This window comes from Callospermophilus lateralis, chromosome X (assembly GCF_048772815.1).
Source record: "Callospermophilus lateralis isolate mCalLat2 chromosome X, mCalLat2.hap1, whole genome shotgun sequence".
NCBI classification, from domain to species: domain Eukaryota; kingdom Metazoa; phylum Chordata; class Mammalia; order Rodentia; family Sciuridae; genus Callospermophilus; species Callospermophilus lateralis.
The window spans coordinates 33,536,396-33,680,574 of NC_135325.1; the positions used below are offsets into that span (position 1 = coordinate 33,536,396).

At 39.8% G+C, this 144,179-nt stretch overlaps 2 protein-coding genes and 4 pseudogenes across 2 annotated transcripts; 4 read left to right on the forward strand and 2 right to left on the reverse strand.

The window, feature by feature from the left end:
- The first annotated feature begins 7,120 nt into the window (after positions 1-7,120).
- Znf81 (zinc finger protein 81) lies at positions 7,121-61,547 on the forward strand. Its single transcript, XM_077107579.1, has 4 exons — positions 7,121-7,290; positions 31,745-31,871; positions 41,155-41,250; positions 59,412-61,547. Exons 1-4 carry the CDS (start codon positions 7,237-7,239, stop codon positions 61,112-61,114), a joined length of 1,980 nt encoding a protein of 659 aa, XP_076963694.1. The 5' UTR covers positions 7,121-7,236; the 3' UTR covers positions 61,115-61,547.
- Positions 37,316-40,111, reverse strand: LOC143639297 (syntaxin-binding protein 3 pseudogene; annotated as a pseudogene).
- Positions 61,548-84,746: 23,199 nt separating the features above from the next.
- LOC143639397 (ubiquitin-conjugating enzyme E2 G2 pseudogene) lies at positions 84,747-85,508 on the forward strand (annotated as a pseudogene).
- Positions 85,509-89,037: 3,529 nt separating this feature from the next.
- On the forward strand, positions 89,038-90,359 carry LOC143638495 (uncharacterized; annotated as a pseudogene).
- A 6,312-nt stretch (positions 90,360-96,671) lies between these two features.
- Positions 96,672-102,924, reverse strand: LOC143638496 (bone morphogenetic protein 15-like; annotated as a pseudogene).
- Positions 102,925-118,102: 15,178 nt separating this feature from the next.
- Positions 118,103-121,448, forward strand: LOC143639434 (uncharacterized). The gene is made up of 2 exons (XM_077107590.1): positions 118,103-118,803; positions 120,655-121,448. Exons 1-2 carry the CDS (start codon positions 118,736-118,738, stop codon positions 121,004-121,006), a joined length of 420 nt encoding a protein of 139 aa, XP_076963705.1. The 5' UTR covers positions 118,103-118,735; the 3' UTR covers positions 121,007-121,448.
- The last annotated feature ends 22,731 nt before the right edge of the window (positions 121,449-144,179 follow it).

Consider the following 144,179-nt stretch of genomic DNA (forward strand, 5'->3'; position numbering starts at 1 on the left):
TCTGGCAGTAAGCTCGTCCAGCAAAATGTCCCTACTCCTGCTTCCTGCCGCCAGGGGCACAACTCCACATCACTGCTCAGTGAGTTGAGTTAGAGGCGTCCTCGTTCTCAGTATGGAATGGACACTCTTCTAACATGGCGTAGCCCATAGGGATGCTCCTCGGGAGCAGCCATGTTCCCTGCCTGATAACGCTGCATATTAGGTGCCCCTACCGAATGCCGCAGAGCATAGACTCCGCAACGACTCCATGTTGACTCTTGGCTGAGCCTTCCAAGGTGGTTTTGCGCATGCGCATATCCTCACTTCCGATGTCAAACTCCAAATCCCGAGAGGGGGAGGTGTTAGGGCCGGTGACCGGAAGCGGCTGCGGTTCTCCACCTCGGTTAGATAGTTGTCAAGCGGATTCAACTCAGTGCCAGAGGCATGTAGAGGTGATGCGCGCCCGGGGAGGGTGAGTACCGGAGGATTCTGTGATGGATTCATTGGTCTAACATGAATTGAATGATTTGCCCATTATTTTGCAGGGTTTTCTCTTTTCAGATAGCAATATTAAGGTCTTAAAGTTCCCCTGTTTTGTGCATTGTTTTATGTGTTCTTAAATAATTAACAATTTGTGTTTTATTCAGGAATTATTTAGAAGTGCCTTTTCAATTCCCCAAAGTTTATCTTCTTAATGGATTTCTAACCTTTGTTTTTTGTGTCTCAAATCTACATAAAACTCATTCTTGAAATATAAGGAGACTTATGGCCTAGTCTGTGGTGAATTTTTAGCAATGTTTTGTGTTTAACTTGAAGATAATATTTAGATGTCAGTTGTGTCATGCAAAATATGTATGGGAGGGTTCTGCTTCTTCCATTATGAGAGTGGAGAGAGAAATTCTCCACTTTGATGGTGATTTGTTAATTCTCCTTGCTTTTGTCAATGATCCATTGTGGGCTAATATTCCTATAAAGTCTGAGACTTAGGGCTGAGACTGTAGAACAGTAGTAGAGCACTTGCAAGGCCTGGGTTCCATCCCAAGCATGCAAACATTTTTTTTTTAAAGATAAAGTGTGAGACTTAGGTCATAGTGCATTTATCCACTAAGTGATGTCCCATTACTCAAACACAATTTGTTGAAAAAATTATTCTTCCATCTTTACCAAAAATAAATGGGCCATACTTTTGTGGGGGCACTTTCTGGGTTCTTTATTCTGTCCCATTGATCTGTGTCTATGCCCCTGCCAGTAGTTTCCACACTATCTTGATTACTGTAGCTGTGTCTTGCTATCAGGTAGAGCAATTCCTTCCACTTTATTTTTTAAATTATTTTAGGTCTTCTAGTTCCTCTGCTTTTCCATATGCATGTCCTAGTTTTGCTCTACCTACAACACATCTTGCTGTGTCAACTTGGGAACAATGTACATCTTAACTATGTGAAGTCCTTCAATCCATGTACATAGTATATCTATTTATCTTCTTTGATTCTTTTAACAGTGTATTGTAATTTTCAGCATACAAGTACTGTATATGTTTTAAGTTTATGCCAAAGTACTTAATTTTTTTTGGAGGAGTTGTAAATGGCATTATCTTTTAAATGTGGTTTCTACACATTTGCCGCATACATATATAAGTGTATATATACACACATACATATATACACACATATATTCATAAATGCACACCCATATATAAGAGTAAAGTTGAGTTTTATGTATTGATCTTGTGTCCTACAGTTTTTCTGAATTTTATTATTACTACTACTAATAATTATTTTTTGTGGTGCTGAGTATTGAACCCAGGCCATCATGCATACTAGGCAAGTACTCTATCACTGAACCAAATTCCCAGCCCTGAAGTTAATTATTTATTTACATATTTTTGGTAATTTCCTTGACTTTTCTGTACAGACAATCATGTCATATACAGAGACAGTTTTATTTCTTCCTCTCTAATCTCAACACTTTCTCTTTTCTTGTTTTATCATGCTGGTTAGAACTTCCAGTACAGGTTGAATATCCATTTTTTATAGTGGTTGGGATCATAAGTGTCTCAGGTTCATATTTTTTGGATTTTTGAATAATTGCATATATAGATATTGAGGTGTATTCAGGATGGTATCCAAATCTAAACATAAAATCATTTGTGTTTCATATATACCTTATACACATAGCCTGAAGGTAATTTCAAAGAATATTTTTAGTGTGCCTGTATTTTGCTGTGATTCATGAAGAAGTCAGGTATGGAATTTTCCACTTGTGGCATCATGTCATCAATGAAAAAGTTTGTGATTTTCGAGTATTTTGGAATTCAGGTTTTTGGATTAGTGAAGCTCAAACTGTACTACGTTGAATAAGAGTGATGAGCATGAATATCTGCATCATTCCAATCTTAGGGAGAAAACATTCAGACTTTCACCATCAAAGTATGAGTTAACTGTTGGGTTTTACCTTTTTGTGTTTTTAAATGGATGCTCTTCATCAAGCTGAAGAAATTCTCTATATCTAATTTGCTGCGAGTCTTATCATGAATGGCCGTTGCATTTTGTCAATACTATGAATTTATATAATCTTGTGATTTTTCTTCTTTAGCCTGTTAATATGTGTGTGTGTGTGTGTGTGTGTGTGTGTGTGTGTTATGCTGATTGATTTTTGAATAGTGATGCAGACTATTCCTAGGAAAAACCCCACTTAGTTGTGGCATATATATATTTGGATATATGCAGGAATTGATTAATAATTTTTAAAAGGATTTTAAATTCATGAGCAATATTGGCCTATAGTTTTATTTTTTGGTACTGTTTTAGGTTTTATTATTAGGGTAATAGTGGTCTCAGAATAAGTTGGTGACTATTTTCTTTTTTCTGTTTTCTAGAAGAGATTGTGTAGAATTTATGCTAATTTTTCTTTAAACGTTTAGTACAATTCTCCAGTGAAACCATCTGGGTTTGTAAATTTCCATTTGAAAGCTTTTTTTTTTTTTTTCAAAAAACTATTGTTTCAATTTCTGTAGTAGTTTTATAACTATTCAAATTATTTATTTAATATCATTTCAGATTACCCAACAGTGGATGAGTTATGGTAGTTTGTTTTATGAGGAATTGGACTATTTCATTCAAATTGGAGAATTTATGTGCATTGTTATTTATGGTATTCCTCTACTGTCCTTTTTTTCAAGTATTTTTTTTTAGTTGTAGTCATCAATACCTTTATTTTATTTATTTGTATGTGGTGCTGAGAATCAAACCCAGGGCCTTGCACGTGCTAGGCTAGTGTTCTACTGCTGAGCCACTGCTGAGCCACATCCTTAGCCCCTTTTTATTCATTTTGAGACAGGGTTTCACTAAGTTGCTTAAGGCTTCTTTAAGTTTCTGAGGATGCTTTTGAACTTGTGATCCTCCTGCCTCAGCCACCTGAGTTGCTGGGATTACAGGAGTGGGTCACCATGCCCAACTGTCTTATCTCTTTTTGTTTTTATCAGTCTTGCTAGTTGATTACCAACTTTATCTATCTTTTCAAAGGTCCAGCTTTTGGATTCATTGATTTTTCTCTATTGTTTTTCTGTTTTCAATTTCATTGATTTCTGCTCTATATTTATTACTTCCTTTTGCTTGATTTGGGGTTTACTTTGCCCTTCTTTTTCTAGTTTTTTGAGATAGGAGCTTGGATGGTTAATTTCAGACCTTTCTTTTCTAATGTAAACACATAGTGCTATAAATTTCTCAATGCTGCTTTAACTATATTTCATAAATTTTGATTTTTATTTATTTAACTTCCCTTAGGGCTGTTTCAATCTATGGATTATATAGAAATTAACTAATTTTCAAGTGTTTAGAGATTTTCTTATCTTTCTGTTATTGATTTTTAGTTTGGTATTCTTATATTCAGAGAAAATGCATTGTTTAAGTTTGTGAAGGTGTTGACCACAGGCATAGCCTATCTTTGAGAATATTGATGGGTGCTTGAAAAGAATGTGTATTCCATTAGTGTTTCTCTGGAGTAAGCTGGGTATTTTTCAAAAGAGGTTTTCTGATTAGTGAGATCCCCTTTCTTCTGGTACTTTGATTAAGGAGAGTTTCTTTTTTTTTGAAGCTTTTTTTTTTTTTTTTTTTTTTTAATCTGGGCCTGTTAGTTGTTCTGAGTTGTTAATTCCACCAGTAATGTGGTGATGTGTGGTGATGTATGGTGATGTATGGAAGGGAAAAAGTAAACCCAGGTAACTCACAACTGGTTTTGTTACTGAAGTTCTGTGATATGTAGGCTATTCACCTTTCTTTTCTGTCTTTCAGATTCTTCCTGTTTCTCTTTGCTGTTAGGTCAGGTTTTTTATTTTTTCCAGTCTCTTTTATACTCACTGGTTTCTTCTTTTCTTTTCTAGTATTGATTTTGTTTGAGAGGGAGGGAAGAGGAAAATGCATGGGGGATGTCCTGCAAAATTATTGTTTTATTTACAATTTTATGTGTATTAATTAATTTTATTTGTATTAATTTGTATTAATTACTATTTTGCTTAATTTTGGTTTTCCTACTACTAATGCTTTAGGTTGAATACTTAATTCATTTTGGTTGTATTTACTTTTTATTTTAAAAAGTCATTTAAGGGGCTAGGATTGTGGCTCAGTGGTGGAGCGCTCGCCTAGCACGGGCAGTGCCTGGGTTCGATCCTCAGCACCACATAAAAATAGAAGTATTGTGTTGTGTCCATCTACACCTAAAAAATAAATATTTAAAAAAGGCATTTAAAGCCAAAATTTCAGTGTAAACACAACTTTGTGTTCCATAATTTCTGATAAAAATAGTAGAGTGTTTCTCTTGATTTTCCACTTTGATACTGGGGTTATTTAGGGAGTATTTTTCCTTTTGTTGTGGCACTGGGATTAAACCCAGGGCCTGCACATGCTAGGCAAGCACTCTATCATTGTGCTACATTCCAAACCCATTTTTAATTTTTATTTTGAGTCAAAATCTCTCTAAGTTTCTGAGGCTGGCCTCAAATTTGTGGTTCTCTTGCTTCAGCTTCTTGAGTAGCTCGGATTACTGGTACATTCCACCATACCTGACTTTCTGTTCATTTTAAGTGGATATTTTCCCTTTCTTAACAAGAATGTCTAAATCTATAGTGCCTCTGGCAGTTGACCAGAATAAAATTGTACTTCAATTTGGACCCCAAATTACTCTTTCCTCCTGGGTTCCCTCAACAGGAGTAGTTTTCTCTCTGGATGTTTTTTGAGATAATTGAAAAGTTTTAGCCCCAGGCTATTAATATTTTTCTTATCATGTCTCTTCTGTTTTAAGAAAGTCAACTTTTTAATTCCACATTCCCAGTCATATTTTCAACAAACATAAAGCAGAACCACATTTATTTTGGGTCTACCATGTAAAAGTACTGTATGATATATTGTTGAACATGAATTTTGGAGCCAGGTAGACTTGTTTGACCACTAAACCTCTGTTTCTGTATGATTATAATGAAATAATTATAGCAACACATAGATACCAAGATTGGAATGCAAATGATATGAAGGATCTGCCTATGCATATTACTCAGTTCCTTAGGCAGATTGAGTTTCCCTTATCAGAAATGTTGGAATTGGAGACTATCATGCTAAGAGAAATAAGCCAATCCCCCAAAACAAAGGCCCAATGTTCTCTCTAATATGTGAATGCTGACTTACAATAGGCAGGGGGAGGGAGGAATGGGGGATTGGATGGGGAAATGGGGGAAGGGAGGGGGATGGGAATGGGAAAGATAGTAGAATGAATCAGACATAATTTTCCTGTGTTCATGTATGAATACATGACCTATGGAACTCCATATCATGTACAATCAAAAAAATGGGAAGCTATATTCCACGTATGTAGATATGTCAAAATATACTCTACTGTCATATATAACTAAAAAGAATAAATAAAAAACTGGAGGAAAAAAATAAATGTTGGAATAAGAAAGAAAAAAACAGAAATGCTTAAGGACCAGAAGTTTTCTGGATTTGATAGTTTTTCAGATTTTGGAGCATTTTCATATATGTAATGAGATATCTTAGAGATGGGACCCAAGTCTATACACAAAATTTATATATGTTTCATATACATGTTATATGAGTACCTGAAGATTATTTTATATATATATATATATATATATATTTTTTTATATTTTTAATGCATCTGTGGTTTTGTGTGTGTGTGTGTGTGTGTGTGTGTGTGTGTTTTACCGGGGATTGAACTCAGGGACACTGCTACTGAGCTACATCTCCAGCCCTGTTTATTTTTATTTTGAGACAGGGTCTCACCAAATTGCTCAGGTTGGTCTTGAGCTTCTGTTCCTCCTGCCTCAGCCACCTGAGTAGTGGGGATTATAGGTGTGCACCATGCACCTGGATTGCAGTTCATCTTGACTATATTCCATTACATAAATTCAGTGTGGAATTTTCCACTTGTGGAATCATGTTGGTGCTCCAAATGTTTTAGATTTAAACAGAGCATTTTGGATTTCAGATTTTTGGATTTGGAATGCTCAGCCTATATAACAGTACTTGCTAATATATGTTAATTGTTTATATTTTGCTAGTTCCATACCAAGTGCCTTATAAACATTATCTCACTTAATTTTCACAACTACTTGAGATTATTTTGATTCTTTTTGAAAAATAAGACTGAAGAAGCTTTTTTATAGTCTCACAGCTAATAGCTGGTAGAGCTAGAATTTAAATGTTTATTAATTTTGGTCCAAATCTCATAGTCTCACTCATATTCAATTGTTTTGGGGGGATACCAAGGCTGAAATCCAGGGGTGCTTAACCATTGAGCAATATTACCAGTCCTTTTTTATTATTTGGGACAAGGTCTCACTAAGTTGCTTAGGACCTCCCTAAGTTGCTGAGGCTGGCCTTGAACTTGCAATCTTCCTGCCTCAGTCTTCCAAGTTGCTGGGATTACAGTTATGTGCCACCATGCCCAACTTCATATTCCATTTTAATTAATAAATACAATAGGTGTTTCTGGGACTTTGACTACTTGGGTTCCAACAGAAAGTGTTTGTGTGGTGAGTACTGTATGATTCTGACTGTGGACCATGTCTTTCCAGGTTTCTTGGAGTCTCTGCCATGTTCATGGGCCAGACCCTTTAATGAAGGCTGTAGAATCATCTTCCTGATCACAGTAGCTCTAGTTGAGTCTACAGACCCTACCAAACTTGGAGTTCCTGGGAAGAGTGGAGTTGTCAGCAAGAGAGCCCTAGAGCTGAAATCCAGTGTGAACATGGCAGCCAGCCAGAATTTGCCCCAGCAAGGAAGACATGGCAATGCCTGTGAGGTAAGGAGAAGAGGAGGTACCCAGGGGCAGAAATTAATTCAGAACCTCAGAACCTGAGGGAGAGACTTTATATTATTGTTTAATTTGTAATACTTTTTACTAGGCAGGATCATTTTCACTCCACTTTTATATATTTATTTATTTTTTGATGATGTTGATATTGAACCCAGGGCCTAATGCCTGCTAGGCAAGTGCTCTACCACTGAGTTACACTCCAGCCCCTCCATATTTTTTTTAATTTAAAAAATTTTTTTAGATGTCGATGGACCTTTATTTTATTCATTTATTTATATGTGGTGCTGAGAATCGAACCCAGTGCCTCACACATGCTAGGCAAGTGCTCTACCACTGAACCACAGCCTCAGCCCCCCATATTTTTTATTGTTTACTTATTTCCCTTTTATGAATTTTCTTTTCCTATCCATGCTTATTTATTTATCTTATCCTATGGTTTTTTAAAGTTTTTTTTTAATATTAAGGTTAATAACATTTGCCATTCTTGCATGTTTTGTGAATATTTTTGCCACTTTGTAATTTGCAGTTAGCTTGCAGTTTTGTTTACAAGTGATGAAGCAAATAATTTGTATAAAATCTGGGGTATCAATTAGTTCTTTAAAGTCTTGTTTGAAAAGTAATCCTTTCCTCTTTTACTTTCCCCTAGATTCCAGATCCTTAGAGGCAAGCACTCTTAATATTTTAATGTGTTTTTAAAGTTTTCAATATCTTCTGTTAACTTCCCACTATGAAAGATAGATATTGAGCTTTTCTATACACCCCCACCCCACACACATATTCATTTCCTATTACCCAATTCTCCTTGGATAGATACAATGTATATCATTATTTGGGTAAAGTGTTGTCAGTGTTTATTATTGTAACAATATGTAGCTAAGTCACATATTATTCATGCTTTGATTATTACTTATGTACTACTTTTTTCTTTTACCTGCAGTTAACAATTTTCTAATGAAGTCATTTGTTTGCTTTACTATGTACATATTAGTAATTCAACTCTAAATTCTTCCCAAATGTTTAAATCTTATTAACAATCACATTAGGTAATAATTGTAGTGATAGTACTTTTTCTGTTTACTTATGTACTTATTTTTGATTGTCAAATGATAATTATATGAATTTATGGGTATAATGTAATTTTTTTTTTTTGCTTAACCACTGAGCCACATCCCCAGCCCCTTTCTGTGTTTTATTTAGAGACAAGGGTTTCGCTGAGTTGCTTAGGGCCTCGCTAAGTTGCTGAATCTGGCTTTGAACTTGCAATCTTCCTGCCTCAGCCTCCCAAAATACTCAGATTACAGGCGAGTGTCAAAATGCCTGGCTATGTTTTTTATTTTCAATAGCTCTTTTTGCTTTAAGAATATTTTCTTTCAACAATGTGCTGTTTTTATTTTACAGATGTAGCACTTATTACTCAAAGGATAGTATTAATAATTTTTAAATTTAATTTTTAAAATATTTATATGGACATATGGCTCGAAAAGTTTAAAAAATTTGAAAGCTGTATGGTCTAAATTTTCTTATCCATATTTCTTTTATCTGTTCATCATTCCCTAATACACATAAGCAGGTTAGTTTTCTCTATTTGATTATAGTTGCTTTAAGTAAATAAAAGGGGCTGAGGATACATTCTTATTTTCTCCTTTTCTTTCACAAAATGTGGCCACCCATTTCATAATTTTTTGTTAATTGAAAATATTTTTGTGAAATATAGCACAATTATAAATCATGCTGCTGTGAGCACTTTTTTGGTACTGGGGATTGAATTCAGGGTTACTTGCAAGTGAGCCACACTCAGCCCTTGCTGTTTTTTATTTTTTCAAAAAAATTAAAAATACTTTTATTTGTAGATGGACACAATACCTTTATTTTATTTGTTTTTATGTGGTGCTGAGGATCAAACCCAGTGCCTCACTCATGCTAGGCAAGTGCTCTACCACTCAACTACAACCCCTGCCCTTTGTTTATTATTTTGAGGCAGGGTCTCACTAAGTTGCTGTGGTTTCACTGAGTTGCCCAAGCTGGCCTTAAACTTGTGATTTTCCTTCCTTGGCCTCCCAAGATGCTGGGATTACAAGTGTTTCCTACTGTGCCCAGTCTGAACACTCTTATTTGTGTCTCCTCGTGCACATGTGTACACCCCCTTTTAAGTATATGCATATAGGTAGAGTTAATGATTCTGAAGTTCAATCTATATTTTTAAAATATTTTTAATATGAAATACATACAGAGAATTATACTAAACAGATGTACAAAGCTGAGTGATTTATCATTATATAGATCTAGAAAGAGACTGTTGGCAGCTTTCCAGAATCCCCCTACTCTCAAAGATAACTACTGTCCTGACCTTTATGATAATTACTTCCATTAAAAATAAAATCACTCCACAGAGTGGGAGATGATATAAAAAACAGAAGATGGGGCTGGGATGTGGCTCAGTGGTAGAGCACTTGCCTAGCATGGGTGGGACCCTGGTTTGATTCTCAGCACCACATAAAAATAAAGGCATTGTGTTGTGTCCATCTACACCTAAAAAATAAATATTAAAAAAAAAAAAAACAGAAGATGTTGGGGTTGGAGTTGTGGCTTGGTGGTAGAACACTTGCCTAGCATATGTGAGGCACTAGGTTTGATCCTCAGCACCACATAAAAATAAATAAATAAAATAAAGGTGTATAAAAAAAGAAAAACAGAAGATGTTGATCCAAAATGAAAGAACAACAAAACAATAAGAAAAGCAGACTGCCCAGTAGTCAGAAGCCTTACTAAACAGATATATAACAAATGATTATACCTAAATGGCTAGTCAACACCTGAGACAGTGCTCAGTCTCATTATCACCAGGGAAATGCAAACTTAAACTACCATGTAATATCACTACACCCCCACCAGAATGGCTAAAATTAAGAAGATTGACAGTGACAGTAACAAACATTAGCAAAGATGAAAAGCATTGTGAGTTCCCATAAGCTGCTACTGGGAGTGTAAATTGAAATAATCTGGAAACATTTTAGCCTTATTCATCAAAGCATATGTTGATCATATGAGGAAACAGTTCTCTTCCTAGGAAACACCCAATAGAACTCCAGGTACCTTAGTACCAGGACACATTTATCAGTGCTCATTGTTGTATTACTTGTGATAGCCAATAATTGGAAATGACAGAGGTGTTAATCAATAATAAAATGGTCCAGTAAATTAAACATATTATTGAATGAAAGAAGCCAGGCATGCAAGAATGCATTTTGTTTCAATTTAAGTTTTTGTCTTGTATTGTGTTTTGTAGCGCTGGGGCCTTGTGCATGCTATGCAAGCACTCTACCACTGAGACACATCCCCAGCCCTTATGTGAAGTTTTAACATAGCAAAAACAAACAAAAAAACAAAAAACAAAACCATATTAGTAAAGGGGTATATGCATCATTGGTAAAACTAGAAAGCAAAAGAAGGAAGTGCTTGTCATTTTAGGCAGGACAACAATTTTATTGATTAGTAGAAAGGGGGAGGAAACATAGGGAAGACTTCTGGGCAAGTAGCTGGCAATGTTCGCTTTCCAGGAGGGGTGGGAATTGGGTAAGTATTTGCCTTGAATAATTAGTTAAGCCAGGCTGTATTTATGTTCCATGTGTTTTTCTGCATAAATATTCTGTTTCATGGTAAAGGGAGGAAAAAAGTACCCTCCAATTTTTAAAATATTTTTTTGTAGATGGACACAATATCTTTATTTATTTTTATGTGTTGCTGAGGATTGAACCCTGTGTCTCACATGTGTGAGATGAGTGCTCTACTACCGAGCTACAACCTCAGCCCAGTACCCTCCAACTTTAACTTTAGTAGCCCATATATCCTTTCTAAAGGCAGCTACAGATTATTCAAACACTTGCTTACATGCATACTTGTGCACTCACATACTCACCTGTATTCTTTTTGTGTGTGTGATATTAGGGATTTAACCCAGGGGTGCTCTACTTCTGAGCTGCATTCCCAGCCCTGTTTTTTTGCGGGGGTGGGTGGGTGAGGTAACCAGGGATTGAACTCAGGGGCACTTGACCACTGAGCCACATCCTCAGCCCTATTTTGTATTTTATTTAGAGACAGGGTCTCACTGAGTTGCTCAACACCTCACTTTTTCTGAGGCTGGCTTTAAATTTGAGATATTCTCGCCTAAGCCTCGTAAGCCACTGGGATTACAGGCCTGTGCCACTGTGCCTGACCCCAGTCCTGTTTTTTTAATTTTATTTTGATATAGTTGCTGAGGTTGACTTTGAACTTGCTACTCTCCTGCCTTAGCCTTCCATATCACTGGGATTACAGGCATGAGCCACCATGCCCATCTCCTATACCCAATTATTTTTTTAGTTGAGACTTTTGAATTGTGCATATTCATGGGATGCCATTTTGATGTCCCAATAATTTGTATACATTATATATTGCTTAAGTCAAGGTAGTTGGAGTATCCATTACCTCATGCATGTATCATTTCATTATGGGAATAACATTCAAAAACTCATCTTCTAATTATTTTGAAATATACAACACCTCATTGTGAAATACCCTATATCCATTTTTAAATCCAAATGTTAGCATATAGTAAGAACTTCCAGGCCAGGGTGTAGGTTTAGTGGTAGAGCATACACTTGGCATTTGCAATGCCCTGGGTTCAATCCTTAGCACCAAGAAAAAACAAAAATACATCAACAACTTCCAACACTTGATTTTTTTCACTTAACAATAAATCTTGGTGATCATTCCAAGTTAGTACTTGTAATGAATTACTTCATTCCTTTTAAAGGCTGAATCTTATTCTATTATATGGATGTATCAAAATATGTTAACCAATCCTGTATTAATAGACACATAAGGTTATTTCAGTCTTTTTGCAATTATACACAGTGCTGCAATGAATATCCTTATGCATATCTCAGTTAAATCAAGGGAAAGTATGTTTAAAAAGAAATTTCTATAAGTAGAATTCACAGGATAAATGATACATACACTTTCATTTTTGATAGATAGGGCAGCATTAACTGCCTTGTAGATTATGTCAGTTATATGAGTGCCTGTTTTCACCATAACCAAGACAATACAGTGCCTTGTTATATTTGATTTTTCTTTTTGACCCATTGGATAGATTAAAATATGCTATAACAGTACAGATTTAGTTTGTGTTTGTCTTGTGACTGAGGTTGAATGTATGTGATTAAGTTTAAAGAGGCTACTTATTTTTTTTTCTGAGATTGATTCTTTGATTGGTACCAGAGATTGAACCCAGAGGTGCTTAACCACTGAGCTCCACTGAGCACATCCCCAACCTTTTAATTTTTTTTTATTTTGAGACAGAGTCTTGCTAAGTTACTTAGGGCCTCCCTAGGTTGGTGAGGCTGGCCTTGAATTTGTGATCCTCCAGCCTCAGCACCTCCCCCAAGTCACTGGGATTATATACATGTACCACTATACTCAATTGAGCAGTTTTAAAATTTCCTTTGCTGATTTTTCTCTCAGGTCGTTTCTATTGATATGAAGGGCATTGTTTCTTTTTTGTTTGTTTGTGGTGCTGGGATTTGAGCCAGGGCCTGGTGCATGCAAGGCAAGCACTGTACCAACTGAGCTATATTCCCAGCCCTATTTCTTGTTTTTAATGTGCCACAAACTATTTTTGCAGCTTCTCATTTGTCTTTTTTGGGGAGGGGGATGTTGAGGATTGAACCAAGGGCCTCATGCATGCTAGGCAATTGCTGTATCACTGAGCAAATGAGCCCCTCATTTGTCCTTTTTTTGTGGTGCTGGGGATTGGATCCAGGGCTTTGTGCATGGCAGGCAAGCACTCTACCAACTGAGCTATGTCACCAGCCTTCATTTATCTTTTGAATGAAAATTATATTGTTTTCTTCATGCATTTCATCTAATTGAATTTTTCAATGTTTTTTTTTTTTTGATTCTGGGCTCATGCTTAGCAAGCACTCTGCAACTGAGCTATAGCACAACCCCAAGTTTATCAATCTTCTGTGTCCTCCAAGTTTTTTCATAACTAGAAAGGTCTTCATTGTTAAGCTCTATTTGAAAAAAATAAAAAAGCTTTTATACTTTTGTTTTAGTATTTTTATGTTTTTAATTTTATTTCTGTGAAAGGGAATATAGCGTTAGAATACTTCCAATGTGAACTCTTAGCCAACTGATATTCTTTAACTGTTACAGACATAAAGCAAACAAGTATTGAAATTGAATTTATTCAGGGAGAGTAGGGAGAATACCCCCAGATCTGGAGATCAAGCATGTCTCTATGAGGTGGTTTTGCTTTTTACTTTCATAGCAGGGAGACTTACCAGGGAGACTTACCAGGGGTGTTATGTGTGTGTGTGTGTGTGTGTGTGTGTGTGTGTGTGTGTGTTTTAATCAGGGGAAGTCCCTGTCAGCCAAACGGGAAATGTTTATCTCTGTGGCTAGTTAATTTCAGGAGGGTAAACTTTTTTTTTTTTTTTTTTTAATTTGAACCTCCTTTTATTTGAATTTTTCAGCCCTTTCTCAAGGCATGGTACTCTTTTTTTTTTTTTTTAAGAGAGAGTGAGAGAGAGAGAGAGAGAATTTTTTTAATATTTATTTTTTAGTTTTCGGCGGACACAACATCTTTGTTTGTATGTGATGCTGAGGATCGAACCCGGGCCGCACACTACCACTTGAGCCACATCCCCAGCCCCAGGAGGGTAAACTTTTAACCTCAGTTAATCATTCATGAGACAAGAACAGGAAGTTGGAGGGACTTTTGCAGGCCTTTCAGCAGGTTCAGGCAAAAGGAGAAAGCTGTTTGGCCTTATCACAAGTAAACCTGGAAGCCATGAGTGGGCAGCAAGCCTTATCTAATTCACATGGGGGAATGTGGTCCTTTGCAGTTAGCCCTGGGATTTCTTAGTTGTCATTATTTTCAGGACTAAGATGGAATTCAGCATTGCCAGGCTCCCTCTTCTTCCAGATAGCCTTAAGGTTGACTTTGAAAAGTATTTGTAGAAATGAGGCTATGGAGGATGCCTAGGTCTATACCATTGTCAGTACAAATTTCATCTCTACATATAAAGTTGGCTTTATGTGCAAATTTAGGTGGAAGTGTGGTTTTTCTCAGGTCAGCTGGGTTGCAATATGTTGTTGAATCATTTGTCAAGCTTGGCTGCAGAGTAGCATTTATGACTCTGGGAAGGCTGCATCCCCAACTGCAAGGTATACAATTATAAACAGGAAAAGAATTAGTAGTCTTGGAATATATCTCATAGTTAGGATCCTATATAGATGCTCCTCCATTTATGATGGGATTACATCCCAATAAACTCATTGAATAAAGGGAAAGATTAGTGTGGGAAAGGAGGTGTAGAATGACTGGCTATATAAAAAGTGTTATCATGGGGGTCACAGACCCTCATGGGAATAATCCATGATGTTTGTAGTTAACCATGGGTGAACCCCTCAAGGGAGCAAAGTCTTTGCGTATAATTAAGCGAAGTCTACATGACTTGCTGAAAGTGACAGAGGATGAAATGGTGCTTATGAGGATAAAATTGCTGCTGTTTTTGCCTATGACTAATCTTGAGGTAGTGGAGTTATGGAGTTTGGAAATTTCAAGAATAGCTTTGCATATGTCAGCAGATAAGATCTAGTTAGTATGTGCCAGGAGTTGGGATGATGATGTCAGTTTGCTTAAATATTCAGCTGGGTCAGTAAGGGGAAATGTGATATGCTTAGGGGAATGGCACTTAGATGTCCGTTCTGGGAGTCAGTTGGTAGATGACAAATCAAACAACCAATGAGGTAGAGAATGGTAGTAACAGGGCTGGGGGTGTGTAACTCAGTGATAGCCTAGCATGCAAGAAGCCCTGGGTTTGATTCTCAAACACTGAAAATATAAATAAATAAAAAGTAAATGGATGGATAAATGAAGGAAAGAAGGAAGGGAGGGAAGAAACAGAAGAAGGGAAGGAAGGGAGAAAGATAAATCAAGGGAGGGAGAGAGGGAGGGAGAGAGGGAAACAGAAAGGAAAGCAGACAGCCAGACCACAAGAGTTGAAAACCAAACCAGGGAATGTTGTCACCACCTTTTTATGGTGGGGATCTAAATGAGGAAGAAGACAGAGAACATTATGGAGGGCAAAGCCAAAGCAGCATGTTGGTTCCTTTTTAAAATATTTTTAGTTGTAAATGAACACAATACCTTTATTTTATTTATTTATTTTTATGTGGTACTGAGGATGAAACCCAGTGCCTGACATGTGCTAGGCAAATTCTTCACCACTGAGCTACAATCCCGGTCCAAGCATGTTGGTTCTTAAGGAGATAGTTTGATTAGAGGTTAATGGAAAATAAGCAGAAATATGACAAAGAGCAAACAATGAAGCAAGATTACAAGGGCTACACAATTTTAAGAGAGAGAAAACCAAATTCTAGTTTTGTATCATTATAATATTTGATGGTAAAGCTCTTTTTAAAAAAAAAAAAAAAATATATATATATATATATATATATATATATATATATTAGTTGTAGGTGGACACACAATATCTTTTTTTATTTTATTTTATTTTTTTATTGGTTATTCAAAACAATACAAAGATTTCAGAATCACATCGGTTACACATCCACATTTTTACATAATACCATAATAGTAACTGTTGTATTCTGCTACCTTTCCTATCCTCTACTATCCCCCCTCCCCTCCCCTCACATCTTCTCTCTCTACCCCATCTACTGTAATTCATTTCTCTCCTTATTTTTTTCCATTCCCCTCACAAACTCTTATATGTAATTTTGTATAACAATGAGGGTCTCCTTCCATTTCCAAGCAATTTCCCTTTTCTCTCCCTTTCCCTCCCACTTCATGACTCTGCTTAATGTTAATCTTTTCCTCCTGCTCTTCCTCCCTGCTCTGTTCTTGGTTGCTCTCATTATATCAAAGAAGACATTTGGCATTTGTTTTTTAGGGATTGGCTAGCTTCACTTAGCATAATCTGCTCTAGTGCCATCCATTTCCCTGCAAATTCCATGATTTTGTCATTTCTTAGTGCTGCGTAGTACTCCATGGTGTATAAATGCCACATTTTTTTTATCCATTCATCTATTGAGGGGCATCGGGGTTGGTTCCACGGTCTAGCTATTGTGAATTGTGCTGCTATGAACATCGATGTGGCAGTATCCCTGTAGTACGCTCTTTTGAGGTCTTCAGGGAATAGTCCGAGAAAGGCAATAGCTGGGTCAAATGGTGGTTCCATTCCCAGCTTTCCCAGGAATCTCTATACTGCTTTCCATATTGGCCTCACCATTTTGCAGTCCCACCAGCAATGTATAAGAGTACCCTTTTCCCCACATCCTCGCCAGCACTTGTTATTGTTCGACTTCATAATGGCTGCCAATCTTACTGGAGTGAGATGGTATCTTAGGGTGGTTTTGATTTGCATTTCTCTGACTGCTAGAGATGGTGAGCATTTTTTCATGTACTTGTTGATTGATTGTATGTCCTCCTCTGAGAAGTGTCTGACACACAATATCTTTATTTCATTTTTTAACGTGGTGTTGAGAATCAAACCCAGTGTCTCACGCATGCTAGGCGAGCACTCTACCACTGGGCCACAAGCCCAGTTCAGTAAAGATCTTTTTAAAAATGTGTAAATAAACCTATTAAACCTTAGTAAAACTTGACCACAGCAAATAAAATTCCCTTTTTGTAGACTTTCTAGAACTTTCTATATCCACTTAAGTTTTCTCCTGCACTTCTTTCTCATTCTAAAACATTAGTCATTTTATTTTAGCACAAAGTTACTCACTTTTTCCTTAATAAAAACATATCCTGCATACCTATATACAAAGTTATGCCTATCTGCCACCAAGGAGAGCCTTACACATATTGATTATGGCTTTTTAAAAAAATATTTATTTTTTAGGTGTAGATGGACACAACACAATGCCTTTATTTTTATGTGGTGCTGAGGATTGAACCCGTGCTAGGCGAGCACTCTACTGGTGAGCCACAATCCCAGCCCTGATTATGGCTTTTAAACACAGTAACTTCTATTTCACGGAAAAAAAACTAGAAACTATTAAGAATTGTAAATTATCTGTCATATACCAGCATTTTGTAACAGATTATTGGAGTTTATGAACATTCATCTTACAAGTTTTGAAATAGCCATACATACCCTTTTTAATTTTTTTGTGATTCTGGGCATTGAGCCTGGGGTATTCTACCACTGAGCTGCATCTTCAGACATTTAATTTTTTTTTTGAGACAGAGTCTCACTAAATTGCCTAGATTCTCCTGCCTCAGCCTCCTGAGTAGCTGGGATCCATATACCACCTTTATATATAATTTATATTAATATTCCTAATCCAAAAATCCCAAATCCAAAGGTGTTGAAATCTGAAACTTTTTTTTAAAAATTTTAATATTTATTTATTTATTTATTTTTTTTAGTTTTCGGCAGACACAACATCTTTGTTTATATGTGGTGCTGAGGATCGAACCCGGGCCGCACGCATGCCAGGCGAGCGCGCTACCGCTTGAGCCACATCCCCAGTCCATGAAACTTTTTTTTAAAGTTACACTTTTTTATACCTTTATTTTATTTATTTATTGTTTCATGTGCTGCTGAGGATCAAACCCAGGGCCTCAAATGTGCTATGTGAATGCTCTACCGCTGAGCCATTACCCCAGCCTGAAATCTGAAACTTTTTGATGACTGATGTGATGTTTAAAAAGCTTTGGATTTTGGAGGATTTTAGATTTTTAGATTAAGGATGCCCAACTTGTAAAAGTCTGTGCAAGTATTTCAAAATCAGAAAAACTTTGAAGTATTTTGAATAAGGGATACTCAACCTGTACTACAACTTCTCAAAATGGTAAATCCGAAACCAACCCAAACATATATATAGTTCTCTGTTACTCATCTTTTTGTCATTGTGACTAAAATACCTGTCAGAAACAACTTATAGGATAGAAAAGCTTATTTTGGCTCACAGTTTCAGAGGATTCAGTCCATGGTCTACTGGCTCCATTGATCGGAGCCTGATTTGAGACAGAACATCATGGCAGAGGGACATGGCAGGGGAAATATGCTCAGGTCATGGCATCTAGGAAGCCGAGAGAGGGAGAGAAGGGGCTAGAGAGAAGATAAACCCTTCCATTGCATGCCCCACCGTGATCTACTTCTTCCAACAAGGCCCTACTTCCCAGTAGAATCTTCAGTTATCAATGGATTAATCCAGTGATGAGGTCAGAACCCTCATGATCCAATCACTCCCCCAAAGCCCCACCTCTGAGCATGTGAGACTTTGGGAGAATTCCAGATCCAAACCATAATACTTTATATACCATATAAAATTAAGATGCAAAAGATACAGAAACTTAAAGTTATGCCTAATTATTTCTAGCTTAGAAATTATATAGGTATCTAATGAATAAAATAACCAACCATTAACTAACACAAGTTCAAGGTTTTAACTTACCTAAATATACTGTAAACTATCTTCAAACTGATATGCCACTAAAAATAATTATTTTTAAATTTTATCAAAATAATGATTCAATTTGGTTAGATAGAAATTTATATTTTTTTATAATCTTGAATGTCTAGTAGATGAAGTGCTGCCTTATTCAATCAGCAAACCTGCATAAGTTTAGAAAGGATATATCCATCTTGAAAACATAATGTATGTTTCTGTTCACTGTCAATTTTTTATCTAGAAAATCACCTGAAAGTTGTTAGATCACTTTTGGATTTCAGGGTTTTTTTCACCATAGCCATGACTGCTCTTGCCAGAAATAATCACAATTGGTAAGCCTGCATGGGGAATGTGGGGGAAAACAGTGAACTAGGGATTGATGGTAATTTGGAATGAAAGGTGTGGTGGTCATTGTTCATGGAGCACTGACGTGGTTGCAAAGCTCCCCTAGATACTCCTTTGTGGACAGAGGAAAAGGGTCACTTCCTAGGCTTTAACCAGATATTCTGGATTTTTCAAGCAAATAAATTATCTGATAGAAAATGATATTGCACCTATTGCCTTGCTTGTCCTCCAAGGGAAGCTAACAAATAGAACAGAATCTTTTAAACATTTTTAAAAAAGGTTCATTGAATATTTTAAAATGATTTTTGACGTTGATGCACAGTGAATTGCATTTTACATTATTGGAACATGTATGTATGTATGTTTGTGTGTACATGCCAGTATATATATATCCCCCTGTGCATTCACAGACATACATGTACACACACACACAATAGAATTAAAGTTTTACATATAATCCTCTTTAGAAATAATGTCCTGGGATATTTTCCTCTTCTACTTTATTTCATTAAAAACAAAACTGGTTGCAATAAAAATGTATGCTTGTATTACATTTGGTGCTGATAATACAGAAGACATGGCTATCTTTATTAACCCACAATATTAAATTAGTCTTGATTGCCAAAGATTTATGTAAATTATATGAACTTGAATTCTCAAATCATTTGGGTTAGCTTCTTTAATTCTTTTTTTAATACATTGAAAGTATTGGAAGTTTAGACTATTTGGGGGAAATTATAGGAATATTTGTTTTTTTTCCCTCAGAGGTAGAAAAATATTAATCACAGATAAATAAACATATACAGACACAAGTAGAGTGTTTGTAGCTCACTGGTTCACATTTAAAAGTTGTTCTCTTCCCAGTGGGCTTATTGGAGTAGTGTATCTAATCAGAAAGCTATGCTGGATAATAAGAGGTCATAGTGAAGGCTGGAGCTGTGGCTCAGTGGTAGAGCACTTGCCTGGCATGTGTGAGGCCCTGGGTTCGATCCTCTGCACTGCATATAAATAAATAAAATAAAAGATCCATATATATATATATAGTCATAGTTATAGTTATAGTGAGACAGAAACAGATTTAGAAGAAGACAAGTCATATGATAGTTATCAAGTCCTACCACAGGGATGGTTTATATACTGTGAAGGAGGGTGGTGGGAAAATCAGGTGTTAATGGTGGAAAATGTTACCATTATGTCCACTAGGAAGGTGATAGGATGTCCATGGCTGGGGATGATTATCTCCTCTTGTCCATTAAGTCAGTTACGGATACAAGGGGGGATGGTACCTCAAAGGAAAGTTATTGGGAAAATGGGTTTTATTTTTTAATTCTCGTTCCTTTTTGTGGGCTAGGGATTCCCAAGTCCAATTCTTCCCCCTTTTTATAATGATATCTGCAAATATTCCTATCTATGGGTGTTGCTTTGTTTTTTGGGTACTGGGCATTGAACCCAGGGGCACTTAATCAATGAGCCACAACCCCAGCCCCCACCTTTTTTTAATATTGAGGCAGGTTCTCACTAAGTTGCTTAGGCCCTGGCTAAGTTTCTGGGACTGACTTTGAACTTGCAATAATCTTGCTTCAGCCTCCCAAGCCACTGGGATTACCATGCTGTCCTATCTATGTTTTTTTTAAGCATAATTAATTATTTAATTTTGGGGTGCTGAGGATAGAACCTTGGACTTGCTAGGCAAACACTACCACTGAGCCACACCCCTATCCCTGGGCTTCGTAATTCATATTAACTCTTGCAACTGCTAGTGAACTAGGATATGGACCTTTAAAAATAACAGAACACTCTGAAGTTTATATACAAATTAAAAAACACCACAAGAGAGGCTTTTAGAATCCATTCCCATCATTTTCTGCTCATTTATTAGTCAAAGATATAATATTCTAGAAAACAAAGAAGTGAATTGATGTCTAACTACTGACTGAGATTAGAAAATATTTGGAAGAACTACTCCAGTCTTGCTCTTGAAAATTAAACCACATCTGCATTGGTTAATAACTTCATCAACAGCTTACAACCAGAACTTGGAGTTATTATTAAAAAATGTAAGGTAAATTGGCAAAATCCTCTTCTCTCCTAAATACATCTATTAGTTCAACACCATAAGGACTTCACCACAGAAAAGACCAGATCAACACAATGCATACCTATGGCTTCACAACTTAATGAGATTAGAAGGGAATATCCAGGCAATCTGCTCCCTCAAACCCCAGCCCCATATAGGGCTGAGGGTGTAGCTCAGTGATAAAGCACTTGCGAAGCATGCACAAGGCCCTTGGTTCCATCCTCAGCATTACACACGCACACACACACACAAAGTAGGAGGTCCAGGAGAATATACCTCGAGGACCAGTCTGAATTGATTATTGAGTTATTGTCCATTCTTACAGGGGTCTGGAAAGTCTCTAATAATAATAGCATGTAAATCTGAACAAGATCAAGGCCTAAAGAATACTTGTTTAGGTGGGTGCTCAAGTTATTGACCTTCCTTGTATTGCAGGTGGAAAAGGCCAATAATATGGGTTATGATGGAGATATAGGATCAGGAGAAGGTAAAGAGGAGGAGTAGGAGGGGCAAAGGGAATCTGCAGAATATGGAGGAATAGGAAAGGGCTGAAGTGGCACACGAGGAAGGTGCCACTAACTAAACTAACTCACCTGTGTAAGGAAAGGATTGTGCAGTTTAGTTAAGAGTGAAAGAGGAGCAGGAAGAATGAGCCAGTGGTGAGAGAAACAGTTCTTAAGGGACTATACAGTTTCAAATATATTGGAGACATTTTCTTGTTATTCAGCCTTGTAACAAAATCATCATCATCATCATCATTATCATCATCATCTGACCACTGGTGAGGAGAGATCTTAGAACTTCAAGATTTGAGGTACTTCACAAAATTAATAAATTTAGGAAGATCTCAGGGCTGCATTGGAATTTTAAGTGGTCCTTAGTAAATTTATACCATTTTGGAGGTAACAAACTGAAATTATATAGCAATATAATTAGCAAGAATTTTTTCAAGTGGTCAAGAATTCGATTGAGAGTTTACAATGAGTACAAAGATTAAACAAAATCCACCAACAAAAGAAAACCAAAAGAGTACTCAAAGAATTGGATCCTTATTGTGCTTCTACAGACTATGTCCAGAACACAGAAATCAAAGGCTAGACTCACTATGGATCCCCAAAATCACCAGTCAAGGAAGGGTCACATCATGGTGAATTGGAGAGGCCCTAGAACCTGGGTGGAGAAGGGAGTCTGGAAGTGAGTTTTTAGTTCTGTTCAATTCATGGCAGCAAACTGTCTAAGACAAAAAAATTATGAAGTAAGAAAATTGATTTTATGAAGGCTTATTGTACTAGGGATAACCCTAGATCCAAACACTGGAGCCATGACAGGGTGGTTTTGCCTTATAGTTTTGTAGGGAGGAGTAGACAAATTGTAGGTGAAGGTATTTACCAGGGTGCTGGGATTGTGGCTCAGTGGTAGAGTGCTTGCCTAGCATGTGTGAGGCACTGGGTTCGATTCTCAGCACCACATATAAATAAATAAAATAATATAATAAAAAAGATATTTACTAGGAGATTGTTTTTGAAAATATTTACCTCTATGTCTAGTTATTTCAGGAAGACAACAACTTGGTTAATCATTCGTGACACACAAAAAAGGGGAGTTGGAGCATCTGTGTCAGGCCTTGTCCACAGGTTCAGGCACAAGGGGGAAGGTCTATATTTGGTATTTTCACAGGTAGACAATGAGTCTAAGAGTCTGTTTTATGACAGAGTGGACAGCAAGCCTTAGCTATGTCATATGGGGAAGAATGGCTCTTTGTGGTAAATTATTTTTCACGAAGAAACATAAACAGGTGTGGGGATTTCTTTACTGTAACCATTTTCATGGCTCAGGTGAATTTCAGTGTTGTCAAGAGTTCTCATCTGTTTGAAAACTTGAGTCTAATTCTTTTTATTGGAAACCACCTAAAGGCAGTTATTCCAACTGGTTCTACATGTCCATGCCACCAGCCACCAGCCACCTAGTATTCTGCCCCACAGAATTGCTGAGTGATGGCTGTAGTAAGGGGTTCAGGAAGCCATTTGGAGGAGTTGACAGTGCTTTGCATGTAAGGTGTGGGAGCCAGAGCCCTCCCTTGGAGGGGAGATTGTTGACAGATCCCACCGTCAGTTATTTCAGGTCCTTGCAACAATTTGGGGGAGATGTAACAGGGCAATATCCTTTGTGAGGAATGCTTCAGGGATGGTTCTGAAAGACAGATTTTTATTGTCTGTCTGTCAGTCTGTCTCTGTCTCTCTCTCTCTCCTCTTTTCCCCCTATTCTCCCCCCACCCCGTACTTTCTGGGGTTTCCTCCTTAGACAGTGGGTTGGTGCCTTCCTTTTACTGATGCAGAATCATTGTGGTCTACTGTAGTAGCTATAAGTTCACATTTTCTGCCCAATCATCTCCTATTAGTTTCTAGACCTCTTTTTAAAAATATATTTATTTAGTTGTAGACGAACACACAGTATCTTTATTTATTTTTATGTGGTGCTGAGGATTGAACCCAGTGCCTCACACATGTGAGGCAAGCACTTTACCACTGAGCTACAGCCCCAGCCGTAGTTTCTAGACCTTTTATCTGAATGAATGAGGTCCAAGAGGGACAGGGCATTTTTATAAATTCACAGAGATCTGTTATGTTCTGCACCTTGGCCCATTTGGTCACTGTAGGGGGACGTAGCAAGTGGTGTACTGAATCAAGTGGTAATTATTATCTAGAGCAATGTCCTTGGAACTGGAGAATCCAGGTGGCTGATCAGAATTAAATTTAAGTTCCTTAAGCTCCTTTCTCACTGGGATGCCACTGAGGAGTTTACTAACCACTGTAGTCTGGGATGCTGTTAGGGGAAAGAAAGATTATACCCAGAAATGTTCCAAACAAAATCCCAAGTTTTCAAAATACATCTGTATGACCCTCAATGCTCTTTGCTTTTGTCATTGTCAAGGTAATTGTTGAAAGAAGATAATCCCCTTCTGGGGTCAGCCATATTCACTGACCAAACTGCCTAAGTAATAATAGTGAAGTGAGGGAGGCAGAGTTGGAAGTCCCTCTGAGTCATTTTTTTAAAACTCATATCTATTATATTTTATTTTATTTACTTAATTTGGTGGGTACTGGGGACTGAATCAAGGGCCTTGCATGTGCTGAAAGCACTCTACCACTTAACTACATCACCAGCTATGTGAATTGATTTTTGAAGAGGCTGTTTCAACACTTAATGCCAGATGCCAGTGGTTAGCAGGGGTTGTGGAAATCAATCATATACCTTGACTATCAGCCCATAGTTGCATGGCTTTTAAATAAAAGGTGTGACATTTTCAGGCTATAAATAGTTTGGAAAATCAAAATAGCCACAGTGTGCAGCTGCAATTAGCTGAGCAGTTTGAAACAGCAATTGTTTAACCTGAAGAAATGTCAACAGTGGCACAGCCTCAGTGAAAGCTCTTAGAGGTGGCTTAAGGTATATTGTAGTTAATTCAAAAGGAGCAAATGGGACCAACCTCATGTGATGTGTTGTTTCCCATCACAATGGGCCATCTTGTAGAAGTCACAAGATTGGCATACAGTGGTAGCTTCTGTATCAGAAATACAGGGTCTCCTAATTTATGCCCAGTCTTTGACAATGGATGCATTGTCATATCTAATGTGATGATGGATCCAAGTGTCAATGACAGTAAGCTAGGCAGTTTCATCAGAGTAGATGCTTACCATGGGCATCTATGTGGATGACCCAGACCATTCTATTCATAGCTGCAATTTGTTTCTACAGTCCATGATACCTAACTGTCTAATCTGTCTATGGTCTTTCAAGTGGGAGACCAATAGCTGAACCACTGTTAATAGCTCAAGAATCAATAAATACCAAAGGGAATATTGGGCAGAGTTAGGAAAATGGCCTTGAGTTCTACCTGCTGAGTGGAGCACCCACGTCCATTCTCAGGTCTTCTTAGGTTGAACAGTCTAGTAGAAACCATCAGATTTCATCTCAGCCAAACCATTAGTGGATGAGGCCCAGACATTTAGGGGAACCTCTTTGAATTGAGGATTCCATTTTGCCCTGCAACTAGTACAAACTAGTTGATAAAGTGGGAAATAAAATTTCCCTTAAAGGAGTAGTTGTCCCATTTTCATGGAAAGCCAAGATGCTGCTGGGATTGGGCCAGCTTGAATATATTATTCTTTTTTTTATTTTTTAGGTTTTGGTGGACACAACATCTTTTATTTTATTTTTATGTGGTGCTGAGGATCGAACCCAGTGCCCCGCACATGCCAAGCGAGCACGCTACCGCTTGAGCCCCATCCCCAGCCCCTCGAATATATTATTCTTTTGATAAGTGAGGCCTTTTGGTTTCTTCTTATTTTGTTAGTCATTGAGTCTCAATCAGATTACACCAAAATAGTATTGTCAGGGTGAAGAATCACAAGGCCACCATGGGTCGGGTGTTCAGTTTTAACAAGGGCCCATAGCAAGCTAATAACTGCTTTTCCGAAGGGCTGTCCCTAGAATGGTAAGTCCAAAAGTGTAAGGGGTTTTCATTCTCTGAATTAGTTTCTGTGAGGGCCAATTGTTGTGAAGCAGGGTTAACCCTTGTGTTTGTCTCTTCCACATGCAACCACTTGTCCTTTCACTTTCTGCCATGAATTACAGCTGAGCAGATCTTCCCACCCTTCAGAACCATGAGGCAAAATAAACCTCTTTCATTCATAAATCACCCAGTCCCAGGAATACTATTATAGAAAATGGGCTAAGATGCTAACCAAGGGGGTTGCTCTATATTAATGACAATTTTGGCTATTTGGGGTGGAGGCAGTCATGTTGATGCCAGACCCACTGATGTTAAATAATAAGGTACTCAGTTCCCCTGGGGGAGAGATGAAAATGCATATTGAAGGCCTTGTTACTTGAATACAAACTGGTCTTTGCTGTCAGTATCAACGTCTGTGAAGGGCTGGGAATGTAGCTCAGTGGTAGAGCACTTGCCTAACATGTGTGAGGCCCCAAGTTCAATATCTATCACCTCAAAAAATGTGAAGAGAGGCTGGGGTTGTGGCTTAGCGGCAGAGCACTCGCCTAGCATGGGAGGGACCCAGGTTTGATTCTCAGCACCCCATAAAAATAAAGGCATTGTGTTGTGTCCATCTACACCTAAAAAATAAATATTAAGGGGCTGGGTCTGTGGCTCAGTGGTAGAGCACTCACCTTGCACACGCGAGACCCTAGGTTCGATCCTCAGCACCACATAAAAATAAATAAGTGAAATAAAGATATTAAAATATTAAAAAAATAAATATTAAAAAAGAGTTTAAAAATGTGAAGAACTGAGATGTCACCCTACTTGCAAGCTAATAAGAGGGCTTGCCACAGTTTCAAGTGTGCTGGCAAAAGTCACAAGACCTATTATAGGAAGAAAAAATAAGCAGTAGCCAGAATCAGCCTGATTGCATGTTAAAAGTAAAAATTCCTGGCCATCCCCAGAAATCCTTCCACAATGTAAAGTAGAAAGAAAAGAGTTTTATTATTGAATAAGCATTAAGCCAGAATGCATTGTGCATCTCAAGCAATCTGTTAACATTTCAAAGGGGCAAAAGAAAGATTTAGAAGTTTTCTCAAGAGGTATCTCCATTTTTGAAATAGGGAAAATTCAATTTTTCCTCTCACAATTTTCCCTTCTTTTGTAGTAACACTACAATTGTCTAATTGTCTCCATCACCTACCATTTCTGCCTTTTAAAATTATTTATTTTTTTTAAAAATTTATTTATTGGCTGGGGATATAGCTCAGTTGGTAGAGTGCTTGCCTTGCATGCACAAGGCCCTGGGTTCAATCCCCAGCACCACAAAAAAATATTTATTTGTTCTAATCATTTATACATGACAGCAGAATGCTCTTCAATTCATTGTACACAAGTGGAGCACAATTTTTCACTTCTGGTTGTACCCAAAGTAGGGTCCTACCATTCGTGCAATCATACATGTACCTAGGTTAATGATGTTCATCTCATTCCACCATCTTTCCTATCCCCATAGGCAGTTTGTAGCCAGCCACCTAAAGGTGTAGCAAATATATAGTAAAATGTGAAGCAAAGCAATTATGAAAATTATCATAGGGTGAATTTGAAAAGTCAGTGTAACATTACCAGTGGTGAATGGTTAAAGCACATTCTTTTTTAAATTTTTTTTTAGCTATAGATGGACACAATACCTTTATTTAATTAATTTATTTTTATTTGGTGCTGAGGATCAAACCCAGTGCCTCACATGTGCTAGGCAAGTGCTCTACCACTGAGCCACAACCCCAGCCCCCCAAAAGCACATTCTTGATTAGCAATGTGCAAAACATCTCATTTACTTGTACATTAATTTGACAGATTATTGTCTTGTCAAATCATTGTTATTTTGTAGATCCTTATAAAGTTTTACCAACCCAAGCCTAAACAGTAGCCCTCCAGAGGCCTTATATCCTAATTATTTTAAAGTCTATTATTCAGAGTCTCAGTATCAAAAGAGGTGTAATTGTGTCTGTTCCTATTCCTTCCAGGCTTCTATTCTAATAAGTCTCCTTTTGCTCTTGTATATAGCCTCAAATAGGCCTCTTCACAAATTCCAAATTGGGATGGTTACAAGGTGAAACCAGAGTTTGACTCTGCTTCTTTTGGTGGATGGGGTTTGTGAAAACCTCAGGCTTTTATACCTGAGAAAGATTCCTTTCTTCTGTAAGGATCCTTCCAGCCAAAGCGGTTCATAAAACATTTCAATATGAAATTTAGATCTTGAGTATCTGGATTATATTAGTTAATTTAATTTGGTACCCTCAAAAATTAGTAATGAAGATAGTTACACTATTATTGTGCCAATAATTGGATTGTTGGACTTGAAAGTCCAGATCATGTCTATTTTGGGAATATAATATGGTATTCATTGGGAATATCTAATCATGGAGACCATGACTGGGAGTACAGAAAAAAGCAACATAATAAATAACAAATTTGTTTTCTAGTAAAATGTGAAACTAGTTTTTCTTTTTTGGGCGGCGGCGGTGGGGGGGGTCGGTAATGTCTCACTGTGTTGCCCAGGCTGGCCTCAAATTCATGATTCTTTTACCTCAGTCTCCTGAGTACCTGGGATTACGGGAATGTGCCACTATACCTGGCTTAAATATAATTCTTTTTTTTAAGGAAGGGTTTTTTTTAACTTTATTTATTATTATTTTTTTATGTGGTGATGAGAATCGAACACAGTGCCTCATGCATGTTAGGCAAGTACTCTTTCCCTGAGCCAAAACCCCAGCTCTTAAATATAATTCTTAAGAAATTGAAATTACCATACTGTGAACAGAATAATGAGGTAGCCTATGAGAATAGAAATAAGTTTGCCAGAGTATCTCTTTTTCACTTGAGTCCCAATATCAGTATCATTTACTTTAGAAAACTCAAGGACCAAGTCCTTTGTGAGACTAGGCCTTCTGAGGTGTTGGGTTTGCACAGAAAGCATAAATCCAGCTCCATTTTCTCTTACTTTGATAGCAGAATGGGTGATCAGCAGCACTTGAAAATGCCCTCTCAACTGGGTCTTTTACTGTGTATATTTGTATACAGATGAAATCTAGTGGTTGATAGAGGTAGCAGACTTATTACAGCATGTCCTTCTAGGTCTTATGATTTTATATATCAGGGTTTCTAGGAAAGAGAGAAACCCTTTTAAATATTGTACATGATCATGAGAGGATTAATTTAAGTTGAACAGTTAATTATAACTTGGTCCCAAATCATAGAGCTGCCAAACGTAAATTCAACGGGAGTGACACTGTGCTTGATAGCAGGGATTGCTCTAATTTTTATCAAGACTAGTAGTAACATTGTAGGTCACTTTTTCTGAGAAGGTCACTGAATCTTGGCCAATGAGGTTTTTTTTTAAAGAAATTGATTCATTTGTTTCACTTGTTCAGAGGACTGAGAAGGATAGGGCATATGATAGTTTATAGAATTCTGCAAACATTTGCATAATTCCCAAAGAACAATGGAAATCAAATGGCTTCCTCTGATTCAATCTTCTCTAATATCCCAAAAGTAAGAATTGTATTTATTAAGAGAACCTTTTATCACTGCCTGAGCATCACTTTTTGAATAGGGGGAAACTTCAGGCCATTCTAACAGCATACAACCATAACTAGACAAAAACCTATCATCTATAAACATTGATTCTATGAAATCCAGCTGCCACGAAGTTCCTAGCACTTTTGGTAGAAGAAATTCAGTACTTACTTTGAAAGTAGTCTGTAAAGACTTTTGCTGACAAATAGCATGTATCTTTAATATGTTTGGGATAAGTTCATCTTTTGGTAGGTAGAGTGGAGTCTAATGTCTTTAAAAATCCCTTTTTTACTTAGCTGATTTTATTGATAATGCAACAATACTAATGAAGCAAATAAAGACCCTGGAGTGGGAATTATATTGTTAATTTAGTACTATCACTTAATCCATTTGTCCACTTCCTTTTGGAAAGCATAGTTTTGAAAATGAATGAAGTAGAACTTCTAAGTTGAGAGTTGGCCATATTTTAACAATAACTTTTGTAGCTCTGTCAGAAAAATCATTGCTTTTAGAAACTATCATTCTGCAGTATGTGGGCTCTTCTGTGAATTATTGATACCTGAGAAGGTAATTGTGAAGCCTTTAACAACACAGATATTAATTTTCCATGAAATGTTTTAGTTCCCATTGAAGACAAGAATCCCATTTTTCCCAGACACCAAACACATATGTACTATTATATTGATTCAGTTTAAGTCCTGAACTAAGAAATTATAGCTTTAGTAGCTGCTAGTAATGTGGCCACTTGTGGCTGATTTGATTTGAGGCAAAACATAAACTTGCAAGATTTTCTGAGCAGTCACCACAGCATAGAAAGCCTAAAAGTGATCCCTTTCATCCAGGGTTCATGATCAACCATGCATTATCAACTATGCATTTTGAACAGGAATGTCAGAAAAATTCAGTTGCTGCCTAGCATTTCCTTCTATTATCATTGTATGCTCATAGTTGTCTGTCTGAAGAGGATCTGATAAAAAGACTAATACAGTTTAGAAGTTTGTATCTTTCAAGTACAATATTAGGATTGGATAATGATGCTTGTACTTAAATAATCAAATGGCACATTAATCAGAGGATCTGAAGTATTACCATGCTTTTGTGTCAGAGAACAAAACTGGAATTCATTGTTCTTTGGTACCTCACAAATCCCCCAAATTATCTAAATTATTTTATTGTAGCATCTCTTTTATCTTCAAATTTGAAGTCTTCATGTGACACCAGATTCCTTAAATATTTTACTTCTATTTGGCAATATTAGAGCTTTTCTAATGAGGCCCAATAAAGCAAGGGACCAAAACAAAGCCAAAGAATCAGTTTTACTTGCTCTTTAGTTTGGGAGGCTACCAGCAAATAATTTGCAGATTGGGTAATTATAGATCCTTCCAGTAGGATACATTTCCCTAAGATTTCCTGTGTATTAGACATATACATAGAAAAATAAGAGAGACCTAAAACACTTGAGAGATCTTCTGTCATAAATACTGAACTCTATCCTAAGTAAAATCAAGCAAGAATTTATATGTGTTAGCTAGAGGAACAGAAAAAAATAGTGGAGCACAAATAAAGTATAGAGAAAAACTTTGCAGACTATGGTACTGAAACCAGAATAGTTCAAGAATTAGGAGCTACAGGGGTTCATGGAACAAGAAATTCATTGACTTCTCTAAGATCTTGTGCAAATTTACATAGTAGTTGTTCAACTTCATCAAATATACCTTCCCTTACTGGAAATGTAGGAGTATTACAGGCTGAGTGCCATTTTCCAATTATTCTTGGTTTTTCTAATTATTTTATCATTAGTTTTATTACTTCTAATTGAACTTTCAACGAAGGATATTATTTTACACATGGCAATAGCTTATCCTTTTGATAAGTTATAAGCTACTTTTATTGGTTTTGTATCTTGAATACAAATAATGTCATTATTCCCTGGGGCTCAAAGTGATTTTTTTTAAGAAAATCATTTTTATAGCCCACAGGCCTTTATTTATTTATTTTTTACATTTATTATGTCATTAATTCATAGGGAATAGATTCCAGCAGCTCAGGCTCCTTTCCATTTGTTCTCACAAAACATCCTTCTCTGGGTGGAGCAGGCTGGCATTTCAGCTGAATGTAGTTACCTTTGTTTTGGGGTTTCTTCTTTTTTAGGTAATTTTCCTTCATATGTTTAAGGAAGCTGTCTCAGCTTTTAGAGTGCCTAATATGCTCAATATGCCTATTCTCTTGGCAAGAATTTCGTGCTTAATTTGTCTGTTCACAACAATGCTAACAGCATGCTGGGTAGTAGTGTAGAGTTGATGCTGGAATGGATTAAGACTGGGAACTCTCATAATGAAATGAATGCATTTTGTATACTACATGGTACATCATGATGAGAAATCATTAAAAACAATGTCCTTTCTTTCATTTCCCTATCCCCTAGTGCTGATTGTGTTGCCTTGAACAGGATTGTGTTGTTACAGATACCAGTGTCATTTGAGGATGTGACTGTGGACTTCAGTAGAGAGGAGTGGCAGCAATTGGACTCTACTCAAAGGTGCCTGTACCAAGATGTAATGCTGGAGAACTATAGCCACCTGCTCTCAGTGGGTAAGCATCACTATCCTATGTAGCTATGAGGAACCCAGGGTTGAAATGGTCCTCCAAATAACATATACTGAAGTTTTAATCCTCAATACTTTAGATTGTGACCTTATTTAGAAATAGTCTTTATAGAAGTAATCAAAGTATGTTGAGGTCATTAGGGTGGGTCCAAATCCACTGATGTCCTTTTTTAAAAAGGGGGAGAAATACAGACACAGAAATACACACCCACATAGAATGAAGACAGGGTGAAGACATATAGGAAGAAGGTGGCTTGGGAATGGAATGATACATTTATAAACCGAGAGGCATAGGACAGTTCCTTCCCTAGTGCCTTCAAATAGAGCATGACCCTGCTGACATCTTGATTTTGGACTTTTGGTCTCCATAACTCTGAGACAATAAATTTCTGCTATTTTGAGCTCCCCAGTTCATGGTACATTGTTATAGCAACTGTAAGAAACTAACACATATTTTCATACTTGGAAATGGGGTACTATTATGAAAAATACATAAAAATATGGAAGTGGCTTTGGATTGGGTAGTGGGTAGAGGCTGAAAAGATTTTGAGGTCTTTAACATAAAGAGTCTAAATTGCATTGAAGAGACTATTGGTAGGAAAGTGAATATTAAAGATGTTTTTGGTAAGGTTTCAGATGGAAATGAGGAATATATTAATTCAAACTGGAGGAAAGGCCATCTTTATTCTAAAGTGGCAGAGATCTTGGTGGAATTGTATTCTCTTGGGTCAAGTGTAGAAATTGAAGTAATGAACTTTTTTTTTTTAAATGATGAACTTGAACATTGAACTGAGGAGATTTCTAAAGGATGCATTGAAAGCACAGCCTGGTTCCTCCTTACTGCTTATAGGAAAATGTGAGAGGAAAGGGACAAATCAAAGAAGGAATTGTTAGGAAATAGGTACCAGAACTTGAAGCTTCTGAAAATTCTCAGCATATATATATATTGCAAAGGTTGAGAAAATGTACTCTGGAAAGAACACCAAGGGTATGTCTGAACAATTATTTGCTAAAAAGAGTAGGTGTGTGACTTGTGGATCCAATTAGCCCTCTCAGTAGAAATGCTGCCAGCTTGGGCTATAGGGGACATAGATGGGAGAAAATAAAGAAATGCTATCAGACTTCTTGGACTGATTTTATAGGCAGGAAGGGGATGGTAAAGCTATTTGGGTGTGAACATATGTTACTTTTCAAGAAAAGAGAAGAATGACCTAAGAATGGTTCAGAGGCCAGTGGGGCTGCAGGTACCACTACAGGCCTGAGGGCACAGGCTATGGAGATGGTGAGGTGGAGGAATCCATTATCTCCTCAGTTTCAGGGCCATCTCCTTGTTTCCGGGGCTGAGAGGGGCATGGCCACCACCTAAGGTGTGGGGTTGCCATGTTGGATTGAAGTAATGTCTCTTAACAGTCATGTGCTCTGGAACTATTTTCTTCAAAGTTCTTCTCAAAGTTTTTCCTTATGGTACTGTTGAATATTGCTTTTGTGATAGTATTCAGCCTTACATGGAGTTTATACCCACTTTGGGCTACATTCTCTAGGAGCATGATTCTGGTAACATCTAAGTCTAGTACATCAGGGGCTGCTACTGTCCTCACAACATCTACAGGCTGGGCCTCAATCAGAAGAACTTGGGCCACTAAAAGGCAGCATTGGGGAACGATTATTCTGTATGCCACATTTCTAATATTCCACTGTGGGGCAGGGTTTCAACACTGGGCTTTTCTGTATTCAATTACAATTACTAAGAGAATCCTTGCTAAATTTCTCTTCTCCCCTGTTAGCTAAAATGCTTAAATTCAGTGGGTGAGTAAATTCAGGTCCAATAGCAAACCAAAAGGTGTTTTTCAAAAGGATAGTAATCCATAGAGGATGGTAGGCTTTCCTCCAAAATCCTAAGGATCTGCAGTGTGATTCACCTATAGGGGCCTACTAGAGGTTCCAAACAATGCCTGAATCTGCCACTGTCACTTGTAGCATCATCAGATCTGCTAGATCATATGGCCCAAGTGGAAGAGCAACTTAGACAGCAGAGCCTTTTCTTTTGCTGAGGTCCACTCAAAACTATCAGGTTTTAGATCACTTGGTAAATGTTGATCCAGTGGGTCAGAATAGCACACCAAAATGAGGAATTGTTGCCTCCCAAATCCAAAGATGCTCAGTAGTGTTGTACCTCTTTTTTGCCTTTAGCAGGGAAGAGATGCAACAACTTATCTTTTACCTTAGAAGGGATGTCTTGACATCCATACCACTGGACTCCTAGAAATTTCTTGAGGCAGAAGGACCTAAATTTATGTCATGTGTACTTTACTGCCCTTAAGTTTCTATGAGATTTCTTTTCCATATTCTGATATGAAAATGTCTTACCCATAAATCTTGAGTAGTTGCTATGTCTTGTTTACTAGGTTCAGTGAGCTTAATGTCATCAGTGCAATGGACCACTATGCTGTATTTTTTTTCCTCTGTGAATTTTTGTGTGTTGTCTTGTGGAAGGAAAAGGTAAATAAGATTCATATGAAGTAAATTGTGGCATAGGGCTAGACAATTTTAAACCTCTGAGATAGAACAGTGAAGGTATATTGTTGCCCCTTGACAGCTAAAAGCAAACTACATCTAGTTGTCTTTTCTGATAGGTATCACATTTGCGAGAACAATAGCTACATTCTAGATTAACACAGGAAATGTGTTAATTTGCTCAAGCGATGAAACCCCATCTGGAAGAACAACTACAATTAGTGTCACTATCTTGCTAAGTTTATAATATTCTACTGTCTTTCTCTAATAGTTATTTGTTTTCTGCACAGGCTAGATAGCTAAGTTGATGGTGATATGATGGGAATTGCTACCCCTATATCTTTCAAGTCCCTGATTTTAGTAGTAATCTCTGCTGTTTTTCCAGGAATGGGATAGTTTAGTTTTCTATGTTCTTAGTTAAAGGAAGTTCTGATGGTTTCCACTTGGCCTTTCCCACCATTATATTCTTCACTCCACAGGTCAGGGAACTAATATAGTAATTCTGACAGTTGCTGAGTTATGTTTATTCCAATTATCATTCTTTAACTAGGAAAATAACCACAGGATGATGCCAGAGACCCACCAGATCCACTGTGAGATGGATCTGATCTAAAACTCCATTAATAACTCTCTTTCTATTAAGCCTCTACCCTGACTGGTGCATCACAGGGAAAGATTGAGAAAGATTACTAGTATAAAATTTTGGTAGTGTATCAGGGTCCTTCCTCAAAGAGACTTGATATCCCTTTCATTCAAGGGGCTCTGGGCCTATAAACAGGCTCAAGCCTGGGAATTGATCGAGGTGCCATGACCTAGTTTATTTATTTGTTATCTTTTTAAGCTTCAGATTAGACCTTTGTTTACTTGACCTAGAACTCTTATTTTTATTAGTTCTTTTTGGTTATATATATAACATTATGATTCATTTTGACAAAATTATAAAAGCATGGAAAATAATTTGCTCTAATTCAGTCCCTAGTACTTCTCTTTCCCTCATCTTCTCCTTCCCCCTGTTCCCTTCCTTCTCTACTGACCTTGACCTAGAACTCTTCTAGGTCAACTAAGGTTTAATAGACTGGTCATCTGATTCTTTTATGGGGACGCCAAGGTCAATTAGGTAATGCTATAGATCTCTATAAATCAGACTATTCTGAGTATTGCTTTGACTCTTCTGTCCATTGTGGTAATTATAGCCATCTTGCCTATGGCAATCAGAGTACCTCCACTTGGCCTCTGCTACCCCAGGATCCAATTACTCCCGTTGCATTTATGTTTCCCTTTTCATTGAAAACAGTTCCAACTTTAATTTCTGAAATACAGATGAGCAATCACAGAACTCTTCAAGGATGCTGGGGCTCCTGCAGATTTGTTTCTCACACTTGTGATAACAAGTATATCCTCTGGACACTCCTAGAATGAATGTGCAGATGTTACATGATAAATCCACACTAGTATTCCAGATTCCCAATGCATTTAGATACTTTTTTCTCCAGTCTACCAAGGCATTTCTGGCATTTCAGCTTCATTTAGTGTAGGCCAGCTTTTGTTCCATGAATCAGCCAACCAAACAGACTATTAGAGACTTTCTGACCCCTCAAGCAGCAACATCAAATTCAGAATCTCTGTTTAGTGGGTCCATATCAGCCAACTAAATGTGATCTAGTATTGTGTTCCTTCCACCATTATCCCACTCTTGATATCAATTTCTACACATATTCTCCATATTTTTGTGTGTATAAATTAGAGAAGTCATGCAGTTCTTCTGGTGTACATGCATCCTCATGGGCTATACTTTGTGTTTCACCTTTTGAGGCTTGCTTGAACTTGAGTCTAATTATATGCCTTGAACTTGAGTCTAATTATATGCCTAGAAGTTAAGAAGAGTGATGGGCATCGATCCTTAGGAGAAACAGCAATGTTTGGAAAGGCAAGTACCTTAGGGGATGTATTAGTCAGCTATCCATAACTAAAACTAAATACACAAGGCAATAAATGTATAAAAAGAAAAGGTTTATTTTGGCTATGGTTCTGTAGGTTCCAGTCTAAGTTTGAGTGGTCCTGTTGCTTTAGACCTCCTCTGAGGACAACATCATAACATGAGTGTGTGGCAAAACAAATTGCTCACTTCTTTTTTTTTTTGTAACTATATATTTTATTTTCTCTTAGAATATTCATGATTATTTTTGGTTTTCTAGTTTAAACATACATCATTTCAAAATTACATAAAATTGTGTTTTTTAAAAGTATCTAGCAAGATAGTACACTGTGAAATTACTCAGTGACTGAATTATTTTACACATAAAACTGTGAATTTCAGTTGAAAGAAAAACTGCACTAATAGGAAATAATTCTATCAAACATACACATTTACAGTTTTTACTTTTATATCTTCTTTTAAAAATCATTTTTCCCCAAAAAACTATTCTTCAGCATAAGATAGATAAGTATTTAGTACATGATTAGTATATATACACAAGAGGCTGTGAAAAATTACCCATAACTTTAAGAAATTCTGTTCCAGAGGTTAAAACAAAAGTTTAGAAAGCATTTTAATATCTTATCACCTATAAAGCAGCAACAGTATTTAAATTATTAAAGATGGCAAATCCAACAATACATAATCATAAACAGTCCTTTAAGAAATATATTTGAGGGGCTGGGGATGTGGCTCAAGTGGTAGCACGCTCGCCTGGCATGCACGGGGCGCTGGGTTCGATCCTCAGCACCACATACAAATAAAATAAAGATATTGTGTCTGCCGAGAACTAAAAAATAAATATAAAAAAAGAAATGTATTTGAAAGTCATTGTTCCATAAAATATTTACATTGTTTAAATTACATGATAGTAACATTTTCTTTTTCTATTTTTAATTGAACATATTAATTAAAGAACCTCTAAACCACTCCCTCTTAAGCTACTCTTCTTTAGTAAAGGAGACTTTATCCTTGGGTTTATTCAGCATCTTTATATCATCCAACAGCTTTTTGGGTGTTAAAATATGTGTAGAACCAATAATAACTTCACAGGATTTATGTAACTGAGAAACTTCATAAGCACAGTGCATTTCAGAATATGTAATTCCTCCAGTTACAAAAATAATCAGCTTTGATCCATTTTTTTGGTCCAGTTCTAAATAATTAGTTCTAGGTTTCTGGCAAGCACTTACAGCTCCAGAGCCATTCCACACTGCTGGACACTGAGAACAATATGGCCATTCCTTTGAATCTAATCTATTATCAATGGCATCTTCCATAATATCTTTGATAAAAGGTGTCTATCAATAAAGTTGAAAAGTTTCTTCTGCAGACCAATCCTTTCTTAATGGTTTTGCCTTGTTGAGATTGGGGTACAATGGGAACACCAAGATAACTCCAGTTATGAATCATGTCACTCTCATTTTCTATCTTTTCATTACGGACAACCTGTCCAAATTTTCTTCTGTAGTTCCATTAGTACTGAAGATATAAAGTAGGATTGCTCTTATTTTATCACAATTATCATGATTTTTATTGAGTAGAACTGGAAGAAGTACTCTCATAGCATCTTTCACCTTCTGTCCTTCTGCATAAGTTCCAAGTGCCAGGTCCTGTTCAGTTTTACAGAGCTTTTCTATGTTAAGCTTGAACTTATTCATGCAATCTTCTGCTAAATTAGGATGGACAATTTTCTTAGTAATCTGTTTACAGAAATGGGGCATCTTTTTCATCAGCTGGGTAAGAGGACTAAGTGATGTCTTTCCTTCTGTTGCTTTCTTCGTTGATGAAACTTCCTTCATAAGCTTTGGAATTTCTTCTAGTACAACTGCAATATGCCGATGTCGAATTCTCACCCAGAGGTCATCATCTTCTTCAAGGATTGCCTCCTTTTCTTTTCCATCTGTTTTGTATTTGTATGTATCATTCTCAATTGGTAGTAGATCATATGCCATTGCCTGAAAGGTCAGTTCATGCAGGACAGTGGACACAGGATCAAAGTCACGATCGATTATTAAGAGCTCGGAATGAGTTTTACCCTTTATTAGTCTCTTTTCATCAATCTTGTAGTAGTCTTCAAGTTTTTTTTTTTCAACCAGCTGTGCAAGTTTACTGGCATTATCTAGAGGCTTACTTTTATATCTTACTCCAGGATTTTCATCCAAAGTAGCACATACTGTAACTATCTGCTTAGCCATTGCTTCCATAATGGCATCTTTTCCATTGGCATTGCCAGGGTCTGGACTATAACAGTAATAAAATGCATCTGGTACATCAAGAGTATACACAGCCAGTGAAGTGTAAATATTGATGGATGGAATATTCTAAATGTGTCTGTTAAGTCTAAATTATTGATTGTATTACTGAGTTCTATAGTTTCTTTGTTTAGTTTTTGTTTGGAAGATCTATTCAGTGGTGAGAGAATTGTGTTAAAGTCACCCAGTATTATTGTGTTGTGGACTCTTGAAGTTGAGAAGGGTTTGTTTGATATATGTAGATGCCCCATTGTTTGGGGCATAGATCTTTACAATTATTATGTCTTGTTGATATATGATTCCCTTGAGTAGTATGGAATGTCCTCCTTTTAAAAAATATACATTTTTAGTTGTAGATGGACATGATACCTTTATTTTATTCATTTATTTTTATGTGGTGCTGAGGCTCAAACCTAGTGCCTCACCCATGCAAGGCAAGCCCTCTACCACTGAGCCACAACCCCAGTCCTGAAATGTTCATCTTTATTCCTTTTCACTAACCTTGGTTTAAAGTCCACTTTATCTGATATGAGGATGGAAACCCCTGCTTGTTTACATGGTCCATGTGAGTAATATACTTTTTCCCAAACTTTCACTTTCAGTTTTGGGTGTCTTTTCCTGTGAGTCTCTTGAGGGTTGCACATTGTTGGGTCTTTTTTAAATCAAATCTGCATCTTTTAATTGATGAGTTTAGGACATTCACATTCAGGTTTATTATTGAAATATGTTTTATGTTCCTGGTGATTTTGGTTTATTTTTGGTTTTTAACATGACTTGGTTTCTCTTTGATTGGCCTTTCCCTTAGTGTAGTGCCTCCCTTTGCAGATTTTCATTGTTATTTTCCATTTCCTCTTCATGGAATATTTTGCCAAGAATGTTCTGTAGTGCAGACTTTTTTTTTCTGTAAATCCTTTTAAAGTTTGTTTATCATGAAAGGTTTTTATTTTGTTATCAAATCTGAAGCATAATTTTGTTGGAGATAAGATTCTTGGTTGGCATCCATTTTCTTTCAGAGCCTGGCATATGTTGTTCTAGCATCTCTTGGCCTTGAGGGTCTGGGCTGAAAAATCTGCTGAGATCAGAATTGGTCTCTCCCTATAAGTAATCTAATTCTTCTCTCTTATGACCTTTAAAATTCTATCCTTATTCTGTATGCTAGTAATTTTAATTATAATGTGCCTTGGTGTAGATCTGTTGTTATTTTGTACATTTGGTGTTCTGTTAGCTTCTTGTATTTGATTTTCCAATTCATTCTTCATGTTTGGGAAATTTTCTAATATTATTTCATTGAAGAAATTGTGCATCCCTTTGGTTTGAAACTCTGCCTTCCTCTATCCCAATAAATCTTAGATTTGATCTTTTGATGTTATCTCATAATTCTTGGATGTTCTGTTCATGGTTTCTTACCATCTTCATTGTGTGGTCAACTGTGTTTTCCAAATTGCATATTTTGTCTTCATTGTCTGAGGTTCTGTCTTCCATGTGGTCTAATCTTTTGATGATGTTTTCTAATGAGTTTTTTATTTGTTTTATTGTTTCCTTTATTTCAAGGATTTCTGTTTGTTTGTTTGCTTTTTCACAATCTCCATCTCTTTCTTGAAGTAATCTTTTGCTGCCTTTGTTTGCTCTCATATCTCTTTGTTGGAGTGAGCAATATGTGCCTGTATTTGCTCACTTAGGTCATTCTTTAATTCTCAGATCATTTTAATTATGTACATTTTGAACTCCTTCTCTGGTATTTCTTCTACTGCACTGTCAATGGATTCTATTGTTATAGTATCTTGGTTGGTTTGGGGCATTTTCCTCCCTTGTTTTTTCATGTTGTCTATGTGTCTTCCTCTTGTACAGTGTGGATCTATGGTATTGCAGTTTCTACCCTATAATCTTGTAGTGTCCCTGCAGGTTAGGAATACCTCACCTTTAGGGGAGAGATCAATGTTTATAGCACTCAGTGCAACTAATATGCAGCCATAAATCAATTAGCATGTATTTAGACATTTACAGTTTTGCTACTATAAACAGAAATGACAAATACATATAGACAGTAAGTTTGCATAAGTGTTTAGATTTTCTAGTGGTGGACAGAGAGAGAATGGGGGTGGGATGTGATTTTTCTAGTGGTGGACAGAGAGAGAATGGGGGTGGGATGTGATTTTCAAGATGGAGACAACTGCTTTCAGAGATGGTGTTGGAAGGATGGGCAGTGTGATGGCATTAGGCAGCCTGTTCTGTGATGGCACACTGTAGTGTGTGGTGCTACCACAGGAAGCTACCTCCTGGCCCTGTCTGTCATCCCACAGTGGAGATTACCATGTGGGAAGGGGTATGGTGGTGACTGCAGTGTCCCAAGATGGAAGTGGTTTGGGTGGAGTCAAATGTTGGTGGATAGGGAACTGCAGCTCGAGTGTTCCTGTCCATGCAGGCGGCTTGCAGTGGTTCTGGGCTCCAGGCAGGGTACTTGTTGGGTTCTGGTCTGGGCTCTGGGCGAGGCCTGGACCTAATTCTTTATCATTTTCTGTTAACAGGGTTTGAAGTTCCCAAGCCAGAGGTCATCTTCAAGTTGGAGCAAGGAGAGGAGCCATGGATATTGGAAGGAGAAACCCCACATCAGAGTTATTCAGGTGTGTGAGTGTAAACCAGGTAGAAGATACACATGGAAATAATTTTCTTTCCTAAGAGAAGCCTGAGCATTTAAAATGCTACCCTTATTAAAGGTTTTAAACCTTAGGAATTGCTCAAGGATAGAAAGTTTTAGCCTCTCAGGTACCAAATTATTCTTTCCCTTTCTTTTCCTTCCTGTTATAAACTGTCTTCTTTGCTTGACTTTCTTCCAGGAGAATTGCCCCTAATTTCTATAGTCTGGATCACATGCCAGGCTTTCTTACTATGGATCTTGCTTTCCTATCACATTTTTTTTTGTACTGGGAATTAAACCCAGGGGCACTTAACCACTGATCCACATCCCCAGCCCTTTTTTGGTATTTTATATAGAAACAGGGTCTTGCTGAATTGCTTAGTGCCTTGCTAAGTTGCTGAGTCTGGCTTTGAACTTGCAATCCTCCTGCCTCAGCCTCCTGAGCTACTGGGATCCTCCTATCACATTTTAACACTATATCACTTCAATCAGACTCCCAGAGTATTAGATTCTTATAATATTCATTCAGGTTTTAAGGAATTGCATTCTTTAAAAATCAGCTATTTTCTCTTTCTTATTCTTCCTAGTATCCTTTAGCTTTCTTCTTCCATTCATATTCATCTTCTCCCTCTAAGATATTAAAGAAAAACATTTACAACCAGCCTTACTTTCTATTTTCTTTGTAAGTATCAGCTTCAAATTCCTCACTCCTCTCCACCTTTTCATAGCCCCATGCCTCTCTTATCTTATGATATTGCTTCACTTTCACTTAGCATTTTTTTCTTTTAAAATCAACTTTATTAGGGGCTGGGGTTGTGGCTCAGCAGTAGAGTACTTGCCTAGCATGTGCGAGGCTCTGGGTTCAATCCTCAGCACCACATAAAAATAAATGAATAAGGGTATTGTGTCCAACTACAAATAAAATATTAATAAAAATCAGTTTTATTAAGGCATAACTTAAATAGAATAAAATGTATCCATTTTAAGTGTGCGGTTTGATGGTTTTGATAAAGGTATACACTGGCATGACAACATAACATTTCCATCACACAAAATGCTTCCTAATGCCCCCTGGAGTAAACACTATTACTTTAGCCCCAGGCAAACACTGACATGTTTGTTTTTTTGGTACAAGGGATTGAATCCAGGGGTGCTTTACCACTGATCTACATCCCCAGGCTTTTTTATTTTTTATTTTGAAACAGGGTTTCACTAGGTAGTTTACAGCCTCAGTGAGTTGCTGAAGCTGGCTTTGAAACTGTGGTCCTCCTGCTTCAGGCTTCTAAACGGAATTACAGGTATGCGCCACCATACACGGCTGACATGATTTTTATCACTATAGATTAGATTTGTCTTTATTAATGTTTCATATAAGTATATCATAAGGTATATACTCTTTTGAGTTTGGCTTCATTAACTCAGTATAGTCATTTTGTAATTCTATTCCTGTTTCATTCTGAGTAGTACACCATGATATGAATATATAAGTTGAGCATCCCTATTTCAGAAATTAAAAAATCCAAAATTCTCCCAAATCTGAAACTTTGTGAGCATTGATAGGACACTTGTCAGATTTTGAAGCAATTCAGATTTTAAAAAAATTTTAGTTGTAGATGGACACAATACCCTTATTTTATTTGTTTATTTTTATGTGGTCCTGAGGATCGAACCCAGTGCTTTACCTTCTAGACACAAACCCAGCCCCAAGATTTCAGATTTTTGAAATAAGTATGCTCAGTTGGTAAAGTCTTTGCAAATATTCCAAAATATGAAAAGCCCCCAAATCTGAAAAACTTCTGGCCTTAAGCATTTTGCATAAGGAATGCTCAACCTGTTTTGTAATTTGTTAATCTGTACACCTGTTGATGGATAGGAGGTTGGTTAAAATTTGGTCACTAGGAATGAAGCTGCAGTGAACATTCTGATGTGCCTTGTGTGAATGTGAATTTGTTTATATTTCCTTTGGGTAAATAATTAAGATTGGAATTTCTGGGTCAAGAAATTGCCAACCGTCTTGCAAATTGGTTGTATCATTTTATATTCCCAATAGCAATACATAAGGATTGTTGTTGCTATACGTCTTTGTCAACAGTTGATATCATCAGTCTCTTTAATTTTTGCTACTGAAATGGATATGCATGCTATTTCATTATGTTTTAAAGTTGCCTTCCTCTGATAAGAGTAATGATGCTAAGCATCTTTTCATGTGTGTATTGACATTTGTACAATTTTTGTAAAGTGTCTGTTTATATCTTCCCCATTTTTATTGGGTTATTTGTCTTCTTATTATTGAGTCAATGTATTTGTTCAATTTAATACCTTTGCCATATATATTTATTGCTAATATTTTGTTCCAGTCTGTGGCTTGTGATTTTATTTTTATTTTTTTGTGTGTGTGGTGCTGGGGATTGAACTCAGGGCCTTGTACATGGGAGGCAAACATTTTACCAACTGAGCTATATCCCCAGCCCTAATTTTATTTTTAGTGGTGTCTAACAAAGTACAAATATTTTAATTTTGATGGAGTCTGGTTTATCATCTGTTTTATTGTTTGTACGTTTTGTGATCTGTTTAAGAAATTTTTGCCTACTACTAGGTCACAAAAATTTTCTGATATTTTCTTCTATAGCTTTATAAGCTTTTTCAGTTTAGGTCTAGGGTCCTTTGTGTGTGTGTGTGTGTGTGTGTGTGTGTGTGTGTGTGGTGCGCACATGAGTGGGGGGTAAGGATTGAAGTTCATTTTAATTTTTAGTTTTAGTTTTTTTGGTACTGGAGATTGGAGGTGCTTAACTGATGAGCCACATTCCCAGCCCTTTTTATTTTTTATTTTGATACAGGGTCTGGCCAAGTTTCTTAGGGTCTTGCTAATTTGCTGAAGCTGGTCTTGAACTCGAAATCCTCCTGCCTCAGCCTCCCAAGTTGCTGAGATTATGAGCATGCACCATTGCACCCAACTGAGGTTCATTTTTAAAAAATATTTATTTAGTTGTAGATGAACACACAGTATCTTTATTTATTTATATGTGGTGCTGAGGATTGAACCCAGTGCCTCACACATGCAAGGCAAGTGCTTTACCACTGAGCTACATATAGCCCCAGTCCCCTGAGGTTCATTTTTAAAATAAATGTATTCTGGTTGTTACAGAACCTTTTTTTGAAGAGTTTTTCTTTTTCCCATTGAAATTCTTTTTTTGTTTTGTTTGTTGTACCAGGGATTGAACTCAGGAGCACTTAACCTTAACCTCTGAGCCACATCTGCAGCCCTTTTTTTGTATTTTATTTAGAGACATGGTCTCACTGAGTTGATTAGTGCTTTGCTAAATTGCTGAGGCTGATTTTTTTTTTTTTTGGTATCAGGAATTCAACTCAGAGGGACTCAACCTCTGAGCCACATCCCCAGTCCTATTTTGTATTTTATTTAGAGACAGGGTCTCACTGAGTTGCTTAGTAGCTCACTGTTGCTGAGACTGGCTTTGAACTTGAGATCCTCCTGCCTCAGCTTCCCAAGCTGCCAGGATTACAAGTGTGCGCCTCTGCGCCTCGCTGGTAATTAATTAATTAATTAATTAATTTTTTATTTGTTCTGATTAGTTATACATGACAGCAGAATGCATTCCTATTCATTATACACAAATGGAGCACAACTTTTCATTTCTATGGTTGTACATGATATAGAGTCGCACCATTTGTGCAGTTGTACATGTATCTAGGGTAGTGATGTCCATCTCATTCCACCATCTTTCCTGCTCCCGTGTTCCCTTTCCTCTCCTCCCTCCCCATTGCCCAATCCAAAGTTCCTCCATTCTTCCCATGCCCCCCCACCCCTCCACCCCACCCCCGCCGCCTGCCCATTATGGATCAGCATCCACTTACCAGGGAGAACATTTGGCCTTTGGTGTTTTGGAATTGGCTTACTTCGCTTAGCATGGTATTCTCCAACTCTATCCATTTACCTGAAAATGCCATAATTTCATTCTCTTTTAATGCTACATAATATTCCATTGTGTATGTATACCACAGGGTCTTTATCCATTCATCTATTGAAGGGTATCTGGGTTGCTTCCACAGTTTAGCAATTGTGAATTGAGCTGCTATAAACATTGATGTGGCTGTGTCACTCATTATAGTATGCCAATTTTAAGTCCTTTGGGTATAGACTAAGGAGTGGGATAGCTGTGTCGATGGTGGTTCCATTCCAAGTTTTCTAAGGATTCTCCATATTGCTTTCCAGAGTTCCTGCACCAATTTGCAGTTCCACCAGCAGTGTATGAGTGTACTATTTTCTCCATATCCTCACCAACACTTATTGCTGTTTGTATTCTTAATAGCTGCATCCTGACTGGAGTGAGATGAAATCTTAAGTAGTAGTTTTGGTTTGCCTTTCTCTAATTACTAGAGATGTTGAAATTGTTTCATATATTTGTTGATTGAATGTATAGCTCCTTCTGAGAAGTGTCTATTCAGCCCCATAGCCCATTTATTCATTGGGTTGTTTGTTTGTTTGTTTGTTTTGGTGTTAAGTTTTTCGAGTTCTTTATATATCCTAGAAAGTAGTGATCTATCTAATGTGCCTGTAGTAAAGATGTTCTCCCACTATGTAGGTTTTCTGTTCACCTCATTGATTGTTTCTTTTGCTGAGAAGAAGCTTTTCAATTTGAATCCATCCTATTTATTGATTCTTGATTTTATTTCTTGTGCTATAGGAGTCTTATTAAGGAAGTCAGGGCCTAATCCAACATGATGAAGATTTGGGCCTACTTTTTCTTCTGTTAGGCACAGGGTCTCTGTTCTAATTCCTAGGTCCTTGAACCACTTTGAGTTGAGTTTTGCTGCATATGGATTTCCAATTCTCTCAGCACCATTTGTTGAAGAGGCTATCTTTTCTCCAATGTATGTTTTTGGTGTCTTTGTCTAGTATGAGGTAACTGTATTTATGTGGGTTTGTCTCTGTGTTTTCTATTCTGTACCATTAGTCTACATGTCTATTTTGTGCCAATACTGTGCCGTTTTTGTTAGTATAGCTCTGTAGCATAGTTTAAGGTCTGGTATTTTGATGCATCCAGCTTCACTCTTTGAGGCTGATTACAATCCTTTTGCCTCAGTCTACCAAGCTGCTGAGATTACAGGCATGTACCACTATGCCTGGCCTATTCCCATTGAATTTCTTTGGCGTGTTTATCAAAATCAATTGAATTTATGCGGCTGCTCCTCAATTTCGGTGGGATTATACCCTAACAAACCCATTTAAAATGACATCAGTGAAAAATTCATTTAATACACCTAACCTATTGAATGTCATAGTATAGTTTCTACTTGATGCATATCACTTTCACACTATCACAAAATCAAAAAATTATAAATTGAGCCAGGCGCAATGATGCATGCCCATAATCCCAGCTAGTTGGGAGACTGAGGAGATTATAAATTCCAGACTAGCCTGGGCAACTTGGTGAGACCCCGTTCCGAAATAAAAACTAAAAATGACTGAGGGTGTAGCTTAGTGGTGTATCACTTGTCTAGCATGCAGAAGGCCCAGATTCAAGCCCCAGTACCACATAATACAAACAACAGTTGTTAGAGTTCCCATGAGACATACTGTAAATACTGTACCGTTCAGGGTCGCATAGGGAGCACCAGGTTCAGTCAGGAGGTAGAAAAAGTAATGGGAAAGCAGGGTTGTATTTTTTTGTGTGTGTGTGATAAGAAATAGACCAGCCATAGTGATCAGGCTAGGCAGGGTTATAATTTACTAGTTTGAATAACTTCAGTGGGCTCCAGGGTATAGGGATTGTTCCTACTTGCCTGGTACCTGTCTCTGGGGTGATTAGGTAAGGGATATAGCATATCACTCACCCTGTGAGAGCCCAGTGAAGGAGGTAGTCATGGGCATGGACTATGGATTGGTTGATTTGCATTTGTAAGTATGAGAAGGGTATATTCATGATTTGAATCTTTTCCTTTCTTGAGGAATTAGCCAGCTCTGGAAGGGGCAGTTTCTTCTGGATCACCTTAAGCCCCAGATGCCAGTGCACCAAGAATATAGGAAATTAAGAAATATAGCTAACATGTGGTCCTTTAGACAAACCCATACATTTTTATTATTATAGGTTTTATACTAAGTCTTCAAATCAGTTGATACAAGTTGGTCATTTGCATTTCAATATGAATTTTATAATCAAATTGTACTTTTTACAAAAAGCCTACTGGGATTTTGTTTGGAGCTGACTCTACTCTGTGGATCAAGTGTAGAATTGGTATCTTAATAATACTGAGACTTCTAAGCTATGAATATGGCATATTTCAGCAATTGCTTAGACCTTTAATTTCTTTCAGTAGTGTTATAATTTGATTGTAGAGATCTTATGCACTCTTTATTAAATTTATCCCTAAGTATTTGATGGTTTCGATACTATTATAAATGGAATTATGAATTCTATACTGAGCTACATTCCTAACCATAGTTTTATTTTGTTTTGGTACTGAGGATTGAACCCAAGGGTGCTCTGTCATTGAGCTATGTCCCCAGTCCTTTTGATTTTTTTAATTTGAGACAGACTCTCACTAAATTATGGAGGCTGGCCTTAAGCTCGTGATTCTCCTGCTTCAGCCTCCCAAGTCAGTAGGATTACAGGTGTGCACCACCACACTAATTTTTTTTTAGTTTTCAAATTATCTACTGCTAGTAAAATTTTCTAGTGATTGATTTTTGTACATTCACTTTATACATTGACTTGTTACATTTCTACATCTACCTTTGAATTTTTCATAGGTACTTCAGGTATTTTCCTCTTGATCATTATCACTTAAAAATAGGGATACTTTTACTTCTTTTTAAATCTCATGTTTTTAATTTGTTTTCCTTTCCTTATTTTATTGACCTTCAGTTCAGTGTTGAATAGGAGTGATGAGTATGGACATACTTGCTGTATTTTCCGTATTAGGGATAAAAATTAGGTCTTTTAAAGTCTGGTATGAGCTGTAGGATTTTTTTTTTTTTGCTGTTGTTGCTGCTGCCATTTATAGGTTATATAAGAACCTTTCTAATTCTAGCTTGTTGAAGTGTTTTTTGTTTTATTTTTATCATGGTTAAATGTTGAATTTTGTCAAGTGCTTTCTTTATGTATTAGATTGATTCTAGAAGTTTTTCTTTTGTTCTATTGATATGGTGAATTTATTTCTTGATTTTGGAGGGGGTACTGGGAATTGAACCCAGGGATGATTAACCACTGAGCCACATCCCCCAGCCCTTTTTTATATTTTACTTAGAGACAGGGTCTCTCTGAGTTGCTTAGGGCCTTGCTAAATTGCTGAAGCTAGCTTTGAGTTTGGGATCTTCCTGCCTCAGCTTCCTGAGCCTCTGAAATTACAGGTGTGCACCATCATGCCTGGCTACTTCTTGATTTTTATTTCTTATTTTGAGACAGGGTCTCCCTAGGTTGCATAGGGACTCACTACGTTGCTGAGGCTTATTTCTTAATTTTTAAATGTTGAATGAACCTAGCATTTCTGAGATAAATGCTGTTTGACTTTCATGTATTATTCTTATTATGTAATGATTCTATTTACTGATATTTTGTTTAAAATATTTCCATGTTTCCATGAGTGATACTAGTTTGTAGTTTTCTTTTTTGGCAATGTCTTTGTCATGTTTTTAAATTAGGGTTATAGTTAGAAGTGTTCCCTTCTCTATTTTCAGAAATAGTTTGTATAAGATTGTTATTTCTTGATGTGAAAATTTTAATAACAAATCCAATTTCTTTACTAGACATAGGGCTTTTCTGATCTTTGATTCATTTTTTGCCAGTCCTAGTAAGTTGTATCTTTCAAGGAATTTGTTAGTTAACTTTATAGTGTCTAATTTAATCCGGTTGTGGTCTAAAAACAGTGTAGGATTTCAGCATATGCTATTTTTAAGGGAATGTTTCCTGCATCTCTGAAAAGAATTCAAGTTGGTTGTATTTTTTTGAAATCTACTGTTGCCTTACTGTTCAACTCCAAGGCTAAAAATGTCCCAGCATGCTATTTATTAATCCTAAAGGAAGAACTTGGAGGATTCAACAGAGAAGTTTTGGACATTATTACTTACTCATCCCTCAGTGGCAGTGGGCCAGGATAAAATGGAGGACCATATTCTGCCTACAAGCAGGGGGAATATATAGGGTAGGTTGCAACCTACCACTGCACAGATGGATTTCTTCAGATGTTTTATAAGTATGTTTTCTTTACAGCCAGGGCTACTCTGTTTAGATCCTGTCTTAAAGATTGAAGATAAGGGAAGTGGCCAGCTCCCCCTCTCTGTTTTCTTTGTTATCACATTCTTTAGACACCTTCTTTTACTACAAGCATTCCTAGGTACTGATTGATGTTCAACCCAGCATTCCACTCCTTCAGTGGCTTAGAAGCCATTCATGTCCCTCACATGAGGGTCAAACCCTCAAATATATTCTGTGATACCCTCAGGACAGGGCTCTGGAGGCACATTGCATCCATATCTTACAACAGCATTACAAAGAGCAAGAACATTACAAGAGCAAGGCGAATCAATGTGTCACAATGGCCTGTGCCTGTTTTACTGTTCGTTTGGCCTCTTTAAAGCCCTCAGTATGAGGGTCAGTCCAGACCCACACTGTCTCTTATACAAATAATACAGGGGTTATAATAACTGAGCCAGGTGAGGGATAAAAGCCTTCCAATAACCCAGTAGTCCCACAAGTTCTTGGATTTGCTTTACTGTGTTGGGAAGTAGAAATGCCTAGACTTCATCTATTATAGCTCAAGGTCTAACCATTTTTTTACCCGACCCAAGAATTTCACTGATAATCCAGGGTTTATGGCCCATCCTGTCCCTTGCAAATGAGTCAAAAGCATGGGTGCCACCTCAGTGGATGATGAAAAAGATTCAGAAGAGAGAAGAATGCCATCAACAGAATGAAACATTTTTGTCTGTGGAGGTATAGACCAAGTTTCTAAGTCTTACACCACTGTACTCATATGGTGGGTACTCTGGAGATATCCTTGAAGTAATGACCTAAACGTCCATTGTCCACTATCAGCTTAACTATTGAAAGCAAAAGGGTCTTGACTTCAGAGGCTTTGTCTATGATAAAGGATGCATTAGCAAGATCTAATACACAATGATATGTTCCCAGCTGGGTACTGAGCTCTTGTAAAATGGTGGCTATATTGCAAAGGGTTTTGTAAGTTGGAGGCACCACCTTATTTAATTCCGTAACCCACAGTCTTATGTCACATTCCATCCTGTTTTTTTACAGGCCATACAGGGGAGGTAAATGGATTGTGTTTGGGGAAAATTATAATACTTTAGCTAATTCATACATGGTTTCACTTATCTCTTGCTGGCCATCAAGGAGCTGATATTGTTTGATGGCAACAATTTGGGGGTTGCAGGCAAAACAACAAGGAGGTATTTTATGTGCTCTCTTTTATTTATAGTTTTTTTTAAAATTAGTGCATTATAGATATACACAAAGGTGAAATTCACTGTGGTTTATTCATACATGTACATAGGATAGTTTGGTCAGTTTCATTTCTCTATTCCTCCCTTTTCCTATCCCTCCTTCCTCCTCCATAACCCTCTTCCTCTGCTTTACTGATCTTTCTTCTATTTTTATAGGATCACTCTTCCTTCCTTATTTTGGTCTAGTTTCTTTTCTTTTCTTTCTTTCTTTCTTTCTTTTTTTTTTTTGAGAGAGAGAGAGAAAGAGAGAGAATTTTTTTAATATTTATTTTTCAGTTTTTGGTGGACACAACATCTTTATTTTATTTTATGTGGTGCTGAGGATCAAACCCAGTGCCCCGCGCATGCCAGGCGAGCACGTTACTGCTTGAGCCACATTCCCAGTCCTGTTTTGGTCTAGTTTCTACATATGAGAGAAAACATTCAACTCGTGACTATCTGGATCTGGCTTATGTAACTGAGCATGATGTTCTCTCATTCCATCTATTTATTAGCAAATGTCATAATTTCATTCTTCTTTACAGCTGAGTTAAACTCCATTGTGTATGTGTATGTATGTATGTATATGTGTGTATACATATATGAACACACACATAAAATCACATTTTGTGTGTGTATATATAATATAAATACATATATATTATATACACACACATACATACATACATAAAATCACATTTTCTTTATCCATTTGTCTGTTGATGGGCATCTTGGCTGGTTCCATAACTTGGCTATTGTGAATTGCATTAGCATGTCCTCTTTATATTGGCTTTATAGGAGCTGGGGTTGTAGCTCAGTGGTAGAGTGCTTGCCTAGCACATGTGAGGCAGTGGGGTCCATCTTCAGCACCACATAAAAATAAATAAATAAAATAAAGGTAAATAAATTGTGTCTATCTGCAATTAAAAAAAACATATACAAATTGGTGTAGCCAATATGGAAAGCAGTATGGAGATTTCTTGGAAAATTGGGAATGGAACCACCACTTGACCCAGCTATCCCACTCCTCAGCTTGTACCCAAAGGACTTAAAAACAGCATACTATGGGGCCACAGCCACATCAATGTTTATAGCAGCACAATTCACAATAGCTAAATTGTGAAACCAAACCAGATGCCCTTCAGTAGATGAGTGGGCTCTCCTTTCATTACATCTCCTAATAGGAGAGGTGTTCTCTCTTTTTGGAGTAGGAATCCATTCCACCTTTCTGATCACCTCCCCTTTTGCTTCCTTATTGAAAGGTAATAGCTGTAACCTCTTGTCCTTCAGCAATTATATCCATAACTATACCAGGGTGTCATTAGTCATTTATCTGTTTTCCCTTCATCTACACCTGCTGCTGTTAGGTCCACTCACATCTGTCTATTGGAGACTCAGAAAGGTCTTTCCGGTTTGGATTGGGTTTTACTGTTTTCTGCCATAAGCAGTTGTGTGGCTTGCTGGAGTGGTTGCCCTACTAACAGGGATATAATATTGATACCAGGGCACCATAAATATGTGTAGAATAGCATCCCTCATCCCAGCAGTAAAGGTCATACCGTCTTGTTCTGGGAAAGGCTGCACAGAAATAGCATGTTTCATTCTCAGTTCCAACAAATAGCTCTATAGTGCTTCCATAAAGAGCCAGGTACCTCTGGGCATAGGAATGCCTTTTGAATTTGGTCTTATATTGGGAATGGCAAGAAACAGCCAAGCTAGTAACGACCCCACACCTTCATCAGCATTAGTGGTGTGAAACCACTAATATAAAGCATGGGGGACAGTTACCAAAGGCATTTCATAAAGTTCTATACTATTCAACATTATCCCATCTGTTCCAGTGTCCCACAAGTGGAGCAGTCATGCAGGTACACTTTCTTTCATTTTCTGCCTGAACTTGGACCCCAGTTCCATTGGCTTCATGGGTTATACAGTCTATGGTGGTATGTAAATATCTCTCTGTGGCAGGGAGCAGATCTGGGTCCACCACTTCAGGATGTTTCTGCTGGGTCTTTAACTTTTGTACCATTATCAGTTTAGCTTCCATTATATCTTCATCTTCCACCTCAACTTCTGAGTTACTGGAACTAGTGGACTTCCTGAGTGGATTCCACATATGGGTATCCCAGTTTTACTAGTCACCAATGCCCTATTATGGGGTCTGGGCCCATGATGCCTGTTCAGTTTAGCATAATAGCATGATCTACAGACACTCATCTGCAAGTTCTAAGTGCCACTGTAGCACATTCTTGCTGTCAACCTGTCCTAACCTAGCTACTTTTTCTAGTTTTAACTATTCTTGTACTCGGCAGAGCTGAGCCTGAGTGGCTAGCTCCTGTTCTGGGGCTAACTTTAATGCACACGATAGGAGCCTTGCCACCACTACAGTGGCATTATTTGTTTACTTTCACTTTCCTACAACTACTTTGGATGCTGCTTCCAACATTTTCAGCACCCTTCTTTTCATTTTCAGAGTATCTCCATACCCACCCAGTGGTCCAGACCCCTCTAATAGGAAGCCACCTAAATCCAGGTGGCCAGCCCAGGATATTCCCCGCAGACTGTCTGCCCTTTCCCAATTCCAGAATCAACTCAACATGTTCCCCTTTGGGGTCCTGCCAACTATGCCAATTGTTCCACCCCGGGGCTGGAAATTCCCTAGTACTGTTTACCAATTCCAAAGGAAGAACTTGGAGAACTCAAGAGAGAAGTTTTGGACATTGTATTCCTTACTACTCAGTGGCAGTGGGCTGGGATACAGTGGAGGGCCACACTGTGCCTACAAGCAGGGGGAATAGATAGGCTAGGTTGCGAGCTTTCCTAGGCACAGATTAGTATTTAACCCAACACTTACTGATTTGTCTTCTACTTGTTCAAGCATCTATGCGTAATTTTGGGGTAAAAAATGGCAAGAAGATTTTAAAATTTATATGGATATGCAAAATATCTAGAATACCCAACAGAGCCTTGAGAATGAAGAAAAAGTATGGAAGATAGACAATACCTAATGTTAAGATTCACTTAAAAGGAAAAAGATTTACTATAAAGCAACAATAATCCAGGCCATATGGTATTGGTATAAGGATAGACAGATATGTAAAGAGATTGGAAGAAAGTCTAAAATTAGACCCAAACATATACAGACAACTGATTTTTGACAAAGCTGCCAATGCATTTCAAAGGGAGAAATGAAAGTCTTTTCAGTAAATTGTGCCGGAACAAATGGATATCGGTATTAATGGAAAAAATAATACTTTGATCCATGGCTCATACCATATACAACAATTCAAGTTCTAGTATTACTGAATTGTTTTTTATTGGATCAACCCATCTAACTGATAATAACTGTTAACTATAGAAAATATTTTAAAACAAACTACTGAAGACACTGGGAAGTTATCAAAAGAATATTTTTCTCACCTATTGTATATGGATGTAGTAGTTTGGGATTGTGTCCCAAATATTATCAATGTTATTTTATAATAAAGTAAAGCTTTATTCTTTTATATTATTCTGAGGAGAGTTTTTTTCCCCACAGAAGAAGAAATATTTGTTTGCTTATTTATTTTTGTGCCAGGGATTGAACTCAGGGGCGTTTACCCACCAAGCCACATTTCCAGCCCCCTCATTTATATTTTATCAGAGACAGGGTCTTACTGAGTTGCTTAGGCCCTTGCTAAGTTTTGAGGCTGGGTTTGAACCCATGATCCTCCTGCCTGAGCCTCCCAAGTTGCTGGGATTAAAGGCATGCACCTCCCTGCCTAGCTTATTTATTTACTTTTATATGGTGTTGAGGATTGAGCCCAGTGCCTCACATGTGCTAGGCAAGCATTCTGCCACTGAACTACAACCTGAACCCAGTGTTAATGTTCTTATCATAACAGACAATTAACTAGGCTACACTCAACCTGGAAATGTTGTCTCATGGAATGTGGGTAGCAACCCAGCTTTTAGTTCAGCAGCTTTTAGTTTGCCCCACCATGCAGATTGGAGTGGTCAGCCAGAGACATATGCAAAGTGTACACAGAGAATTTGGCATTCATTTTCTTTTTGTTCTTTCTTTTGAGGTTGCCCTCTTAATCTGTCGTGGCCCTGGGCACCCCAGCCTTCCTCCCCTGGTTCCTCTGGCAACAGGATGACAAGATTTTATGGGAATTTGAACTGGTTCACATTGCTGCTAAAAGTGCAGCTACTTTGAACATAAACCAGAAGAAGAGGGAACTCTGTGTTGATAACTTCATGTATCTTTGGACTACCCCCCAAAGTCTTCTTGCTTTTGATATTTGTTTGTTGGTTGGTTTTGTTTTTATAGAAAATATGTTTAATGAACACAGAGGTATCTTTCTTAAGGAACTTATTCCTCCGTACTAGAATCTTATGATTGATTCTTGTACATTGTATTCTAAGACTTTACTAAATTTGCTTATTAATTCTAGTAGGTCTTTTGGCAAATAACCAAAATTTTCTATGTACATTATCTTGTCTTCCTATCATTATCTTATTAATATATAAGCCCTTTATTTTTATTTTATTTCCAGTCTAAAGGCAATAACTTTTAGTCTTTCACCATTAAGTATATCTGTGGTTTTTCTTAGATGGCCTTTATTAATTTGTGACAATTTCTATCTACTTCTAGTTCAAAGAAAATCTTTTTTTTTTCTTTTTCTATTTTGGAATTTCTTATCAGTCTCGAAGTACATGAAAAATAAAAAGTACTATAAATATTTCTTAGTGATTATTCCATATAAGTATAAAGTTTTATTTTTTATAGATGCATCAATACATCTGATAATTAATTTAACCCATCCTCTATGATAGCAAGCTATTTCAGATTTTCTTAGCACTGAAAACTGGAAACAGTGTTCATCAGTATATGTCTAATCTTTTTTTTCCTTTTTTTTATTGGTTGTTCAAAACATTACAAAGCTCTTGACATATCATATTTCATACAAGTGGGTTATGAACTCCCATTTTTACCCCAAATACAGATTGCAGAATCAATGGATGTTGAATTTCCAAATGCTACTTCTACATATGTTGAGGTGAACTTTTATTTCCACTAATGTGGTAAATCTCATTGATTTTTTTCAGGTGTTAAACTAACTGTGTATTCCTGGAATAAAAATTACTTGATTTTGGCATATTATCATCTTTATGTATGCCTTTATTGAATTAGCAGTATTTGGTAAAGATCTTAATCTCCATGTTTATGAGAGGCATTGGTGTTTAGATTTGGGGGAAATTTCCCTTATAATATCTTTGATTTTGATATTGTTAATGGTAGTCTCATAAGATAAGTTGGCACATTTCATGCTTGCTCTGTTTTCTGAAAGACTTTGTTTGAAATTGCTGCACTTCTACGGGGATTAGTCACCACTCCTAGGCCTCGAAGCGTTTGAGTGGCTTGTTGTAATGGCCAATGTTGTGGCCATTCTTGACGAGAGATGATGCTAAGGTCTGCACCTGTTTCCAGTAGCCCATTAAATTCATGTCCTTGAATATTTAGTTTTAGCATGGGGTGAGAATCTAAATTTAAAGACAGCATAGCCCAATCTACACCTGTGGAGCCTAATCCCTTGGAACCTCTTTCTACAACATGACTGGAAAATTTATCATGTAGGCTTGGTATTATTAGTAACTGTGCTATTCTATCTCCTGGTGAAATTACTGATATACCGTTTGGAGAACTGGCTATAATTTTTATTTCACCTTCATAATCGGGATCAATTACCCCAGGACTTATCATAAGTCCTTTTAGAGTAGAAGAGCTGCGTCCCAATAATAAGCCTACTGTTCCTTTGGGAAGAGGTCCTTTTACCCCTGTGGGAATGATTTGAACTCCCATCTCTGGAGTTAGTACTGCTCTGGCGGAGGCACAGATGTCCAACCCTGTGCTCCCTCTGGTTTGTCTGATGAGGGATCTGATGGACAATGTGTCCTGGGCACTACCCTGATGGGGTTGCTGGGTTCCTCCAGTGCTCCGTATATTTGTGGTTTTGGGCCCCGGAGCATTGGGCCCCCTTGTACATTTTTTGGCAATGGAGCCCGATGCCTTTCTCCACGATATCGTGGATAAACACTTGGTCCTTGTTCGTTTTTTTGATAATGGAGTACCCTCTATCATGGTTTGAGAACTGCATTCATTAGCCCAATGTCTCCCTCTACGGCATCGTGGGCAAATACCCGGTATTCTACTCCTTTGAACCTAGTTTTGTTAAACCCTCCTCCTATGGGGCAATTCCTTTTAAAATGTCCTGTTTGTTCACAATTATAGCATGTTCTTGGCTTGGCATCTAAAGCCTGTTTTACTGCAGCTGCCACAATTTACCCTAGTTCATTAATGTCTGGCATCTAAAGCCTGTTTTACTGCAGTTGCCACGACTTGCTCTTGTTCATTAATGTCTCTACATAATTTAATATATGTGTTTAAATCTTCATGTTTCCATGGTCTAATGATATCTCTGCACCAAAGATTCGCTTGGTCATAAGCCAGTTGTTTTATTAATGGCATTGCTTGTTCTGTATTCCCAAAAACTCTGGTAGCTGTTTGAATAAGCCTATCTACAAATTCAGCGTAAGATTCATTAACTCCTTGTATTATCTTAGATAATTGGCCTTGTAAACCTCCATGTCCTTGTAAAGTCTTCCATGCCTTAACTGCATCTACAGCAATTTGTAAATATACACCAGGATCATATGCAATTTGTTGCTGCTGATCCTCATAAGGTCCCTTTCCTAACAGCATATCTAGATTTCTCTGAGGATAACCAGCTGCTGCATTTTGCCTAGCTGTCTCCTTGCAAAATTCCTCATTGGCAACCTTCCATAACAGGTATTGTCCTCCATTTAGCACAGCTTTACACATATTAGCCCAATCTGCTGGCATCATGTTCAAGTTGGTAATGGATTTGACCAAGCTTACAGTGAAGGGTGCTTGAGGACCATAGGTTGTTACAGCCTCTTTTAGCTGCTTCACTGTTTTGAAATTTAAAGTATGGTGAATTCGCTGCCCTCCTACCTCAAATACAGGGCATGTTAATACTTGAGATCCTGTCTCAGGATCCGAACTATCAACTACGGGGGTTGGGGGCCTCCCAGCATATGGAGGTGGCCTTGTCAGTTGGACACTTACGTCCTCTGGTGATAGAAAGGTGTTAGTAGCAGTCTCCTGTAGAGGTGGTGCTGTTGGTTGGACACTTAAGCCCTCTGGTGATAGAAAGGTGTTAGTACCAGTCTCCTTTTGTAACTTTCCCCCTGATGGCCTTTTCTGCTTTACACTTTCTTTCTCTGTCTGACTACCTTGAGAGGCCTTCTCTTTTATTTGAATCTTTTCCTCTGTCTGACTAGCTCGAGAGACCTTCTTTTTTACTTGAATTTTTTTCTCTGACTAGCTCGAGAGACCTTCTCTTTTACTTGAATATTTCTACTATAACTATAATACAACCCAAGAAGATAACACCAAACAAAACTGAAACAGAATGAAACAAAATTGGAACAACAGAAAATCATTATAGCCTTTCTATCCTCCTGAAATGTCCATCTGTCCTTTCTCCCTATCTGTTCCTCAGATGCGAGTGGTTTTTCTTCCATCTTACACATCTCCAGGGACAGGCAACTTAAAACAGAAGTGAAGCAAAACAAAAGAGGAAAATGGCTACCCATCCTCTCGCCCTGCCCTCAGTGGCGAGCAGTTTACTTACCCTCAGTCGTTCCCCGTGGGAGCCACCAAATGCCGCAGTCTGGCTGGGCACAATTCAGGAGCCACTTGTCAAAAGAAAGAAACTTTATTTTTAGAACCACACATGCCAAACAAAACAGCTCCTCCGGAAAAAACCCTCAGAGCCCAACTGCCACCACCGGCTTCCCACATGCCACACTCCCTAACCACCAGCCTCCACACCTCCCACAATCCTCTTGCTCTTGAGGCCGATTGGCTGGGTCGCATGGGCGGAGCCAAAAAGTCCCCCAATGAGCAGCTCCGTGGCCTGAAAGGGCAGGGAAACAGCCCAATGAGCTTCACCGCAGAGGAGCCAATCAGCTAGATGTTGCTGGGGCCGCTGTGAGCCAATCATCAGCTGGCAGTCTGAAAGTTTGCTGGGGCCCCTTTGGCTGTGGCTCTCAACAAGTAAATTCCTTTCTATCATATTAATTTGTGTTTTTTGCTGATAATAGCAAGGTATAGTAATGAGACTAGTGAGGATTTATAATTGCAAGCTAATGAAGCCTAAGACTCTGATTCACCTTCTGTCTGCATAGTCTCTCCACAGATATTTTCCCTTAAAATCCTTATCTTATAAATCTTCTGTCCATCCTATTTGATGGCCAAGCTTCCTACCAAAATAGGGTTAGACTGCTTAGATTGAACTTGAATCTCTAATATTTAAGAGTAGTGTTTTACTGCAAATTATATGACCATTATGGGCTTCATTTCCATTATCTATAAAAGGTGAATGATAATGGTCAATACCTTATAGAGTGTTTTAAAGGATTAAATGTATTCATATGTATGTATTAGAATAGGACCTGGAATATTGTGTCACATAAGAAGTTGGTATATAATAATTGCTATATATGTATTTCATGGTATCATCATCATATTTCCATGGGTTTAATTTGGATAAGATTGTGTGTATCCTTTAATCTTCTGCTATCTATTCTTCATGTCACTTTTCATTTTTCTTTGTCTTTAGGTGGGAAGTTTGGAATTAAGAACTCAAAAAAAAGTACTTCTGCAAAAACTACATTTCATAGTGAAATAGAGGATAAAGATACAAGAGATGATTCACTGTATTCTGTTTTAGAAGAACTGTGGCAAGATGCTGAACAGATAAAAATATGCCAGGAAAAACAGAACAGCCCTTTGAATCACACTGATTTTATCAATAAGAAAATATTGAACACAGAATGGGATTATGAATATACAGACATTGGAAGTTGTGTACATCCAAGCCCAAATCTTATTCCTTCACAGAAAAGACCCCATAAACATGACTCATTTGAGAAACGTTTTAGGCATAATATGGACTTACATATTCATAATAAAAACAATACAACAAAGAACTTTGATAAAATTGTTAGTCATGGTCAAGTTTTCACCCAGAACACTTCCTTTACTAACCATGAAAATTCACATATGGGAGTGAAGTTCTGTGAAAGTGATCAGTGTGAAAAAGTTCTCAAACATGCACTCAGTCAAAATCTGAAATTTCCTGTTGGGGAGAAAGCAAGCACATGTGCTGAATTAGGAAAGATCTTCACCCAAAAGTCGTATCTCTTTGCACCTCCAAAAATTCATACTGTGGAAAAACCTCATGAACTTAACAAATGTGTAAATGCATTTACACAGAAACCACTACTCAGTATATATCTGAGAGTTCATAGAAATGAAAAACTATACATATGTTCTCAATGTGGAAAGGCTTTCCTCCAGAATTCAGAATTAATGATGCATGAGAAAAGTCATACTAGAGAGAAACCCTATAAATGCACTGAATGTGGAAAGTCATTTTTCCAGCTGTCATCTCTACTCAGGCATCAGACAACTCATACTGGAGAAAAACTCTATGAATGCAGTGAATGTGGGAAAGGCTTTTCCCTGAACTCAGCCCTCAATATACATCAGAAAATCCATACTGGAGAGAGACATCACAAATGTAGTGAGTGTGGAAAAGCCTTCACCCAGAAGTCAACACTCAGGATGCATCAGAGAATTCACACAGGAGAGAGATCCTATATATGCACTGAATGTGGACAGGCTTTCATCCAGAAGGCCCACTTGATTGCACATCAAAGAATTCATACCGGAGAGAAGCCTTATGAATGCAGTGATTGTGGGAAATCTTTTCCTTCTAAGTCCCAACTCCAGATGCATAAGCGAATTCACACAGGAGAAAAACCCTATATATGTAATGAATGTGGGAAGGCCTTCACCAACAGGTCAAATCTCAATACTCACCAGAAGTCTCATACTGGAGAGAAGTCTTATATATGTGCTGAATGCGGGAAGGCCTTCACTGACAGGTCAAATTTCAATAAACACCAGACCATTCATACGGGAGAAAAACCCTATGTTTGTGCTGATTGTGGACGAGCCTTCATCCAGAAGTCAGAGTTAATTACACATCAGAGAATTCATACTACAGAGAAGCCTTATAAATGTCCTGACTGTGAGAAATCCTTCTCCAAGAAACCACATCTCAAAGTACATCAGCGAATTCACACAGGAGAGAAACCGTACATATGTGCAGAGTGTGGGAAGGCCTTCACTGACAGGTCAAATTTCAATAAACATCAGACAATTCATACTGGAGATAAACCCTATAAATGCAATGACTGTGGAAAGGGCTTCACCCAGAAATCCGTTCTTAGTATGCATCGCAATATTCATACATGAAATAACCCTGTTTCTTAAAAATGAGAGAGCCTTACCGTAGAAGTCAGGTCTACTCATGTATTATAAAATTCATCTAAGACAGACCTTGTATGAATACACTGTATTAAAAAAAGCATTCATCAGGCTATCTCACCTGAGATGAAAAAAAAAATTAGAAGAGACCCTATAAGAATACATTGAAGAAAGGGGAATTTGGGGGCTGGGGTTGTGACTCAGTGGCACAGCGCTTGCCTAGCTTGTGTGAGGTGCAGGGTTTGATCCTCAGCACCACATACAAATAAACAAAATAAAGGTCCATTGACAACTAAAAGATATTTTAAAAGGGTCGGGGGGGTGAATTTAATATTTACACAGCCTCACAAAATACATTAGAATTAACATTGAGAATGCTGTCAGTTTGGTACATTAGGAAAACCCTGCCTATAGAAAGTATCATGAGGCAAATTATTACCAAATGCTTTATAGGTTGGAGGATGCATAATTATAGAAATGACAGTCATGTTTACTATGTTATAGTAAGCAGTTTAATAAGAAAATAATGTATTCATTGTGCAGACCTCTCAGTTCTTTTGGCTGTTTGTGGTAAAATATTGCATAACATATTGTATAATTGAATTGAAATTCTTTTTTAAAATTTAGAATGTTTATCAAATGTTTGTTATTGAACATATCTATCAAATGAATTCATAAGTTTAAAGTTATTTTGGCTTTTTATATACGCACATCTGCAGATATAATTTTATATGAACATATACTGTTTTCATACTGTTTTCCATGACATAGTATTCTTCTTTCATTGTGTACAATGCAAAATAGCCACAGATTCCTCCCATCCATTTATGCATGGCCCCTTTTGCAATGGTACCTTGTTGTTTCTTTTATTATGTATGTTATAGCTTGGATATGAAGTATCCCCTAAAAGCCCCTGTGTTAACTGCAAGAATGTTCAGAGGTGAAATGATTAGATTATGAGAGCTATAACCTGACCAGCCCATCCTAGTTTGAATGGACTAACTGGGTGATAGCTGTATGTAGGTAGGGCATGGCTCAAAGAGGTGGGTCACTGGGGGTATGACCTGGAAAGTTCGTCTTCCCTGCAGCCCCTTCCCCCCTTTCTCTCTGCTTCCTGATCACTATGAGCTGATAGCTTTCCTCCAGGGCAGTCTTTAGTCATTATGCTACACCTCACCACAGGCCCAGAGTGATGGAAGTGGCTGACCACAGACAGAACCTTGGAAACCATGAGCCGGAAGTAAACTTTTCCTCCTCTAGATTGGTTTTGTCAGTTATTTTGTTTATAGCAACAAAAAGCTAACACAAAGTACTTCTTATCTGCCGTTGCTCCTTGACTTTCAACTTGGCCATGTGATTTGCTTTGGCCAATGGACATTAGCAAAGAGATTCAAGAAGAGGCTGGAGAAGTGTGAAAGCCTGCCTTGAGGCTTACCCTTTTGTGCTGCTCTTTGGAATCCTGAGATCTCAATGTTAAGAAGCACAGATGCCCTACTGTGGGATGAGAAGCCACACAGAACAGAGGTGAGCCAGCTTAGCTGATGCCCCATAGATCAATTTACCTATGGGCTTGGAAATGAGTCCATCATAAGCCTATGTCCCCAGCCAAACCAGCCCAGCCCAAAATTGCCATGTCAGTTATACCAGCCAACCTGCAGAATTTTGAGTTAAACAAGTGATCATTGTTTTAGGCAACTATATTTTGGGGTAGTTTGTTGCATATCAAATGCTAAATAATACTTAAAAGTATATGTGTGTGAATTGTATTATACCCAAATATAATATGGCATTGGCTTTGGGCCTGAGAAGCTAATAGAGACTGGAGAAAAATGAGGAAATCTGTTTGCAAAATCTGGGAAAATGACAACCTATTAGAAAGGAAAAAATAGCAAATCATCACCATGCTCTGTGGGACTATAGAGAAGGTACCAAATGAACTTGTGGATCTGACTAAGAGATCTGCCATGGAATATGGTTGTCAGTTTGCTGATTTTAACCACATATGATAAGGTACAGAATGATAGAAATGAATTAAAGGAATACTTGTTCCCCTGGCAAGCAGCTGTTTTGGGAAATAACTTTAGCTCTTTAGCCATGAAAATATTCTCAAGATACAAAATGGCTGTAGGGTAAATATCAAGTCATGCGTATGTCTGTAAAACTCCTTATTACAATGTTTGAAATATTGTATTCTTTTGGTGCTCTCAGTGAAACAATGGGTGTCCAAAAATCTTGGTGACACGATTCCACAGTAGCCTGACACTGCTCTAAGTAGAAAGAAGCTTCTCTAAAAAGAATTACTGATGTGGCGTTTGGGGCATAGAGTTGATCTGAACAGATTCATAGGAAACTCATAGTTTTTAATTGAGTTTTACCTGTGGAACTACCTCCGTAATGGCCTTAAAGGAACTGAAACAATTCAAAATGAAAAAAATGGCCTCTGGAAAATCCCTAACTTCTGTGAACTGGATGCAAGACAACAATGTTACTCAGCTACAAGTGTGGACTATTTCTTATGGGAACTGAAGGATGTCTCAGAGGGAAGGCCCAAGAACAGTGTATTAAAATGGACTGGAAAGCCATTTCCAGGAAAAACTTGCCCTAATAAAAAAAAACACTATCTGCCCCTGGAGCAAGGGGACCTGACATTTTCTCTGTGGTATTTCAGAATTGTTATGGAACAGTGACTGACACATGCCTCTTATTGCTCTCCTGGCTGAATGGGAGTACCTATTGCAGTTAGTCTCTTTCTCCCCATATATATCTTAAGTGTGTGTTTGAGAGAGGCATGTCAAATAACTTGTCATTTAGCTCACAGGATCAAGAAACTGAGAAACTGTATTCAAAGAGCTTCGGCCACATGTGAACCTGGTATAGAAAACTTGGAATCCTGGATTTAAACCTGATACCATCATTTGGGATGGGATATTTAGAGATCCTGGAATGGGAGTGATCATGTTTTGCATGGGGTGATAATGTGAATAATTTGTCATCAGAACATACACTGTGTTACAAAAATGCTACACGTTTCCCATCTCTATGTGTGTGTCCTTTTCAGCTTTTATTTTTCTTTGCATTTCATTTGGAATAATTTACATTAATTTATCTTCAAGAACACTGATTTCCCAGCATCCTGGCTCTGTCAGGTCTACTGATGAACCTGTTCAAAGCATTTTTCAGTTATGTTTTATTTTTTATATTTACTATTTCCACTTGACTTTTATATCATTTATATTTCTGCTAAACTTCCCCAATTGTTCATTCAGTTGTTCCCATTTTCCACTATTTCCATAGTTTGGACTACTGTAACAAAGTACTATAGACTGGATGGCTTATAAACAACAGAAAATCATTTTTCACAGTTCTGGAGGCTAGAAGTCTGAGATCAGGTACCAATATGATCAGGTTCTGGTGAGGATCTTTTTCTGGATTGTAAACTACCAGGTTCTCATTGTATCCTTACTTGGCTTCTGATTTTCATATCCTCACTAGAAAGCTCTCTGGGGTCCTTTATATAAGGGCATGAATCCCATTTGTGAGGTCTCCACCCTCATGACTTACCTACCTCTCAGTGGCCCCACCTCCTGATACCATCCCATTGGGGATAAGGATTTCAGTAGACAAATTTTATGGGAATACCCTTTAATATATTTTAGCCAAATTTATTTTAAGTTCTCTGCCTGATAGTTCCAGTAAGTCAGCCAAACGAGTTCCGGTCTTTTGACAGTGGGTTCCTTTCTATTGCTGTTTTGCATCTACAAGTTTTAGCTGAAAGTTGGATGTTGTGTGTAGGGCAATGTAAACTGAAATGAAAAGTATTTATTCCTGGAAATAGACATGGCTGCTCTTCTAATAGATAGGCCATTAGCATGGCAGCATTGAGTTGATCCAGTCAGTGGTCAGGTAGGGTTTTGGTTTTGTTGTTGCTATTGTGAATTTTAGTTAACACAGACTTCAAATTCCTGTAATGTTACCTTGTATTTGAAGTAGACACTGGTTTTCCAGAGAATTTTTCCCAACGTTCCTGGACTGTACTTGCCTTTAGGCCTTTCCTGGGTTTCTGCATCTCAGTGATAGTCTCTCTATATTCTTGTATCTCTCTCTTAGTAGTTGATATCTGGGTTTTTTGTTTGTTTGTTTGAACTGGGGATGAACCCAGGGGCACTTTACCCTTGAGGTATATCCCCAGCCCTTTTAATTGGGGGTGGGGGGCAGAAAGTGTCTCTCTGTTGCCTGGGCTAGCTTTAAACTTATGATCCTCCTGCCTCAGCCTCCCAAGTTACTGGAATTACAGGCATGCATTACTGTGCCCACTTAGATTGCTGCTGTTACTCGGTTCTTGCTAACTTGGTATGGGACACAGAAGTTGTCCTATGTCCCTGGGTCTTAACATTTTTTTTTCCCAGTGATCCTGCCCCTCTTCCACTGGTAAGAGGTATTTTATTGTCTGGCCCAAGATAATTTCCTCCCATTCCATCATGGGTAGATTTTTTTTTCTTTTCCTTTCCTCTAGTCACAGTGGATCTTCACCTGTATCCTGAGAGTGACAGGGTTTGCTGCACTGCACTAAATGGCTTAAGGTTTTTGTTTGATAGAATAGTGTCCCTTGGGATTTTGTATCATTTTTGTATCAGCACCCATCCCCCTACTGGCATACCCCATGAAAGGATGCCTTTTCTACTTTTCCACTCTACTACTAGTGTTTCTTATGAGCACCCAGTGGAGGTCTGTGGTGAAGAGCCTGCAGGTGGAAGCCAACAGCCCTTAGGTCTACAGCTCTCAGGGGTTCTATATTCTCACTATCCCACTCAGCCTTTAACAGTTTATTAAAATTGTCCATTTCTTTGGATAATGGAACATTAGCAAATATGACACAAGAACTCATAAGAAGTGTTTGCACATTGAAGTTTGCCCACTCTTGCTGCTCTTTGGAACCCTAAGCCCATGTGTGAAAAGGCAGGGACTATGAAGTTGGAAAATGACAGACCACTTGGAGCAGTGATGGAGCAGATATGATTCATCCCAACTGAGGCAGCTCGACCAACCAGATTTTCAACTACCAAATATGTAAATGAAGACATCCCAGCCAGGTATCTCTGATCAAGGTAACTGTGGTTCGCAGTCTCTGAGCTGATCCTGAATGATCCCTCACTCCTGGTATTCATACTCTTGTATAATTCTCTCTCCTAGATTTAGTGACTTGGTTCTAGAATAAGGCGGAGGTAATGGATGTCACTTCCAAGATTAGGTTACAAAAAGACTGTGGCTTCTGTTTTGGGTGCTCCTTTAATCTCTCAGATGGCTCATCCTAGGGGAAGACAGCTGCCATCTCATTAAGCAGCCCTTTACAAAGGCCCATGTGAGTGAATTTGAGAGGATATCCTTCCCCAGTGTTGCCTTCAGGCGGGACCTTCAAGCCAGATAGCTTTACTAACCTCATGAGAAATCTTCAGCCACAGGCATACTTCTGAGCCATACCTGAAGGGGACCCACAGAAATTGTGAGTTAACAAATGTTGTTTTAAGCTGACAAATGTTACGGTGATTTGTTACATAGTCATAGGTTAGTAATATATTGGCCCAGACAAGGAAGGCTCTGCCATCTACTCCACCCATCCCAGACAACTAACAGAATAATGGATTACAATGTTTATTTTAAGTCTCTAAGTTTGTGTGGCTTGTTACCTAGAAAAAAAACCTAGCTGATAAATTTACTATTCAGTGAATTTTATCCTCCACTATTCTTCCCCAACAGATAACCAATACTAATCAACTACTATGAGCACTTCCATGTTTTAGTCTTGCTAATAAACCTGTATAGATGTACATATGTGAGTATGCTTATAATCATATAGAAACTATATAAGGATTGCTTTCTTCTTTGATGCATACTACTATCTCTGGATCTTGCTTTATTGCTCAACAATTTTCTTTTGAATGGTTATATGATAGTTTGTGGGGTGGCTATGCAAGAATCTATGCCATTATTTGCATATTAAAATTTCTTCAAATTTTTGTCATTAGGAAAATGTTACTAAGAATATTAAGGAGTTGGGCTGGGGATGTAGCACAGTGGTAGAGCACTTGACTATCATATGTGAGACCCTGGTTTTGATCCACCATACACACACGTGTGAAGAAATAGCTTGCCTGGGCTCATGCCAGAGTTATCAGTCCTGGCTTTACCAATTTTTAGCTGTGTAACCTTGACAGGTTAGTTAACTTCTCTTTCCTGATTTTTTCAACTATAAAGATGTTCACACTAGTTACCTATCTTAGATTTCACTACGAAGTATACTCTTTTCCTGGGACTGCTTTACAAAGTACCAGGAAAAGAATGGCCTAAACCAACAGAACTTTATTACACACAGTTCTGGAGGCTAGAAGTCCAAAATCAAGGTGTCATTAGGGCCCTGTTGTAACCTATGAAAATGGTAGGGAAGGGACTATTCTATGCCTCTTTTCTAACTGCTGGTTGTTTTGTGTGTTACTTTGCTTGTGGATGCATCAGTCCATTGATATGGCTGATTTCTCCCTGAGGTCTTCATGCATCTGTCTCTGTGTCTAAATTTTCCTTTTTTGTAAGAATACCAGTATATCAGATTAGTTCCTACCCTAATAACTTCTTTTTAATCTGATAGCCTCTGTAAAGACTATTTCCAAATAAGGTTATGTTCTGAGGTACTGGGGGTTATGATTTCCACATATCCTTTTAGGAGGACACAATTCAACTTATATCAAGAAGTTAATGGATTTATTTGTGTAAGGCACTTAGAACTTTGTATGGAGAGAGGTTCTTAATGACTATTAGATACATCTCCATTACTGTATTTGCTTAGATCTCCATACGACTTCCTGTGCTTGGGAAAGCAGTGGGATTTGAGAATGTCTATGACATTTAAATCTCATCCAACTATTTGAAGAGAAATGTGGTTTTGTGAAAGCAAAACGCAAGCCTCAGACTAAGGCTTATGTGATCAACATTTGAGGAATAGGCCAAGATGGATCTATCTGTAGTAGATAATGAGAAGGAGCACCCAGAGAGGTCAAAACATGCCAAGTGAGAAAGGAGCTCACAGAAGAGTGTTTCCAAGATATGTTTCAATGGAGGATATGTCCAGAATGGAAGTCAGGTTATATGAGAGTGGAAAGTTGCTGATTTTGTAACAGATAGGCCATTGTTGACTTGGATGAGTGCTATTTTGGAAATGAATTTAAGGAAAGCAATTGAGGAAACCTGAAGGAATTTCTGAATTCATCATAAAGTGACTTCTGGTAGAAAAAATACTAGGTCATTGGGCTGGATTGCTCTGTGTTGTCTGTGTTAAACTGAGAAATGAGGGTTGGCAAGAAGTAGAATTTATATGAGACTTGGGAGGACAAAAGGAAGGAGCAACTTCCCCTCTAAAAGTCTTTGAAATTATATTCATTGAAGGTCAGATGCTGAAGTATCCAGCAAGTTTTCTTTTTTCCTCACTCTTCCACTCTATATCCAGCCCTTCTTTCCATCTCAGTGCTGCTGACAGTGGCCCCAGGCCCACCACCAGCTTCTTGGGTGCAGACCCACAAAGGGAATAGCTTCTTATAGATTTTATCACTTCCCATTCACAGTCCCACTTCAGTAACTAGATGTTCTAGCTCCTCAGATATTCCTGAAAGCTCTGATTAGCCCACCCAATCCAATGGTTTCTAGAACCTTCCAGCCCCCCTCTTCTTATCTTTTTTAAATTTTTTTAAATTGTCAATGAACCTTTATTTATTTATATGTGGTCTGAGGATTGAACCCAGGGCCTCATGCATGCTAGGCAAGCGTTCTACCACTGAGCCACAACCTCAGCCCCCTCTTCTTAGCGTTATACTCCCAGATACTCCTATAAATTATGCATGGCCTAATTAATATTTTAAAATTCCTTATTCCACAACAGGGATATAGCTCAGTGGCAAAGTGCGTCCCTAACATGGTTGAGGCCCTGGGTTCAATCCTTGGCACCACCAAAAATGAAAAAAACCCTTATTCCATAATATTAATATTGATTATGCTTTCCCAATTGATAGTTACACTTTCTTTTCCTGAGAACTTGAACTTGATAGGTGTTGTTCTAAAATTGAGTGATGCCAGTGAGAAGTCTTAGACAAACTTGCTCTTTTTTTCCTTGTACATTATATGATGTGCCTTTCTGCCATATGATACTTTTTTTATTTTTGAGTTCTTTTTTTTTAATATTTTTTAGTTGTTGATGGACCTTTTTTTATTTATATGCGGTGCTGAGAATTGAACCCAGTACCTCACACATGCTAGGCAAGTACTCTACCACCGAGCTACAACCCCAGCCCTGAAATTAAGTTTTATGGAAGCACGTATCTTGGTCCTGATTTATTTTTTGCACCAAGGATTTAACCCAGAGGCACACTACTGCTGAGCTACATTCCCAGTCCTTTTTAGTTTTCATTTTGAGACAGGGTCTTGCCAAATTGCTGATGCTGGCCTCAAACCTGTAATCCTCCTGCTTCAGCCTCCAAAGTCACTGGGAATACAAGAGTGCACCGCCACACCCATAAATCCTGATCTTTTGTATTAATTTTACCTGGGTTATAGTAAGACATTATGGTTATTAATTTCATGAAAGTTTTATTTTGCATAACTTTTTATCTGATCCATTTTTTTTCTCTTAAAGGGATGTCAATTATGTAAGATAGCTTTGTCATCTTCTACATTTATTTTGTACCACTCCATGTTCATTTCATATCACTATTCTTCTTGGATTAGTGTGATTGACTCTAGCCTCCTATTAGGAGATAATTCTGTATGAAGTTATTAATGTTTATACTTTAACAACCAATTTGTTCAGATTTATTTACATTTCAAGATAGTGGAGATAAGAGAATGTCTCTTTTCTTTCTAGAGACATTCCCAGAGTAGATTTGGTAACATTCCAGGGTAGTAAAAATAATGTCTCTATTTGAAGAAGAGGATGGGCAATAAAACAATATAATAGCATTTTCTTTCACATTTTAATCATGTAGAAATATTAAAATAACTGTACAATAAACATCCATATAACTTTCATCTAGGTTTAACAATGTATATATAAAATTTTCCTGAAATATTGATAGTAAGTTGTAGACATTGTAACATTATACCCCTAAATAATTGAGCATCCATGTCCTAAAAATAATTATGTTCTCCCCAAAACTGGAATATCATATCAATCTAATTTGATAATGTCTCATGTCCAATTCATTTTCAGTTTCCTTCCATTGTCTCTAAAATATATTTTACAGCTTTATTATGGTTTAATTAGCATATACTAAATGGCACTTGTTTAAAGTATACAATTTGATGAGTTTTGATGTGTGCACCTTTCATCACTACAATAAAAATGAATATATCCACTCCCACAACAAGTTTCTTATGCCTTTTTGTCATCTAGTCCTTCTTTCTCTATTCCCTTTTCCCCATCCCTAGGCAACCATTGATCTATTTTCTGTCATTATAGACTAGTTTGCATTTTCTGTAATTTTATATAAATAAAATTATATGGTAAGCACTCTTGTTTGACTTTGTTCAGCAAGATAATTATTTTGAGATTCATTTGTGTTGTTATTTGTATCCTTATTCATTGCTTTTTTATTGCTAAATGGTATTACATTGTATGGATGTACCAAAATTTGTTTATCCATTTATGTATTGGTGGCAATTGGTTATCTTGTTTCTAACTATTACAATTAAAATTAATATGAACATTTTCATATAAGTCTGTTTGGCTATCATTTTCATTTATGTTGCATAAATGCCTAGGTGTGGATGGCTTGGTCATGTGGTGGGTATATACTTAATGATTTGAGAAATTGCAAACTGTTTTCCAAAGTATCATTTTACATTTCTTTCTTTAAATAGATTTTTAGTTGTTGATAGACCTTTATTTATTTATTTTTTATTATATGTGGTGCTGAGAACTGAATCCAGTACTTCACACATGCCAGGCAACGGCGCTACTGCTGAGCCCTAGCCCCAGCCCCCCATTTTATATTTAAACACAAAAGTGTTTCAGTGGTGCATATCTTTGCCCTCATTGGATAAAATTATTATTCTTTTGTTGTTGTTGTTGTTATTATTATTTTAGCCATTGTAGTAGAACTGTAGTGTTGTCCAACTTTGGTTTTAATTTATACTTCTCTAATAACTAATGTTATTGAGCGTCTTTTCATATGTTTATTTGCTATCTGTATGTCATCTTGGTTAATGTATCTTCTAAAATATTTTGCCCATTTTTTAGATGGAGTCAGACTATGTTATCCCGCTGGTCTTTAACTTGGGCTTAAGTAATCCTGCCTCAGTCTCCTGAGTAGCTGGAACTACAGGCATGTAGCATCATGCCCAGTTATCTGTCCATTTTTAAAATGGATCATCTTACTGGCATGGTGGCACATGCCTATAATCCTGGCAGCTGGGGAGGCCGAAGCAGGAGGATAGCAAGTTTAAAGTCAGTCTCAGCAACTTAGCAAGGCCCCGAGAAATTTGTTTTTTATTTTTTTAGCAGAATCATGTGGCATTTATTTTAAAAATAACATGGTATAAAAAACATTAATAAACATATAACATGAAGCCTGAAATGCTAACTTCTATGACACTTGCATTTCTTTCCCCAAGCAATTTAGCAGTGGTAAAGCACTTTCAGTTTCAATCCGTAATACCAAAATAAATAAATAAGTAGATAGATAAATAAATGGTTGTCTTATTGAGTTGTAAGCATTCCTTTTTTTTTTTTTTTTTTTTGAGGTGCTGGGGATTGAACCCAGGGCCTTGTGTATGCAAGGCAGGCACTTGACTAACTGAGCTATATCTCCAGCCTGTAAGCATCGTTTCCAAAAATATTTTTTTAGTTACAGATAGACACAATACCTTTATTTATTTATTTTACTTATTTTTATGTTGTGCTGAGGATCAAACCCAGTGCCCCACACATGGTAAGCAAAAAAAACCCAACCAAACAAACAAATGCTCTATCACTGAGCTACAGCACCAGCCCCTATAAACATTCTTTATATATCCTAGTTATAAGTCTTTTGTGGGATATATACTTTGCAAACATTTTCTCCCACATTTGCCTTTTAAATTAAATAAGAGCAAAATATTTTAATTTTAGTCTAATTCATTTTTATTAACATATTAATTATATATCTTCATGGGGTACAGTGTGATGTTTTAGTACATTTATACATTGTTCATTGATCAACTCAGGATACTTATATTATCCATCATCTCAAACATTTATTATTTCATTTAAAATTTTTTTTTTGGTTTTAGATGTGCACACTATCTTTATTTTATTTATTTATTTTTATGTGGTGCAGAGGATCGAACCCAGTGCCTCACTCATGCCAGGCAAGTGCTCATCCATGGAACTACAGCCCCAGCCCCCATTTATCATTTCTTTATGATGAGTATATTCAGAGATCTCTCTTCTAGCTATTTTAAGTCCTACAGTACAATGTTGTTCAAAATAATTACCCTTCTGTGTAATAGAACACCAGAAATTATTCCTCTAGTCTATGACTTTGTACCCATTGAGCAATGTCTCACAATCACCCCTTCTCCCCTACATTCCCCAACCTCTGTTAACCACTATTCTGCTATCTACTTCTATGAGCTCAGTTTTTTTTAGATTAAAAACGAGTGAGATAATGTGGTATTTGTCTTTCTGTGTCTGGATCATTTCATTTAGCATTATGCTTTCCAGATCTATACATGCTGCCACAAATGACAGAATTTTTGTCCCTTGTTTAATCTCTGAATAGTATTACATTGTGTATATATACAAGATTTTTAAAAATCCATTCATATATCTTGGCTAGTGTGAATAGTGCTGTAATAAGTATGGGAGTGCAGACATTCTTCTGATATACTCCTCTTATTTCATTTGGATATATATCCAGTAGTGAGATTGCTGGATCATATGATAGTTCTACTTTTAAGTTTTTGAGAAACCACCTATGGTTTTCTGTGATAGCTGTACTAATTTATATTCCCCCTAATAGTGTATGAGAGTTCCCTTTTCTCTACCCCGTAATCAGCATTTGTCATTTCTTGTCTTTTTTATTATAGTCATTCTAACTGAGGTGAAATAATATTTAATTTTACTTTTTGTTTAAATTTCCCTGATGATTAGTGATATTGATATATACCACTAGTATATTTTCTGTTTTCTTTTATGGTTTGTACTTTTTGCTTCCTGGCCAAGAAAGTTTTGAATATCAAATGTCAGTAAGATTTATACTGTACCTTCTTCTAAAAGTTTTATGATATTGGCTCTTATATTTGGTTCTCTGAAACATTTTTATTTAATTTTTTATGATATAAATCCTTTCTGAAAGAGGTCCATTTTTTTTCCCATATGGCTGTCCAGTCGTTTCAGCACCATTTTGTGTGTGTGTGTGTGTGTGTGTGTGTGTGTGTGTGTGTGTGTGATTGTTTTGCAGTGCTGGCAATGGAATCCAGGGCCTTATACATGCTAATCAAGCACTCTACCGCTGAGTTACAAACCCAGTCCTTCCAGTACCATTTGTTGAAACAAGATAATACATTGAATTGTCTTGGCACTTCTATAAAACATCTGGAAGTATTTCTGTGATTTTTTTTGCCTATTATAATGCCAAATTGACTTCAATTGACTTTTCTGTAGCCTCTGTATTGCCATAGGATTAGTGATTGCTGTAGCTTTCTATTAAGACATGAAGTCAGACAGTGTAAATCTTTCAATGTTATTCTTTTTTTAAAAAAATATTTTGTTGTCTTATGTGGTGCTGAGGATTGAACACGTGCAAGCACTCTACCACTGAGTCATAACCCCAACCCCCAATGTTATTCTTTTCCACAATCATTTTGGCTGTTCAAAATCTTTTGGATTTCTATATAAATTTTAGAATCAACTTGTTTATTTTTACCATGAAAAACCTGGGATTTTGATTTAGATTGAACCAAATCCATATACCTATATGAAAAGAATTGATATCTTAGTACTGAGTTTTTATATCCATTAACAAGTTATCTTTCCATTTATTTGATCTTTCGGTAGTGTTTGTAGTTTTCTAGAATATAATTCTTACACACATTTTGTCAAATATATCCATAAACATCTTATATGTCTATGCTATTTTAAATGCTATTAGTTATTTTAAAATTCCAATTTCCAGTAGTTCTTTCCTACCATATAGAAATACAGTTGACATCTGTATGTTGATTTTCTATCACATAACTTTGCAAAACGCATTTATTACTTCTAGTACATTTTTATGTAGATTCTGTAAACTTTTCTACATAGACAATCAAGTCATCTGTGAAAAGTGCTAGTTTCACTTCTTTCCACTATAGGTGCCTTTACTTCTTTTCTTGTATTATTTCATGGACTAAAACCTACAGTATAGTGTTGAATAGAACTGAACAGAGTGGATATATTTGCCTTTTTCTTATCTCAAAAGAGTATGATATTGATAGATGTAGGCTTTTCATATATGCTCTTTATTAGGTTGATGACTTGCCTCTATCTGTATTTTTATTTGTATTTGTATTTTTTATACCTTTATTTTATTTATTTATTTTATTTGGTGCTGAGGATCGAACCCAGCACCTCGCACATGCTGGGTAAGCACTCTACTGGTGAACCAAAACACAACATCCCTGTTTTTTGTTTTTGTTTTTAAATCAGAAATAGGTGTTGAATTTTGTTAAATGCTTTTTCTCCATCTTTTGAAATGATCATATGATTTTTCTGTTTTGGTTTGTCTGTTCAATTTCTGGGTGGTAACTATAGGCAAGTGGGGCACAGCTAGAGGAAGCAAGTCATTGGGGGCATGCCCTTGTGGATCTTTTCTTCCTGGCTTCCCCCTCTCTTTCTCTTTTTCTGGATTCTATGAGCTGAGCAGCTTTCCTCCAGTATGCCCTTTGCCATGATATTTTGCCTTACTTATGCCCAGAGCAATGGATCAGACTGACCATGGACTGAATATCTGAAACCATGGGCCCAAAGTAAACATTTCTCTGTCTAGATTGTTCTTTTTTAAAAATTTTTTTCTAATTAGTTACACATGACATTGGAAGGAATTTTGACATATTGTATACAAATGAAGCACAACTTCTTCCTCTGGCTATACATACTGCAGAGTCTCACCAGTAGCGTAATAATACATGTATATAGGGTAATAACGTCCAACTCATTCCACCGTCCCTCCCATCCTCACATCCTCTTCTCTTCCCTCACTCCCCTCTGCCTAATCCAAAGTTCCTTCATTCTTTCCTACCCCACACCCATTATGGATCAGAATCCACTTATCAGAGAAAACATTTGGCCTTTGGTTTGGGGGAGTTTGGCTTATTTCACTTAGCATGATGTTCTCCAGCTCCATCCATTTGTTGCAAATGCTGTAATTTCATTCTTCTTTAAGACTTTGTAATATTCCATTGTGTATATGTACCACATTTTCTTTATCTATTCATCTGTTGAAGGGCATTTAGGTTAGTTTCATAGTTTAGCTATTGTGAATTGAGATGCTATAAACATTGATATGGCTGCATCACTGTAATATACCAATTTTAAGTCCTTTGTGTATAAGCCGAGGAGTGGGATAACTAGGTCAAATGGTGGTTCTATTCCAAATTTTCTGAGGAATCGCCATACTACTCTCCATATTGGTTGCACCAATTTTCAGTCCCACCAGCAATGCATGAGTGTACCTTTTCCCCCACATCCTCACCAACACTTATTGTTCTTGTATTCTTGATAACTGTCATTCTGACTGGAATGAGATAAAATCTTAGTTGTGATTTGTATTTCTCTAATTGCTAGAGGTGATGAATATTTTTTCATGTTGTTGTATTATATTTCTTCTGTGAAGTGTCTGTTCAGTTCCTTAGCCCATTTGTTCTTTTTTTTTTTTAAGAGAGAGAGAGAGAGAGAGAGAGAGAGAGAATTTTAGTATTTATTTTTTAGTTTTCGGCGGACACAACATCTTTGTTTGTACGTGGTGCTGAGGATTGAACCCGGGCCGCACGCATGCCAGGTGAGCGCGCTACCGCTTGAGCCACATCCACAGCCCCCCATTTGTTCTTTTTTTATTTTTTTTTTGTACCAGGGATTGAATTCAGGGGCACTCAACCACTGAGCCACATCCCCATTTTATTAGAGACAGGGTCTCACTGAGTTGCTTATGCCTCCCCCTTGCTGAGGCTGGCTTTGAACTCGTGATCCTTCTGCCTCAACCTCCTGAGCTGCTGGGATTACAGGTGCGCCACCACACCCCGCCATTTATTATTATTATTATTTGTTCACGGTGTCAAAAAGCTGACTAACACATATGGGATATTATGTAAATTTCTATTTCTTTGTCTGTTTTTGTTATCAGGATAATGCAAGATTCATAGAATGAGTTGGGAAGTGGTCCCTGTTCTGCAAGGATTTGTATACAAGTAGTATTATGTCTGTCTTTACTTAATGTTTAATACAACTTCCAGTGAAGCCATCTGGTCTTATAATCTTTTGGGAGAAAGCTTATAGTGACAAAGGCAATTATTTTTTAATAGTCATATAAAGCTATTCAGGTTTCCCTTTCTTTTTCATTTAGCTTTTGTGTGTGTGTGTGTGTGTGTTACTAAAGATTGAACCAGGGCCTTATGCATGTGAGGCAAGCACTCTACCAATAGAGCTATATCCCCAGCCCTTCATTTACCTTTTTTAAAAAATATTTTTTTTAGTTATCAATGGATCTTTTACTTATTTATTTATTTATATGTGGTGCTGAGGCTTGAATTCAGGGCCTCACATACACCAGGCAAGTGCTTTACCACTGAGCCACACCCCAGCCCCCTTCATTTAGCTTTGATAGCTTATATTTTTCCACAAATTGTCTATTTTATATAAGTTGTTTGATTTGGGAGCATAAAGTTGTACCTCACATTCCCTTTTTATCTGTAGTGGTGTCCCTGCTCTCATGCTTTTTTGCCGCAGTCTGGCTGGGCACAATTCAGGAGCCACTTGTCAAAAGAAACGAACTTTATTTTTAGAACACACACACCACACCACACAGCTCTTCAGGAATTCCCTCAGAGCCCAACTGCCACCACCGGCTTCCCACAAGCCTCTCAACCTCCCCCACCCCTCCTGCTCTTGAGGCCGATTGGCTGGGTCGCATGGGCAGAGCCAAAAAAAGTCCCCCAATGAGCAGCTCCGTGGTCTGAAAGGGCGGGGAAACAGCCCAATGAGCATCACCACAGAGGAGCCAATCAGCTGGCAGCTAGAAGTTTGCTGGGGCTGCTGTGAGCCAATCATCAGCTGGCAGCTGGAAGTTTGCTGGGGCCCCTTCGGCTGTGGCTCTCAACACTTTTTTGTTTTTTTTTGGTGGTACCTGTGTTTGAACCCAGGAGTGCTTATCTATGGATCCACATCCCCAGCCCATTTTTACATTTTTTATTTGAAGAGAGACTCTCAGTAAGATGCTTAGGGCCGGGCCGGGGTTGTGGCTTGTGGTAGAGAGCTTGCCAAGCATGCATGAGGCACTGGGTTTGATCCTAAGCACCGCATAAAAATAAAATAAAGGTTATTGTGTCCACCTACAACTAAAAATATTTTTTAAAAAGATGCTTAGGGCCTCCCTAAGAGGCTGGCTTTGAACTTGCGATCCTCCTGCTTTATACTCCAGAGTTATTGGAATTAAAGGCATGTGCCACCATGACCAGTCCTGCTTTCTTTCTTGATATTGGTAATTTGCATCTTCTATCATTTTCTCCTGGTAAATCAATATGCATTTTAATCAATTTTGGTTATTTTTTCAAATAACCAGTTTTTGCTGCCACCGATTTTTTTCTCTATTGTTTTTTTCTGTTTGGAGTTTTCTGATTTTTCTCTATTTTCTGTTTGAAGTTTTATTGATTTATGCTTTTTTCCCCTTATTTATTTTTCTACTTATTTTGGGTTAAATCTGCTCTTTTTACAGTTTGTATGATTGAGGCTAAGGACATTAATTTGAGGCTTTTCTTCTTTTGTAGTGCAAATCTTTAGTTATAGAAACTATCCTCTATCTTTAGTGGTATCACATATCTTTTGATTTGTTGTTTTTACATTTCATTCATTCCAAAAACTTCTTAACTTGGGATTTCTTCTGTGTACCATACATTATTCATATCTGTTTTATCCAATGTCCAAACATTTGAGAATCTTCTACATGTATTTCCTTATGATTTCTAATTTAATCCCACTGTAGAAAAAACACTTTGTGTGACTTGTATACTTATAAATTAATTGAGACTTACTTTACAGCCTGAATATGGTCTGTGTTGATGAAGTTTCATGTGTACTTGTATATAATGTATATTCTGCTATGGTTGTGTGACATGATGTATAATTGTGAATTAAGATCCTTGATAGTATGATTCTAGTCTCTGGTAGACATATCAATTGATATATATTAATTCCATCAATTATTAAAGGAGAGGTACTGAATTCTCTAACTAAAATTGTGCTTTTGTCTATTCCTCCCTTAAGTTACACAAGTTTATATTTTGCCTATATTTGAAGCTCTGTTATTGGGTACACAAGAATATAGGATTATTATGTCCTCTTGTTGAGTACATACGTTTGTCATTATGAAATGATTTTGTCCTAATAAAATTTTTATATATTATAGCCACTGCATATTCCTTTTGACCAGTTTTAGCAAGTATATACATTCATATACACATACTATATATATATATATATATATATATATATATATATATATACACACACGCGCGCGCGCACACATATATATACACTATCTACGTATAGTGTGTCATATATATATACACACACACACACACACACACACACATATATATATATGTGATTTTAAACTTTGAAAAAATTTATAAAGATAACAATGTTTCTATATACCTATCACTCATCTTCCTGTAGTTTAACATTACACATAGACCTGGTCAATTTTATCAAAATTTTCAATTATTGTAACTAAATTACAGACTGTATGGAGATCTTTCCAGTTATTTCATTACTAACTGCAAGTTTCAGAGGCCCCTAAGACCACTGTTACTAGAACTCACGGAATTTTGAAAAGCCACTCTACACTCACTTCCTGCATAGACAACCTGGAAGCAGCAAGACACATAGGGCCATCTAGGAGAGACCAAGCATGAAGCTTCCAAATGTACTTTCCCAACAGACTCATGAAAATAGCACTTATTTCTACCAACAATTATGCATTGTCATACATGGAATACTGCCAATCAGGTAGCTTACCTGATTCTTGATGTCCAGAGTTTTTAAAGAGTTGATCATAGACATGGATGAGTGCCTGCATGGTTGACTTTAATCTCCAGCCCTTCCAGAGGTTAAGCTGATACTGCATGGCTTAAGGTCCCTATGTAATCAAAGACACAAGACAGGACATTGCAAGGACTTAGAGGTTATCTCCTAGGAGCCAAGGAAATGGGCCAAAACTTTATTGAGTAAGGTTGATCCTTTACTGTACTCTGACCTTTTTTCTGTTCCAGCATCCAATCCAGAATATCATATTGCATCTAGCTGTCATGTTTCCCTAGTCTCTCCTAATCTGTGTAGCTCATCTTTTATGACCTTGACAATAGTCATGTATACTATAGAGTGTCCCTCACTTTGAGTTTGTCTGATGTTCTATTATGAACACATTGAGGTTATGGATTTGGAGAATGAAAATTATAGAGGTCATATGCCCTTCTTATTGCATTATTTCAAATGATAGATGATATCAACATGATTTATTACTAGTGATGTTAACCTTTATCACTTTATGCTGGTGTTTCCCGAGTTTCTCTGTACAGTTACTGTTTTAGTCAGCTTTTCATTGCTGTGACCAAAATACCTGACAAGAACAACTTAGAGGAGAAGTTTATTTGGGGCTCACAGTTTCAGAGGTCTCTGCCCATAGATGACCAACTCCATTACTCTGGGCCCAAAGTGAGGCAGCATTATGGCGGAAGGGCCCTCATAGGAAACGTTCTCAGTTCATGGTGTGGTGAGGAAGAAGAGGGTGGGACAGAGGGCCACAGGGAAGATGCACCCTTCTAGGGCACAGCCTCAGTGTCCCAACTTCTTCAGCCATGCCCTACTTATCTACAGTTACCACCCAATCAGTCCATTCAAACTAGAATGGGCTAATTAGGTTCCAGCTCAAACAATCCAATCAATTCACCTCCTAACATTCTTATATTAACAGAGGAGCTTTTGAGGGTCACCTCACCCAAATCATAGCAATTATTTTTCCTCTTTCCAAATATTTTTTGTGGTATTGGGGATCAAACCCAGGACTTGGCATGTGGTAGGCAAGAACCCCCAACCCTTCTTTTCATACTTTTTAATGGAAGCAAGTCAAAATCCTGCTCACACTAAAAGGGAATGAAATAAAATTCCATCTTCTGAATAAAAACTAACACAGGAGCTAAATGGCTAAGGAAAAATATTAAAGATCTTCTCAGCCATACATCTGCCATGACCTTTGCACATCCTTGATGGAACATCTAAAGAATGCTGACTTCTCCGTGGGTTTGGCTCACTCATGAAAACTTAGAGTCATCCAATTATCTCAAGGCCATCACTCCCCTCCATTCCAGGATCTGGCCAGTCCTTGGGGGGATATATCCTTGAGGGATCACCAGGTCACATAGATTGTTAGGACAGAGATTTCTTTATTCTAACTTGAATTTAAGGAGCCCCACTGGGAGTACAATTTTGGAGTCTTTGGAGTTATCCATAAGAATAGAGTCCTAATTAAGATATAAGATATATGCCATTCTTATATAAATATATCAAAATGGATTCTACTGTTACGTATAACTAAAAAGAACCAATAAAAAGAAACTGTCCTTCACCATAAGTCTTCCCTTAACCCTAGGCAGAATTCCCGAGGAATTAGAAAAACACCGTTGCAAGGAGACCACCCTACTTTACTGCACCCCCACCACCTGCAACACACTCTGAGATACATAGGTATTTGGGAAGGAGGAGCTTGCTGTTGTTCCCATGTAATCTGCCATGTTAGACTCTTATTTCCTTCTCCACTAAAACTATCATTGCCCCAGATCTCCTCCCTGTGAGAAATATCCAAATGAGTCGAGATAATTGTTGGGCAGGGTGAAGTCAATGGAGAAGGGGAGAAACAGGAGCCCCAGAAATCCAAGTAGAATAGTCTGATAGATCCAACTGTGGAGACTAAAAACTAACACTTCGGGGATTAGGGGTGTAGCTCAGTGGTTGGGCACTTAGTATGTCTAAGGCCCTAGTGTTCATTCCCAGCACCAAAATCAATAAAAAACATAAGATCATGTTTTGATATTATTTCTAAGGAGATCTGCTTCACTAACAGAGTGGTCTGGATATATTACTGGAATGGTCCACTGTTGTGCCCCTGCTTTCTACCTGTGAGCCCTGAAATCTAGGCCCAATTTAGTTTCAAGAATGAACCTTTCAAAATCATGTCACACCTCTGCTTACAAGGCTGCATGGTCCCATCTAGTTTGGGAGTCAAGTCCTTATACAGACTTGGAGAAATCCTTAATCTACAAAACCCAGCCAAACTTCTTACGTCTCCATTCTCATTTCCGAACCACTCTTCCCCTTGCTCACCTGCTCCTGCCCTACTGTCTTCCTTACTGATCCTTAGCCGGGGGCCTTTGTACCTTCTTCAAATAATTACTCAAATGTCACTTTCTCAATTAGGTCTCTCCTGGCAAACTGCTTGAGATTGTAAACTAACACCAAAAACCACTTATGCATTCTGTGCCTGGCTCTATTTTTTCCCATAGCACCTATTACTTTTATTGCAAAACATTATGTAATTTACCTAGTCACAATGTTCAATGCTTATTTTCTGTCTTATCCAAGTAGAATATAGAGAGTCCCCAACTCTCTCTCTCTATAAGTGAAAGACATTCAGTTTGAATTTTGGAATTTTGACTTTTTCCTGGGCTAGCAATATTTGTTACGATAACTAATTATTTATTGTGGAACTGGGAGATGAACTGAGGTGTGATTTATGACTTAGTTACATGCCAAGTCCTTTTTATTTTTTTATTTTGAGACAGAGTCCCATTAATTTTCTCTGACTGGCCTTGAACTTGCAATCCTCCTACCTCAGGCTCCTGAGTCACTGGGATTAAAATCATGTGTCAACATGCCTGGCTTATATTTATATATAAGTTTAATACTACTTCCAGTTTACCTTTCAGGGTGATGTCAATATTAATAATCATTAATTATAAGATAGCATTTATAATTAACTGTGCTTCTTAAATATAATTATTTTTAAATTTTGTTTTAGTTGTTGATGGATTTTTATTTTTTATTTATTTATATGTGGTGCTGAGAATCAATCCCAGTACCTCACACATGCTAGACAAGTGCTCTACCATTGAGCTACAATCCCAGCCCCTTAAATATAATGATTTTAAGCCCCACCCTTCAGAACAGTGATCTGAGTTCTCTTTTGCCTGAAGAGTCAACTGCCCTAGGAATAGTCTGGATGCACCAACACTCAAATTACCAAGGAACCATTGGAAGGATGATTAGCAAAACAATGAACCTAGTCTAATTTTGGTTTCATCTATAAAGTTGAGACTGTAATCCTGAGTCACCCTATTTTTCCCCAAGGATGTGATGACATTAAGATGACTTGGTAAAATTGACCAAAGTTTTGTAGAAGTATGTCACAGGACACTAAATAACAACTGCAAAACTCGGGTTAAATTTCTCTAATATGATAATTTGCTTATGAAAAAATGAGACCTCCCTGTTTAGTGAACAATCTGCAAACAATCATTGAGCCACAAGGTGTTCTGAAATAGCAACTACTCTCCTGCTTCTGACCCTGCTGGCACAGAGATGAGAGGACAGAAGTCTTTGGCCTCAGAGTAAAAGAAAAGGAAAATAAATGGGTCTGAGCAGTCTTTCCAGATAGAACCTGCTTCTGGTAGAGAAGGACAAAAATCATTATAATTATGGAAAAGTGACCCGATTTAAGGGATTTAACAAGTTCAAGGAACATGCCTTCATTCTCTTTTCCTCTTCTTCCCACCAATGTTCAGATCAATTCCCCTTAGGACCTTGTGGAGTCTTGGGCCTAATACCCACACACACTTCCTGTTATACAGACGTGCACACACAAAGGCGGCATCTAGGCAATCAGAGGTGCAATCAGAGTGTATTCAGGAACAGTCCCACATAGACACTCAGGAGACAATAGGGAACAGATTAAGTGGACAGAAAGACACACAGTCTGAGTAAAAATGGATTGGGCAGATGTATGTGGGGGGTAGTGATGAGTAATAATGTCTCTCTCTCCCACTCTCAAATTCAGAACCAATTGATAGACACAAAAAGGAGAGAAATAGAGAAAAAAAAATATCTGTGAAGAGCTTGGATATAGGTAAGTGGTACAGCACTTGCCTGGCATGAATGAGGTCCTGAATTCAATCCCAGTACACTTTCATATATATATGTATGTGTATATATATATATATATATATATATATATATATATATATATATATACACACACACACACACACACACACACAGAGTATTACTGTATTGGAAGATAGGAAATAGAAAGGTAGGCATAGCTAGGTGTGGTGGTGCATGTCTATAATTCCAGTGGCTCAGGAGGTTGAGGCAGGAGGATCACAAGTTCAAAGCCAGCCTCAACAACTTAGTGAGGCCCTAAACAACTTAGCAAGGCCCTGTCTCTAAATAAAATTTTAAAAAGGAGAGGGTGGCTAGGGATGTAGCTCAGTGGTTAAGTGTTCCTGGGTTTAATCCCCAGTACCAACAACAACCATGAAAAAAAAAAAAAAAGAAGAAAGAGAGAGAGATAGCCATAATATACTCCTAGTAGTCTTCCACTTGGCTACACCAATTTGCCAACTCATTTGCCACGTGAAGGGAGAGGATGGGAGAGAGCCCAGGAGAGTTATTGTAGCAAAAGTTCTCAAAGATGGAAATGTGAGGCAGGCAAAGTGGAGAACCTCAGCTCCTTTCTTCCCCTGCAAAAGAGGAGAATATGACAGAGACATGAATAATCAAGTTACCACAGAATGTTACTTAGCCTCCCAGCTTTGTAACCCTGGTTCTACTGCTTTCTAGGTCAGTCCTTCACTTGGAAACAAACTTAATAAAACTCACATTGCCAGTAATTTATGAAAAATGTCTTGAGCACAGCTCTAAGCAAGTGTTCTCAGAATCCAGGGCAATTTTTTTAGTGATGGGGATTGAACCCAGGGCCTTGTGTATGCTAGGCAAGTGCTATAGCACTGAACTATAGACAAGTAGAGCAAATTGAACTCACTGATTGAATACTGTTATTCTTTTCTTTTCTCTCCATCCTTCCCTCCCTATTTTTCTTTTCTCTCTTTCTCTTCAAGACAGAATCTTATGGTGGGTGCAGTGGTACATGCCTGTAATCTCAGCAGCTCAGAGGATGAGCAGGAGAATTGTGAGTTCAAAGCCAGCCTCAGCAACTTCGTGACACCCTAAGAAACTCAGCAATATCCTGTCTCTAACTATTAAAAAAGGCTAAGGATGTGTCTCAGTGGTTCAGCATCCCTGGGTAAAAGACAGGGTCTTGGAAGCGACCCTGGCGTTGGGGAGCGGGTGAGGTGAGGCAACCAGCGCAGCTGCTGGGACATGGCGGGGACAGCGCTCAAGAGGCTGATGGCCGAGTACAAGCAACTAACCCTGAATCTTCCAGAAGGAATTGTGGGAGGCTCCATGAATGAAGAGAATTTTTTTGAATGGGAGGTGTTGATCATGGGCCCCGAAGATACCTGTTTTGAGTTTGGTGTTTTTCCTGCCATCTTGAGTTTCCCACTCGACTACCCACTGAGTCCTCCCAAGATGAGGTTCACCTGCGAGATGTTCCATCCCAACATTTACCCAGATGGCAGAGTCTGCATCTCCATCCTCCATGCGCCAGGCGGTAGCCCCATGGGCTATGAGAGCAATGCTGAGAGGTGGAGCCCCGTGCAGAGTGTGGAGAAGATCCTGCTGTCAGTGGTGAGCATGCTGGAAGAGCCCAACGATGAAATTGGATCTAATGTGGATGCTTCCAAGATGTGGTGGGATGACCGGGAGCAGTTTTACAGGATTGCCAGGCAGATAGTGCAGAAGTCTCTGAGGCTGTGTATGTGCGGACGGATGGCAGGACAGTACGGCGTAGTTCCAGTGCTGCCTTCAGAACACTCAGTGACGGTGCTGCCCATGCTGCCACCAAAACAGGCAAGCTTGCAGAACCATGGCACTTCTTGTTTCTTAACCTTTCTACCCCAAACAGGCTTCTCTTCTGGAATCATGACCTGCATAGCGTAAGGACAGCTTTGCGGTTTCCAAGTGCTCCTCCCCATGGGGTATTCAGAAAGGGCACCAGGCTGTCTTACCTCCCAGACACCCTCAGTCCACATTCCCTCCCGCACTTGCCCTGCACTGAGGGCCCGGACAGACCAGCTGCCTCATGCAAAGGCATGGGGCCTGTGGCAACGGTGGGGAAGGGGCTGGTACACTTTGTACTCCACTCCCAATTCCACATGCCCTGTGAGGTGTCCATGACGTCTCATCTTGTGTTTTACAAGCAGAGGTTGTTACAGCCTAGGTAGAGCCTCTTCATTTGATGTGCATTACAATCACACTTAGAAATATTTCTGAGGATGCTTTGCAAACAGGCAGTGAGAAATGGGGACCCAGAACAGAAAATTATTGCTGGTCATGAAGACTAATGGCTTTCCTGATTGCAGTTTTAGGAGACTAGCATTCTGTCGCCGTTGCTTGTGCACTGCCAGAGCAGTCAAGGGAAGGTCTTTGAAGTTTTACTGACATTTTCTCCTGAGTCCTGCAGGAGTTTTTCTTTTCTAGACTAAAAGCTGGGTCACTCCAGGGCTCTGCACTGCATGGTGTGGTTGTGCCAGGGCTATTCTTTGCCCTTGAGGTCACACGGGACTCTACTAGTTGGCACAGAGTGCAGAGGTGTGCCTTTCCCCCCAAAATGGACTTGGGCTGCAGGTCCAGCCCCAGGTAGAGGGAGCACTCCTTGACAGTCTGTGACCTTGATGCTGCCTAGGTGTCTCTGACAGCAGAAAGCTGAGCAGCACAGTACCTGGAGGGGACACCAAAGCAATAACACACAGACCTGTTGCGTGGGGATGCCGGTGTCTGGCCTGTTCCAGTTTGCATTTCCCCAGGAGTCTGGTTTTTTTAAAGTAGGAGATGGTCGGTGTGACATGCAACAGATCTCCCTTCACACTAGCCTCTTCACTTCCCTTCGTGAGTGTGCCCGCTGGACATTTGTCTCTTACCAAAACCTCATTTTTCATGGTGTTAACAATTCCTAGTGCAGGGCCTCCTTGTTGAGCTTCTGTGGAGGCCAGTTTTGTTCCTTCTCAGAAACGTTTAATGATTAATTAATGATTAAACATTAAATGTCTGTAGGAGGACTTTAGTTTGGAAGAGTGGGAGGGGGATGCTGCATAGTGTTTGCAGGCATGAGCAAGATGCAGCCTCCTGGAGTAGGAAGCGGTGGCCTTGTGAAGGCTGCTGGCCTGCTTCAAGAACACGGGACACAGTCACCCATAGGTGTCCATGGGAGGTGGTGAGGAGTCTCTTTACAAAACATAGTATTTTTATTAATTTGTATGTATTGAATGAAAAAATGAAAAATGAAAAACAAAATGGTGTCCCTTTTTGTGGTGGAATTGAACTACTATGTTAAAAAATAAAGTTCTATATTTCCCCTTAAAAAAATAAAGACAGGATCTTACCACGGAGCCTTAAAGTGTACAAACTATCAGTTTTAAGATAAGTAAGTTCTGAAGATACAATGTACAGCATGGTGACGATGGTCAATAAGCCATATTATGTACTTAAAATTGGCTAAGAAAATAGATCTTATGTGTTCTCACCACACACACACACACACACACACACACATAACCATGTGAGGTGATGGATTTTAATTAGCTTGATTGAGGTAATCATTTCACGATGTGCACATATATATATCATCATAATGTATATTGTAAATGTCTATTTTTTATTTGTTGATTACACACCAGTAAAGCTGGAAAACCCCTAAGTGCCTATCGTAAGACAATTAGATAAAGAAAAGGTCACACATGCACAGAGCTTTAGAAAAGAAACTTTTGTCATCTGCAACAACATGGATGAACCTGGATGATGTTAAGTGAAATAAGCCAGGTGCAGAAAGAGCACATGATCTCACTTTCACAAGGTATCTAAAATTGCCGCAGTCTGGCTGGGCACAAAATCACGAGCCACTCACAGCCTTGTAGATTTAAACAGCAATTCTTTATTCCCGAACTCACACCAGCCCTCTACAACACGTTCTGAGGCAAACGTGTTCTCTGCCCAAATACTCTCTGAATCCCGTGAGAACTCAACGGGAACTACTGCAGCGGGCACGCCTGAGGCAGCAGGATACGCCCTATTCCCAGCAGGGTACACCTTAAACCTGGAACCGCCCTAAACCCAAGGAGAGCCCTAAACCCTGATCCGCCCTAAACCCGAATCCGCCCTGGTCCTTGAGCAAGGTCACCTTACATGCAATGTCACTGCAAAATGTCCAAGGCAAGTCCATTTTACCACGAGTCCTTCCTGTAAGCATCATGGGGTATGCTGGCAAGGAAATTGTCATACCTACTTGGCTAATGGCTCTCAGCATAAAATAATTCAAGTCACAGAAGCAGAATCTACAGTGCTGGTTCCAGTAGCTGAGGGAGGTGGACACAGAGGTGCTGTGCAATGAGTAGAGAGTTTCCATCAGGCAAGATGGAAAGTTCTAGAGCCCTGCTCTGCATGCCAATGTGCGTATAGTTTATATTCCATACTGTATACTTAACAAGCGTATGAGGGTAGACATCATTCTGTTTTTCACCACACACACACACACACACACACACACACACACACACGAATATACCTTGCCTTTTACTAAAGTCAAGATTTGCAGCTAGGTTCTCTAAGTCCCAGCCCAGAACATTATGTAGTGGGTTTTTGTTGGTGGTGTTTTTCTTTTGGTGGGGAGGGGCCCCTTTTTCTGGTGCCAGGGATGGAACCAGCACCTCATGCCTACTGGGCAAGTGAATGTTCTGCCACTGAGCTCTGTAGCCCCGGGGCCCCTATGTACTTAGCCATAGCCTTGGGGCAAGAGAGCTGGTAACTTTCTTTAGAATATCAAAAGGATCCTTGGGAGAGGTTGCAGTTGTGAATGCGCAGGCGCTTGCTGGAAGTCAAGATGGCGCATAAGTGGACTCCAGGCTGCAGCTGGCGCCTAAAGAGTATCTAAGCCATGTGGGAAGCCATTCTCACACGTGACTGGGCACTTCCCGGATTGGGTGTGAGGCGCTCTAGCTAAACTGTGTCGGAGCTTTCCCCACCCTCTCCTGGTGCGAGAGCCTGTCCATGTGGGGGTGTGACTGACCACTGACCCTGAGGCCAATCACTGACCCTGACCTTGGAATGCTGCCCCCCTCGACCTTCATTGGATGGAATTTTCCCCTGAATTTCTTGTTCCCCAATAAAAGGCCACTCCCTGGCATGCTCCCTCCCTCTCTCTCTCTCTCTCTCTCTCTCTCTCTCTCTCTCTCTCTCTCCTGCTAGCCCTGAGTAAGCCTTGCTGCCCCACTGGGTGGTTCGAGGTGTGAGCCAGAGAGGTGAGAGCCGTCTTGGACCTGGTGATAGAAAAAGGTAATTGAGTCTGTGTGTTTATTTTGATCTCACTAGTTAACTTTTATGCCACGAACCTCTTTAATGAAACCAGTGTGCTGTTCGCATGTGGAAGAGCCAGGTGTTTCTGAAGGTGCTGTGGCAAACACCCTGCCTTGCTGCCATGGCCAAGCATCAGAATGTCCGAGGCTACAACTATGATGAAGATTTTGAAGATGATGATTGCTATGGTTAGTCTGTAGAGAATGATTATTGTATTTTGCCATCAACAGCTGCTCAATTTATTTACTCACTACGTGACAAGCCTTCAGTTGTTGAGTCTGTAGAAGAGTATGATTATGAAGATCTGAAAGATTCTTCCAGTTCTCTTTTGAACCATCAGCTAAGTGAAATTGATCAAGCTTGTCTTTATTCGTGCCTTGATCACATGAGAGAGGTACCTGGTGATGCTGTGCCAGTTGAAGTACTGATTGAAGCAATTCTGAAGAACAAGTTTGATGTGCAGAAGGCTTTGTCAATGGTTCTGGAACAAGATGACATGCAGAATTTGAAGGGAAAGAGCAAGAGAGCAATATCTACAGGAAAGACAGTAAAAGCTCAGTAGCAAAATATGGATCATATAATTCTTCGGTTGTACCAAGTCACTATTTACTTCATAGGAAAAAGAAACTTGACAGACCTAAAAGTGAAAAGAAACTAGAATCATGTAAGTTAACAAACGAGGTTTCATTAGCTGACCTAATTCATGGTATGCCATGAGATTCTTATAAATGTCAGCCAAAAGGTAGATCATCATCCACAAATGATATGAAAAGTCTGCTTTCAGATAATCTAGATGCTGATTTGTTAAGAACTCATGCATCTGAATGCATCCAAAGATGATTTCGCTTTCAAAGGAATACCATATTTAAAGACCTTAATGATAGAGAGCACAACAGCTAATAATTCTTTATTTATTCAAAACAGTTCACTATCTGATTTCCAAAACATTCCAGTACAAAACATCTTGGGAAGTTTAAATAATCCTTTGCACTTAACTAGCTCATTGGAAAATATGACTGGTGATAATCTAAATCCTAGTAAAATGACAGTTTGCAGTTTTCCCAAAGTAAAAGTCCGTCCCTAGCTGAACTGTTTCAGGAACACAAAGAAAACCATCCAAGCCAATGCTTTACTTTATCTGATCACTGTAATCAGTCATCTGCCAGTTTATGGATCTAAGTTTGGGATCCTTTCCCCTGTCATAGCTAGCAAATCACTGTCAGTCTTCTACTGGAATATCAGAAGTAACATAAGATGGGTCTGGAATATCAGAATTAACATCAAATGGATCTTTGTCATCTTTGGCATTTCATAAAGCTTCTCCCACAAGAGACCTTGAGAATTTGTCACTTTCTGATTTGATTGTAGAAACAATTTGATTGTAGAAACAACTCTCAGATTAAGAAAAATTCTTTTGAATATGTTAGGGCTGAAACATGCTGAGTTCTACAGAATGGCATCACAGAGATCTTATCCCAGAAAGGAAAAAAAAAAAAAAAAACAGTTTGGTTTCAAGCTAGGTCAGAGCAAATGCTGTGTCACAGGTGAGCATACAATTAGCCTACAATTAAGAATCAACAAGCTGTTTAAATTCCCAGCACCAAAAGAATCAAAATTAAAATATAAAGCAAAAAGCCGGCTGTGGAAGGAAGGGGCCACTGTGTGTTTGCTGGCCACAAGGAAGAAGCTGCACAAGAACCCAGAAAGACACTAAACAAGCAAGAGAGAGTGAGAACAACCCATTGAGTCACAACTGACTTGTCAACACTTTTCCTGTTATGGTGAGGTCTTTAAAAACTCACGCCCACATGTGACTGTAGAGAGAACACAGGAGATTGACCTGCCCAGGTCAAGGTTGAGAAATTAGCATCAGATTCAGTAAGAAATTCTCTTCTGGAGGGTTATTGTGGCTGTTTTGTTTGGTCTGATCTGAAGCCCAGCTGAGACACAACAGGCTCTAGCATGAAGAGATACATTTGGGACCCTATCTAAAGGCTGATTCTTCCCAAAGGCACAACATTGTTAATTGGCCAGCCTATCAATGGATGCTCTTTCCTGTAGGTTTGTTTAGAGACAATGCTGCTAGTCATAAAGTTTGCCAATTCCTGGCTTGGTCATTCAGTGGGGCGAGTGCAAGGCTGTGCCAGGACCTCCAGAGACTGGGACATGCACAAGCACAGTGCTACCCATAGACGCCAGCGCTGAGCCAGGGTGCGACTGAGCCCGGGCAGGGGGCATCCTCAAAGTGCTCCCTTATTTAGACTATGCTCCCGGGCAGTGTTTCCTAATGTCCCCACACACCTAGCGCGTACACACAGTGCAGCCTGCAAACACAGCCCCCCTGTGTTCATGGCCTGCTTACTTTCCTTTCCACCGCTCTAGGCAAATTAGCAGCCTCGTTAACCCTCCCAGGACCCAGTTCTTGGGACCTTCAGAAGAAAAAGGCAGGAACGCGCAGATCAGGAAACCCGCGTTCCAGCCCACTCGGCCGCGCGGGCCATCCACACTAAGGACGTTCAGCTCCCCTGCCCTGGCGGGCGGGAGGGCGGGGAGCCGGCAGTGAAGAGGAGGACCGAAGTGGGGGGCTGCTTGAATGAAACAATGTAACAATTGATGTGAGGCCTCGCCTCGCCCCCCCTCCCCGGCGATCCTATAGGCGAGGTCCCAGTGACCGCCCCGCCCCATCGCCCCGTTTTCTGGTCCATTACACGCTATCCCTCCGCCTCTCCTTCTTTCTTTTCTTTTCTTTCTTTTTTCCCCTTCTCCTTTTTCCCCCTCTCTCCCCCTTTCTCCAGCTCCGTGTCATTTCCTCCTTGCGCTCGGGCAGCGAGCGAGCGTCTCCAGCCGGGAGAGTAGGCGGAGCGGGGCGGTGCGGGGTGGCGCAGCGCTGGAGGGCGATGGTGGCGGAGCTGCTGGGGGCGGAGACCAAGTAGCCCCCGCGGAAAAGGAGCCCGGCGGCGCCTGAGGCGAGCCGAGGATGGAGAACCGGCCTGGGTCCTTCCAGTACGTCCCTGTGCAGCTGCAAGGGGGCGCGCCCTGGGGCTTCACCCTTAAGGGGGGTCTGGAACACTGCGAGCCGCTCACGGTGTCTAAGGTAAGGCTGCGGCTCTGCCCGAGCGGCGCCCAACTTTGAATGGGCAAGTGGATGCGCAGCTGCCGCGGGATGGGGCCTCCGATCTGCTGTGAGTCTTGGCCCCGATTCGGGGTGAAAGCCCATCCGAGGGGCGTGAGCAGCACGGAGGAGTCGTGCCAGCAGCCCAGGCGCAAACATCCCCTAAGGGTGGCCGGAGCAAGGGAGGAGAGCACTGCTGGCCCCGGAGCTAGAGGCTTGCGCACAGACACACTCCGGGGCGTTGGAGCAGCTTTTGCTCTCCCACGTCGGGGAGGCTACTCCCCCGGTTTGGGCTGGAGGAAGTGGAGGCTGTTGGGGGTTTCTCCTTGGAGGCCCTTATGCCCCTGCTGGACAGCAAGGGGCTGCAGGCACAGGCAGTGCAGCTTGGCAGCTCTCTTGGCTCGCTCGCCGGCCGCCCCACCAGGGCAGGTTGCAGGGCCAGGCGTCCGGTGTGGCAACGGAGATGAGGCATGGGTGGCTTTCGTCAGCTTCACTTCCCACAGCCGGACGCGCAGATCCATTCAGCTCTTGGGGCGTTGCGCCGCCACTTGGGCTCGGCCTGTCCCTCACTCCAGAGTCCTGTCCCAGCGCCGGCGAGATTTCCTACACGTTGAGAAGTGTGGAGGAAACTTTTGCGCCATGGAGCGCAGCTGTGCTGGAGCTGCTGCCGCCGCTGCCGCCAGGGTTTGTTTGTTTTAGGAGGCAGTGATCTGCTGGAAGCCAAGTTGCAGCGGAGGACAGGAGAGAGTAGCTCTCTTGAGTGCTTGAGGAACCCCAAAGCAAGCCGACCCGAGTAGGAGTGAGGGTAGTGGGTGGGAGCAGCGGGGGCTGTTACTGGGAACAGTAACTTGTAGGACCACTCACCTTGAGGCACTAGATTGTCAAGTGAAGGTACCTCAAGAACTTGATCCGATTCTTGTTGTTTTGGTTTCTGTTAAATATTCAAATCTCTTAAATACTCAAATAGCTCTCCTCCTTCCAAACCACTCACACTACAATTGAGATTGTAGATGTGGGTTCAGGAGGGGAGATGTGGCTCCTCAGCTGGGATCAGTGTCGCTAGAAGTTTTTTTTTTTTTTTTTTTTGGTCTTTTCATGTTGCAGTGTCAGCAGGGTTTTGGGGAATACGACTCCACACACACACACACACACACACACACACACACGCACACCCACACACCAAGTCCGCTGTTGTAGCCTTCCATCGGAGCTGCTGGTAAACTTGTGGTGTGGGGGTCCTTCAGGCCTTGGGGCAACCCTGGAGTTTGCTCTAGGTGGTACCAGTCAGCATGAGCAGTCTGAGGTATGCTGAGACAACATTTTGGAGCATTGACAAGGACCCCTGGGATCTTTAGCTTCCCCAAACTAGCCCAGATCTTCATCCCCATTCCTTCATAATTGTCATGTATTTCTAACCAGCCTGAAATGCCTTTGTCACCAGTCATCATGCTCTTTCATTCTCCTTCCATCCTTCTTTGGAGTAGTACAGTTAAAAAAAAATAACACACACCCACACCCTAGTCTCAAACAACCCACTTTGGAGAGGTTGAGGAACCCCAAATCCTAGCCTTCAGGAATTTCTTCTAATCACTAGTTTCCCCTCTCTTTCCACCAAGGTCACAATGGGATATGCAGCCCTCTCTGGTCTGGCAGTTCCTCCCTTTCTTTCCTCCTCCCTCCTAGCCACAGAATTTCCACAGACGTGTAGCGACCCCTTGCCCGCAAGGAAGACGCAACTCAGGAATCTTCTTTCAGCAGTTTATTCAGGCCCTTGATATTTCTTCTAATTCCCCGTCGGATGCCCCTCCCAGCCTTAATAAAGCATCCCAAACCCCAATGCGAAGCTGCCACGTGGAACTTTCTCACAGGGTGCTGAGAAACCATGCACCAACTCTCCCAAACAAGGAGTTGTTTGTTACAGACCACAGTGGAGCCAGCGCCATCCTGCAATGGCGACCATAATCTGCAGAAGCGGCTCACCACACAGACGACCTGTCTTGGAGAGGTCATTTTTCAGTTCTTCCCAGGGCTGACCCAACGCGAGGGGCAGCCTAAGTGTGTGATCTGGCTGGAGGATTATTTGAGGATACATGAGGGTTTTCTTGGCAAGCTGTTGAGGAAGTGCTTCATATGTTGAGACGCAGGGTGTTTTTAATGATTGCTGTCTGCTGAATGCAGTGTTGACCCCTATTATGTGAAGACTCATTATTACATGGATTTGTATATCCAGGAGGTAAAGTCAGTTCTCCCATTCTTCCCAAATCACCTGACTTTTGTAAGTAAAAGCTTTTACTATAAGTAAGAGTTAGCTGTAACTGGCCCTAGAATTATAGAAAAGGGTAAAGTATTTTTTCAGTGCAGTGGTTGCCTGTAATTTTTTCTTGGCAAGACACTCTGTGGCATATTACATGAATCCCATTTCCATTTTCCACCTTAGTTTTGTTCCCCTTTATGCTCCAGAACAATATAGTTTTCTCCCTGAAAATAGCCTTCTTAGTCTGCACATGCTGGTGGGAATGGACTGGAAGGGAATAGAAATAGAAATGGATTGGCAGATTGAAAACTTGACTTCTAATCCTTACTCTGTCACTCTATAGTTCTGAAATCCTGGGCCTAAGCAGCCCCAGGTCTAAAGTGAAATTCAAATGGGTGGCCTTAAATGATACCCCCACAGTCTAATAGCCAAACTTTTATTATGCTAGCTCTGGCCCTCTTTTCCCCAGAAGTACTTCCCAGAGTGAGGAAGGTGACTTGTTTCATTTGCATGCAGTGTTACTATTTGCAATGTGATTCCAGGTCCTTGTTTCCTTGGTCTCTTAGAACCACAGTGTAGGCAGTCGGAGATTGAGGCTGCCTAGATCTATGACTCAGTGAATCAATGGCAGGCTCCAAGTCCATTTGTTTTCTTCCCCTCAGAGGGTCTCTTGATTCTTCTGGTAGGACTGCAGTGTGTGAGGGAGCTTGGGGTAAAAACATTCAGGGATACATCCATCCCATCAGCCTCCCAGACCAGTGATGCTTTCCATGTCTTCCTAGGTGAGGACTGAGTTGTGGGTATACCCTGATGGAGTCTGGGCTCAGGGGAGAGGAAAGGATTATTTGGTGACTCCATATCACTTGGGTCACACAGAGACAGACGATGCAAGAACCATGGTAGAAAATGTCAGCAAATCTACTTTGGTGTATAGGAAAAGAAAAGTGATTTGGGTCTGGCACAGCGTGTCATCCTTAAGACAGAGACATCTGGGGAGTAGGGATTTGAGAAAAGGTGATTAGTTGGAGAAGACATGGGGTGTGTGTGCTCATATTTGTCATGGAAGAACCTTTGGACCAGGAAACGATCACATTGGGGGAATCATCAGTTCCCACTAGCTCCTATGATTTCCATGAATGTGGGGCATTCTGCTGCCTGATTTATGGAGAGTTGTATAGTCTCCTGAAAATCAAGATACAAAGAAAGGAAATGTTAAAAGTATAATAGTGATTATCCTAAGTGTTAAGGGATGGTGTTATGAATTTTCCATATGTTGCATTTCTAGTGAGATCATACTAATGAGTATGAAAAACATGACCCACAAAGGAATTGGGCCCATAACCTGGGCATTATTAATTCATTTGGTTAGAATTATATACTACCTCATTAACTCAGGGAGCCTGTCTGGATGAAATGGGAAGTCTTTTCTAATCACGTTTTGTTACCTAGCGTTCCTCCTCTACAGGGTAGACAGTCATCCATGAAGTTGACTCCCTGCGTTGGAATAAAGATACCCCTTGGAGGATGGCTGAACTTTGCAAGGTTCTGAAACCAATGGTTCTGCATCATGTAGGGCCTCTCTGAGGCCTCAGGTGGTATCCTCCTGTGATGTGTGTATGTATGTGAGTGTGAGTGAGAGACAGATGGATGGATGGATGGATGGATGGACAGAGTAGCTGAATTGTAGTATGGGGTCCCCATATTCATTTCAAGTTCTTAGGAATGTGTCCTAAGGTTAACTGAGGGTGTTGAAAAGAAAGTGTGGAAACCAGGGTGGGGATGCAGGGAAAAGAGAAGGAGGAAAATTGAGAGGACAGAAGAAGGACCCACCCTCCACATTTGTCATTGTCCTGGCCCATTTTTGGTAGGTGTCTCCACCTGGCAGAGTGAAGCAAGTGGGAGCTAGTTACTGCCCTGGAACAAAATTGTGTGGGTAGGGGAGTAGCTAGGAGGGGAAAAAAGCTTCACCTCTCTCCACATCCAAGTCTCTGTTTGCAGAGTGATGGTGAGCATATCTTCACCATCTTTATTATCACAGATGATGTGAAAACAAATTAGGTAAACCCTAATGCTATTTGCTGCCCTTATCCCAGGACAATGGCAGGCCATGATCTTTAAGCTGTTTTTAAGCCCTGCTCCCTTCCCCACTTTGACCTTATTTCTAGAAGTTCCCAAAGAGGCTTCAGAAGAGGACCTGAATTATCAGATTGAGATTGCCTCGTGGCTAGTAGTACATTTGGTGGTGATTTCACATTCTTGTTGGATGCAGAGATAGTATTCTGTGAGCAGTGATAGTGCCTTTGAGACCTTCTTAGCTGCGTTAACAGACCAGGCACAGCCCCAGACTAGGTCCTGACACTCACAGAGGGAACTTCATGGGATGTACTTCTCAGAAGCTTAATCCAGCCTGGTAGATGAATCCCCTCATCGTCTTTGCCTCTAGAATCAGAAAAGATGTCAACTGCTTCAGTTCCTCAACTGTTGCCTTCTCTGAGAAAGTAGAGAGCATCTGGGACCATGGGATAGAAATCCATTCAGAGAGACACAGAAGTCAGAACAGTGGGTGGTGTGTTTGGCTAACCCTTAGGTACCTACCACTTTAGGCCCCATTGACCTGTTATGCATAATACACCTGGCACCCTGTTGAGATCCCCACTTTTCTCCCTGAAGTGAGAAAGGTCAAGCTTGGTTTTCCCTCTCCAAAACCTAGGACAAAGAAAATAATTCAACTCCAACTGGAAGACACTCGAGTATTGTCCCTTAAAATAATCAAAATGATTTCTCTTCTTCCTCTTTCCAACCCCCTCCCCAGGAATTTTTTTTTAAAGAGAAAGGAGACACTCGAACTTGAGATTGGTAGTTCTGGAGTGATTGAGTGGAGGGAACATCATGGTTTTTATAGTTTGGCTTCCTCAGAACCACAGGGGAAAAGATGCTGACCCATATCTGAAAGTTAATAAAGAACCACAGAAATTTCATGAAAGGACTGTTCTCAGTGCCTTCCCTTCACCCCCAAATGCCAAAGGACACACCTACCTCACACTAGTGCTATTCTTAGTGGAGAATCTCAGAGTGAGGAGAGCTTTTCCTGGGTTACCTAGTTTAAGACCATTTCTGGAACCTGTGCTATAGTGGTTCCAAGCCTGTTCTCCAGTGGTCATAGGGGAACTTGCTCCCTTCTAAGCATGTCCATTTCGTTGTTGGAAAGTCTTGGCTGTGGGTGACATCCTTATCTGAAGTAATTTGCTCTGTCTGTCTGTCATTCATAGGTCCAAGCTTTACCTTTTGGAATCACACAGAACAAAGACACTTTCTCTCTTTAAGGATAGTCCTCGGGAGAACTAAAAACAAGTGTGACCTTTCAAGTATGACCTTTTCAAAAGCATTGTTAAACTTGAAAGTGTTAATTCACAGCCAGAGGTGGTATCCTCACCACACTAAAATAGGGAGGAAATGGAGATTTACTTTATGAATTCATTTGCTGCAAATCTGGCTGGGAAATATTGCTTTAGAACTGAGGCATCTGCAAGTTTGGAATGATTATCTGACCAAAACCCTAGCACTATTATCTTCTATGCTTGCGCTCTCTCTCTCTCTCTCTCTCTCTCTCTCTCTCTCTGTCTCTCTCTCCTCCACTACCATGTATGTCTCCTTTCTCTCAGAGGAAGGTTTAAAGTAGAGATCTCTTTGGATTTGAGAAACAATGCTGATCTAAAGCCATATTTCAAAAGGAAAAGAGAATCCATCACTTCAGTCACAACTCACCCCATTCTGCCAGTGTTGCAGTGAGCTTCTTTGCCACTATCACTAAAAGACCTGACAAGAACAATTTTAGAGGAGGAAAAGTTTATTTGGGGACTCGGGTTTCAGAGGCCTCAGTCTACTGAGAGCCAGCTGTGTTCCTCGGAGCTCAAGGACAGCTGAATATCACCATGAAAGTGTGGCAGAACCAGACGGCTCAAGACATCACACCAGAAAGCAGAGGAGAGTGAGCTCTGCTCATCAAGGACCAAATAGATATCCCAAAGGCATGCCCCAGGGACCCACCTCCTCTAGCACCGGCCTACCAGCCTAGGGTTGTCATTCAGTTAACCCCTAAGGCTCTTCTAACCCAGTCATTTCTCCTCTAAACCCAAACATTTCTCTCCTAATCTCATCTTACACATGAGATTTTGAGGGACACCTCAACTAAACTAATAGCCAGTGATTTCTTTGGGGGTTTTGATGAGTCTGGGCTTAATGGATAATAGGGCCAACCAATTTACTGAGTACTCCATAAACAACTTGTTCCACAGGTATTCAGGACTCACAAAGCTGGGAGATCAGGACTTTCTGCAAATACCAAAGAACCAAGAGACTGAACTCAGGATCTGGTCCTATAACCAAGGTTTGTCCTCAGGCCTGTTAGGTATTTGTGCATAATCGAGGCAGACTGGGAAAATGACTGGACTGAAAGCCCATATCTCCTCTCTGTTCAAATTGAAGTACATAGGATTTCACAAACTGCCTTATTCAGTAACAAAACTGTCACATTCCATTGAAATTTGCAGCATCCTTTTGAAATGGGGCACAACTATTAATCATCTTAATTTATGTACAAAGCATATGCATAAATTATATTTATTCCAATGAAAAAGTTAGTGAACTATGCAAATATTGAATTATTGTATCAGGAAGAACACATCCCCCACAAAAATGTCATTGTTGGGTGGGGTATAAAACTCAGGGGTAGGCCACTTGTCTAGCACTAATGAGGACCTGGGTTGGATTTCCCACTCTGTAAAAAGTATTGTTAGTGTTCTGTGTTTGTGTTAATGACTTACTAGGTACTGGGGTCTGGCAATCGAGAACAGGGGTATGACACGGGTGAAACCCCTCAATCAGAAGGACGCTCATGGGAGCATACTTATAAGTCACACAGGAGGGCCGAGGGACATTCTTGTCCAGCAGCTCACTGACAAGATTTTGAACGATGGCATGATTGTGGGAATTGAGACCATAACATAGCATCCGAGGACAGGATCCCTTACAATAGTTTGGGTTGTGGTGACAAGGAGCAATGATCCAATGATCCCAGCCCCGCTGCTGGAAGCTGACTTTGAAAGGATGAAGGGAACACTGATTATTGGCAGACCCATAATGTTCCTGGGAAGAGTCAGAAACCCTAGACACGATGCTGCCTGCTCGCCGGACCCTCCACAAAAGAGAAGATTCCCTTGCCAAAAATTCCTCCAGTCCACTGGGAAGTTCAGCCTTCTGGCCACTTTTATGAGTGTCATTGAAATAGACTAGCACAAAGGCAGTGTCCAAAGGTGAAGTGCCATTCCATTGGATCCCAGGAACCTCGCTACCTTTTTGCTGCTTATACATGAAGCGGAGTCTTAGGACCCGGTGACTCTTGTGATCCCAGAGTGTCTGCTGAATGTGTTGTGTGATGTCCATCTCTGTCCAGGCTTACACATTAGAGAAGGCTTTGAGGAATTTCCTCCTGAAGGAAAGTGGTTGGTTGGGGTTTGTGGGGCCCAAGGCTCCACATGTCAGGATAAATGACAGTGAGCTAGGTGGAGTTGTTGATGATAAACCACAGTGGCTCTGACCAGTTGGTATACTTCCTGCTTTGGTCTGAGAGGAAAGTCCAGGAACCTGCACACATAAGGCAAAACAGGGTCAGGGGATTAGTGTCGTGCCTGAGTACTGAGTCTTAAAATCCTTCACAAAACTGTTCAAGAGAAGCAGCTGTAATCAGCCCTGAAATTACCTCAAGGTAATAATATCTATCATTTATGGAACACTTATGAATGTACAAGATGCTTTATATTTATAAACTCTTGAATCCTCAATAGTCTTATGAGATACTTATTATTCCCATTTTGCAGACAAGGAAATTGAGGCTCACAGAAGCTATGTCAAAGGACACACACCAAAGTGCTGGATGTATCTCATTGGTGAGAGCACTTTTGCCTAGCATATGTAAGGTCCAGGGTTCAATCCCAGCACCACAGAAACCAAAACATAAAGGACACATAGCCAGCATGTGGTAAAGTTAAAATTTGAACTCAAGCTGGTTTCCATTAAGAAAAGAAACTATACCAGTGGTGAAGAAGTTGGTTAGGGGAGGGAGGAGGTAAGGGAAAAGGAAGTACTGTGAATGAAATTGATCAAATTATGTCATGTCCATGTAAAATGTGTCATGATGAATCTATTATGTATAATTATAAAGCACCAACAAAAATTAAAAATAAAACACTAAAGAAAGTAACTTGTCTCACTTTTAGATCACTATATACTTCTAGACTGAGGGGAAAAACTCAAGCATTAAGAGTTTAGAAGATCAATTATATTAATGACTACTAAAGGTGACTAAAAGACATGTTGAAACATGCATGGATTAGGGTCCTTATTTCAGAGAGAACATGTGGCCTTTGGTTTCTTGGGATTGGCTCTGATTTGTGGATGCTAACCCACAGGGAGGTTGGGGAGGGGACAATAGAAATCCATTGGATTAGACAAAGGGGGAGGAAGGGAAGGAGAGGAATAGGAAAGAGTAGAAAGTTGGCCATAACTGTCCTAGCCTTGTATTTGTACACAGGAAAACGCCACATCATGTACAACCAAAGAGTAGGAACCCAAATAGAATAAGTTGTACTTCATGTATGTATATTCTGCCGAAACATAGTCTACTGTCATGTATAACTAAAAATAATAAAAATGTTTTTAAAAGAGTTCTTATTTCACATCACTATACAGATTCAGGTTTGGGGCAACAATCCAATATTGGTTGCTATTCTGTCATTGTTTTAAATCCAGGACCTAGGCACTACAAAATAATTATATCACTAGTGGGGACACCTATTTTTGCCATTTCTGTCTTCCAACGACTTCAAGAATTGCTTCTTGGCAATTAGCTTTAGCTCAGTGGCAGAGCACTTGCCTAGCATGTGTGAGGCACTGGGTTTGATCCTCAGCACCACATAAAAATAAATAAAATAAAGGCATTCTGTCCATCTACAACTTCAAAAAGTTTTTTTTTTTTTTAAATTGCTTCTTAAGTATCTTTTGGCCATTTCTCCTTTAACTCCCCATCTCTCCCTTTTCCATTCCTTTCTATAAATGACTCTCCATGCGCCCCATTAATTTTATTTTATTTTTAAAGAGAGAGAGAGAATTTTTAATTTTTTTTTTTTTTTTTTTTAGTTTTCGGCGGACACAACAACTTTGTATGTGGTGCTGAGGATAGAACCCGGGCCACACGCATGCCAGGCGAGTACGCCACCGCTTGAGCCACATCCCCAGCCCCTCCCCATTCATTTTACCATCACTTCTCTAAATACCATCTCAACAAGGCCTTGATCACCAATATTTTGTTTGCTGGGATGTCTATTAAAAACCACATGCCCCTTAGCAATTGAGAGATTTAATCCAAACTGTTGTGCTGACACCCAGTGGCCAAAAGGTAGGAAGGCTGAGCCTGCAGAGTTCCCAACTTGTGCTCCCCCTCCTGGTAAAGGTCAAGAGCAAAGGCTACAAAACCAGTCATCTCAGAAAAAGGTCTTCTCTCTCCTTTACAAACATCTTAGTAAGTATTTCCACGTTAATTTATATATTATTCATCTAGCCTTCCTTCTCCACTGAATCCACAAGCCTGGGATTGTAACAGTACTGGGGATTTAACATAACTCTTTAATATTTTGATGATCCAGAATACTTTTTAAAAATTTTTTATTTTTTTAGTTGTAGATGGACAATGCCTTTATTTATCAAGCTGAGGCTTGAACCCAGTGCCTTACACATGCTAGGCAAGTGCTCTACCACTGATCCACAACCCCAGGCCACTGAGTCACAACCCCAACCCCAGAATACTTTTGAAAGTTTGCATTCTAACTCATGCTTAACACACCCTCAGGATTGGGGCACTCACTAGCCATCATTCACACAGGCCCAAGCTGGGCTGTATTTGCTTTCTTAAGTTATTCCACACTCCCATCTTATAATAATCTTTCCAAGAGGCCCACCCATACACCTGCTCCACCCTGTCTGAAAAGGGACCCAACCCAAACCCTAGCAGGCTGCCTAGGGAGGAACTGCCCTTTCCTTTCAGACCTTGACCTCACAAGTTTCCTGAAGCAGGGTGGGGTTGCTGAGGCTCAGAGCCAGGAAGGGTCTGCTCAGAACTTTTCAGGGAAAGGAATGACTCATACATCCTGTGTGACTGAACCTGTCATCTGCTTCTGGATCCTTTCCAGAGTCCCTAAGATCCCAGTATGCTTCCTAGTCGGCCTGGGATATGTGCCTAATTGTAGGCATCCTCCTTTTCAGCTTCATAGCATCAGTGCAAACTTAATTTGGTCTGCTTTGTGCTGCAGTTAGAAATGGAATCTGGGGCCCTCCTCAGGGCCTCCGACCCCACCTCTCACCAGCCTCATATCCTGCCATTCCCTGCAGAGCTCTCTAGACTCCAGTCACAAATAGGACATTCTTCCCTCTAGGCCTTTGCACACGTTGTTCCTTAAACCCAAATCAGGTGTCTCTCCACTCTTCTCATGTCTCCCTTCTTAATAGGCCTCAGCTCCAATGTTACCTCTTCAAAGGTACCTTTGCATAACCCCACGGAAAGAGGTGACTTCATCGCTATTCTCAATCATAATCGATTTCATCATTTGACAGTATTTGCCACAATTTGCAACTTAACTGTTTGCATGTTTATCTCCCCACCAGAACACATACTCCAAGACAGTAGCTTTGCCTGTCTTAATCACATTTGCGTGCTCAACCCTCAGTAGGTGTTGAATAAATATTTGTTGAATGGGGCTGGGGTTGTGGCTCAGCGGTAGAGCACTCACCTCGCAAGTGCGGGACCCTGGGTTCGATCCTCAGCACCACATAAAAATAATTAAGTGAAATAAAGTTATTGTGTCCAACTAAACTAAAAAATAAATATTAAAAATTTTTGTTGAATGAATTTCCTCCCACACCAAGTTACTTTCTTTTTCCTAAATCAGGATGAACTTCTCTGCCAATGTAATCTTCTCCTTACTTCTCCTTTCCCAAGTTCCAGCTTAAATATTACCTTCTCAATGAGGCCTTCCAACATTCTCTCTGCTTCCCTTTCCCTGCTCCAAACAGTGAGCCATTTGTGTGTGTGTGTGTGTGTGTGTGTGTGTGTGTGTGTGTGTATGTATGTATGTGTGTGTGTTTGTAGCTGGGGATTGAACCCAGGGCATTGTGCATGTGAGGCAAGCAGTCTACCAACTGCACTATATCCCCAGCCCTGAGCCATTTCTTCTCTGGAGTCCTGGGATCTCAATTGCTTATCCTCTTCTAAGCACTTGTAACATTATGTGATTTTTTAATTTATCCATTCTATTATACCAGAACCTCCTAGAAATCAGGGAAGTAGTTATTTGCCTGCATATACTCAATTCAGATATAATGCCTAGTGCTCAGTTAAAATCTGTTGGGAATTCAGCACAGCATGGTGATTAAAAGCACAGGCTCTGGGGCCTGAGAGCCTAGGTTTGACCCCTGACTGTAACAATTACTAGCTGTGTAACATTGATGAACTTACTGAGCCTCAGTTTCTTCATCTATAAAATGTTTATGTTAATAAATACCAAACTCATCTGGTAATGGCAAGGATTAAGGGCGATAGTTTTGTACAGCATCTTCTGCAATGCCTGACACACAAAAAACCCATGGTAAGAGATAGCTAGGAGAGTATTGGTTGTTTTACTTGGAAGGAGAGTGCGAATTCTGTCCGTTGTCGTTGAAGACTAGTGAAAAACCCCAGATTAATCTCATCAGGTTTTCAAGAGTTCCTTGAAGTTGATGGCTGCCTACATTCCCTGGAGAACCCTGGACACCTGCTGCTGTCCCGGAAGAGTGTCTAATGCAGATGTTCAAAGCAGAATTGAGCATGATGGGGACAAAGAAAATCTCAAAGCATATTTAATGCCAAAATCACAAAGTTGCAACATGACCCAAATAGGAGAACTTCCTGGCCAGTTGGGATACTGCATTTAAAGATTTAAAAAGTTATAGACAGATTTTAGGATCAGACTTGAGCTCAAATTCCGTCTCTTCCACTCACTATGTGACATTTGCCGATTGCTTTCTCTCTCCATGCCATAGTTCTCTTCTCTCTAAAATGGTCAATTTCCCCACAACTACAAGTGGTACTGGCTGTCATTAATTAAATACTGTCACAGGTGCTCACATATCCTCAGTGTTAGCTTTTCTCTTCCTTTCTGAGGCCTTATAAATCTCCCCAACACAGCATCCTGTACTATTTGCCTTCTAAGAGCAAACCACCACATAAACAGCCCTCTACAAAAATGCAGCTCAATTACAGTCTTCAGAGATAACAAGCAATAAGATTATTATGAAGGAAAGTGGCTAACACATTACTCAGTTGTTGTGGGGAATGGAAAAGATTTTTCAGAAGGCCCCAAGCTAATCTGTTCTTAAGCTGGGGCCCTAAAGGAAAATAGGTTTGGAGCCAGCTTTCCTGAGCTTGCCATCCTTTCAAAACCAGGGCATGGAGGTACATATCTGGAATCCCAGTGACTCAAGAGGCAGAGGCAGGAGGATCACAAGTTTGAGGTCCGCCCCAGCTACTTAGCAAGATCCTCAGCAAATTAGTGAATTCCTTTCTCAAAATTTAAAAAATCAGCCAGGTGTGGTAGTGCATGCCTGTCATTGCAGCAGCTCCAGAGTCTGGGGCTGGAGGAGTGCAAGTTCAAAGCCAGCTCCAGCAACTTCAAGGCCCTAAGCAACTCAGTGAGACCCTGTCTCTAAATAAAGTATGAAAAAGGGCTGGGGATGTGGTCAGTGGTTAAAACCCCTAGGATCAATCCCCAGCACCAAAAAATTAATTAATTAATTAATTTAAAAAATCAATAAAAAGGGCTGGGGCTAGGCATGGTGGTGCATGCCTGTAAACCACAGCAGTTAGGGAGACTGAGGCAGGAGGATTGAAAGTTCAAAGCCAGCAATGGCAAGATGCTAAGCAACTCAGTGAGACCCTGTCTCTAAATAAAATACAAAATAGGACTGGGGATGTGTCTCAGTGGTTGAGTGCACCCAAGTTCAATTCCTGGTACACCCCACCCCCCAAAAAGTGCTGGAGACTGACTTGGTTGTAGAGCACCCTGGGGTTTAATGTCAAGCACCAAAAAAAAAAAAAAAAAAAAAAAAAAAAGAAAGAAAGAAAGAAAAAGAAACGAAGCCATGCCTATGTACACCAGGCAATGAGGCCTGACAGTAAACCCACAGATTCCTTGTTCTCTACACTCTTCTACCCTTTTCCCAACTCTAGGGTGGAATAGGGACATGAGGATTCACCTCTTCTAGACCTCACCAGCCTCACCATGGTGGCTCTGATGGTGCGAACTTCCTAGGATGTCCATGGGGGTCAGCTGAACACTGGTCCAACTCCAGCATGTACTGTAGCCGATGCCCTTGGAGCTGTGGCTCCCTCTGCTGCTTGCCTGGTGCTTCTTCTATCAGCTCCCGAAACAGTGGCAAGGTAGGGGTTTCCGTGGGCAGGGGGGTGACAGAGGGATGGTCTCCCTTTTCCATGTGGACCCCATGCTCCATTGAAAGCAACAGTCCCCAAAGAAGTATTCTAAGAGTGCTGGGGAGGACCATCTTGAAAGGCTTGGTGTTCAGCCAAGAGTTCTAACCCAACCCTAGAATGTCACTCTGATCCCTTCGTTTCATGCAAGGAACCACATCCAGGCTCCAGGACCAAGGATGGGACAAGGAATGAAAGAAAGGCAGGCCCTATATTGCTTCCCAAAACCACCTCCTAGGCCAAAGTCGGTCTCCCAACTTGACCTCTCAGCATCAAAATGAGCAGAAAGAGGAGGTGGGGCAAGGCAGCTGCCCGTCCCACTCTCTTTTTCAGAGACCGGAGTCAACGAGAAGGACCGCCTCCCTCACCCATCCAGAAGGAGGAAGAAAGGAGAAGGGACCTGCTCTGCCTCACAGCTGTGGTAAAGGCCATCCCTCAATCAGACCTTAAAGGGCCAGAGTCCTCCTGCTTCCACCTCACTCCCATGCCTCTAAAGGCAGCATTTCCCAAATGTGCCCTCTGCTGACTCAAAGAGAAAATATCTGAGATGACTGTTAAGAATGCAGACTCCTGGGTCCAGACTCAAATGTGGACACTCTAGGGGGAGTAGGATGAGTGAGTTTTTCTGAGGATTTTCTAGGGCTACTCCAATGTGGAAATCACTGTGAGTATGGCTGCTGGGTTTTAAAGAAGATGACTTCCCAGGGTTCTCAAACCTGAGTGTAAACTGGAATCACCAGGGGAGCTTCAACTATTCTGGATGCTTGGTATCATCCCCAGCCATCCTGACATAATGGGTCCAAGGTGGTACCAGGGATTTTGGATTGTTTTCTAAATTTGCAGGTGATTTGAGAACTCCAACTTTGAATTTTCTGGTTTACCATGAGAAGTGTTGAATGGGCTTCTTCATAGAAACCTGAGGGAGTGAAAGATGAATCTGTGGGAGTTCTTCTACTCTCACCACTTTAATAGGATCCTCCAGGGCTGGGCCTGTGGTTAAGGGGGTCCCAGGCCAAGATTCTGCAGATAAATGGTAGGTATAGACTTGACATTGCCAAAGTTTGTTGGTGCTCTGGAAAGAAGGTAGAATGGGAGATCAAGACTGGGTTTTAAGAGATGATGTGTCTGGCCTGATTTGTTGGAGGCCTTTACCTCCTAACAAGAATATCTATTTACGGGCAACATGATTATGGAACAGCATAGACTTTGGTTTGGAGATTTTTTATTTTTTGTGATGGTGAAGGTCAGGTGGTCATTTGTTGTTGTTTTGGTACTGGGGATGAACCCGGGGCGCTTAACCACTGAGCCACATCCCCAGCCCTTTTTGATATTTTATTTTGAGACAGGGCCTCATTAAGTTACTGAGGCTAGATCTAAACTTGAGATCCTCCTACCTCAGCCTACTGCTGAGCCACTGGGATTACAGGCATGTGCCACCAAGCATGGAGGTTTTGTTTTGTTTTTACAGCCCAGAGGTCTTATTTTTTTTACACCTATTATTCCATGCTTCATAGGGAATAGGTTCCATAAATTCAGTCTCTTTCCATTATTTCTCCCAAAGTGTGCTGCTCTGGTGAAGCATGCTGCCATTTCAGTTAAACTCAGGTACTTTTTGGCTTCCTTCTTTTCCTCATCATTTTCCTTGATGCCCTTCAGGAATGTATCATGGCTTTTAGATGTGCTCAATACACACATTAATTCTCTAGCAAAAATCTTGCCCTTGTTTGTTTGTAGCAATGCCAACAGCATTCTGGGTAACATTATAGACTTCCAGTTCTACCTTGGTAACATTTGTGGGGCATCCCTTTTCAAACAGTACCAATTCTACTGATGTTTCATATCACCTTTATTTTACAGTCACATGTTTGTGGCTAAATGAACAAGTCTGCATTGGTGGGGGGTGGTACCAGGGATTGAGCTCAGGGGCATGGACCACTGAGCCACATTGCCAGCCCTATTTTGTATTTTATTTAGAGACAGGGTCTCACTGAGTTGCTTAGCACCTCGCTGTTACTAAGGATGGCTTTGAACTTGTGATCGTCCTGCCTCAGCCTCCTGAGCAGCTGGCATTACAGGCATGCACCACTGCACCTGGCAATTCTGTATTTTCTAAAGGTCCAGAGAGTACACATCCAATAGGTGCCTCTCCTCTTTCCCTATGCATTTGTCATTTTTGGTGCATTATTGCAAGATGGCAGTTCTGGCATCCCTGTGTTGTTCCAGGTTTTAGAGGGAATACTCTCAATTATTCTCCATTTAGAATGATGTTGGCCTGGGAATTAGCATAGATAGTTTTTACAATGTTGAGATATTTTCCTGTTATCCCTAGTTTTTCTAGTGTTCTGAACATGAAGGGGTGCTGTATTTTGTCGAAAGCTTTTTCTCCATCTATTGAGATGATCATATGGTTCTTATCTTTAAGCCCATTGATGTGATGAATTACATTTATTGATTTCTGTATGTTGAACAAACCTTGCATCCCTGGGATGAACCCCACTTAATTGTGGTGCATGATCATTTTGATACGTTTTTTGTATTTGATTTGCCAGAATTTTATTGAGAATTTTTGCATCTGTGTTCATTAGAGATTTGGTCTGAAGTTTTTTTTCTTTGATGGTTTTGGAATCAGGGTGATATTGGCCTCATAGGATGAATTTAGAAGTGCTTCTTCTTTTTCTTTTTCCTGAAATAAATTGAAGAGTATTGGTATTAGTTCTTCTTTAACAGTCTTGTAGAACTCATCCATTCCTGGGCTTTTCTTGGTAGGATCTGATGGTGTCTTCTATTTCATTTCTTGAAATTGATCTGTTTAAATTATGTATATCATTGTGATTCAATTTGGGCAAATCATATGACTCTAGAAATTTGTCAATGCCTTTGATATTTTCTATTTTATCGAGTACAAGTTTTCAAATTAATTGCTAATTATCTTCTGTAGTTTTGTAGTGTCCGTTGTGATATTTCCTGTTTCATCACATATGTTAGTAATTTGAGTTTTCTCTCTCTTTCTCTTCATTAGCGTGGCTAAAGGTTTGTCAATTGTATTTATTTTTTCAAAGAACCAACCTTTTTGTTTTGTCAATTTTTAAAAATTGTTTCTTTTGTTTCAGTTTCATTGATTTCAGCTCTGACTGTAATAATTTCCTGTCTTCTACTGCTTTTGTTTCTGATTTGTTCTTTTTTTTTCCTAGGGCTTTGAGATGTAACATTAAGTCATTTATTTGTTGACTTTTTCTTCTTTTAAGGAATAAACTCCATGCAGTGAACTTTACTCTTAGTACTGCTTTCATAGTGTCCCAGAGACTTTGATACATTGTATCTGTGTTCTCATTCACCTCTAAGAATTTTTTAATCACCTCCTTGATGTCTTTTGCAACCCATTGTTAATTCACTAGCGAATTATTTAGTCTCCAAGTTTTGGAAGAGCTTTTATTTTTTATTTTATCATTGATTTCTAATTTCATTCCATATCACCTGGTAGAATGCAGGGTAGTGTCTCTACTTTTTATATTTGCTAAGAGTTGCTTTGTGGCATAATATATGATGTATTTTAGAGAAGGATCCATGTGGTGCTGAGAAGAAAGTGTATTCATTTACTGAAGAATGAAATACTTTATATATGTCAATTAAGTCTAAGTTATTGATTGTACTATTGAGCAATATATTTTCTTTTTTAAGATTTTGTTTGGAAGATCTATCCAGTGGTGAAAGAGGTGTGTTAAAGTCACCCAGAATTATTGTGTTGTCATCTATTTGACTCTTGAACTTGAGAAGAGTTTGTTTGATGAACGTAGACGCTCCATTGTTTGGGGAATATGAATTTATTATTGTTATGTCTTGTTGATGAATGATTCCTGTAAGCAGTATGAAATATCCTTCTTTATCCCTCTTGATTAACTTTGGTTTGAAATATACTTTATTTGATATAAGTATGGAAACCCCTGTTTGCTTCCACAGTCCATGTGAGTGGTATGATTTTTCCCAATCTTTCACCTTCAGTGTGTGGATGTACTTCCCTGTGAGAGGAGTCTCTTGGAGATAGCATATTGTTTTTTTTTTTTTTTTTTTTTTAAATCCAATCTGCCAGTCTATGTGTTTTGATTGATAAGTTTAGGCCATTAACATTCAGGGTTATTATTGAGACCTGACTTTTATTCCCAGCCATGTTTGGTGTTTAACTTGACTTGGTTTCTCCTTTGATTAGCTTTTCCTTTAGTGTAATACCTCCTTTTGCTGATTTTCATTATTGTTTTTCAATTCCTCTTCGTAGGGTATTTTTTGCCAAGGATGTTCTGTAGTGCAGGCTTTTGAGTTGTAAATCTTTTAACTTTTGTTTATCATGGAAGGTTTTTATTTCCTCATTAAATCTAAAGCTTAATTTCTCTGGATATAAAATTCTTGGTTGGCATCCATTTTCTTTCAGAGCTTATATATGTTGTTGCAGGATCTTCTAGATTTCAGGGTCTGGGTTGAAAAATCTGCACACAATCTAATTGGTTTCCCTCTATATGTAATCTGATTCCTTTCTCTCATGGTTTTTAATATTCTCTCCTTATTCTGTATATTAAACATTTTCATTATAATGTGATGTGGTGTGGATCTGTTGTAATTTTGTACATTTGTTATCCTGTAAGCCTCTTGAATTTTGTTTTCCAATTCATTCTTCATGTTTGGAAAATTTTCTAATATTATTTCAATGAATAGATTGCTCATTCCTTTGGTTTGGGACTCTATGCCTTCCTCTATCCCAATAACTCTTAAATTTGGTCTTTTTATGCTATCCCATATTTCTTGAAAGTTCTGCTCATGGTTTCTTACCATTTATACTGTGTAGTCTATGTTCTTTTCAAGATTAAATACTTTGTCTTCAATGTCTGAGGTCTTGTCTTCCAAGTGGTCTAGTCTGTTGGGGATGCTTTCAACTGAGCTTTTAATTTGGTTTATTGTTTCTTTCATTTCAAGGATTTCTTTTTTTAAGAACCTCTATCTTCCTATTTTGCTTCCTGTATTTATTTATGTATCTCTTTGTCAAAATGATCCTTTGTTGCCTGTATTTGCTCTCTTATATCATCTTTAATTCACAGAACATTTTATTATGTACATCCTGAACTCCTTCTCTGTCATTTCTTCTGCTGTGCTGGCCATGGACTCTAATAATGTAGTATCTTGATTTGTTTGGGCACTTTCTTCCCTTGTCTTTTCATATTGCTTATGTGTCTTCCCTTCTAGCACTGTGGATCTGAGATGCCACCGTTTTTACCCTATAGGCTTATAGTGCCCCTGTAGGGTTTCAATACCTCTCCTTCGAGGTGAAGGACAATGTTAATAGATCACAATATAAACAAAACACACCATAAAAACAAATGTTTGCTATTAAGACTTTCACAGTTTGGTCACAATGTACAGAGATGGTGAATTCAATTAGTATCTACAGTATACTCAGTAGGTTTGTAACAGGGTTTACAATTTCTGATGGTGGACAAAGAACCAGGGGGTGTGGAGTAGGATGATATACTGAGCAAATAGGAGGTGAAGATATAGAGTTATTGTATGTTAGGAAGACTGAAAGAGAAATCTAAAGAGGAAGATTAGTAGTATGAGAAGAGAGAGGAAGTAACTTTGGGTAGAGAAGTAAGTGGGAAGACAGTAGAGTATTGAAAACAAACAAACATATATATTAAGAAAAATAAAAAGGCTAAATTAGTAGAAGTTGGTGGAAAAAAGAGACATAAAAAAACAAACAAAAAAGAATATACAACACACTGTAATATACTATTCAGATGTCCCAGTCCTCACAATTCTAATTCATGCAAAGTACTTGGTTTCAATATGTTAGGATGTGAGGGTGGGAGAATAGAGGGAGAAAAAAAAAAAACTCTTAGGGCAGAGACAGGGATTGATTTGGTTGGAGATCAGTAACTTTCCTGCTTCCCTTCTCATCCAATAGGTGGGGTCATCTGTTGTTAGCTGTATCTCCACCCTTAGGATGGTGAAGGTAACCAGGGTGTCACTGTGCTGGGCTAGTAGCTGCTGGAGAGACGGGGGAGTTAGAAACTGGGTACCTGGCTAGCCAGAGTTCTAAACTTGGAGTTGCCCCCACTGAAGATGGTGATGAAGGTGGCCCAAGATGGAGGTGCCTGCTTTCAGAGGTGGGGTGTCAGGTTGGATGGGGGAAGCCCAGTGATGGTTTTGGACAAGAAGTTCAGAGGAGTCCTGTGGTGTGCAGTGTGTGGCTGCTGGATGACTTCAGAGCCTGTGTGACACTCTCAGGTGCAGGCAGGTGACTGTGCATAAGGGGCCTATCTGCACCACTGTAGAGTACCAAGATGGCGGTGAACCGGGGAGCCCCACGTTGGTAGATAAGGGTTTACACGGGAGTGGCAGCTGGAGTTCCTGCATGTGAGAAGCTGCTGGGTGTCCTGTGTGGGAGCAGCATCCTAGATTTCTGCTTGGGTGGTGGCTGAAAGTTCTGTGGAGGTGCTGCCACCAATGGTCCCGCTTGGCCACCAGGTAGTCCTGCGTGGGCGAGAGGTTGGGAGACCTACTCTGAGCTGAGGCCTGGGGCCCTGGACAGGCATGGTGACTGCAGGAGCAGGAGTATCCCTTGCAGAGAAGCAGTATTCTCACTTCTTGAGTCCCAAGTCACAGAATGCTGCCCCCTCTGGCCCGCCATCTTGGTTCCTGCAGCATAGTCTGTAATTGGATGGATCTGAGCTTGGCTGTGAGCCTGCCTCTAATTGGCAGAAATTCAACCTTTCCAAGGCAATTCTCTTGGCTTCTCTGGGGAGTGAATCTCCTCACCTATAAAATGGAGACAATACATTTTACCTCACAGATGGTTGTGAGGACATAAGGAAATACTCTATGCTAATTGTATAAAGCCTAATTAGACACATGACTTATGGTTACATGTTTGAAACTATTTTTTCCTTTCTCTTTTTTCTAAATTGATCTTAGGCCCTGACATATACTGTAAAAGAATAGCAATAGGTTTAGGGTGCCTCTAGTTCTGGACACAAACACTAGCTCAACAAACCATTAGGTCGGTGACTTGCAGCAAGGTTTCTCTCAGCCTTCTTCACCTATATAGCTGGCTTCTTCAGAGAGTTGTTGTGAAGATTGTACTGTACACATTATTATTATACAAAATTATATATATATATATACACACACACACACACACACACACACACAAGTAAGGAATAAGATCAGATGATTTACATTGGGCAAACCCTGAATATCAAAAATTGTATAAATATATAATAAAAATCAGAAAAAATGCAATTGAAAATCATACGATATGATTCCACATCTACTAGATTGGCAGTACAATAAAAGTCTGACTTATTAAATTTAAAGTGAGAAAGAACATATGTAATTATCTTATACTGCTGGCAGGAATGTAATTTGGAACAATTGTGTTAAAGAACAATTTTTGCATTGTCTCTGGTAAGGTTGAAGGTGTTCAATTCAGCAAAGCTATTTGTAGAGTAACAGTTTTTAGATGTTTTTGTCAGTGACTCACCAAAATGAATATATTTTCCATCGCATCTCAGAACAAACAGAAGCACGTGCACACACATATATACCTAAAGTAAATGTTTCCTGAAAAAACACTGATAACATATTAGGAGAGAAAATATATCATGATGTGTGACAATATAGCTCTGGAACTAGAATCCTAAGCTTAAATTCCAGCTCCACCATTTGTTAGCTTGACCTTGGGCAATTCACTCACTTTTTTTGTGCCCCAGTTTCTTCATCAGTAAAGTAGAAATCATAGTCTAACTCTGCTTCAATTTTCTAACAGGTAAAATGAGATTATGTGGGGATTAACTGAGTTAATTCATATACAGCACTCAAAAGAGTGCCTGGCATAACGTAGGTACTAGATGTAGGTTAGTTTTGATTACATTTGACCCAAGCTGCACACCCCACAAAGCTAAGACTCAGCCTGATGCGACAGTTCCAGCCTTATGAGCTGTGGAGGGGCAGCCAAGAGGCTCTTCTGTCCTCAGTATCCACACCATTCCTCCTTTCCATCTGAACCCCTTTTCTGACTCCTGACATTTCTTTGTCATTTGACCTCTGCCTTTTACCCACTTAAGCACCCTACTTTCTATTCAACATAAATGATAAAAGAATAGGTTGTCAGGACAACTAATGAGGGGTCTGTAGGGTTTTGAGCATGTTTTTTGTCCATTTCAGTGTTTTTTAAATAGGGGTTGCACCTGTCAGAAATATTTCCCTTTAAGTAGCCATGTCTTTTAAGTAGCAGCATCTAAATCAGGATCAAAGCAAGTACAAAGATAAAACATATCACACAGGAAAGAGCAGGATTTGGGGTTTAATTCCTGGTTCTACTGAGACCAGAGATGTTGAAAATCACATCTGGATCCCATTCCCTGGTGTGGAAGATTGAGCACCTGAGAAATGCTGAGCCAAGAGTAAAAAAGTTTTATTTAAAGGATAGAACATCCTCTGCAGAGGAGGAGGTCCAAGTTGGTGCCTGAGGGAATGGAGGTGTCCTGGCTCTTTTATAGATTTTAGATTTCCTTTATTCTCATTCTCCTCTGCATCCTGCCATGTGACTGAAAGGTGGAGTGATCCAAGGTCCCAAGGAAGCCACCAAGGGGTACAGCCAGGAAGGGACCACCCAGGGGCTACTCATTAACAACCCCTTGCTGGGAGGAACAATTCCCTGGAGGCAGGTAACTTTGGCTACAGATTGGAGGAGGGGGAAGTGCTCTGGAAATATTAGCATTTTATTTCCTTTGAATCAGCCCCATCTTCCTGGCCCAATCATTTGTTATCTACACTGACTGTTCTTTGGCCCCAGCCTCATTACCATTTTGGGACTGTTGATTTGGGTTTTAATTCCTGGTTTTACCATTTTGAGACTGTTGCTTAACCTTTTTATATCTCCATTTTCTTAACTGTAAATTGGGTATATTCCCTACCTTCCAGAATTATGATGATAGCCAAATGAAGTAATGTATATAATGTGTCTCGCATCTAGATAATCTTCAATGAGTGGTGTTAGCTTTCATCACTGTAACCAAACACCTGACAAAAATAACTTAAAGAAGAGATTTATTTTGACTCAGAGTTTCAGACATTTCAGCCAATTCCATTGCTGTGGGCCTAAGGTGAGATGGAACATCTAGGCAAGAGGGAATGGCAGAGGAATGCTGTTCAGGATAGACAGAGGGAGGAAGAGGAAAGAGACAAGCTATAGTCCCCAAGGCCATGTCCCCAGTGACCTCCTTTTCCAACTATGCCCACCTGCATGCAGATTCTACCCCCTCACAGTAGACCATTCAGCTATCAATAGATTAATCCACTGATAGGATCAGAGCTCTCATGATCCAAGCACTTCCAAGAGCTCCACCTCTGCACATTGCTGCACTGTGACCAAGCCTTCAACACATGAGCTTTTAGAGGACATTTCAGGATTGAACCATAACAAAGGGCAAATTCTTGTCATTAATAACCTGCAATTCTAAATTTTATGTAAAATGTAACTGCATGAAGGAAGGAAATATCTGCTCATCCCCCTTCTAAAGTTCGCCAGAAACTTTATTCCATCTCTTCACACATCAAGACTTCAGGAAACTCTCCTGGATAAATAGGTCTACTTTTTATTTTCAGGAAAAGACCCCCATTCTTACCACCAGAATTGATAGGATTTGACATGAGTATTTCCTGGAAATGGCTTCCTGGTCCTCCCAAAGTATGCTACTACCACAACCCCCCAGAAGAGGGCACCAAGTGTCTTTATGACCTTGTTGTTGGGGTTGGGAGTGGAAATGCAGGTGTGAGTTGTAGGTGGGTAGGATGGGATCTACTATATTTCAGCCCTCCATGGTTTAGAAAAAAGATAGCATGTGAGAAACCTAATGGTACAAATCACAATTTAGGAGGTGGTTATTGGCACAACAAAAGGGGTTCCTGGCACAACAAAATGGGTCAGTCACCACAAAATGCTCAGGGCAGCAAGAACCTGTAATGCACAGTGTGGGTTAATTTGTCCTTTCCCCTTTTCAAACCAAACGTGCTGGGCAAACTGGGATTTTGTATTAAATTTACAAAGAATAGAATTGTATTTAATTTTTGAGACGGTGGCTATCATATTAAGTACACGTACATGATGGAATCCTTCTTTTACATGATTATAATTTTGTTTTCTTGTAGCTCTATTCATTCAACAGGTGTTCAGGATGCAGGCCCTGATCCAGACAGCCTGGGTTCAGACACTCACTCTACCATTTAAGTAGCTTGGTAATTGCCGGAGTCTGGCTGGGCACAATTCACAAGCTGCTTGTCAAGCGGAAACAAACTTTATTTTTAGAACACACACGCCACATCACACGAGCTCTTCAGGAATTCCCTCAGAGCCCAACTGCCGCCACCAGCTTCCCACAAGCCTCTCAACCTCCCCCACTCCTCCTGCTCTTGAGGCGGATTGACTGGGTTGCGTGGGCGGAGCCAAAAAAGTCCCCCAATGAGCAGCTCCGTGGTCTGAAAGGGTGGGGAAACAGCCCAATGAGCACCACCGCAGAGGAGCCAATCAGTTGGCAGCTAGAAGTTTGCTGGGGCTGCTGTGAGCCAATTATCAGCTGGTAGCTGGAAGTTTGCTGGCAGCTGGAAGTTTGCTGGGGCCCTTTCTGCTGGGGCCACTGTGAGCCAATCATCAGCTGGCAGCTGGAAGTTTGCTGGGGCCCCTTTGGCTGTGGCTCTCAACATCTCCCCCTCTCTGTTTAAACAACAAGCATGTGGCTTAGGGACCGTGGCTGCCTTAGGTTGTCCAATAGTACATATGGTCCTTACCCGTTATCGGATGAGCTGACCTCAAGGCGTCAGCCTCCTGTCTTAGGTTGGTACCATTGCAATTGGATCTTACCCGTCATTGACTACCGGTCCAGCATACAGCCACACCTGTGGATAGGTATTTGTACCAGCGGGGGGGGTGGTGGTGGTGAGGTTCTTTGCTTCACCTCTGTTGGCCCCCAAATTTTAGCTGAATGACCATCACAAGCAGAAGGGAGGAGGATACACCAAGCCAACTGACGGCTCCTTTTGGAAAAATTGTACCACCGATGACACCATCAGCAAAAATACCCCAACACTACCACAAGTCGCTGCACCAACAGATAGTTCACAATGCATACAAGTGAGTTCACAATGCATACAAGTGATACATAGTCCAGGCAAGTTCTGCAAGCAGTTCAGTGATGGCTATTGTAGAAGCTGTAGATTGGTTTTATCTTTGTCTTCACCGGCACTGGGATGAAGATAGGAATTCTGGCAATAATGGCTAAAGAAAAAATTATGGAACATTCCAGAAGGCTGGAAGAGATGGTCATTGGAGGCATGGATTTGGGGTTTATATTTTGTCCTTGGTGAGGGGGCTCTTTCCCTTCTCTTCCCCTTCCTCTCCCTTCTCGTACAATGTCCCACTCTTCCACCATGATACCCTGCCTTACCTTGGGTCCTGAAGAACGGAGTGAGAACTCTGAAACTATGAGCCCACAAAAACACATTTCCTCCTAACATTGTTCTTGCCAGGTCTTTTGGTCACAGCAGCAAAAAAGGTGACAAAGATAGTAGGGTATATTTTATGAAAATATTTATTGACTTGGCACTGATTGGGCTACATCATCTTATATGTTATATCTCAATCTTCATATCAAATCTGTAAGTGTTGTTATTTTTATTCACAGGTGAGAAAATTGAAAATCAGAAAAGGTATCTGGCCCAAGGTTACACAGCTCATGAATGGTGGACTACACTGAAATTTGGACCCATGGAAAGCTGACCTCAGAGTCCCTCTCCTAGGACCATGGAGGTTGCTACAGAAGCGGACAATGAGAATTTAGCCCATTTAAAAGGCACAGTTCCCCCATAAGATGGTACCAGGAAGATTTCTAAATGTGGTGCTGAAGCATGGGCTTTACAGAATCCAATATCATTCCTATCTTATTTATTTTTTGTAGGCTTTGAACAAATATCTGTCAAACAAGTGGTTGCAATAGGAACTTATCATTTTTTTGCAGAAATTCAGGCTCATGGGATTTTCTGTTGTTGTTCTTTTTAGTTGTTAATGACAGTAGAGTGTATATGTGAGTGTATATATGTATATCCTATGTATGTATGAATATGAATGCATAGAATATATATCAGTATATATGTATGCATATGAATACACATACATAGAGTATAACTTCTTCTTTTAGTATAACTTATTCTCTTTAGGATCTCACTTTTTTTGGTTGTACATGATGTGGACTTACTCTGACCATGTATACAAATACAAAGTTAGGAAAGTTGTGATTGATGAATTCTACAGTCTTTCCTATTCCCCTCCTCGTTTCCCTTTGTCTAAGCCAGTGGATTTCTATTATTCCCCTTCAATAGGCTAACTCTTGTTGGAGCTGTGATATGGCCTCAGAGAAAACTCTCCTGGATGTTGAGGTAGAGGAAGATCTGAAATAATCACATTCCTCTCTGCTTTCAACTCTGTTTTAGAACACTATCAATATTGCCTATATGAAAAAGTCCTGTGACCTTGTCAATCCGTAGAGATTCTAGAGGCCCCAGAGAGAGAAAGTGCCCCGTCTCTGCCATTCATAGGTATCAAGGTTCACTGCTCCCAGTACTTGAAAATGGGCATTGTGCCAGCCTCCCTAGCTGAAGACCAGGGCAGGCTTACCCAATTGCAGTTGGTTCAGGCGAAGACTTAAAGGAAGTCAAATCAGCCTTACCTCATTGATTGGACACTACAGCACATTTCTCAAGCCTCCGTGGTATGCCAAACATTGAGCTGGGTTCATGATAGTGAAACCCAATATAACAAGTAAAAATGGACAAAGGTCCCAAAGATGCAGAAGGCCTGTGTGGCTGGAGCACAAAGAAGAGAATGGGAGAAGGTTCCGGATGAGGACGTATGGTAAGTGGGAGATGGAACATGCATGGCCTTATAAAGGATGCTGTTAGCCTTTGGTCTCTTTCTGAAAATTCAGGCAAGGTGGACAAATTAGAAAAAGTGTCACTTCTGGGTGGACATAGCTCCATGTGTATGTGGTTTAGCAGGCAGAATGCAGGCTGGCCCCCTTCATGAGGATATTTTTGTACTGTACCAACTACACGACAGTACACCATTTGCTACTGCCAAGTTTTTGTCCTTCTCTGCCCTAATCACACTGGCCTTCTGGTTGTCCTAATAAACTACATTTCCTGAAGATGGCTGGTGTTATGGCTCAGTGGTACAGTGCTTGCCTAGCATGTGTGAGGCATTGGGTTTGATTCTCAGCACCACATATAAATAAACAAAAATTTAAAAGTCCATTGACAACTAAAAACCAAAGAACTAGAAGAGAGGAGCTCAAAGCTTCCCAACACAAAGACATGATTAATGTTTAAGGAGATAGAAATGCTAATTACCCTGATTTGATCTTTACACATGTATCTTTACACATGTATGCAACCCATACATATGTACAATTATCATGTGTCAATGAAAACTAGAAACAAATAAATCTTTTTTAAAAATGTAAAAATAATTTAAAATTAACAAATATTTTTAAACATAAAGATAATTTAAAAATTAAGAAGTAAAAGAAGGACGGGGGATATAGGTCAGTAATAGAGCACTTGTTTAGTATGTGGAAGGCCCTAGGTCCCATTCCCAGCACTGCATACCACACAGAAAAAGGCTCTTTCAAGGACTCAGCAGCTGTTCTGCTCTGTAGGTCTGTAGGCCCTGTGTTCCTCTCAAAGCCAGTGTTCACTTTGATGTTAAAAAGGAAAATACCTAGTACTTGGACCTAAGCCAAACACTTGAGACCAATAGTGGGTGGTATATGGAACTTTGAAAACAAAAGAATACTCACTTTCTCTAAACAAATCCTTGACAATATCCTACTGAGTCAGATAAGACTAGGAATGCCTCTTTCTCACTTTTGATTTCTGATGCCTGGAATAAGTGGGTAGATTGTTATTTCTTTTTACTGTCCATAAGAAGTGTTCCAGGGATGTAGATCAGTGACAGAGCACTTTCCTAGTATGCACAAAACATGGGTTTAATCTCCAGTAACACACACACACACACACACACAAAAAAAAAAAAAAAAAAAAAAATAGGTTGGATGCTATGGGGCCAGCTTGTGATCCTAGCAGGTTGGGAGGCTGAGGGAAGAGGATGGCAAGTTCAAAACTAGCCTCATCAACTTAGTGAGGCCCTGTCTCAGAATAAAAATTAAAAATGCCTAGGGATGTGACTCAATGTTTAAGCACCCTTGGGTTCAATCCTGGTAAAAAAATAAGTAAATAAGTAAGTAAGTAAATAAATACATAAATAGAGAAGATTAAGAGAGAGAGAGAGAGAGAGAGAGAGATTTCCTTTCACTACTATTATGTCAAGACATCTGGAAAGAGCAGTGTTTACTGGAAGTCAGAATCTGGGACATATCCACCTGGTCATGAGGTTTGGGAGCACAGATTCCTTATCACCACTTTTCTATCTTGAACCTTGAGGTTTAGTGCTGCTTTTGAGCCATAATGAAATCCACCTCTCCCCTGTCATATTGAAACTTAAATTTGAAGAAGAACAGGAGCTTGGGAATGGCTAAATGGATCCCATATAAACCAACCCTTTGCCTAACTTGTAGACAACCTGAAACTTCAGATGAATCTTGAAGTACACCTCAAATCTTTTTGATTCTCAGAAGATGAAATTTTATTGTGTATGTTTTTTTTTTTTTTTGTTTTGTTTTGTTTTGTTCTGTTTCTTCATTCTCAGGTGCCGCATTCTGGCTGGGCACAAATCACGAGCCACTGAAGCAGGAACAAACTTTATTTCTGAACTCTACCAGCACACTCCATACACGCTCCCCGGGAATTCTCCTGAACGCCACGCCGCGGCTTGTCCAGGAACCAGAAGCTGGAAAAATCCCTCCTCTGGCACTTCCCCAACCAATGGGAACTCTCCAGGAATCCCCGCGAGAGCTCAACTGGAACTCAACGGGAACTCCGCGAGAACTCACTGGCGTCACCTCTCAACCACTACTTCTGGCAAAAATGCCATGCGTCATCCCGACTCGGCTGTGGCCCTCAACACTCAGGTTAAAGAAAAGCTAGAGAAACCTCAGTGAGAGGTCTGGGGGCCAAAAGAGAACCAGGAAATCATCCAGGTACAGTAGCACATACCTGGAATCCCAGCAGCCTGAGAGGCTGAATCAGGAGGATCGTTGTTAGGTGCAGGGCAGGCTGAACTAAGTTGTCTGCAGGGTGGGCTGAATGAAATTTAGCTGCAGGATAACCTGGGTAATTACCCACCTCTGTCTGGTCCTTTATCACCTGTTTGCATCAAGTCTGAACACTCAACCCCACTCAAGGCTGAACCCCCACCCATCTGGTGCAATGGAAAACCCACATCTGTCCCTTGCCCCATCTGCCTGAAGGCAGAAGATGACACCCTTAGCAACTACTGTATGATCCAATCATTGTATGCCAGCAAGGCAGCTTGCAGACCCAGAGACCCCATTAGATTTTGGCTATAAGAACTCTCTCCCGCCAGGCCCCCCTCTCTTGCTCTCTCTCGCTTTCACTCTCTCTCCCTTTCACCCTCTGGTTCTTGCTCTCTCTTTCTTCTTTCTCTCTCTCTAACTCTCCTCCTCTTTCTCACTGCTGCAATAAAAATCTCTTGATCGCTTTGAGTGTAGTGGTCACATTGCTTTCACGTGTAAGTTCAAAGCCAGCCTCAGTAACTTAGAGAGGGAGGCTCTCAGCAACTCAGCAAGACTCTGTCTCTAAATAAAATATAAAAAAGAGTGGGGATGTGGTTCAATGGTGAAGAGCCCCTGGGTTCAATCCCTAGTACCCACTCCCTCCAAAAAAGAACCAGGAACTCTACTAACTCAGCTATAACCTGGAGGATGAAAATGGTTAGGAATGCTGTTGAGAACCCCACGGAGTTTTCAAAACGAATTTTCAGTCTTTCACATTATTCACTCATTAGATCCAGCAGTAGGCTCCCAGATGCAAAATGCCCTTCCTCTTTAATAGAGGACTATATGCCTATTGAGAAAAGCGTGTACTCATTCATTCCTACATATATTCACTGAAGGAATATTTATTAACTGTCTGCTCGGTGTCAATTCTGTGTATTGAGGACACAGACAAGTACACAACAAATAGTGTGCCTATTCTTGTGGAAAAAGGGTCAAGGGAAGACAGAAATTATATAAACAATCTCACAAATAATAAGTAAAATTACTTGTTATGTTTCATCTAAGCTATAAATGAATAAATTAATATTTTTAAAAAAATTATAAGAGGGTCTGTGTATGTGGCTCTGTGGTGAAGCTTAGTATGTGCAAGGGCCTGCTTCCATTCCCAGCACCACACACCAGTTATGAGTGTAGTGAAAGAAAATTACAGGCCACCTTGGGAACATAGTCTGACAGGGTTGAAGGTGATATGGAAGACCCAATTTACTGAGATGAGTCCAGAAAGGTTGGCCCAACAAAGTGATATTTAAGCTGAGACATAAAGGCTAAGTAGGAATTCACCAGGTAAAGATTTGGGGAAATAAAACTCCCACAGGATGATACAACAGTATACAACTCTAGGGGAGGGGACAAAAAGACCTGGGTATCCTAAAGAAATCTAAAAAAGGCAAGTTTGGCATGAGTGCAGAGCTTATGATTGTTTTATTTTATTCAAATCTTATCTTAATGATGTCCTTAGTTTTGCTCAACATGGTTCACACTGTGACTACTCAAGTAGGCTTGCTAAACACATCTGATCATGTCACTGTCCTGCTTAATGTATTTCAATTGTTCTCCACCATTTTCAAGATAAAGTTCCAAATGCCCCAAAATGACAAACAAAGCCCTTCCTGATGTGACCCAAAACTATCTCACAGGCCTCATCCATGTTCACACCCACATTTGCATCCTATGCTCCACTGGAGCAAAAGTACCAACTCTTCTTTGTTCCAGCCAAGTTCTCCTTTAATTCCCCTGCTGTTTCTAGGCTATTTGTCTTCCTTGTATACCTTCAGCTGAAGTGCTCAACAAAAATTTGTTAATGAAAGAATGAGTTTGCCTCAGTTTCATTGGCACTTTGGTAATAAGCATAGTAATGAATGAGACATTTATCTTGGGAAGTTGGGAAACATTTAAGTGGTGAGGTTTAAGGGAATCTCTTGAGTTCTTCCTTCATTGAATGATGACCTCTATTAGCCTCTCTCTGCACCTTATCCCATGAGAGTTTTCACTTTCTGAGCAAAGGATTGGTGTTACTGTAAGTCCCTGAGGGAGGGATGCATGCTAAAAAGGAAAGAGGGGGTCCAGACAGAGAAACTAAAAGTGGAGGTAGTTGATGGGAAAGAGCTAACAGTACCAGTTTGCTCAAAACTCATCTTGTGATCACACAAGTGCAAAATTCAGCCAATCTAGCATATAACCAAGTAGCGGTTTTCCCTGCACTTGGTGATTTGGAACCTAAAATGTGCTTTGGGCAATTTTAACTACCCTAATTTTGAGCTAAAATTCAATTAAAATCACTTGTACTCCCCGTCCCACATGCCCAAGTTAGAGAATTAATTAGAATGGAGGAGGAGGAGTCAGGCCATTTCCAGAAATAGGTTACTTCCAGAACAGCCCTTTGAGTTTAACATAAACATAAGTAGGTGGATTAAAAAAAAAAAAAAACAAGTTCAGAAAATCCCAGGATTTTCACAGTTTCTATGGAGGGGGAGGGAGAGGCCTGCCTCACAGATTTCACAAACCTGGTAAGCAAGCAAAGAATCTTCCATCTCTGGCCATGTTCAAGCCTACCAAGAAAGATGTCTAACTCACTCAATCATCTGGGCTTTTCTGGGATGGCTAGGATTGGTGATTCCAGAATTCTAGTACCCAGGTCAAGACTCTCATTCTCCTACAAGAGCCTGTGTTACAACAGGAGATAGGGTTTTTCTTGCTTGATTTGTGTGGTAGTGGGGATTGAACTCAGGGCACTTTACCACTGGGTTGTATCCCCAGCCCCCTTTTTTTTGACAGAGAGTCACACTGAGTTGCTGAGGCTGGCCTTGAACTTCTGATCCTCCTACCTCATCCTCCTGAGTCACTGGGATTGCAGGTATGCACCACTGTGCCAAGCACAACAGGAGATAGGGAGTAGAAAAGTCAAATCCCATTACACTTTCCCTCTGATACACTGCTCCCTGTCATTCAGTAAGCATCCCTAACTTCCACTGGTCAATTTGATCAATTCTGCATGGAAATGGGAAATTGGAGAACTGGATATGAGACACATCTCTAAATCATAGAATATAAATAGCATTATGGGCTTGTTTGAATGATCAGATCCCATCAATATTGTTGAAGGGTATTGGAAGGAATATGGACCTTGAACTCACTTCATTCAGATTCCATATTTGCTGGCTTATCAGCTACATTACCTTGGAAATGACCCTTGCTGAACGTTAAATCTCCTGACTGTAAAATGAAGTTAAAAGTGCCAACTTCACCCATATTAGGATTAAATGCCTGACACTGAGGTTGTAATCAATCAATGTTAATTAATTTCCCCAAGTTGTGAGAAATGGTGGGGTGCTGCTAGGTGAATCCTATCTGGAAGGACAAGGATGTTGAAATTCTGAGGTTTGTGGTAAGCAGAAAGAGTTTGGGTAAGTACTCAGATCTTATACATGGGATGCATATTAAGAATGATGAGAAACAATTTTAGCTGGGAACTATTGTCTGCATACCTTCTCTATGGATAAGCTGAGTTTAGAGGGTTATATACAATCAGGAGTGTTAGCTTTTTGTCACTGTGACCATAAAATGTGATAAGAACCACTTAGAGAAGGAAAATTTTAATTTGGATCATGGTTTCATAAATTCATTCCATAGCCAATTTGGGTTACTCCCTTGCTCTGGGCCCAAGGTGAGGTAGAACTTCTTGGAAAGAGAGCGTTGGGAAGGCCAACTACTCACTCAGTGCAGAGAGAAGGGGAATTTCCCCAATCTAATCACTTTCCTTACCTTCCTCTTCCTACTTCCACTATCCAATGAAAGTGTTGTACAGATGACTATTTATGAACTATGGAGCTCTGGGTACTCTCTAGAGAAAGGGACAGGAAGGTTAAGGTTGAGAGAGTGATAGACAGGGTGTCATTGGCTGAAAAAGGAACCCTGGAAAGGTGAATTTCATAAAAAGGGGTGAGGTTCACCATGTATCTTGTGGAATTTGAAACTAGAACTTATAACCATTGCTTCATGGGGGTTGGAATTTTTGTTGATTGACCAGTTGCCTTAGACACCTAAGGTAGATATTAAGAACATGCATTTATATTGAATGCCATGGATTGTTTATAGGATTGGTAAGGATTTTATGGTATGAGTAGAGCTGGGAGGACAGGAAAATAATATTTATCATGGGCAATATTTAAATTGCTCAACTTGGTAAGTTGTAAGGAACTCTGTAAGTAGCCATCCTAACATGCTTTCTCTCAATATTTCCAATCTTTGCAGATATATTTCTCTTTTGTTTCCTTTCACCATCAAATGTCTGGCTTCATAATGACTTGTTCAGTAACTCCTGCTCCTTCCAGTCAACCTAGACTATTATTTCACAGGTCTCAATGGCATACAAGTGGTTGAAATCTCTGTCTGCCTCCTTGGTTCTATAATGTTGCTGATTTCTTCCCCATTACAACTCTTACTCCCTCCATGGGCTTCCATGGGCCAGCACATGTCAGGCTCTCTTTGTTTGGTGCTGACAGCTGCTTTTTCTAAAACCTGTCAAGACTCCATTTCCTGTCTGGTCCACTTAGTGCAGGTTTTCCTTATGATTCTTTCTCCAATAATTGTCTCTCTGCAGACTTTCTTTCCATTCTCATCCTCCCAACAGTAACCATCTTCTCTAATTTTGGTCTCCTCAATTCAGACTCAAGCTCTGGTTAGTGTTCCCAAATGCAAGCTGGACATTCCTACTTCAACTTACTAGTGTCTCTTCTACTTCTGTACTAAGCACACATGTCTATCTCCCCAAGTAAGTTCCCCACCCTGCACTCCCTTACTCCCTTCCATTATTGCCCCGCCCATGTTCTCAGTCAAGAACCCAGTCACCCTTGACTCCTCTCTCTCCTTACTCTTCTGCTGATTCTTTTTTAAAAATTTTTTATTATTAGTTGTTCAAAACATTACAAAGCTCTTGACATATCATATTTCATACATTTGATTCAAGCAGATTATGAACTCTCCAACTGTCATCACTTTAAGTGTGGTTCTCATTACTTTTCCCTGAATAATGAGAATACCTTCTTTTTGGGGGCATGGGGGGTAGCAGGGATTGAACTCAGGGGCACTGGACCACAGAGCCTCATTTCCAACCCTATTTTGTATTTTATTTAGAGACAGGGTCTCACTGAGTTGCTTAGTGCCTGACTTTTGCTGAGGCTGACTTTGAACTTGTGATCCTCCTCCCTCAGCCTCCTGAGCTGCTGGCATTATATGTGTGTGCCACCATGCCCAACAATAACTTCTTTATATGATTTATTATTGCAAAAATCAATTCATTTCTTCAACAACCATATATTGAGTCAATTATAGGATGCTATCCCTGGGTTTATATGAATCTTCTCTCAAGAAGCATTCAGTCTGAAAGGGAAGGTAGATGACTAAATAGAAAATAATTTAAAAAATGGAGAAAAGTGTGATGATATATACAAATTCAACAAACTGTGGTCACAGAGGGACAGCCCCTCAACCCAGAGTGAAAGTTATGGAGAACTTCACAGAGAAGATGATTCCAATAAACGCAGGACATCATCTGGTACAGAAGGATAAGAGGATATTCCAAGCAGAGAGATAAACATGAGAAAAATCATAAGAGACAGAGATGGCATGCACTCCATTTGGAGAAATGCAAGTTTTCAGAGATGACTAGAGTATAGCAGAAGTGGGTCAGGAAGCTAAAGAGGTTGACAGGGACATGGTCATAAAAGGTCTAGTATCCCTGCTAGAGGTTTGCAAGAATATAGGAAAACATCAAAATATTTTAATCATGAAAGCACAGATTTTATTTGTACTTGAAAAAGTCTTCCATGGCAGTGGTGTGGAGATTGAATTGAAGGAAGGCATTCCCAATGGAAATTCAATAATCATTTTTAGAAGCCTGAGAAAATAAAAGTAAACACTAAAATCATTAACAAAAATCGTACAAAAGGTCATCTGATCAAGGTCAAGGAAGGCAGGCATAAGAAAATACCCCATGGCCAAACCCATCCTGATGTTAATTTGTGTCCACTTGATTGGGCCACAGAGTGCTCATACATTTGGTCAAACATACTGGGTATGTCTGTGAGGGAATTTGTGGTGAGTTAACATTTGGATAAATAGACTTAGGAAAGCATATGTCCCTCACTAACGTTGGTGGGCCTCATCCAATCATTTGAAGACCTTGAATAGAACCAAAAGGCTGACCCTCTGTGAGCTACAGGGCACTCCTCCTGCCTGCCTTCCTGAGCTGGGACATCTGTCCTTCCTGCCTTTTGATTCAGCCTAAAACATCTGCTCTTCATGGATCTCGAGTCTGCCATTTCTTGGACTGGAACTTACACCATTGACTCTCCTGATTCTCAGGTCTTTGGATTCAGATCAAAGAATCAGAACTGCACTGATTCTCTGGGTCTCCAGTTTGCAGATGTCAGAGCATGAGACTTCTTAGCCTCTATAATCACATAAACCAAACCGATGATAGAGATACAGGTGTAGGTATAGCCATAGACACAGATATATCTCCTAGTGGTTCTGTTTTTCTAGAGAATCCTAAAGATTTTCATACCAAGAACTAGGGTGCTGTTATTACTAATACCTAAAAATGGGGAAGCAGCTTTGGAACTGGGTAGTAGAAGTGCATCCTAGTAAACTGGACATTAAAGGTGATTCTGCTGAGGTCCCAGATGGAAATAAGCTTTTGGAAAGTGGAAGAAAATTAATCCCTATAAAGTGGCAAAGAACAAGGCTTAGTTGTTTTTGTTTGTTTATTCTGTGATGGTGGGAGGTTGTTTGGTTATTTTTGAAACACTGGGGATTGAACCCAGAACCCAGATGCATTCTATCACTGATTTACATCACAGTCTTTTTTTTTTTTAAAAAATTTATTTGTTTTAATTAGATATACATTACAGTATAATGACTTTGATATCTTTTTTTTATTATTTGGGAAAGGGTCTGAATAAGTTGCTGAGGCTGGCCTCACATTGGCGATTTTCCTGCCTCAGCCTCTCAAGTAGCTAGGATTACAAGTGTGCACCACTGCAGTTGAATTGTGTTCTAATATTTGGTATAAGGTACAACTTGTGAATGATGAAATTGGATAATTAGAAGAGAAGGTTTCTAAGCAAGGCATTGAAGGTATACCTTGAGTTCTTCTTATTCTTTATTGTGAAAGGTGAGAGGACACAGATGAATTGAAGAAAAAAATGTTACCATAACTTGGAGATTTGGAAAATTTTCTACCTATCCATATTACAAGAAATGAGAAAGTTTGTTCTGAAGAAAACACTTAAGTGTGGTTCTTGAATGACCATTTGATATAGAGATCATGAGTGCAATTCATGGGTTTAATCAATGACTAGCAGACATCAGGATCAGAGATGGTATTAGACCAGCAGAAACACTGTCAGCTGAGACTGAAGAGAACGGAACCTGTTCCTGAAGGTCAGACCTTTTACATACCACAGAACCAGACCATAGAGATATTTGGCTATCAATGTGCACTGTTCTTCAAGAATAGGGAAGAATGACCCCAAAGGCAATACAGAGATCATAGGTGTGCCTCCTTGGTTTCAAAGGGTGGGGTCATCGCCTCAGTTTTAACAGTTCAGACAGCCTCTGACCAGAACCATGGGGGTAGAAACACCCACCACCCCAGTGGTATCAATCCAAAGAGGAGGATTTTCTCTTTCTCTCTCTTCCCCCCTTTCTTCCTTACCTCCTCCCTCAGCCCTCTTTCTTTCTAACCAAGGGCTTCGTGTTTGCTAAGGAAGTGCTTTACCACTGAGCTATACCTCCTACCTCAGAGGATTATTCTTGAGCTTTAAGAAATAATGAAATTTACCTTGCTAGATTGGAGATTTACTTGGGACCCTTTATCCTCTTCCTTCTTTAGTATTTCTTCCTTTTAAAATGAAAATATCTATTATATTGCTGTCCCGCCATTATATTTTGGAAGTACAGAACTTGTCTGCCTTGACAGGTTTCCAGTAGGAGGGAATTTTTCCTCAGGATCAATCATATCGAAAGTCTAACCCATCTCTGACTTAAGTGATATTTAGATGAGACTTTGGACCTTAGAATTTAGAGTGGATGGGGCTGGGGTTGTGGCTCAGCGGTAGAGTGCTCGCCTCACACACGTGAGGTGCTAGGTTCCATCCTCAGTACCACATAAAAATAAATAAATAAAATAAAGGTATTGTATCCAACTACAACTAAGAAAAAATTGTAAAAAAGAATTTAGAGTGGATAATTAAATAAGTTAAGAGTTTTCCTGTGGCTGAGATGGAATGAATACATTGTTCATGCTATAAAGACATGAATCTTAGGGGCAAAACAATGAATTGTGCCCCCCCCATTAAATCCCTAAACCCCATGTCTTTAAGGAGATGATCAGGGTGGAGCCCTAATCTGATAACTTGTTTCATTTTAAGAGAATGAGACACAAGATCTCTTTCTCTCCCCACTATGTGTGGACACAGCAAGGAGGCAGCCATCTGCAATCCAACAAGGAAGAGTCTTCCTGAGAGGAAGGGAATCAGGAGGGGGGAGAGAGGAGGGTGAGGGAATGTGCTGGAGAACAAAATTGACCAAATTATGTAATGTGCATGTATGAATATGTGCCAATGAATTCCACTATTATGTATAGTTATAATGCACCAATGAAAACATTTTTGAAAAGTGTCTCACCAGAAACTAAACCCTGCCCAAACCCTCATCTTGGATTTTGAGCCTCCAGAACTATGAGAAAATAAGTTTCTGCTATTTAAGCATGCCCTCCCTAATCTATGGTATTTTATAATGACAGCTCCAGCAGACTAGAGCAGCTGCAAATCCTGATGCTGCATTGCTTGAACTTGAACTTCAGCTTTACTACTTATGGATCAAGTCAACTCAGATTACTGATTTGACTTTCCAGCACATCTGTGTTCTCACCTCTAATATATAATTCCATATTTCTGCATAGTTTTCCTAATACTTTAAGTTTATATAGTCTTCACCATGTTGTTGACTTTAGGTATTTCTGTATGTGAATTATCACTATATATATATATATATATATATATATATATATATATATATATATATATATATCTTCTTTTTTCCATTGATCATTTTTTCCTTAGGTTCGACTCTCAGGAGTGGGTTTACCAGGTCAAATAGTGAGATTACTAGGCCAGAGGAAGGGCTGGTTTTCTTCCCATGGTTATAAACCATCGAAGCCCCCCTCACATGATAATGTCATGACTAGCCCTTGCAGGCCAATGCTTGCGTGTCAACTTCTGGAGGGGTTATTGGATTGAAACTATCAGCCCTAGGATCAGCAACCTTTACTATGAGAGGCAGAATGCAGAGTTGCTATCTGGGAGGAGCAGGGTTGGGTTCCTCTAATTGAGTCATTGAGCCTAGATAGAAAAAAATTGGAACTCGCAACTAGTTTGATCAGAGTGGCTGATTGACAGCTCCCTATAGCCTCTGAGAAACCACCTTCAGTTGTCAGGGTTGGTTCCCTCCTTCTCCATAAAAGGGAAGTCTCCCACACAAGAATGGTATGCAAAGTGAATATCTGCCTATGATGTAACAAAATACAGGTTTCTGGAAATATCCTTTTTGTATAGGGATATTTCATAGAATGTAGCTCAGTATATTACATGGAATATATTGGCAAATAATAATACATTGCATGGACACACAGAATCAGAATGTATAAAGCACTTCCACTTCTGTTATTTTATTGATCCTCACAACAATTCCATGAGATAGAGAGCATTAGCTTCTGTACTGCTCAGACTATAAAAGCAACCTCAGAATTTCAATGACTTCAACTAATGAAAATATGTGTATGTGTGTGTGTGTGTGTGTGTGTAGAAATGGAGATATATATATATATATATATATATATATATATATATATAAACGTATAATATAAATGTTTTTTATTTATTTAGTTTTGGGACCAGGGATTGAACTCAGGGGCACTTAAACACTGAGTCACATCCCCAGCCCTTTTTTTGTATTTTATTTATAGATAAGGTCTCATTGAGTTGTTTAGGGCCTTGCTAAGTTGCTGAGGCTGACTTTGAACTTGCCATCCTCCTTCCTCTGCCTCCCAAGCCATTGAGATTGCAGGTAGGATTAAACAGGGCCCAGCATATCTATGTATTTTACTTCTACATGCCCATTGCTGGCCAGTAGATGAGTCTGGTACATATCATCTTCACTCAGAAACCCAGACCAGTGGTGGTACTACCATTTGGAATGTTGTCCAATAATACGGAAAAGAAAAGAGAGAATAGCATTATCTTTTCAATGCTTCCATCCTGAAGTGATACACATCATTATCACTCATATTTCATTTGAGATGGCAGCAAGACCTAAGGCCACATCTAACTCCAAGGGAGCACAGAAGTACAAGACCCTTGAATTACTTACAGTAGAAAGGAAGTGGATATTGGTGAACAATAGTCATTTCCACCACCACCTTGCTGTGTAGCTGAGGAACCCAAGGCTCAGAAGAGTGACATGTTGGGGCTGGGGATGTGGCTCAAGTGGTAGCACGCTCGCCTGGCATGCATGTGGCCCGGGTTCGATTCTCAGCACCACATACAAACAAAGATGTTGTGTCCGCCGATAACTAAAAAATAAATATTAAACAAAATTCTCTCTCTCTCTCTCTCTCTAAAAAAAAAAAAAAAAGAAGAGTGACATGTTGAGGGAAGCAGTTTAGAATTATTGATCAAGATTGCAATAAATGATTTTTAGCTATCATTATGAAGAGTTAGTAAACCCTGAGATCAAAGAAGTTTCTTGGAGGCTGACAACACAAGAGCACAGGTTTGGGGGCTGGGGATGTGGCTCAAGTGGTAGCGCGCTCGCCTGGCATGCGTGCGGCCCGGGTTTGATTCTCAGCACCACGTACAAAGAAGGATGTTGTGTCCGCCGATAACTAAAAAATAAATATTAAAAAAAAAATTCTCTCTCTCTCTCTCTCTCTCCTCTCTCACTCTCTCTTTAAAAAAAAAAAAAAAGCACAGGTTTGGTCCAGATAGTCCCGGGTTTAAATGCCACAACATGCCACCTACTAACTATATTTCAAGCACGTAATATGCTTCTATGAACCTCCATTTCCTCATCTATAAAATAGGGTAAAGGAATTGGAAAAAAAATTGGCAATGTTGAAGTGATAATTGGAATTAAATGAAGTTAACATTGATAATGTGCCTGAGCCTAAACTCAGTTATTCTAACGCCCAATTTTATCTCCCTGCCCCCATGCCTCTGTGAGGTTTACAAAAGTAGAAATCCTGTGCAGCAACTCTTGGTCAGATTCTTCTCTGGCATTTTTCAATGTCTCACTGTGATACCTGAATAGGTGAGAGGATAAAGGGAGGGTGAAGCCAGGCAAGAGAGTAGGATCCCATGCACCTGCAGTCCAGCTACCAGGGGAGCTGAGGAAGAAGGAAATTTTTTTCTTTTTATTTCTTTTTATTCCAGTTTCAGTGATCGTAATCTGGGTAATGTCAGATATTAGCTTGAGACGGTTCTTCTTTATTTCTCATAACTAATTCTTATCGATTTATTTTCTTTTTAAAATTTTTAAATTTAGTTTAATTAGGTATATATGATAGCAAAATGCATTTTGATTCATTGTACACAATTGCAGCACAACTTTTCATTTCTCTGGTTGTACACAGTGAAGCGTCACACCCTAAGTGCAGTCCTGCATGTACCTATTTTTCAAGCCTAGGAGTTCAGAACCACTGTGACACTGAGCAACATAGCAAGACCCCATCTCAAAAAGAGAGAGAGAGGGAGGGAGGGAAGGGGGAGAGAGAGTTAGAGAAGGAAGGAAGGAAGGAAGGAAGGAAGGAAGGAGAGAAAGGAACAGGAAAACTTGAGACCAGGAGGAAGGCCATTATTATCAGGAGTTGAGAAATGCGTTTGCATGCCCTGATGCCTCTTTTTTATAATGGTCTCTCCTTTCTCCTTTGCACAGCCAACTTCCGCTCATCATTTAACCCTTAGGTCAATCCTATCACTTTGTGGGAAGCGTTCTGTTCCCAGACTCCCCTCCCTCATGCTGGGGAGTTTGATGCCTCTTCTCTGAACTCTCAAACGCTCTGTGCCTAGGTCTTTTTTTTTTTTTTAAGTTTTGCATTGCTGGGTATGGAACCCACGGCCTTGAGCATGCTAGGTAAGTGCTCTACAACCGAGTTACACCCCTAGCCCTTGAACCCAGATCTATCTCTGTCCTTAATACAATACATGACTGGCATATACCAAGTGCTTCAAAATGTCTCTTCTATGAACAAATCCTTTGCATGGCATATGAGTGTATTGTTGGTCTTTATTTCTGGACTAATTTCTCTCCTTCCGTCTCCTTGTCTTTCTCCACCCATCCCCCCAATCATTACCTCAAAACATGTACTTGCACTTGCAGAAATACTGTACTGTTTACAAACTCTGGAATCCCTCAGACTTTTCAGGCCTCCATCTTTGCACATGCTGCCACCTCTGCATGACATACTTTCTCACTATCTGACCACCTTTCAAACAGTCATCTTTTAGCAGATGCTGAGAACATAGTAGTTTGGATCATGGTCTCTGAACTCAGGCTGCCTAAATTTAAATTCCAGTTGTGGTTACTAGCTGTGTGACCACAGGCAAATCATCTAACTTCTCTGAGCCTCTGTTAAATAATTTATAAAATAGTGCTAATAAATGTGCCTACCTAATAGGCTTGTTATGGAAATTAAATTAATTAATACATTTAAATTGTTTACAAGAGTACCTGGTACACAGTAATCTCTATACAAGCATTTGCTATTATCATTTCCATTTTAGAATAAACACTACCTCCTTTGTCTAAGCTGGGGTCACAGATTGGCAGCTTTCGGGCCATGTTTATTAGGACCACGTGGTGTTTTATTTTTCTTTATTACAATGCCCCGTATGGCATAAGTTCTGCTATTCTACCTGTATGATTCACTTGCCTGGTCCTAGAAGCTTTGGATTTGCAATCCTGAGCAAGCACATTTCTTTCCATCAGACAGTCTTCCAGGCTCAGAGTATACCTCGATTAAAACAAATCTACATTAACCAACCTCTCCTCATTTCTCTGGCTCCAAAACTTCCCTGTCTCTGCTGGTCACAATTCTACTCCCAACTTCCACTGTGTATCAATCACAAATTTATTTTGTGACAACAACAACAAAAAACTACAAATAACAAGAAAACATGTTTTTGCAGCCTGTGATTGTTTTCTTGTGTGAGTCTTCACCATGATCCTCTTGCTATAGGGAGGTTGATCTCAGTGTGGCTAATAGCTAGGATGGTCCCTTACACAAAGAAGTGCTCAATAAATACTTGTTATCTGACCAACTGACTAAATGAATGAATGAATGAATGAAATGAATAGTGAGGTCGCCCCCATTGTCAGTGCAGAATGGGCCTCTGCAAAGAGCTACAGGGCTTCTGGGCAGGCAAGCCTAAGCTGAAGAAGCTGTCTTAGAGTTCTTTCTGGCCCTGGCTGGGAAATGTAAAGAGCTCTCTTTAACCCATTTCCTCTAAGGCCACATCTTCCCCGACAGTCAATAGGTGTCAGGATAAGAGCTGAACTCTTCTAAACTGGAAAGACTTGCATTCTTTTCTTTTACATTTTTTTTTTGACATAACCAGCTGGGGGGTGGGTGGGGGCAAGGTTGGAGGAAACTGTCTGAAAACAACATTCCATCTTAAGAAGTGGTGAATGTTGATTAAATAAAATCCTGTTTGTCAAAGCAAAAAAAAAAAAAGTGGTGAATTTTTTTTAAATATTCATTTTTTAGGTGTAGATGGACACAACACAATACCTTTATTTTTATGTGTTGCTGAGGATCAAACCCCAGTCCCACCTACTGCTGAGCCCCGTGAATTGTTTTTGTTTAGTTAAGAGAGTGGGGGTGTGTCCATAAGTTAGTTGGTTAGGAACCAAGGCTGTGTGACCCAGGACCTAGGTTTCAAATCAGAGCAGTCCTTAGATTTACTGCACTCTCTGCTCCACAAATGCACCTTTGAATGCTGTGCTTACATTTGAGGGTAGCAGGAATGGATTCCTCACCTCCCTAGGGGCAACAGGGTGATCCAGTGGAAAGATCACTGCATTTGGAATCAGACAGGGCTGGGTTGGAATCTAGGGCAAACCCACTTTAAATGGCAACCATAATCTCCACCTTTTGGTGTTCATGCCCCTGTATACGCGTCCCTTCTCCTTGAATGTGGGTGGGACCTGTGACTTACTTCTAACCAACAGAATATAACAAAGGGGACAAGAGGTCACTTTTGTGATTACCTGATAGCATATAAAACACCATTTTGCTAGCAAACTCTCTCTCTCCCCTTGCTGACTCTGAAGAGGCAAACTGCCACGGATCCCACAACTGTGAGGAACTGAGCTCTGCCGACAGCCACGTGAACCAGGAAGCACGATGTCCCTTAGTCTAGCCTCCAGATGAGATCCCATCTTGGCTAACATCTTGATTTTGAATTTGGAGACCCTATGCAGAGGACTCAGCTAAGCCAGGCCTGGATTTCTGGTCAAAGAAACTATGAGATAATAAGTAAGTGCTGTTTTAAATGAGTCATGTTGTGGTGATTTGTTATCCAGCATAAAAACTAATACAGAGTCCTAGTTTCACGGTTTCCTAGCTGTGTGACTCTGGCATGTGCCTTCCCAGGTCTTTGCCTTGACCTGCTCATCTGTAAAATCAGAAATGATGACCCTACAATTGCTTGCCCTGCCCACCTTCCAAGAATTCTTCAGAATCCAGTGAATATGAGGGTTGTTTTTAAATCAGATTGTTATAACAATGTGAGGAATGATTGCTAGTTTTCTTCCTGGAGTCCTCAGGTCCTGTGACTAAAGCAGGTGACCTTAGAAAAAAGAAGATAGAGAACAACAACCAAAACCTTCAGAGGTTAAAAACTGACACTGGCTTGTCTGCCCAAGCTGGAAAACACAATTTTATAAAAACAATCCCTGGAGGCAGACTGAAACATCTCAAGCTGTTTGAAAGACACTGTCATCAGATGCCTGGGTCTGACTCCTTTGGTCTCAGACTACCCAGCAGTCTGGTGCCATGCCTCCCTCACCCCCTCTCTCCCCACCCACCTCTTCTCCAAACTACAGAAGTCAGCTCCAAAAGTCCAATACCCTCATTCCTCCTGGGCCACTGCCTGAGGCCATGAGGTTACCTGGGGACATGATGACCTGCAGCTGTTGCCAGGTGGAGCCAAAGGCTGCTGACAACTGAAGGAGGGTTGAGTTTATTTCAAAACAGACCAGGAGTTCAGATGGTCACCCGTGGCTACTCAGTTTTGTGAACCTGAGCTAGAGAGAAAACATTTGCTGCAAGCTGGGGGCACTAGACTGTGTGTACAGGTTGATCATCCAGCTTGGTCTTCCTTAAAAGTGGCAGAAATGTAGGTGCTGATCAACTATCTCTTCAGAGCCCCTGGTGCAAGCCCATTCTGCTATATATCTTGGCCTAATGCATGGAATTCAAGGCCCTGCATGCTCTGGACCCTGCCTATCTCTTCCTCCATCCAGGTGTCCTCTGGCTGTTCCTCAAACACTACTTTGGGGGCCTTCCCTTGGCCATTGGCACTCTGTCATAGAACAGAGAAACCTGTCGTAACTGCAACTAATACTTCTGACATTACTGGACATCACTTTAGGTTCATGGCACCCATAAATCCATTCAGTCCTCCTTACAAGAGTCTCATCAAGAATGAACTGAGGGCTGGGGGTGAAGCTCAGTGGCAGAGCACTTGCCTAGCATGTGTGAGGCCCTGGGTTGATCCTAAGCAGCACATAAAAATAAACAAGTAAAATAAAGGCATCCTTTCCATTTACAACTACAAAAATTTTTTTAAAAGAATGAACTTATATCACCATGGCCATTCTATGGATGTTGGATTTGAACATAGGTATACTGAGAATGAAAGCTATGCTAAAGATTGATTTTTGTTCTTTGACCTATTTCCCTCTCTGTCGCAGTCTGGCTGGGCACAAATCACCGAGCTGCCACAAAGCACTTGTATGTTCAAATAGGAAACTTTATTGCCTGAACTCCAACAGCACTCCACGCACACTCCCCAGGAACTCTCCCAAACGCCATCCACGCAGCTCCTCTCCGGCACACCACCCGGAATTCCCTCCACCAGAACTTCCCCAACCAATGCGAACTCCCCAGGAAATCCCTGGAGAACTCCAAAGTAGAGGGCTCCTGAGTTGGACAGCAGGGGTCTATATACAATTGAATCAATCCAGCATCATCTTAATGGCTTGCCTCTCAACCATTACTTCTGGCAAAATGCCAGAGGCCATTCCGAGTCGGCTGTGGCTCTCAACACCTCTCTAGAGTTCAAGTTGTTTTTGAGCAGCAATTTTTTTGCCCAATGCATACATAGTGTAGTGCTTGGCACACAGTAGTGTTTAACAAATATTTATTGCTTGTGAATACATGAACACATAAAGAGCACAGAATTCAGTCAGAAATACTAAAAATTATGTTATTTGCAGAAGGATGGATGGAACTTGAGAGCCTTGTGTTAAGCAAAGTAAATCAAACTCAGAATTTCAAGGGTCCTATGTTTTCTGCCATGTGAAAATTATAGAGAAAAAAGAAAAAGGGATCTCATAAAATTTGTAAGAAGACCAGGAGGGCAGAGGAAGGGGACCAGCAGGAGAAAGAAAAGAAAGGAAAGGGGGGCTACTGAGGAATGAAATTGACCAAGGTATGTTGTGCACATGAATGAATATGTAACAATTAATTCCACTTATATGTATAAGTATAATGTACCAACTAAAGTTCATTAAAAGAAGGAAAGCAAGAAAGAAATCCTAGTGTCCAGCCTAATATCTGCCATCTAATGATTATTGTGGCTTTGCGTGAATTAACATTTCAACATTTTATATCCACATATTATAGTATTTAAAATACTGGGTCCTGGGCTGCCTCTTTTCAAAATAAAGCACTACCTGATTAATAAGTCACTTAATGACTGGGTGACCTTGGGCCATGTCTTATCTTTTCTGGGTCTCAGTTTAGTACCCTTTAAAATTAGGATAATTTCCAGGCATAGTGGTGCATGCTTGTAATACCAGCACATCAGGAGGCTTAGGCAAGAGGATCGCAAGTGTGAGACCAGCCTCAGTAAATCATCGAGGCCCTTAGCAACTTGGTGAAACTCTGTCTCAAAATAAAAAAAAAAATAAGTAAATTAATTAAAAGGACCAGGCATACATCTCTGTGGTAAAGCACCCCTGGGTAAATCCACCATAAAATCTATTAAAATAATATAAAATTAGAATAATTGTAATAACTAAGTCATGGGTTGTTACAAGAAACATGAGTTAATACATGCATAGTTCTTAGGACACTGGTACATTGTGAGTGTTTTAATGAATGTTAGTCATTAATGTAAATACTTTAACATTTTCACATATACCAATAGGGCTAAGAATATCGTCTCCCCAGGCTGTCCCGGGAATCCAACAAGACAACAAGTGTGGAAATGCCCTGTTACCTGACCAGCACAGAGTAGATGCTAAAACTAAACTTAGCAAATATCCCAACTCATTGTTCAGGCCCTGAAGTTTAAGTTCAATGTAGGTCAGCTTCAAAATCATAATGAGCAGAACTGCACCCCTCCCCTGCCCCCAAAGTCTGGAAAAAGTCACTGGGTTGGCTCTTGCATGCCCAAGGGGCCTACAACTCCTGAATATGTGTGAGCACTGTGTTCTGTAAATAGATGCCTTCCTTCATGTTGTCTGTGGGCCCCCAAATCTGCTGGTCATCTGGCACCTACCCTATAAGAGGCCAGGAGGTGGTCAGGACAGGGCTGGAAGAGTCCTTGCGCATAAAAAGAGCAGATTACATCAAGGAACATGACGAGGATATAGAACCTGTGAAGCCTTGGGAAAAGGTTCTGTGCAGGGCACCTGAGGTCTCCACTAAGTGACCAAGGAATGGATCAAATGAGGACCTGGCACTCTATGGGGGAGGGGTGTTGAGAGGCAAAGAGACAGAGACAAGGAGTCAAAGAGAAGCCCAGCAACTCTGGCTCCCTGAAGAAGGGGAGGGAAATAACCACACAGAGCTCAAAACGTCCTGCGTTACCACAATAGAAAGTGCCTGAGAGATTACAGTTTATACAAACTCCGCTTTCCAGAGGCAAGAGTGGCTAAATTTTGCCAGGCGGTGGACCCCCTTTGACTTCTTAGGAAAAGTGCCTCATGCACCCAGCCTCACTGAGGGCAAGAGGACTCCAATGAGTTCAGGTGTGCAAAATGATTTATTTTAACAGTAAGGAAAATATGAATTATCTGGAAAATTCCCACTTGGGTTCTCAGAGCCCCTTACTGCTGAAACTGCTGAAGAAGGTTTGAGAGGGAGGCTATGAAGGAGGCAGGGAACTTCGGGAGACAGTGACACACCCACCAGACTGAGGGACTGATCTTCATTATTTTATACTCTGTGTGGAGTATAAAATCGTGCACCACCTGGGCTGGCAGGAGACAAAAGTGCCTGGAGGCTGCAAAGCTAGAGCAGAACTTCTACATTATTTTCTTGTTTTGTGTGTGCCCACAGCGACTAGAAGAGGGACATTTGGGACCTCACAAATGATCCAGTGGGTTGGTGGGAGAGGCCTTGGTGCAGTTTGGAAAACCTAGGAGACCACAGACTGGATGTAAGAAAGGCGCTACATGTCACACGTGATGTTGATGTGATTATAGCAAAGCTGTCCTGCTAGAGCCACGTGGCTAACTGCTTGACTGGCCTGTACTGCAGTCACTGCTCATCATCTGGATTTCAATCTGGATTTCCCAAGCCCCTAATCAGGGCCTAGCCTTTGGAGAAGGCAATTATGGTAGCTACCAAGAGGCTGAGAGCCCTAGTGATTTCTAATTAGAAAACATAAAACAAGCCCTTGGGTTCCAACACAAAATATGCTGAAGAACCAGATGAGTGGGCTCAGGGACTCCAGGAAGGCAGAGAGAACTGGGGTGCTGAACCTTGAAGTAGAGTTAGATGTGAGAAGGCAGAAAAGGGGAAAGTCAGAGAAGGAGGAGAGTCAAGGAAGAGAACACTGCAATCAAGAGAAGAGCTTGAGCAAAAGCTCAGAGGCTAGAATAAGCACAGTCTGCTCCAGATCCATAATTCTCATGCAGTGTAACACCTGACCCCTATTCAAGATATTTTTGCTCTTTGATTTGGCTAAATGGATAGATACTCTATTGATAAGAGAGTAGACCTAGGCCAGAAAACAACCAAGATTAATTCTCTGGATTATGTAACCTTGGATATGTGACCTTGGATAATTCACTTATTTTCTGTGGGGTCTGTTTTCCTATCAGCAACAATGGGAGACAGGGAATAGAAGTAAGAAAGTCTTTAAAGTTCATTTCAGCTTTAGTTACCTACAGAAGTGTTTCCCATGCTTCCTCATTCTTTCAAAATACCTAGAGAACCTGTTATGCATGCACATTCCCAGAGATTTGGGTTTATTCGATTTATGATGGGGCCTGGGCAAGTGTATTTCTCACAAGGAACATAAGTGATTCTGTCACACGTGACTCACAGACCAGACTAAGAGGCAAAATGTCCTGTGGGTTTGCATACAAACAGGTGTAGGAGTCTGTTTCCAGGGTTCTGAAAGGCTATAACAGGAACCTCACACCTTCCCTTCCCCCCCCTCAATGCCAGTTCTGAATCAGCTGCCACTCCCAATCTAGGGGCATCAACAAGGACCACTCAGCTATAGTGTGTCACGGCACAGTGGTGCCTATCTTCTACACATATGGGGACATGGTGCTGACTGGTCATACCCCAGGCAGGGAGGGACTAGGAATGTCCAGGTGGGATGGCCTGAGATGCCACTGAATAGGATCAGGCACCCAGACTCTTGAAGGACATTCACCCTCTTACTCGCCTCTCCCACATCCACACTTTCCCAACAACACAGCACACTCCAGAAGAACCCAGAGAAGAGCCCCACAAAGTGAACAGGATTTCCCAGATTGAATCAGAGGCAATAACACCAAGAGCCAAAGTCCTCGCCTTACTGAGCCCATTCTGCTCTCAGGACTGGATCTCAGAATTATGACAGTGTGCAGGGGAAGGGGCCTCCATGTGGAACTGGGACCCTAACTGCTGCTGAAGAAGCACCCCCATGTCTTAGGGAGACAGGTTCCAATTTCCCATCTTCAGCCCCAAAGGCTCCTCCTAGCCAGCTGGATAATAGGTAGGACTGCAACCTGGCAGACAGGGCCCACTCAGAGCACCAGTGTCAGATGCAAAGGGCTGGAGAGGCCACCTCTCCCACTTTGCAGTCCTTCTCCCTCCAGGCCCTCAGCAGACACAGGTAGAAGATCCCTCTGATCACCCCTTCCTCCCTTCTCCACTTGCGGTGGAATTCCCCTCCCCAGCCTTCCTGCCAAGCACTCCCCACCCAGCTCCCAAGTGAACTGGGCTGCACCTGCAGACTCCCTGCCTCTGCAGGCACAGAAACCCACTTGCTGGAATGTTCTTCCTGCTGGTGAGCCAGGCCTGCCCTTATGATTTCCACCTACTCACCTAAATTTTGCCCTCAGGCCGCCCACCCAGACAGGATGCTCCTTCTTCCTGGCTAAGTCCTCCACTTAGATGAACACAGCTCACTCTGCCATTCCTACTCCCCAGCCAGAACCCCACTAAATCATTTACATTATTCACACACCACCCAATTCACTCATTCAAAGGCTACAATCCAATGCTTTTAGTCCATTCTCAGAGTTGGGCAACACTTACTACAGTCAATTTTAGAAAACTGTCCTCACTCCAACTCCTAAAGAAATCCTATACCTCTTTGTAAGCCATTGCTCCCTAGCATGCAGATCCTGGGTAGCCATTTACCTATTTCATGTCTCTGTTGATTTTTTTATGCTGGAAGATTGGGTAGCATGGGTCTGAATCCCACTCTGTGAAACTTTGAGCAAGTAGCTTCACTTCAGTTTGATTCAATTTCTCCAGCATAAAAAGAAGCAATATTGGTTTCTACCTCATAGAGTCATAATGAGGCTTAAATAATATAATGCATATAAAGAACTTAGTCCAGGGTTTGCTTTTATTGCTGCTTTTTATAAAGTGATTTTCCTGACTATTGCTCTCAGCTTCCACTGGTGTGTTCTGTCTCATCGGGATGGAATAGAGGGGCGACGATGCAAGTATTTAGCATATCAGCATACTTAATAACCTATTAAAGCACGGACATTACCCATCGGTATGGGCTGAATACTGAAGTAGAAGCTATACGTTTTCTATCAGGCCTAACACTGACCCTCTTATTTCTGAATGGTGGAGAGACCCAGGGTCCAGGGAGTCATTGGGATACCAAAGGAGGCCCTAGGAGGATACTGGGATGGTGCTACATGTCAATCAGTATGAAATAATTTCAATAATTTTAAAAAAATTAATATCTATTTTTTAGTTTTCGGCAGACACAACATCTTTGTTTGTATGTGGTGCTGAGAATCGAACCCCGGGCTGCATGCATGCCAGGCGAGCGCGCTACTGCTTGAGCCACATCCCCAGCTCAATTTCAATAATTTTTGCCAGAGACTCAAAACAGGGGTACTCTATGACTGAGCTTCATCAGCAGTCATTTTTTTTAATCAACAGCCATTTTAAAAAATATTTATTTTTTAGTTGTAAGCAGACACAATATCTTTATTTTAACGTGGTGCTGAGAATCGAACCCAGTGCCCCAAGCGTGCTAGGCAAGCACTCTATTACTGAGCCACAACCCCAGCCCCTCACTAGCCATGTTTTATTTTGAAATAGAGTCTCAAAGTTGTCCAGGCTGGCCTTGAATTTGTAATCCTCCTGCCTCAGCCTCCTGAGTAGCTGGAATTTCAGGCATGCATCACCTTGCCCAGCTGATTTCAGTATCCAATGTGGTCATAACATCATGCACTGTCCTGTTTGAGCAATATCACCATATTACCTGCTATGGGTAACAAACTTCTGGTCACACAGTTATGTTCTCACCGCTTTTGGATATCCACGTCACACTGCATAGGATCCTGTGATTAAAACCCTTAAGTCAGGGTTAAGGCTCACCTGTAATCCCAGCAGCTCAGGAGGCTAAGGCAGGAGGATTGCAAGTTCAAAGCCAGCCTTAGCAACTTAGTGAGGCCGTGTCTCTAAATATAATACAAAAAAGGGCTAGAGATGTGGATCAGTGGTTAAACCACCCTGGGTTCAAGCCCTACAACAAAAACAAACAAACAAACAAAACTAAAAAAAATTTCCTCAAACTTTTTTTTTTTTTTTTTTTTAATTCAGGCTGCTGCTAAGTTTTACCATCCATTACAAACCTCTGTTAGGTTGTGTTTTGGACCCACATTCAGAATCTTAAATTACAAATGTGATTCATGTTGAATTAGAACCTTCTAAAGAAGCTTCAATACAGCTGGGAAGGCAGGCAAGGCTGGCTATGACAGCAGTGACACTTGGCCCCTATATATGTTCCTTGTTTCCTCTGGAGCAGAAAGAACTCTGTTTAGTCTTGCCCTTGACCATGGCCAATGTGTAGAAGAGGAGATGGCCTGGGGGAGGAGAAGGAGATGGCAAGACTATTGAAAGGATTACACCTCCTACCTAAACAGAGATGTGACAAAGCCAGACCAAATTCCAAGCACTTCGTCTGGTGGAAGTTGTTCTGGGATCAATTGCCAAGACGGAGGCTTTAGAAATGCAGGCAGAATGAGCCTCAGGTGAAGCAGACATTCCAGGTAATCTAACAAAAAGAAGAAAGTAACTGGGAAATTGACCTGAAAGAAGACAGCTAATGGCTTCCAAGAGGTGTGTGTGGCGGGGTGGGGTGGCAGGATGTGTATGACAAGGACTAGTAAATGTGATGGAGGGGAATGGAGGTGGACGTTTTCACTGGGACCCAGACTAGCAAGGTATTTCAAATCTCGTTTGGAGGGTTGGGTTTTTTCGACGTTGGTC

Bases quoted from the DNA above. Each gene is read 5' to 3' on its own strand.
- LOC143639434 (XM_077107590.1), top strand. From the start codon at position 118,736: ATGCAGAAGGCCTGTGTGGCTGGAGCACAAAGAAGAGAATGGGAGAAG. The intron at 118,804-120,654 runs GTAAGTGGGAGA...CTTCATTCTCAG, and splicing joins GTTCCGGATGAGGACGTATG to GTGCCGCATTCTGGCTGGGC.
- Znf81 (XM_077107579.1), top strand. From the start codon at position 7,237: ATGGCAGCCAGCCAGAATTTGCCCCAGCAAGGAAGACATGGCAATGCC. The intron at 7,291-31,744 runs GTAAGGAGAAGA...GTGTTGTTACAG, and splicing joins GACATGGCAATGCCTGTGAG to ATACCAGTGTCATTTGAGGA. The intron at 31,872-41,154 runs GTAAGCATCACT...TTCTGTTAACAG, and splicing joins TAGCCACCTGCTCTCAGTGG to GGTTTGAAGTTCCCAAGCCA.